General features: G+C 40.5%; 1 protein-coding gene and 1 long non-coding RNA gene across 7 annotated transcripts; both read left to right on the top strand.

Annotated features, from left to right (window-relative positions):
* Positions 1-10,789: 10,789 nt before the first annotated feature.
* LOC117825906 (muscleblind-like protein 1) lies at positions 10,790-106,106 on the top strand. 6 transcript variants are annotated; one of them, XM_034701886.1, is made up of 11 exons: positions 11,025-11,114; positions 40,494-41,477; positions 81,082-81,252; positions 87,406-87,624; positions 91,626-91,865; positions 94,548-94,601; positions 95,409-95,559; positions 99,098-99,133; positions 99,860-99,951; positions 100,293-100,366; positions 102,388-106,106. In XM_034701886.1, the coding sequence occupies exons 2-10, from the start codon at positions 41,304-41,306 to the stop codon at positions 100,347-100,349; spliced, it is 1,194 nt and encodes a 397-aa protein (XP_034557777.1). In that variant the 5' UTR covers positions 11,025-11,114; positions 40,494-41,303; the 3' UTR covers positions 100,350-100,366; positions 102,388-106,106. The 6 variants fall into 6 exon arrangements, with proteins under 6 accessions (XP_034557780.1, XP_034557782.1, XP_034557777.1 ...); XM_034701888.1 differs by having other exon boundaries at positions 11,027-11,114; positions 95,442-95,559; XM_034701887.1 differs by lacking the exon at positions 11,025-11,114 and adding an exon at positions 19,115-19,188.
* Positions 106,107-108,427: 2,321 nt separating this feature from the next.
* Positions 108,428-110,723, top strand: LOC117824878. Its single transcript, XR_004633739.1, has 2 exons — positions 108,428-108,613; positions 110,361-110,723. It is a non-coding gene; the product is annotated as an uncharacterized LOC117824878 (long non-coding RNA).
* The last annotated feature ends 21,310 nt before the right edge of the window (positions 110,724-132,033 follow it).

Genomic DNA, 132,033 nt, shown 5'->3' with positions numbered 1-132,033 from the left:
TCTTGCATAGCCAATGGGATGAGTCAGTACTGGTTGGCACTTTGTATGGAACTCACTGCCGTCAAATGTATCTGTGTGTGAAGTGGTGAATGGGATATGTAGTTTAAAAGCACTTTCGGTGGCTTGGGGACTAGACAAGCACTATTTAAGTAGAGTCCATTTATCATTTACCACTTGCCTAGTATAACTGCTGAAGACCCCCCAAAATCACTGTTGCTTCCAGAGGCATCATGGTGATGTTGTCAAATGAAGACCAGTTGGTTCTGAAATGCTTTCATTGGAGGAAGAAGGCATTTTCTAATCAAACTATAGCTGCAGTTTATAGTTACAGTAGAGCAGTTCACTGTAAATGAGCCATTCTGCAGCACTAATTAGCTCAGGTAGAAGCTGCACTCTCTGTCAATAAGCAATCAATGGAGTGATCACGTTGTTATCACCAGCAGTGCAGGGCAATTATCTGCTATGCTTTCTTGTATGACACAGCAGTTTTTTTTTATTATTCTCTGTAACACTTTTTACAATCTTTTATAATCTCCACAAATTAAACTCTTGAGTGTTACAATAGATTGCATGATGCTTTTGATCCCCCTTGATCACTATAAAGTCCTCTTTATTCTTTCTATTCTCAGATTACACCTAACCTAAAAGCACCCTAATGAAAACACTGATAATTCACTGTATGCCTCTCTACCTTTATTTTTTATCCTTGTTTACTTTACTTTAATCAATAATAAGCAGAGCAACATGCATGGATTTCCTGAGGCAGTATGGGTAGTGTAGTCCCCCAGAGTGCCTGTCTCGGTGTACTGTAGGTCTGAGCTCCCTGTTGGGGTTCTAAGGGGATTGGATATGCTCCGCTAATGCTATTAGTGCTGCAGCTGGGGATTACTGTCTCAAAAGGAAAAGGGGGAAAGGGCATGAAAAGTGAAAAAGCAGGAGGTGTGTGTGTTTGAGAGACAGAGATTTACATGTTTGTGTGTGTGTTTGAGGGGGAATAAGAGATTAAAAATTGGATTTTCATGCAGACTATTGCACACTAACAAAAAACACTAAGTCACTGCCTCTAATGCAAAGTGTAGTGTGAGCTGTTTTTTAATTTCATTTGGCTGTCACGGGACTCCAGGGATTTGAGTTAATTAGTCTATTAAGCTGGCCAGCACCTCTAAGAGACAGACTTATTTTGAGCTAAAGGAGAGATAGATTCCATGATTGTTAGTTTTTCAAGAAGGCCAAAGTTGAAATCTGATACAGAGGCAGAGAGATAATCTTGTTGGCCTGTCTTGTGTCAGAAAAGCCTTTTAAAGTCACAATTATTAGAACAGTTTCTGCATGCATAATTTTGACCTTATCTCCCCTGTGAAAACTCATGTAAATTATGAATGTATTTTCATTTCATAGAAACGTGGCTAATGCGACCCCTAGAATTAAATGCAGGGTTTTGCTACCCTTAAAGATTTGAATAACTTTTCAACAGTAGTGCTGGCTTAGTCTCTATTCACAGATTGCACAGAAATCTGTCTGCATGTGACTTGATCTTTGGAGTCAGAGGAGTGTTGTCTTCCGATTACTGTCTGAAGTATTATTGTCCACTTTGGTCTTAGCTAACTTTGGCTGTACACATGAAAACAGTCTGTATGGTAAGCAAAAGAGGCCAATAGAATCAGCTATGATATAACCCTAGAACTCATCTGACAACAGTTACGTTTTCATCAAACACAATACAAAGACGTCTGCAAAAAAGTACAGCAAGAGGCATTTGGGCTGAGACATTGTCACTCATCAGCAAATCCATTTCTGAGTCTCAAGTTTCTAGTCACACTGTAAACAATAGTAACTCATAGGATCATAAGTCTTTGCTGAAAGTTTGAATTTCCAACAACTGGTTCAAGCACAGGACTCATAAAACTGCCACTATACATTCTACTTGTCAGACATGAATTGATGGCTTCTAATATTAGTGCTTATTTTGTAATTGGTAAAGTACAACCCGGAATGAAGTGAGGAACATGTATTCATTGAACTTTGTGTGATTTTGTTCTATGGCTTCACTTACTTTTCTCAGAGCCCTGTCCTTTTTGGTTCTATCTCTGAGATGTTGGTGTTGAAAATGTTTTGAGGCCCATGTATGGTGCCATTCCTTTTTTGTTATGGCATTATTAAAGCAATCATACTAGGTCATATACCTTATTTCTTATTGGCAATTGGTGCGATTACACAATTTTTTTTCCTATTCCAATTAAAATCTTCATCTATTTAAATGGGGAATGATCGAATCCGTTTCAGTGCGTACTATCTAAAGGTGTCGATCGTACCCTTAGTAGCCTAAAACCTGCTTTATACGTCACATTGATGCCTTAGCCTAGGCCATAGCCCACGATGTAGGCCTGCATAGCCCTTTTCCGATGCAGAAACAGGTAACCCAACTATCATAGGGACCACATTCCCTGCAAGTGTTTTGGCAGAGAACTGCAGAGCTAAGCAGACACAATAACGCACAAGTATGTAGTGCTTACGGCAGCATCGGCCACTGCTGCGTAGGGTCAATGCAGAAGTATAAACCATGCTTAACACCATAGCAATGCTACTCATGGGGAAGCCTGCCAACGTAACATCAAAGCAGTGTGACACAAAACAGATCAACATTTCTTGGTTTCGCACTTTACGCCGATTAATGAGGTTGGATTTTTTGAAAGGTCCAAAAGGACCCTTGTTTCATTCTCCAACCAATTTTGCACTGCTTTGTTGCTTCGAAGTGTTCTTGCGCGATCTCAAGTTTCAAGAGACCAAAAACTAGAATGCCCAAATGTCTGTTAACAGAAAAAAAAAAAACGTGCAAGTGTACACATGGCTGTTTAACCAGAAAACAAAAGGAATACACCACCCCTTTCTTACGATAAAAGTGTTTATATGCGTAATTTCTATTCTGGTTGGGCCATCTTTCCAAGTCTAATCTGATTAGAAGTGGTCATGTAAACACAACAAATGACAACTATTTTTTTTGCATAGTCCAGCACAACTGGCTGTCTTAAGCGTCTTCGTCGTCTTCGTCATGACTTTATATGTCATAACACAGAGTGGAAAGCTTACTTTGTGTTCGGTGTAACTGTACCTTTAGTCCTCTTCCAGTCAGTGTAAGTGATATCACTGAGCTCAGAGGTGATTTTTGCATTGGGCAGCAGGCATACTGTATACAGTGTACATTTCTTCAGATCAATACAGAGAGAAAATGAGAATCATCCCCTAAAAGAAGCTGCACAATACAATAGTCAGAATATCCAAACCTGACAGAGTAAAGGAAGGTCGAAATCTTGTTTTCTCACGTCAAGGAGAAAGCATTCTTTCCCAGAAGGCTAAGCCAAAGGTGGCTTTATATATCACTACTATGAAAGAAAGCGTGGAAAACAAGCAGGGTATTACAGTGAGCATGGTGCACAGGCAGGACATGATCTGCTCTGCCCACCTGTATATCCCCACAGCTCGCCCTCTGGGTCGATCTGCTCTGTGGATTGTGCAGCTGAAGATGAGTGTGCGCCTCCAGGGAAAGATAGTCTGACTTTGAATAATGAAATACGAAATGCTCTAAATCATGAAATACCATGCACATCATTTCACAAAAAAAGCATTGCCCCATGAATATGTACTGTGAATGATAAGGACTCGCATTTACCACAGGCAGCATTATTCCATGAGGCGTTTGTTTGTCCAATCAAACAGAAAATCACGATTTTCATTTTGCCTGGGGGCTGCCGCAGGTGTTTTTTTTATAGGTTTTCTCACTGCAACGAAAGTAGCGTGTTGATATTCCCAGTCAACCTTCTAAAGAATCCCTTTAGACATTAGCTGTGTAAACTTTGAATTTGTCTCGATGTATGATCATAGACTTAAATTCAACCTTTAAGCTCAGTGATTCAGTTATGCTACATAATATTCTCTGTCAGTTGTGTTCATGCATCTCTAATTAGCAACTAATCTACATAGACATAATTTAGTTTAGTTCTGTTTATGCACAAGTATGCTTTCATGATTGCAAATTAGTTTTTAGAAGTATCTGGATTTGTAAGACCAAAGCATTTTAGATATTTCTAAACTGAACCAAAAGTAAAACCAGTGTTTTTGTTTTTTCACTGTTATTCTTTGCCCCTCTCTTTCTAAGCGTCTGTTCTTTCACTCCAACACTCTCCAAAAATCATTATCTCCCTGTATCTTACCCCTCTGTCTTACACATTTGCACATCGTTCTGCTTGTTGCAATGAATCAAGAGAATTTCCTTATGAATATTTACAGATGGTAAGTTTCCAAGGGCAATGCTGAGATTTTGTTCACTCCCGGCCTGTTTCATATGTATGCATGCATATGTCTCTGGGCTGTGGATCGCATATGTGTGTTATTTTTCTGTTTCCTGACTCTCCTCTAGGCAGGGTCAGGTACTTGGATCAAACCCCATGGTGCCCTGTGTTAACAGCGAGGTCAACATCTCACCCACGTACAGAGCCTAACCTGCTGTAGATTCCAATAGAAAGTGTTTTTTTGTATTTCCTTTTGGCAATAAAAATTAAATAGATTTATTATTCCACATGCACACATTCTAAACAACAAGATTCATTCTCTGCAATCATATCAGGGAACTGACAGTATCTGTAAACATGCTTGTTTGGCTGCAAGCGTACAGTATGTGTTGCATTCTGCACCCAAGAAACACTGCTTCAAATGGACAATGTTGCAGCTATGTTGCACCATTCTGTTTGAGTGGTATTGAAGGAATTTCCTTCCAGCCAACACTTTCCAAAAAGTATTGTCCCAACACTGGAGCAACATTCATCTGTGTAATGCAGGGGCAGCAGGGCTTCACTGGACGCCGAACTGACAGCCAAAGGACAATTAACAAAGAGGACGGAATGGCTTTAAAGTGAAAAAAACAGAGCTCATGATCTCTGGTGAATAGTTAGCTTTCTGTTTTTTTTTAAATGTATTATTCCTCAACAATTTAGCTTGGTAGTCCATGTGTCAAAGTTATTCTGTGGCCCATTGCAGTGGAATGAAGTCCCTGGTGAAAGCAGGTCAGTACAGTCACTGTCCACCTAAAGATGAGGTAAGAAAAACACCTTTCAGTCCACAACTTAAAAGACATCGCTAGTTTTGATTGTGCAATAAGGGGAGAACAGGAAGAAATACAGAGACCATCTGGGACTTGCTCTCCAGGAAATTCTTGAAACATTTTTTGGGGACACAGCCATTTTTATTTAAATAATCAGACTGGCTGATAATGTAGTAGCTGGCAGATACAGTTAATTACAACTTTGAGGTCAAGCAGCTCATAAACAATTATAATAATGAGTATGAAAGTAAGACTGACATCAACAGTTGTAGAGTTTGGCAGGTCCATGGCAGCAGGCTATCCGCAACAAGGATTTGGTGGAACATATGAGACAAGGGGGCTTGAGAACCACAAGGGCATTTATGGTTGGTAACTTTAAAGGTACACAGAGATTTAAAGTTAGTAACATTTTTTAATATTATATGAATACAAACAGATTGCTGGAGGAAGAGACAGGTGGACAGAGACAGGAGTTCTTGGCGTATCAGGTTCCCTAGGCTTATAGCAGCATAACTAGAGGCTGGTCCAAGCCTCAGCCAGCCCTCACGAGAAGCCTTATCAAAAAGGAAAGTCTGAAGTCTACTCTTACCCCAGCCCGCACGGCGCAGCTGATACGTTCCCATTCTCGTCAATGCTCCAGGTTCCACAGGGCGGCTGCGGCGCATCTAAGCTTCGTCTCTGGAGCGTGCCCCCACACCGCTCCCCCAGAGATACGATTTGTGTCTATTTTCGACAGGGCCTGTGCCCAGCACGCGTCAATCTGCATAGAAAAGAATGACCTGGACAGAAAGTCAGGGACGTGGATCGCATGCAACATCCGTCAATTTCAAAATAAAACACTATATACCAACTCCCGACCGTTTAAAGATCATTTAGATCAGAAATACTCATTGATTATGGATGTAAGCTACAAACAGCCACATATCCGTGATCCATGTTGACTACAACAGGACTTTAAGATGATAACTGTGTCAGAAGGTAACAGGACAACAAAATAGAGCAAAATGATTCATATTAAACTCATTGAAACCTGTAAAAATTTAACTTTATAGTTATGCAGCATACTCAGTGATGATTAAAACACACGTATTGGAATACTATCCAAATGAGCAAAAATTCAACCACAGAAATGCTCTGTAACCTGTTGTTTGTATGTAGTTCTCTCTATGCTGGACCCAGCTGATCTTAGCTTCTTAGCTGGTGCTACTCTCCAAACATGCGTCTTGCGGAGCAGGGTGCAAGCCCTCGGACGTAGCGAAGCCGTGTTGCTGGCGGTAAAGCGGCGCACATGAATCCTGTGGATTTTCGGGGTTAGAAGTACAGAGGTTGTCTGCCTCCAGGACCCTGACTGGTTCCAAAGACGAGGGGCACTCTGAATCATGATGATCAGGAAGCCTGGATACAGATAATGTAACAGCACTGAAAAGATCCTGGGTATTCTTCTGCTTACTCACCTTGGAAGCAGCACACCAGTGCTTCAAACAACAACACTAGTATTTATTGGCGTCTTGCTGTGGAAGTTTCAACCTCAAACTCCAACTTCTAATTTGAGGATGACTGCAACATCTTGGGAATGTGTTTTCTTTCAAGCCTCAACGGCAAACATATTACTGGATGCTGTTTGAGTAGGCTTCTCTTTAAAAGGCTGTTGCAGCTTTTTGTTTGCAAAATGGAATATGTAAAATTTGATGTCTTGTTTATGTTTTCTGCCTTGCCAATGAGCAAAGAGGTTTTACAGCTGTGTTTGGAGTGAAGCCTGATGCATAAATATTGCTCTACAGCAGCCTACATTGTTAGGGTGATACTGGAGGAGCTATTGATAGTCTGCATGTAAAGGAATATTTTAAAGAATTCAACACTTGCCCATTCTCTTTGGTGTGAGTCTCTCTGTGCAGGAGCAGACTGATCACAACAGTGTCAGAAAAGAAAGCCCTTCACTACCCTAATCTGTCTCTCAGATAGAAATGAGGGAATTTATATTAAAAAATAAATCTGTAAATATTATTTTGCTTTACTTTTGAGAAATGATACCCTTTAAATCAGCTTTTCTGTTATTTACAGATTACACAACCACTTTTAATAAGGGTTTGAATTGGTTTGCTGTAATAGATGCTCAGTGACATTTTTTTACTTGCTTCATGAATCTATGACAGATATCCACTGCAGCAGTATATATTTGTACATTACCATACTGAACTCCTTCAACAACCCCCACAAGTAATGCAACATTGACAGCCAAGCAAATCATCCTTCACAAGTGCTCTAATTGTATCTTGTTCAGCCAAGGACATCTTACATATTCAAACTCCTACTTAAAGTCTCTGCATTCTGATTAAAGAAGAATAAACAAAATCTAAAGCAGTTTACATATATACTTGTTTATTTGAATTGGTAGCCAGAAGTTCAAAGGGGTTTGAGCTGCTCTGACCTTAGCAACAGCAGCCAATTGCATCAGGCTTATGATTGTGCTGAGAATAAAGATGGAGGGACTGGTAGAAGAAAGTAATTCTGAACGTATCTGTAAAATGGCATATCATCAGCATATTGAGACAGAACTGAAATAAACATTTGCTGGTTGAAAATACAACCAAACCAGAACATCCCAACGCTGATGAAACTTCCCAGTGAACATGTTTCCATTGAGTAGACAACCTTGAGACCATGTTTCACCAGGGAATGTGCTTTTGTCTCAAGATTCCCACACATTCACACCAAAGGAACAGTAATTTTCAAGACACATCTCATATCCAGTACATAACAGCTAAAATGGTTGTTTCAGAGAGCAAAGCATCACATTGTTTACCTGCTATCTATTAAACATTAAACAACTTCAGCTATGTACAAAATTGCAAACTTATTCCTACTCTCCTTGGGGGTTCAGTGTAGTGGACTACATGGTGAGCTCAATAGTGAGCACAAAAAACAAACCACATTCAGACACTATTAGATGTCTTTGCTGCCAGACCCCATATAATGACGTTATTGCTGTTACACATTAATAACTCTAGCTGGACGTTGTTAATATGTAACATAATGTTTTTCAGTGATCAATCATATAATACTACTCCTTCTATTTCACAAAAAATTACATACAAATTAATATAAAATAACACAACCATATTTCAGACCACAACTCAGTTATCTGTGATGTGCATACAAACTATGATGTTTTGTCCGTCATCATCATAAAGATAGAATAACGTCTAAAAAGTATTTTAGAAAAATCTTGCCTTGGGTAAAAATATCACCTAATATTAACATTTCCTGTCATTGACTTCTTGTCTAACCACCACTTACTCTATCTTTGCACCTCAATGCATGATGGTATATAATGTCAAATCAGTGGCTGTCGGTTGTACTCTGCTTTTAAAAATGCATTGTGGCATACAATAAGTCCTCAGCTATAAAAGTTATTGCTCCTACTTTGGATAGCATTCAGAATGGTCCTCACATCTTTTGTCAAATTAAAATCCGGTGATTAAAAAACAAAGACAAAGAGCAAGATATCCCACATTGGAAACCTGAAGCCTGAATATTGAACATTTCTGCCTTGAAAAATCACCCACATGTTTTAATTTCTTAATGATGTTCCCTAATTATAATAATGTTAATAATTTATTCTTTATCATTTAGTTGATTAATTGTTGAGGCCTTACTATCAATGCACATAATTAAAACAAGGCACAGAGCATACAAAGAGTAAAGGTGTGCAGTAGAAAGTCCAAAAGCAGGTAAACAAAAGTGTGAGGGCAGGTAATTACACCAGCACTTCCACCACCATCATTATTCTCAAGACTAATCAATGGTCATTGCGCTTAAGGGGAGCTGCATAGTTGTTAATGAATAGTTCCAGTATACAGTGAGTAGTGTGTGTGTGTGTGTGTGCGCGCGAGGTTGTGGTCAATGTTAATGTCTGTAACAAATAGATGTGGCACACGTAGCCTGTGGACACCTGCTGCTGCCATTGTAGTCGCAAAAAGTGGACTAATCACCCGGCTTTCAAGTTTGAGCAGGTTATTCTGCGTTCCTTCATCTCAAGGACCCTCCATTACTGAGGGCATGAGTGTAAGGTGAATATGTCGGCTCATTTCGAAAAATATCCTTCTTCAAGAGGCAAAAAATACGACTGACTCTACGTGTGTGGTACCTCAGACCTGTAAAGAGTTAATTCTAGCAAAGGAAATGTACTATCACAATAGTATAGTTTTTCTGATGTTGTAGTAACTGTCAGAAATTCTGTATCAATTTTAAATATGAATTTGTAACCTCATTGGCCAAAGAAGCGTATATATCTCTCCACACACATTCATCATTATCTGTTGTCTCGTACCTCATCCATACCCTCCTCTGCTCCTGGGTGGCCTTTTGCCAACCTCGCTGATTAAATCATGCTTGCAAGAAATTCAACAATCAATGCTCAGTGAATCCCAGTTCCTGCCTGTTCCTATGGCTACTAGAAAGACACAAGAACAGAACTGTGGGAGATGTAGTTCTTATTTCTTGACTGGTCTAACTACTATGTCTCCAGTGGTGTTTTGATCTCACTCCGAACATGATATATGCATGTTATTTTTTACTGTCAACGAGTGCTGGGAGCAAAATGGAGAAGGTGATAGACTGATTGACAGAGGGGAAGAAAGAGCGATGACAGCTGCATGAGAGAGAAAAAAAAAGGGAAGAGTCGATGTTGAAAGCTAGAGCGTCAGGGGTTAGCAGTGTGATAGTTTACGCTGCAGGTCTCAGCTGTGAACCGTTGATTTACAGGGTCTGAAGGACAGCCGCGGCCTTCCACCCACTCTGTCTCCATGGGAGACGGTATAGGGGAGGTCTCATCTCCTTTTCTTCCTCACCCTGGTCCTCTCTTCTTTAAATTACCTCTCCTTCTATCTCCCCTTCCCTCCCTGGGTCTCTCCTTTCTTTTTCTGTCCACCAGCCCGCCTTTTCATCATAACCCATGCAGTTCTTATTATGATTCTGAATCATCCCATTCAAATAACAGTTCAGCCCTTCCTCCAGGAAGGTGAATCATGATGAAAATTGGAATAATTACATCAGTAGGCGTAGTCGGTCAGTCAGTCTGTCTGTGTGTCTGACTGCATGCATGCAAGTGTGTGCTTGAGCGATGTATTTCATTGGTCAGTCCAGCTGTACTTCCCTTGCTGGTAATGTGACTGAAATGTGTTATCAAAGGGCTGCAGGCCTCAGTGCACTGGCTGTAGCTATGGTGAAAAGGAAAGAAACCACAAACAGGAACTGTAGCCCGCTTCCAGGAACCTCCACATCAACCCCCCCACACACAAGCACACAAATACATGTACACACACACAAAAAAATCACCCGGGACAAAGTGTCTGTGTCTGTCTCTTTTCCCTCTTACGCCACACCACCCTTTCTTTATCTCAGAAGGCAGAAGCAACAGTTAGTCGTCACATGACCACAAGAGTGTCTCCCTGTTGCTCTGTTAGCATGTTAGCTCACACTCAAATTAAACATTAACAAGATAAAATAGAGGCTAGTAGAATGAATGCAGCTTCTTAAGCTTTTCTTTTCTGTTTTACTATTTAAACAGAATATGCTGAGAGAGAGCTGCAAGACCGAAAGAGGAGGGGTGGAGGGATGCTGTTTCCAGGGCAACCAGAGCAGCGGCTGTTGTCATCATGAGGCTTCTTCTGCATTGTGCATGCATGTGTGTGGACGGAGCGCGTGTGAGCTCACCCTCCTCTCTCCAGACAGGAGGCGAGGACATCCCCCCTCTAACACCGTGCCAACAGAGAGAGAGAGAGAGAGAGAGAGAGAGAGAGAGAGAGAGAGAGAGAGAGAGAGAGAGAGAGAACAGAGAGAGAGAGAGAGAGAGAGAGAGAAAGAGAGAGAGAGACTGAAACCCCATAATGCACTGCACGCTGCAGGGCTGAAGTCGTGCAGATTCATCAGTTCCTGTTCGGAGGGATTGTGTGTGAGCCGCACACACACTCACACGCCGAGACCGAGTGCAGGAGAAACACACAAGACAAGCAGGCAGGTAAGACAGCTTTCCTTTGACCGAGTGGACGGCTTCTGGGTTTACAACATGATCTGTTTATCTGTTTGTGCCTCCTAAGAGGATGAGTGGGGAGAGTTGCTCTGTAGAGAAGACAGGCTGTTATTAATATTTGACATGTTATGATTCCGACAACTTCCCTGCCTGTTGCTGTTAGGGTTTTTGTCTGACTTGGAAATATCTGATTTTTTTCTTTCTTTCTGGAAAGCGAGGAGAGGTCTTGGAGAGATGTAAAATAGCTGCATGTGGAGCGTGTATTAGTTTATGTCTGGGTTTGCTTTTACAGTTTGTATTTCTCCAGCTTGCAGATACTGTCTAACTGCCGCTTGTTTGAATCTGCTGAGAAGGTTTTGCATGTTCTTACATTACTGCAGTGCTGGTTTAAACAGAGAAACTTTTACAAAATGACTTTTTTTTCTCAGGTTAACACATTTTCCACTTTCTCATTCTGCAGATAGTGTACCCTCTTGTGTTATTGGGGTACCAGCAAGTACATTCATGTTAGAGAACAACTTAAAAATTCAACAAACAGTCTGCAAATGGAATCCAGTCATGGGCAATTTGGTCTTTAAAGGTTTAACTGCAAAACATCCAGTTAATGTTGCATTATTTAGCCTCATATGTATAAAACAAATCATGTTATTTAAAATGTAAGTCCAGTGTGCCCAGAATGAAACAAGTAGTCCCAGTGGTGCAATATAAATAACACTTCAACAGAGGCAATCACTGACATGGTGGATTAAGTTACCAAAGTTCATTGTAATTGCGACTGTAGATACATAATTTTTTCCATGGTTCCATGAAAACTTCAACATGAGCCTGTTTTTGAGGACTAAATGTTGCTCCATGTGACACCACTGCAAGCTGATTGGTAGCTAAAAGCGTGACGTCCCCCCTCACTAGTCACTTTGTGGTTTAACGGCCACTGAGGCCCGGGACTGTATCTGTTGCGCCAGAGACACAGACAGGCTGGAAAGTACGATTGCAGCAATGTAAGGCAAGAACTCTTTAACTTCATTACCAAAGAAGTCAAATGGGGAATTTCAGCCTATCACCCAAAGGACTACGCCATGATGTCATGTTTCAGCACAGGCATATGGAGTCACAACAGATGATGACAAGAAGAGCCAGCAAAAAAAATGTTATGAATTAATGATCTTCTTTATTATTTTTATGTCTGGATTGTTCGATATCCCAAAAGGACATCATTAAATTTAAGTCATGCGAGGAGATCCCTGAAGAAAATAGGAAAGAATGAGTGACATCATTTGAAAATTCAGCTTTTAATAATCCATCGTTTACCATATATTGTACTTTATTACACAGACATATGAAAGGAGATGGTTATACTTGTGTATCTTGCACAGTTTCATGACGTGGAGGGCCTTTTTCAAGCTTGACACAAGACCTTACAATGCAAATAGCTCCTTCACATTGTTGAGAAATGACACGAAAAATGCAAAAAAGGACCACAATGCAGATCAGACTCCCCCCCAAAATTTTGAATATTCAGTTTTGGCTCCTATTTTTATTTAACTTGGGTCCTTTTTCTCTTCCTCTGCAGAAATCCACCTGTCACAGCTCAAAATGGAGAGGCTCCTCTTTAATTACGCTTCCTTTCATTAAGAGCCCCCCTTCACTATCTGTGTTGCTGCCTGATAGAATTATCCACCAGACACCTATGTGACAGTAGCATCTATATCCCAGCCTACGCTCTGTAATAATTCAGCGTTGGTGTTCAAGAGACTCAAAGCTGCCTGATTAAAGTGCGTACATGTATATGTCTGTGTACTGTATAGCCCTCTGGGTCTTCTTGAAAGTGTGTGTTTTAGTGCTTCTGAGATTAAGCCAAGATACGCTGTAAGAAGGAGAAAGAAAAGCAGAAGGATGTTTGTCTGTCTTTAGTTATAAGATGAAGAATAACAGCGGTCATACCATAACATACCACAGCTATTTCAGTGGTGAGTCTCTGAGTTTAGGAGGTTTTAAACAATGCTCATTCATATATACCAACAGTGGTCTGCTACAGAGCTCTGTGTTTGCTGACAGATTCTCACATTTTCCGCTGAGGTCACATCTCTGGGCCCCCCAAATATGTTGGTCTCAGACTCAGAAGAAAGATGCAAAGAGCTCTGCAAGATCAGAGAGTTTTTGAAAGCTGAAATAGCTACTGTTGTTTGAGGTAATGTGTCCTATGATTTGATCTTAGATACCGAACAATAGATCACAGGTCTGTTGTAAATGTTGAAAACCTCTCAGACTCACACCAGGTCACCCTGCTGGATTTTCCATTCCTTGAGGTCCTCCAGAAGATATTCTTTTGCTCTCGGTCCAGCTCTGGCTTTGCTTAGCAAGCGTGGATCAAAGATGATATATGGATCCAAATCTCCTTGTCCAGCTTTAACTCCTCTCGCCTTTGTTCTCTTTCTCTCAATATTTTTTTCTCCTCGTTCTTGTCTTTAATGATCTGGAACACAAGGGACACATGTTCATGGATCTGTGGCCAGGTTTTGATGCTCAGAATGAGTGAGGATGTGAGGGACACTTGCATAGAAAGCAGTGCTTTAAAAGTCATTTCTGTTCTCTCCTCTGTACACAGACATCAGCAGAGCGCTGAGCAAGAACCTTAGTGTGCATTAAATTATCTGCAATTGCAGCAATTATCTGCAAGTCCAAAACCACTTTCCCTGCGCCTTGTCTCTTCATCACTGCGTCTCTCCCTGTAGACTAAAAGCCTGCTGGTGGAAAGTGTGTGCTCAAGTACTATTCTCAGGTATAATTTTAAAGTACTGCTTATTTTATACTTCTTTGCACTTCTAATTTACAGTGTGTCAGGAGGGACTAGAGTTTTGCAGATTAATATTTTAAAATCCGTCAGCTGGCGTTTAGATAAAGTGTGTTGTTAGATATGACATTAAACCTCAACAAAAGTTGGAAAAGTAGTTTAAACTAACTCCATTAAATTTCAAAATCTTACTCACATGTATGTGCCAAATAATACTCTAATCAAATATTATAAAATATCATGATAAAATCCAACGGGGTATATTCAGCCCGGAATTTTTGATACTGAAGCACACTGCTTCAGTAGGGGTTTCTTAATCTGAAGAATTACAGACGTTGTAGTTTGATAATGTCATAAAAACATGGGAGTTGTTGTCTTTGTTAAATATCTGCAGAGAGTAATGTTATGCAATATTAGCTCAGCTTGTCCATTTGCTGACTTTTTGTTATTTCGCAGATGTTTAAAAAAAAAAGGTTTAGTTATCTTTAACATTTGGTCAGATGATGATGTGTTTGTAATGTAAAAGTTGTTACACAAAGTGAAAAGACCATGTGAATAACACTTTGGCAGTCATTTGCTTAATACCCACATTTTCTTGCACAAAACTTTAAGATCAGTTTCTGTCTTGTTGTTTTGACAAAACAGCTTGAGGTAACAAAACAGCTTTTCTTTTGGCAAAGCTTGAAATGACCCCACTATCAAGCAACAACAGGCAGTGAGACAAATTAGCAACAAGCTGGCAACCAAAGCAGATCTTTAGCAACTGAAAGAGAAAGATATTTTACAAAGGAGTTGGTGGAGACCAAAATTGAACCCCCAGGTTGAATGGACATTTAAGTTCCTATGTATCTGCTGAATGTGTAAATTGATTTCTGTTTGATGGCAAATTCCCCATACAAATGTTTTTTTAAGAAATTACACTTCAGTGTTGTGTTTACGAAATAGGACGTAACACATGGACAAAGTATTGGTTACATCATTTACTGAGTTCTGAAAGCTGACAGTCAAAGCTGACAGATATTGGAAATGCCAACTCCAACTAACTATGGCTGATTAAGAGACTGTCAACAAGGTGGAGATGAGGACGAAGCCTAGCTTCCTGCCAAACAGTTACAAAGCATCTTCCTGTCAGTCAAATCAGCCACACTCCTAATTATGCTAAAATATCCATAACTCCAAACCTTAATATAATATAAAAATAAAAACTAATGAGTTCCAAAACCCCAATTCCAAAACAGTTGAGACGCTGTTTAAAATGTTAAAAGAAACAGAATTTGATGTTTTTTCAAATAATTTAAAGCCTATAATTAATCAAAAAGTAGTGCAAAACATATCAAATATTGAATACATGCTCATTTTAAATTTGATGCAAGTGACACACTTCATGTTTACCATTATGTTGCATCCTCTTCTTTTAACACCACTCAATAAACATCTGGGAACCAATGAGACTAGGAGTTTTGAGTGAAATGTTATCCCATTTTTACCTAATATAGGATTTCAGCTGCTCAATAGTTTGAGTCTCCTTTGTTGTATTTTTTGTTTCATGACGCACCAAATGTTTTCAATGGGTGACAGGTCAGGACTGCAGGCAGGCCAGTTTAGCACCCAGACTCTTCAACTACAGAGCCATGCTGTTGCAATGTGTTCAGAATGTGGTTTGGAATTGTCTGGCTGAATATGAAAGGTTTCCTGAAAAGGCGTTGTCTGGAAGTCAGCATATGTTGCTCTAAAACCTGTACATATTGTTCAGCATTGATGGTGCCTTCCCAGATATGTAAGTTACCAATACCATGGGCTCTTATGCATCCCCATACTATCAGGGATGCTGACTTTTGAACTGTGCTCTGGTAACAAACCAGATGGTCCACACTTAAGAGCAGAGGATGTGGCCTCCTTGGTTTCCAAAAAGAATGTCAAATTTGATTTGTCAGACCAGAGGACACCCAGAGTCAGTCCATCTTAAATGGGCCAGAGATGCTACCATTGTTTCTGAATCATGTTTGTACATGGTTTACTCTTTTCATGGTACAGTTGTAACCTACATTTGTGGATGCAGCAGCCAACTGTGATCACAGACAATGGTTTTTGGATTCGTAGTGATTTCCATCTCAATGCCATGTCCGTTTTTAATGCAGTGCCCCTTGAGGTCCTGAAGATCACAGCTCTTTTGCACAGAGGTTTTCCCAGATTCAGATTTTATGTTGAGGAACATTAGTCAGAAATTGTTGAACTATTTGCTCTCACAGTCTGTCATAAAGTGGTGAACCTCAACCCATCTTTACCTCTGAGAGACTCGGCCTCTCTGGAATTACTTTTTTTTTTATCCCTAGACATTTCACTAATCTTTTGCAAATTAACGTAAGTAATTGGAATATGTTCAGGGCTTGACAATAAGACCTGCTAACCTGCCAAACTGGGGTGGATTTCAGCAGTAGCGTGTAATACAGTCACTCCCACTAACCACTTTGGGAGATGGAATTTTATATTGTACCAACTATAACCACAAATACCATAGTGGCTGGTGAGCAAGAAAGTGAATGCCAATCCCTGGAGATGCTTCTCCTGTATTTGTGTTTTGCATTTCACAACTTTTTCAGTGTTTTGGTGTCCCTTTCCCCAACTTTTTAAAAATGTGCTACTGGCATCAAATTGAAAATTAGCTTTTACTTTTTGTATTACAATAACATTTTTCACTTTCAACATTTGATGTGTTGTCTTTGCATTATTTCAAATAAATCCGAGGGGTTACCAGAAAACCATCAAAATCTGTTTTTGTCAACATTTTACAGTGTCCGAACTGTACTTGAAATCAGGTTTGTAAAAAAAAAAAAAAAAATCTGCCTAAAGTTGTTCCAGATAAAGATATAAACTATTGAGAAAAGTTATGTTTTTTTGCACAAGGCTGTATAAATGTTTATTTTTGCTTTAAAAATAGGCACTTAAATATTGGCTCTAATGCGCTTAGCTAGGCTTCTGGAGCCTGGCTCTAGAGGCCATTTAGGGAAGTCCAGATTTTTGTGCACTTACTGCATTTGCTTCATTTTAGAACAGAGGAAGTTGTAGCTTGGTTTACAGCTTTTTTTTTGCTGCCCTCAAGTAGCCAAATAATCCACTTATGCATGTGTGAACACACATTGATGCAAATCTGTTTCATCTCTCACCATTGTACATTTCTAAATGATACTTATATATTTTTTATTTATACTGAAATAATTTTAACTTTTTGTTATTATTACTTATTTTTATTTAGGTAAATGATCTCATCTGCACTTTGCACAGTGACTCAGCTCTGAGTGAGTCAAATGAAAAAAAAAATTCTCATGGAGCAAAGTTATACTTCCATGACAGACTTTTTTGTAAAGCATTTTCAAGTCTGTGTGTATGCTCAACATCCACAATACAACATGTACCACTAGTCACTGTATCCCCTTTCCAATTCAGTGTAATCCTGTATAACACCTGCAGGGCCTTTTTTGGGCACAAGTCAGTGACTTGCCAAATACAAAATGGGAATCCATATCCTTCGTCTGTGTTGCGTTGCTTTGACTTTATGAATGAATGAATAAATATTTGTAGAAGCTGAAGCTAAACATTAACACTTAGGGCAGCACAGATCCATCATAGGTGCGTCTGAGGGCAGGCTGCAGGCTCCTGTTCAATCAACACATTTCCCTTACTCACTCACTCACTCACTCACTCACTCACTCACACACACACACACACACACACACCAACACAAACACACATCCACACACAAGCCAATACAGTGATAAATTCCAAACACCCTGATATATTGCAGCCACAAGTCAGTGATGTGGCTCTGAGTCACTTGGTAACACCCACCCGAAACATACACACACACTTCTGAAAACACACACAACACCATGCAGTCACACAAATGCTCGCACAGACACACACACCTGACGTAGTGTTTGATGGAGTTAGACACCATGGCAACAGAGCTGTGACTCTTGCTGTCCTGTGAGTGGACTAAAGCTGTGGAGGAGGAGGGAGGAGGAGAAAGCTAGCAGCTAGCAGCGCTACACAAGTGCAGCTATTATTATTCCCAATCTCTCCGTCCCTCCACTCTCTGCTTTTCCTTTCTCTCCTCCAACAACTGCTATCCACATGCTGCATTTCTATCTTCTTTTTTTTTTGCTCAAGTGCAATATAAAGGCTGTCAGATGGAGGAAAAAACTCAAAGAGAGGGAGTAGAGGAGGAAGAGGGGAGGTCAGCAGGCATGTATTTTTGAAGCCATCGATTGTGCAAAACCTGACACATCATCAGAGGGAATCGCGCTCGTTCTCACAGCAGCAACTCCAAGCTCTTGCGTCTTTGTTGACATATTATTTCCATCTCGCTCTCCTTGCACTGTCTCTTTCTGCATCACCCTCTTTCAATCCCAAAACAAAACGATCTAACTCCTCTTTCTCCTTCTCTTTAACCTTTTTTTCATTACTTTTTGTCTTGCAGTGTGTTTTCACCCTCTCTCCGTTCCTGTCAATCATGTTTTATAAAGGTAGCAGCACAGATAAGGAGGGCAGAGAGAGGAAGAGAAAGAAGAGAAAAGAAAGGGGGGGGGTGCAGGTGCAGGTGGACAGGTCTCACAAACAGCATCTGTAGGAGATTTACTGCCTGCAGATACAGATGGGGAGTGAAGAAAAGAGAGAGAGAGAGGAAGGTGTTGGAACAGTGCAGGTGAACTGCGTTTTACTCTCCTCTTGCATTTTCACGGTCTGATTGTCAGCATTTGTTAACATACACACTTGCATGCAGACGCACACACACTCTGACTCACGCAGTGTGAAATTGTGGGAACGTGGCTGTTGACAGTAGAAGTTTGTCTGAGTAAAGCCCCCCCCCCCCCTTTTCTGTTCCCTCCCTTCACTCCTTTGCATACGATCCAAGTGCGAGCTGTGAAAGGTGAACTCGCAGCCTGCTGTGGATAAATTATGTGTGACATGTTTAGCTGTGCTGCCTTATATGGAGACGGGTGTATCTGAATACAGTAGGGCTCTGCCAAGTGGGAAGGAGGCAAGAGAGAAGGAGTGAGGGAGTGGAGGACAGCGAGGGAAGGAGGAAAAGGAGGTGGAGGAGGAAGGAAAAGAGGCAGGGGAGGGAGAAGGCGAAGGAAAAAAGGAGGAAGGGTGGGAGGGAGGGGGCAGTGACGGAGGGAGTGAAAGAGAGGAGTGCCGTGAAGCAAGCATGAGGTTTTCACTTTCCATTCTCCGCTCAGCAGCAGTCAGATGAGTCCTTGCAGAGATACAGTAAGTCTTTGCTGTTTACTCTGTGTGTGTGTGTGTGTGTGTGTGTGTGTGTGTGTATGTGTGTGTGTGTGTGTTTTTGTGTTAATTTGTGTTTGTTTACACTAAGTTGTGTCTGTTCTATTTGTTCATTCCACCTCTGGATCTTTTTATTCACCATCTGGATGTTTAATGTGAGCTGTTGACATGTGTTTAAGTGAGTTATATGCCTATTTGTCAGTACGTGTGTGCACATATGCAGATGATCACGCTTACTCACTGCTAATGTGCAGTAGTACAAGGCGGGACAGTTTTAATGTGGAAAAGAGCTGAGCGGACAAAAGAATGGGTAGCGTTAGTGTTTAATGTTCCGCAGAGTAGTTAGCACACACACTCACTCATGCATACACACCCACAAACCCACACATTCACTCACACACACACACACACGCACATGCACACGCACACAAACACACACGCACACACACACAATGACACACATTTCCCTTCACTGGCAGACTACACTCTGTCTCTTTTGGACTACACTGAAATCTCTGTTGTGTGACTCCAACACTAAAGCTAATGTGCACTAATGTTAATATATGAATGAAAACACACTCTCACTCTCTCATGCACACACACAGAAGCAGCCCCATACTCTTCCTGTATAATGACGGGACTACTGGTGTTGACACTACAGCTGCCCTCAGGAAATGATTAAACTCCCGCGTTGCTCTGGCCGTCTGCACCAAGTGTGATGCACAGACACATTACCATGCAAGCATGTGTGTGCATGGAATCATCAAAAGTCATTACTGAGATTTAAATTTGGATTTAATGGCTGAATGTTTATTATTTTTCAGCAAAGTTAGTGCACCAATTTAAAAAGCTGGAGTCAGTAAGGGACATGTTTTAATCCATGTGTATTATTGTCTGTGGAGCGCATGCTAGAATTCACAGAGCACAGCAACTTCTGTTTTTTGAATTTAGCACATTTTATAGTTTGAACACAAAAATTAAGCTTATTTTAACTTGAATGGAGGTTATAACATACAATTCTTCATTCACACTTTTCCATGAATCTTTCCAACTTGCACCTCTTTTGCACACACTTTGGTCACCTGCTCTAGTGCTGCTCTGTGAACAACTGTGGACAGAGGACATGATGCCAATTTTCCACCCCTGCATGCTGGAAGTTATGGTGAGCGGTGTCATTTACCCTTAAGACGTGTTGGAGTATAAACCAAACTGTCCTGAGTGCCTGCTCCTTTTTCTCATTCATCATTTGCAATGTCTTTGACGAATTTCTGGCCAAAACTTAGCACAAACACACAAGTTCTAATGCTTAATGAGGGCTCTTTTGAAGTTGCAAACTTCACTGCACTACCAAAATTAAAGCAAAGCAGAGTGACTCCAAAAAAATAATTTGGTAATAGAAGACGTGTCTGTTGACAGGAATCTGTTGGGCACTTTCGTACTAATATTTATTGTTTTTCATTTTCATTTACTCATACAGATACATTTTTTGATAATGTGTTTTACCTCAGTTTGAACTTTTAGATGCTTTTCGTTGAATAATTAAACAGACTGATGCTGTAATAGACACTGCGTCTCTGTATATGTTCTCTTATTTTGAGCACATGCCCTCTTCTCACTCGTTAATCTTAACAGCTCTGTCTCTTTTTCACAGTTTCACTTCCTCACCCCCTTTTAAAGTCTCTCTGTCTGTATCTTTCTCTCTCTCTCTCTGTCTGTGTGTCTTACTCTTTGTCTTCTCTGCTTTTCCACGGGTCTCACTTTGTGTTTGTCTTTGGATTGCCTGACTCTCTGTGAGTTGAAAAAGCTTCTCTGCAGATCAGAGCAGGCAGATCTACAAGGTCATTAGAGTAAAGAACAGGCAGAGCGCAGAGGCACTCAGATACATACTGAATTTCACAGCACATACCACTCTGACTAAACAACTGCATGTGAAGAAAATGACTGAGAGGAAAAAAGTGTGTGTGAGAGAGAGAGAGGAGAGAGAGAGAGAGAGAGGGAGGATGCTTTCTGGATTTTGACTATACTAAGTGGTGAGATTTTTGTACAAATTTGTCCTCTTTTCTTTTCCTCCCCCACCTCCTGCTCTCGTCCCTCTGCTAATCTGTCCTCTAGAAGTGATGTCATCTCCCTGCTGTCTTCAGCAGACACAGGGCAGTCTGTCGAATGCAGATGAGCAGTGTGTTTGTGAGTGTGTGTGCGTGGAAGGAAAATTTGTGTGTATGTGCATAATCACATGGAGCACCCCGACACCCTAATTTACATTATTCAATTACAATGGAAAAAGACAACAGGGTGGGTTCTGTGATCAAGGTGACGGGGGGAAAACTTGAGTGGAGACACAGAAATCTGACTTCAAACTGGCAGACAGACAGACAGACAGTCACTTGAAGCAAATGGTCCGGGGAGTCCTTCGAGGCCATTTGGCAAGTGGCGAAATCACAGTGAGTCAGTCAATGGTGTATGATTGCTGTTTTCCCTGCAGTCTGCAAAGCTGTCACTGGACTAATGCACACTAGTGGGAGATGTAATCTATAGTAAATACAGTTGGCTCCACCGAGGAGCCCTCTGTGATTTCCACAGATTAAGGTGTCAGGCTGAATCACTGGTCATAGACAGCTGAAGAGTACAGATTATCCCCTGTTTGGCCAAACGCTGCTCTGATGACAAGTCTGAGATTCCTCACTTCATGTGTGTTGATAGAGATAGTTCATTTCAAGGAGAGCATCCACTTCTGTGGTATTTTATGTTTGTTTTTTCCTGTCCTTTAAAGAAATTGTGCCAATGGTTTACATTTTTATTTCCTACAGTATTGATAAGGTTGAGAATTTCGCTTTATGACATCCTTTGTGTTAGCTTAAGTTAAAGTGATAAACCACAGTTGTTTGTGTTGATTTTGGCACCTCCTGTGGACAAAGCGGGAATATTCATATTTTTGCTGATCTTGCCCCATACATGTGTTCTATTCAAACACATCCAGGGCTTAATAATGAAGTCCCCAAAACTGCAGATCCTTGAGGCTGTCACCCAAAGTCAGTCAGTCATCATAGAAACCTGTGTTAAAATGTCCATCTTTACAGCCAAAACAAACCGATCACAGTCTGGTAAAAACAGTTTTGGTCTCTACAGCTCATATTTCTATTCACAACGATTGTACAAGGGCATATTACTGTATGACCAATCTTTTTAAAGGCTTAAGTTAAGCATAATTCTGATAGGGGACCTTTTCATTGACAAGAAGGAGAGGCTAGCTGTCTGCTAGGTGTCATCTAAGCTGTTACTGAACTTCAAGCTCATTTTGAGGAGTTTTTAACTTGTGATGAATCTGACTAAAAATCAACATTGATACCTCTTTATTTACCACAAAAGCACACAAGACCACCAGAAAGAAGAAACACTTAACATGTAAAAAACAATATCAAGGAAGAAATGAGGCTTACTGTTGTGGCCACAGGGGATGCCAAATTTGATTCAAACAAAAAGTCACCCACTGGAGCTTTAAGTAAACAGTTTGTGTTTTTCACCAGCAGTGAGTCTTATAGGTGTGAGGACCTCTATTTTAAATGTCCAACATACCACTCTCACTGAATCTTTGGTGTGGAAAATGATGAAACTGGCTGTTTCTGCTGCAAGCTGTTAATAATCTTGCCTGGCACCTACACCAAAGCATGCTTGGCAGACATGTAAAATACCAACAAAGAATAGATAGGTCTTCTTTTTGTATGTACTTGTTTGCTTTTATAGACCATAAAGAGGTATCAGTATTGATATCAGTCTATTTTTTTTTTTCCCATTTAAGATCTCCTCACAGGAGCTTTAAGTGTCTGCAACTCAAAAAGGTGACTTCGTCAGAGTTTTCCTTAGAAGGCATCCCATGAAATAAAACTGAATGTAATTAATTCAACTTGTTAAATTACTCATCACACAAGGATAAAGAGTTCAGACTTCCCCCTGTTTGGCTGAATGCTGCTCTGATGACGAATCAAAGATTCCTCTCTCCATGTGTAATGATAGTTTATTTGAAGGAAGAGCATCCACTCTTTTGGTATTTCCTGATTCGATTACAAATACCAGACAGGGGAATGCTAGGAATCCACAGAAGGCAAAATCATTAGCGTTAATCATCCTCATCTATTGAGCTTCATAATCTTTACAATTGTCCTATTAAACTTTTTCAGCGTGTAATCAGTGATCATCTGGCTGTTACTGAACCGTTTCCTGTCAAGGATTTTCTACTGTCATAAAGTATTCTTATCTGGTTGTACTTATTGTCTGTCTGAATCCCCCCCCCCTCTCTCTCTCTCTCTCCTGTCTCATTATATCCTGAATATCTCCTGTCTTGCCACCTGTACCTCCCAACTGTCTACCTCTGTCTATCTGCATGTCTCACTTTGTGTTTTTATCACTCTCTCATTCACCTGTCTGCCTGCGTGCCTCATTTTCTGTCAAAGCAAAGGGAGACACTGTGAAAGGGGGGGGAGGAAGACAGTCTATATGAGTGTGTGTGTCAGCCTTTTTTTGTGTCTGAAAAAAGCCCCCATGCTTGAAATGCCACATGCGGAGGTAGCAAATTCACACAAGGGAGCTTTTTCAAAGTGGGCACACTACTTTTTCACCAGCATCTGTCTGCCTCCCTTCAAACTATTACATATATCTCTTGGATATATTCCTTCCTATCACTCACTGTCTGTTTTTTTCCTGCGTCTGTGAAACTTCTCTCATTCTCACCGTTTTTTAATCTTTCTCGATCTGCCCTCCCACCCACACTCTCACACACACACGTACACGTATATACTCACTTCCTCCTCCATTGCTATTCCTGAGAGGAGCAGACTGGTCTGGCGGTGGGCTGGTTTATGTCCATGAACCCGATGACACCCTCACTTCTACTGCATTACACCACGCTGGCACAGCCACAGCCAGGTAGCAACACTGCAGTGAAGATAAGAAGTCAAGCCAATTGTATAGGAATAGATAACCATGCATTTGAACGTAACCCTATTCATGTGGGTGTCTACTATAAGCCGTTGTCTCTGTGTGCATGTCAGGCTGTTTAAACACCAGCGCTGATACCACAGTGCAGACGACAGCTTGCACACGTGCCACTTGACTGCCCCTCGTCGTCTCCCCTCCCCTCTGTTTGTCTTACAGCTGAAGGAGGGAGTCATAGATTGTGTGTGTGTGTATGTGTGTGTGAGGGAGAGAGAGAGTGTGCAGAGGTGGAGAGGTAGTTGATGTTGTGCATATGCATACATATTACTCATGTGGCTGTGTGCTGAATATAAATGCACTCAATGACCTTCCATTCATCTCTGTAGTTGTGTATCCTGCGAAGATGGTGCAGATCTGCTGTCTCATGGTTTGTGGTCAATATTAATGTGTGTGTGTGTTTGTGTGTGTGTCAAGAGCTAGGGAATAAAGTCTAAGATTACCCTGATGGTTCAATCAGTGGAAACATCATCATAATGGAGTATGGTTTCAGAATGACCAGCACTCAGCTGAGGGCTGCTGGATCAAATCTCAAGCTCGTCTGCTTAGGACTGGGCGTGTGTGTCACGGGGTCATGAGTAAGCATTTTAAATACCGGTGCCCCCTCAGCAAGGTGTTTCAGCTCATTAATGTCAGCAAGATGTCCATCACTCTGCATTTCCCAAGCAGTGTGGGTGGAAGGAAAAATACTGTTAATGCAGCCATACAGTAGCTTTAAGGACAGCAAACACTGTACATTTGGTTAAAGTAAAAGTGGAAACTTTCTCAGCATTCATTAGTCACTGTCGTGTGAATTAATGTTTTCTTAATGAGCCATGTCTCCACCAGTAATGAGGATTGTATTTCATTCTTTAATATTACTTACTTTTAAAGGAAAAATACAGATATCAATGTGCTGTGTTGACAGCTAGCTAAATTCCCCAAAGTAACATTAGAACCATGCCTCAATGCAGCTCATATATTCAGGTGTTAAATCAACATTTGTTTTGGAGATATGTCTAAGCACAGGAATCTATAAAGCAGTCTTGTTTGTTTGAAATAAATAAACACAAAATAAGATCTTCTGCAGCACTACTTTGCAGCCTTTAGTTGTTGTTTTGCAGTTTAGTTGTCGAGCAACTCTTATGCAAACTTTTGACTTGTAAAAAACATTTGCATGTCCATCAAGTGAAATAGAATACTGACTGTATAAAAAGATGGACATTGACATGACAGCTCCACTAAAATGAGGCTGAAACATTTTGAGCTCCAGGCTGCAGTATAGGTAAAAAATCTCCTCCATGTGAACAGATGGGACATGGGTCAAACTATGAAATCAAAATACACATCAATGGAAATTTTGTCCAACCTGGATTTTGTCATAAGTAAGTTGTTATAATGCTGTTTCATGTCCAAGTCTTCTTTAGTCTGAGAAGTTTAGTTGTTTTTTTTTTATTTGATGCCATAATTTCTTGTGTTAAGCACTTTAAATCACCTTGTTACTGGAACATGCTCTAAAAAATAAACCTATCCAGCCATAAAAAGTGGAATACTGTAATTATTGACAGCTCTGTTGACAAGTGTGGTGCTCCAGATTAGTAGTGCAGATGAGCCATGTGCCATGAGTCTGTATTTAAAGATGATATTACTGATTAATACAGCATAAAAAAGAAAGTCCCACTGATGGGGATGAAATGCCTTTCAACAGGACATAGTCAAGACATCAGCCTGCTTATATCGTATAATTTACATTAAACTGAATATTTTCATCAAAGGCAAAGTAAGACAATGTAAACAGGATTTCTGCAGGAATGTTTATGTTGACATCATCTTCATTCAGTTCTCCTTCTTTCTGGGGTTTTCCAACTTAAAACATCAATGAGGCAAATGTCACAATATTTCACTTTTTTGCTATTATCACTACCCATTATGGTTTAAGTTTGTAAGGATCGGCAACTCAGACGCTTTCACCAGTTCTGCTGTCATTGCCTGGATTGCAAGGCGGGATCTTGCTACATATTTTCCCAATCAGAGATGGTTTGGGGGGCCCATGATATTGGCACAATTTTCACTGATTTGAGACAGGAAGTAACATTTTTGCCACAGTGTCAACAGGTAGAGGTGAAATGCACCTTTCTATGGATTGATTTAATGTGTGTGATCAGGATGTCCTGATCCTCTGGCATCGCTTTCAATCACCATTGTTATAAGGTTTTGACCAATCAGAATCAAGTATTTCATGGAGCCAAGTAATGATCAACACTAACACAAGAGTTAGGAGACTTTCCATAACCATAACCATTTGATTTAAAGGTGACATATCATGCAAAATTAACTTTTTAATGGTTCTCTACCTGAAATATGTGTCCCTGGCATGTCTACAAACCCCCCGAGAATGAAAAAAATCCATTCTGCCCCTGTTTTGATTTCTACACCTTTCTGTAAATGTGTGTAAAACGAGCCGTTTCAGACTTCCGTGTGTTTGTTACGTAACAACAATATCCGGTCTGTCACGGAGTCAGAGCTCGGAGCTTGTTCAGCCCATAGACTGTATAAAATAATACTGAATCCCTCCCCCGTTTTTCATTACCTGCACAAATGTGTGCTAACAAGGAGCTTAGGAGGGAGGCATGCTAGTTGTAGGCTGTCTTGATAAACACAAAGGTCGGTTTTACTCCCCACGTCTGCAGATTTGAAGATCTAGTGGATGATTTTTATTTATCATGGATAAGTGCTAACGCTAGTTAGCATAGCTACATAGCTACATGTCGTAGCTGTAGCTGTGTACCAAGACACATGTCAACATACTGACAAATAAATCAACAAGAAACACAGAATCTGTGACCAATCCTTCAGAAAAGGTCCCGCTGCCTTTCTGGCAGAGGTCGGTTTTACTCCCAACGTCTGCAGATTTGAAGATCTAGTGGATGATTTTTATTTGTCATGGATAAGTGCTAGCGCTAATTAGCATAGCCACATAGCTACATGTTCATAGCTGTAGCTGTAGCTGTGTACCAAGGCACACGTCGACATACTGATAAATAAAACAACAAGAAACACTAAATCTATGACCAATCGTTCAGAAAGGTCCTGCTACAGGCGCCTCTCCGTCAGGATCAGATTCAGAGGGTTGAAGTAACGCGATCTCTGAGCAGCCGTGTATATTCAGCCAACATGTAAACATTAGATCAACGTGCTGGAGAGCCGAGGCACATCCACTTCCTGAGGGGGCGTGGTCAGAGAGAAAACAGAGTGTTCTGATGAGGACTGAAGAAGAGGACTTTTCAGGCATGCCAAAATCTGATTTCAAATGGGTTTTTTGAGCATAAACTTTAAAGACATGTTTTGGGGACCTCTTAGACCAATATATATTGATGAAAAAAGCGTGATATGTCACCTTTAAAGGATCACAAACGCTGTTATGCTCCGAACTTTACCAGCCTGAATGATCTTTGCCATTTTGTCGGTGAGCTACATGTTTGTTTTGGTTAGTCAAAGGGCACAACGTTAATACCATTACAAGCTTACCCCTACTGGTCAGACTCTGGCTTAAGAATCATAACCAGTGCTATTTGTCAGCACTTGTTTCAGGTGTATTTTGGCTCCCTGAACAAAGGTTTAAACTCAACCCTTTGCTGTCAGCTGTCACCTCTTACTTCCCCCGTACATTCCCTCCCTTTCTTTAGCTTTCCCCTCTCCAATAAAGGCAAACTGCTCCAAAAATAGTCATTCAAAGACTTGAGTATTATAGATACCAGTACAGTACAAGCGTGGGCTTATGAGACCACTTGTAATGGTGATGACTACCAGAATAGCTTGACAATAAACTGCTGTCAGCAAATCTAGCACTATAGCTTAACATGCTGTTTTATGAAGCCGCTTCATCAGTTTAACAATAAAAACAACAATCCCCTAAAATTACATCTATTCTTGTACTCAGCCCTCAGGGCCTCGCTTACCTTCTGACCTGTCAAGTGATCAGCCAGCTGATGGTCAGCAGCTTCCTGTTGCTCACAATGTCTCAAAAACAAACTAAAAAAAAAAAAGCACCAAAGCAGCAATCAACACAGAAAGCACACTGTGTTTTCATACAAGCAGAAAACACTGTCATCTGCTGCAACTGTCTCCAGATTTGTGCCAGATCATTTCTGGCCTGGTGTGACATTTCTGTGCATGACTCTGGCATTCCAGTTTATTTTGGTCTTCTCTATATTAATACTGCATTGACTTTCACTCCCAGCCTACAAAGACTAAAGCTAATGACTGAAAGTGATGTTACATTGTCATTTGTGGATGTTTTTATATTTTTGACCATTCTGGCCTGATGCTGTTTAGGTGTCTTCAAACTTTTGTTCCAGCCTTTATGACTGATTCTGGAGGAGATTGAAGATTTAGTCCATGATGCTCTTTACAATCCAAGCTGTGGTAACAGAACTGTAAAACTCTGCTTAGCTGTGCAACAGGTCAAGCAGCAAATGCAACTTTTATATGTGCAGAGATAGCCCTGAACAGTAGATGATGTGTTCTCCTGATCGAGTTCATGTGATGTCAGTTCTGCTGGTCATTGCCGAGAGCTACTGTGAAGAGTTTTTCGCTGGTTATGAAATAGGCTGAAATAAATGCTGGTGCTTCTATATAATTTGCAAAAGCAAACAACCAGACCACCAGTGGGGAATTGTTTTAGTCTTGTCAAAAAAAGGCAGTCACTTGAAACTGCTGTCAAAGCTTCTGTTCACAAACTTGCTCTGGGCTGGTATGACACAACAGATTTGTTGGCTGGTATTTGGTCTTGGAAAATATTGGTCAGGGAGAATATCTGGCAGCCAGCAAAACATAAAGGTCAAACTCTGTTGGGAGATTTTTATGGCAAACTCTTAGCAGTGATCCTGTCTTTATTGATATCATACTACAACACAGACGGATAAAAGCACTGACGCCTTGTAGTTATTGTACCTGTACGATAAAAACGACCATACAGCTTGAGTTATATGTTCATTAAACTCCATACCTCTCAGTTTGATCCCATAGGAGCTTAAGCTGAATGCATATTTATGTCTTACACGCCACAAGAACACAGCTGGACAAGAAATTGATTCAGTGAAAAACACACAGGTGTTATTATAGCCCAATTTATCATGCACTGATGAAGGAAAGGGATTTTATGAGCATACATTTGAGCATTCAAACAGTCAACAGATTTATTTTTTTCTCAGATGTTTTTCCTACATTTGGCGGACGCAGCTGGAGAATGTGTTTAACATCTTCATATTTATCTTATTTCAAAGTTTGTAAAATATGACAACCTGATGAAGGTAGACGTGTTCATGTTTCTGATTGGTCACATGCTGCTAACTCGGTCCCAGTTTTATGTGAATGCGGTTGCAGAAGCTTGATTCAACAAACCTTGTGGTGCTATCTTGTTTAAAGGAGTAACAGAAGATGGATAACTAAAAGATAACATGGGTCACATAAGTCAAACCGGCATCTTCCCAATTAGCACTAACTGGGGTTTCAATTTTCAGATTTGGTTATAAAGAGGCTGACTGAGGTCTTAACATCCAAGACCTGATTTCAAAGATTTCAATCAGCTAAGATAGGTCAGTATATTACAGAAGCAGATGAGGGCCACTCAAAAACATTTTTGGGATATATTGGGCATGTATAAAAATAACAATAATTCAGTCAGACAACTCACGTTTACTTAAGATCAAGTTTATTGCAGCATACAGTATTGTGTTTGGCGTATGGGCTTCAAACGTCATTACTCCTTGTAGATTATTCAAATGCAGACATTTAGGAGTAATGAGATAGGACTAACCCCCCTCGGAGCCTGCAGGTGGATGCCGGGGAGGAGGTGGGTACGAAATTCGCACACAGCACTGAGCAGGACAGCAGGAGCACTGGCAAAGCAGAGGCAGAGACAGGGAGACTTGCAACTTAAATAGACAGCCGTGTTAGGATGCTGAGATCACCTGATAGAGATCGAATATGAATGAGCGCTGCTCCAATTGTCTGTCTAAACTAGCTTGCAGGCGGTGCTCCATTGATAATATTAATATTAATATTAATATTAATATTAATATTAATAATAAAAGATTCATACATGTTTTTAGAAGTCTGACTTTAATCAGAGTGCTGACCTTACAGTCATAATAAACAGAAAAAAGTCCAATTTTTTCTCTTTTTTTCTTGGCCTAATCTTAAAAAAAAGTTCAGTGGCCGTAATTGTCCTTCGTAAAACATTAATGTGTTAGAAAACACACTGTTGTTTTACCCTTTTGATAAACTAGTTATTTTTTATGTTAAGGGGGTCAGTAATGATTATTATTGTGACAGCATTTCTCTTAAATAGATTTCCAGCTCCAGTTGAAATCTTGTCTATCTAAAGACGTAATTGTAATACATTTTATTTTTCATACGAAAACGTGAAAACAGCACTTCATAGGCTCTGTGATATTAACAAGGTGCTTCAGAGGCATTGTAAAGAGAGCTATTTTCAACATTCCCCATATAGGAAGATCACTGTGACGTTCCAAAGACTTCTGCATGCTGGCATAGTTGACTAAAACATGACAAATGTTGGTAACAGGTAAGAGCTGGATGAGTGGCTGAGAATTGTGTTCCCTTCCTATGTCTTTTACGTTTTTCATTGGTGACTGTGATGCATCATAAACCAATAATTTTAGCCTCAATAGATAAGATATGTTATGTTTATTAATATTTGTATGAGTGTGTGATGCTCTTGTGACAGATGCAGTTTTCCTGGTGAAGTCTGGTCTGAACAGATGTTTAATTAACATCTTCAAATAGACGTAGAAAGTACATTTTTATGTTTCATCAATGGAAAATTGCTCACATAGTTCGTCCAGTCTTGTGATCTTTTTCATGCGTTGATGTTAGTTTGTTGATTGTGACAGAACTCCCAGACAAACTTATTTTGTATTTATTGGAACAAATCTCTTTTCTTGGTTTGATGGGAGTATCACCTTTCACACGTATTGAAGCAGTTTCAATGTTTGTCTTGAGACCAGTCTTTGGAAATGCTTCAGCAGAGTGTTTAACTGAAAGTAATTGGTACAGGCATTTTTATTTTGCGCTTGAACCAACTCCACTAAATGCTTCAGCCTCATTATTTAGGGCTCTACGAATCAGAGTTCATTTGAAAATGTGTTCCTTTTCACACGCTTTCCACCACGCTGCTCTGACACCAGGCCCGACCTGACACCATTAACCACTTTGTCCTTGCTTTGAACACTGTGCCTCCAGTTGCTGTAGCGGTGATGACCTTGAAGCACATTACCATGGCACTGCAGCATAAGGTGCTGTTTGGGAAAAAAAGGAACAAGAAGCTTGGATAGACAGAGGGGGCTGAGACAGTGGGCGAATAAAAACGAGGACAGCGACTATAAAAAGCCACGTTAAAAAAGTTGTTTATGTCACATGACACTCAAGGCGCATCTCAGCAGACGGCAAGCAGATTTCTATGAAGAGTAAAGATTTGGGGATAGAAAAAAAGCTAAGAACACAGAGGCACACGCATGGAGAGGCACAGAAATGGCGAACAGGTGGGGATCAGAGAAAGATAAATGAAGAGGGATGAGAAATGTCAAGATGGTATCATAGAGGAATCAGGAGAGCTGTGATACAGAACACAATTCTGCCTTTTTCCCCTCTGATTCCTCCTCCTTTGTTTCTGCAAGTGCTCAACTTGTTTTCCCCTCCTTTTGCTACGATACACCAACCTTTGTCTCTCACCTTCTTGTACTAATTACTCTGGTTTGCCTCCCATCACTCTTCCACTAGCCACCTCCTTCCCCTGTCAACACCTCTGGTCTCCTATGCTCTATTTGTCTCTCGCGGCCCCCCCATTGCCTTCCTCCTGATGCTCCTATCAGTATAAAGGGCAGCTCAGGTCGTATACAGATGATATCCTGGTCAGCCGGTGATGCAGTGTAATATGAGGCGTCCAGCATCTGCTTTTTGCTGCTGCACTCAGCAACCTTTCAACTCTAGCATTACTGAATTTCCCCTCCCCCCTTCCATATTTCCACCTCTTTTTCCTACAAGGTGCCAAAGTTACGCCAATAATCACCTGGATTTCCAAACACTAGGAATTAAAAGCATGGAAATCTGATGATTCTAGGCTCTTTACAAAATTTGAAACACATAAGGAATGTCTGAAGTGCAACATGCCGACTAAACAAACAGCTCCCCCTCGCTGAGCGCCCTCTAACAGATTAGAGTTTACACTGCAGCCCTCTTGGGGAGCTCGTTTTGAAGCAAATTGTTTTCTTCTACTCTCCAGTAAGTTTTGACCATTTTGTTTCTCAGTCTATTGTGTTCCAAAGGTCAGCAACAGGAAATCAAACATAGACAAACCTGCTTTTTTTTTGGCTTTCTTTCATTCACCTTCCCTCCATTTATTTTTCTTCTCCCGGAGTCATTCAAGGTGAATAAATGGCTCCAATCTCTGGCCTCTGTTCACTCAATTTTTCCTCATTCCTTTCTCTTTTTCTCTCCCTGTATTGCTCTCAGATGCAGGGCTGGATGTGGCTCTTGTTAACTGTGCGAGAGGCCTTGCCATAACAGAAAAATTCCATGTGGTTCTTTTATGTTCAAACCATTTTGGAATCGCATCATTACAGTAAATCAGCCAAGAGCCAGAACACAACTGTAACGGCTTCAATGTAATCCTTTGGGGCAATGACAAACAAGCAAGCTTTGACACAAGGTGCTTGTTTTTGTAACTTACATTGTCAGGTTGATACTCCAAGTTTCTGACAACAGTTCGCACATAAATTCCTGATATTTTCTACTTTAATTTCAGGACATTTCAGACCTGGTATTTTCCAAATTACCTTTCACACATGCACCCAACAGCAGAAGATTCTCATTGTCAGCGAAGCTTCCACAACTGGAGGAGGAGGAGTCTTTACCAGCTGTTTTTGACTTATTGTTACTACATCATGTACAGAAATAGGATTTTTCTGTAGTATAAACGCTTCCATAGTAAAAGGTAATACAGACAACTGAGGCGAGTAGTACACAGTATAAAGCAGCAAACTCTGCTCAACATGAATGATATCATCACCCTCACCCTGCCCACTTACCAACGGTGAATGTTCCAGACTATTACCTGCTGCATTCACACGACAGCTCGCCCTGACATTTTGCAGGCTTTAAAAGTGTAAGGGCTGAGAAGAGTAATGCTGCATTCATGTGGTGTCGGACACGTCAGAAAAACAAGTTTCCAAGCTAGAAATCTCACGTGAACGCCTACTCAAGTTTGAACAACTCAGAAACTCAGGCGTGAATTTGGTGCGCGACTTACGTCATATTCGTCATTAACATGGTGGGCAAACAATGTTTTGTTAATATTAAGGAGTGTTTTTTAATCCACTTATTGGGCATCAACTTTTTGTTTCAATACTATTTGTATGGTATCAGCAACAGTTGTTATCCACAGCATCCTAGACTGATTTATGTACATTAATATGGCAATTAGCTCTTAATAACAAACCAGATGCGTCAGCTTAAGCATTATATTTGTATTTATTAGCATCCCACCTGGATTAAACAGTCAGGTTACGTTAAACCCGACTTTCCGAATCTGAAAGCATGTGAACACACAAATGTCATTACTATACTATTACTATTACAATACATTAGTTTGCCAAAAGTCAAGATAACCAGATTCACAACATTCCCCCTACCCTTTTGGCTATAGGAAATTTGAAAGATTGCAATTTAATGTGTGACAAGGACACACCTACCAGTCATTTACACACCTATCATTAAAAGTAGAGCCTAGGTAAGAAACACAGATGTTCACCTCTAAGAATTACTTTTTTTAAATCCATAAAATCCCCTTTCAATTTTTGTGTCAACTTGTTGGAGCTTTCAGTTGGTTGTGGGGGAATAAGGGCCCTGCTTATCTTATCAGTGTACTAAATTCACTAAGGCACTATGAGGAGTTTTTCATCAGCTGAGAAACAGACTGAAACCAACACTGATGCCTCTTTATGACCTTCAAAAGCAAACAAAACCATAAACAACAACACTGATACCTTCTCTGTTGTCATTTTTAATGCCTTAAAGCACTCAGAGGGGGTAGGTGTCGGACCACATGATTGACATTTGGCTTCAAAAACACCCTTTTTTTGCCTGATTTCATGTCAAATAATCACATTGAGTGATAAATCTGGCTGTTAAAAGACAGCAGGGTGAGGTTTTTGTTGAAAACACTACGTTTGCATGTACAGAACAAGAGATAAGAGGTTCCTCACAGCAGCTTTAACCACTCGCTCACTATACATTATCCCTCACTTCTAATCAGGTCTTAACTGTCAGGGTGGCAGCAGCAGTGGTGTCACTGGAGGCTAAATTCGTGTGTTATTCCTTGAGAGTCCTCATAGCCATGAAATACCAGAGTCTGACCAGAGCAGGATCGAGCAGCACCATTTTAACAAAGGGATTAGCAAAGGATCAGACAGCTCCCTTTAAACGGGGAGATACATGAACCCAGGTGACACTCGCACCATTACACTCCGCTTTCAAGAGGAACACATGTCAACAGCTGAAGTTAGTGTGGAGTTGGATGAAATGTTAAGCTTGGATTTCACTCACGTGTGTTTGACTGTGTGTGTGTGTGTGTGTGTGTGTGTGTGTGTGTGTGTGTGTGTGTGTGTGTGTGTGTGTGTGTGTGTGTGTGTGTGTGTCTTTTGAGGAAGCCGGGGTATTATCAGTTTGGGGAGTGCGTAATATCCCCAGCCTTATACCTCCCTCTCCCCTCCAATTTATTACCTCGGCTAGTTGATCTGATGGTGTAATAATATCTCCTGCCTCTGGCTACGGGAAATGGCCACATGCATTATTCACACATGCTAAGATGCTTATTGATGACTCCTTTATTTATATATTTCCTCAAAGCCAGAGTCATTTCTCATAATTTTAACCCTTACTTCTTCATTCTCTATCTTGATGTGAGACTTGTCTAATGAGCCTCTCTCTCTCTCATTCTCTCTCACGGTTGTTTGATGGGAATTTAGTCCAAGCTTTTGGCATGAGATACATTGATGTTGAACCGGGTCTAATGGAACATATTAAATCAGCTTTATTTGATGTAAAAGCTTGTTTTGTCATAGATGTTTACATGGTGGGAATCATGCACGTCAAACAGAACATAATTCCTTTGAGAAAACAAGCGTGACATTGCCTCAGGACTCTCGCGAACGTTTGTCTAATTTAATACGTGTACATACTCACACTATTTGCCTCCTCTTTATTCATGCAGTCATTGCAAATGGGGCATATTCTCTTTAATGTTAGAGCATACCATAGTTCAGAGCTGCTGGTTATCAGTGGGTTTTTCCCTCTGAACTCACAGTTCCTCTCAACTTAGAACCCAGGCCTCTGAAATAGCAAGAGACAAGTATGATGAGCTCTGTTTCTTGCCAAAAACTTTATCGTCAAGTCAGAGCACTTTTAGCACTGAGGTCATTTTTTGCTTCTGTTTGCTTTCAATCTCCTCCCGAAAAACACATTAAAAACATCCGCTCAGCTTACTGAACTGGAAACCTTACTTTCTAAAAATGCATTTATGAGCCACATGTTTTAAAAGTACACAAATGATGTAGAAGGCAAATATATTGCAGAGCACTCAGCTGTAAAATCTAATGTCCATTTTTCCTTTTTAATGGACTCTTGAATAAAAATGTTAATAGATTTTTGCAAAATTAGACTTTTGGAAACCATTTGGAGGCTCTTGTGCTTTTACAAACATACATTGCTAAATTTATATTTTCTGTATCTCCATGTTGGCATTAAGTGCAAAGTTACATTTAAAAGTGCAGTGTGTTAGCAGAGCAGTGTTGCACTATGAAGTAACTGCGACTTAATGAATTAACCTGATGGTGGATTTAGGGAGTCATGAAGTTAAAGCTCCTGTGATGAGTTTTAAGCTGGTTAAGAAACAGACTGAAATTAACAGTGATGCCTCTTTATGGGGTACAAAAGCAAATAAGACTGATAACATAAATGTTGACAACTTAAGGTGCTGTGTCCATTAATGTTGTTTTTTCACTGGGAGCACCCACAACCTCAATTTCAGAGCGCTTCTCACCAGCGTTCATTGTTACTTGGTTATGAAAGTTGTCCAGCAGCACTTCCGCTTCCCTAAGTAGTGATGGTTGGGTCTGTTTTAAAATGCTCTGTATGCTTCATACTTGCTTTCATTCAATGGCATTTCATCAAAAACTGAAAAAACTATTGATAGAAATCATGTCTTAGCATATAAACTTGGAAATTGTACCTCAAAACAACGTTAATAACTTTTCTTCTACGTACGGACCTTCATCATTGCTGTTAACAAAGATGGTATCAGAAGTCCATCCCCTTCTTGTTTCTGATTGTTTTTTGATCAAGAAGTGACATTGATGAGCGTGGCGATGTTCCAAAAGATGAACTGTTTTCAAGTGAGTGGGCTGGGACAAAAATCAACAGATGCTAAGGGTTTCTTGCATTGAGGACACTTTCCACAGTGCTGGAAATGCTGAATCACTTTTTGTTTGAATAGAAAACAGGCACTGCCTGCTCTAAATACAGCATTAGTAAACATGGCACCTTATACTTTAATTGTTAATGCCAGTGACTGCAGGGGGGTAGGTGTCAGACGAGGCACTTCCGCAGCAAATGTTCATAATAAGTAATAAACTTAGCTGGTAAAGGAGAGCAGTCTGAAACCATGACCTACACATAATCAGGAAAAGATAAGAAGAGTTTTTAGAAGTATCTCTTTGTCCACAGGGGGCGCCAAAATGAAAACACACAAAATCAGTGTCCTCAGAGGAGCTTTAAGGGGATGTTTGATATGCAATAATCTGGGCTCTTTGCAATTTTAAAAATGGTGGTTATGACTGAAGTCGATGGTACTATAGGAAGTAGGAAAAGACTCCTTGGCCAGCCAACTCAAGAAGTTTGTGTATTTATTATTTTTTTGATCATATTTGAACTCTTTCTTCATGTCAGCTAGTATTTCCCAAGCTTCAGGATCTCTGGAGACTAAGATACATTAATGTGGTGATTCTAGTGAGGGACACAGAGGGGTATTCAGTCATGTGTTCTGCCATGCATGTGTTCACTTTGTTGCAATTCATTGCATCCTGATGAAGGCCAAAACCAACTGAAGCAGGCGTATTATTTGTTTTTGAAAAATAGTAGTTCTAAAAAGTTTAGTTTCCATGCAGCCACTGCCATACTTCAAAATTAGCATCAAAGACAGAAGGTCACATCAATACCCAATCTGCCTGTTAAGGTCCCTGTTGCCCTGGATACACATCTGGCAGATTTGATTGGTGGATGTCTAATTAGAATGGAAGCATATCTCTTTTGTGAGATGCAAATAACAGGGACAGCTCGACATGCCCTCTCTTTATCATGACCTATAAACAGATTGGCCACGAAAGACGTATTTAATACTTAATTTCTTCGTATTAGTAAAACTAGTATTGTTTCGTTCATTTTCCCTTTATGTGAAGTTCTACCTGATTGCGATGAGCCAAACATGGCGCCTGTACTATCCTAAGATCTGGGATTTAACTTTAGAGAGAAAATCAAAGCACGAGCCAAGAGCCACGCAAGAAAATGCGAGGCAGTGAACTTATTTTACCACTCCATATTTAATGCACTGGAAATGGTAACCCTCCGTGTATTCTCTGCCCTCACCACAGTCCTCCTGCCAGATACAGTGGGCTGCCCTGGCCTTCACTCTCATCCCCCCACACACACACACATATACACAGTCCCAAAATATCAGCCTCGGTCTGAAAAAGTAGTTCACCACGGATGTGACCGGCCCAAATAGTCAAAGAGAGCATGACACATAAGCAATCAATGTTTGACCAAGGGAACTTTTTACTCTTCTCTCTTCCTCCTTCCCCTCTTATTTTCCTCCTTTTATGGCTCATTTCTCATCTGACTACTATTTTTTTAGTATTAGAAACTGCGAATCATAAAAGAATCCTTTGATGCTCTTTCACATATAACTATAATCAGTCTGGGATGTGCAGTACTTTTTGGGTTAGTCTCTGATACAAAGCTGTAAATCACTTCTATAGCCTGCTCTCTTTCAGTCTGATGCATGCTGTTCCAGTTTATGCTTCACTTCAGTTTTTCAGTCGGTGTTATGACAGTCCTGTTTGTCTTAATTTGTTGAATTCACTACTTAGAGGTAGAACTGGAGGACTATTAAACATGTAAATACTTGTATACACTTTTGAAGTGGTGCTTTGGTCAGCTGCACCATACAAAAAAGGTTTAAAGTCACCGTATACATGTTCTTCATTCATCACTGATGCTGTTTTACTACGTGGCTTTATTAAACAGGCTGTGTCAGCCCAGCAGATAGTGAGCAGGGCCGAACAAAAATCATGAGAGCTAATGTAATAGGCTTATAAACACAGGCCTGGTCCTCACTATAATATACAGTAGATAGTTTAGATTTAAGTAGGAGCCAAACAGTAGATTCCTAAACCTGTAAATCAAGGCGTAGGAACACTGTCTGAGAAACAGGGCTACTTCATGAAAGGTAAAAGAGGGGCTACCCCCGATGCACACATATTTCTGTCTGGAGAGTGTCTGTATTTAGAAATCATGCCAGTGCGCCACTCCAGCATTTTCATAAAATCACTACATCTGAGTGTGGGGGACAGAGCAGTGATGTAACCACTTGTGGGATGGAGATTTGAGGGCAGCAGCTGTAGGATGTAAGGGTTGCAGCTGTGGGAGGTTTTTTGGAGGAGGGGGGTGGCTGTCCGTCTTACTCTGTCTCAGGTCGGCCTAATCTTATCCTTATCATTTTGTCCTGCCTGCCAGAAGTGATGCTGAAACTGTCCAGACAGCTGATTGATTGTTTCCAATCTCAGGAGGAGTAGATTAAGATACTCAGTTGTTTGTAATTCATACTCAGAAAATAAGTTACAATTTAATGTTATTTTTGCAAGTGGGATTCTACTTTTAGTTTTATTTAAGAAAAGATTAATGGTAATTGTTTGTTTTTTCATAATGAAAGATACCTACATGTTTTATTGGGGTTCAGAATTATGTATCTTAAGTCTGTAATAGTGTAACCCTTTCATGGCTAACTCTCTATCCACTACAGTGGACAGCTATTCAAAAGCTGTGTTTTAATAAATGCATGGGTTTTGGATGCATGGAATTGTTTCCCATCAGACTTTACATGACAGTAAGTCAACAATTACAATGTCATCCACTGGCCAGCCATTGTAAGAGTATCAGAAATGTTCTTGCAAAACCAAGATGGCTGACCGAGATCATAAATGCCACTTAGCACAGCAATATCCAACAGATCCTCCTGTTCCAGAAAGATCCTGCAGGTGGAAAGTTTTTTTGCAACGATAAGTAACAACTAAGGAGCAACATAACCATTAACATTTTCAAGTATTGATGTTTGGAGAACGATATCTGTAGATGTAGAAAAAAACATTTTCAAAAAGTACTGCTCCATTATTTAATTTTTTGAGCATAAAAGGGTTAATATTCTGACTTTTGATTTACTTAAAAGTTTTAGGATTTCTATTCCATATAATTTTGGTTTGAATTAATATAGTATGTACGAAAGAAATGTGAGACTCATAACTTCAGAGTTTTGTTTAATTTTCTTAAAGTTATATTTTTGGGTACTTTCGCCTTTATTAGATAGGACAGCTGAAGAGAAACAGGAAATATGGGGGAGTAGAGAGCAGGGGAAATGCAGTAAATGGTCGAGGCAGGAAGTCAAACCAACGACCGCTGTGACGAGGACTATAGCCTCCGTATATGGGGCCTGTGCTTAGACCGCTAGGCCAAGGGCACCCCTTAAAGTCAGAGTTAGCATAACATATAATGTTAGAAGAAGTGCTGTTTGTATATTTATTAACATCCCCTGTGTCACCAATCACTGTAGGTCTTTTCCTTTTGATACAAACATAACAAAAACACTGATTACTTGTACTTTCCTTCTTTTCTTTGTCTCTTGATCTCTCTTTCTTCTTTACTGTCTTCCTTTGAATTAAATTGTTTGCGCCTGAATGTGTGAGCTTTACTGTTAGTGATTTGCTGTTTGATTTGATTTTCCAGTTGAGATCTTGGCAGTCTCTGTGAGGGCAACTGAGAGAGAAGATATGCAAGAGAATGACTGGGAAACGTGTTTGAATGAATTTAGATATGTGCTTTGCATGTGTGTGTGTTTGTGTGTGTGTGTGTGCTTTTGTGTGTGTGTTTGTGTGTGTTTCTCTGCTCCACTGACACTCTTCCCTCCTTCTCCACAGAGAGATGTGCCTTCTTTCGTCGACCCCTTCGGCTGTTTGGCTCGACTGAAGCAGCCTCTGCCTCTGTGCCTGTCCATGTCTGCCGGAGTTTCCAGCCACACCAGGAGCCGCAGGACTGCCAACACCACCCGCTGAGCCAGTCTGCACTACACTGACACCTCCCTGCTCCACTCCATCTCCTGCTCCGTCTGCCATCCATGCCACTTAGCCCTCCTCTGTGGACGCCAACCACTCCTCCGTCCTCCCCATCCTCCGGCTGAAGACACACATCCTTTATCACTTCCTCCTTGCGTATCCCCTCCACCACAGCCTTCTCTTCCCTCTCTTTTTCTTCCCTTTTCTCCTTCCTTCTGCATCTTTTCATCATGGGCCAGCTTGATCGATAATGCGTTTTGCCATTCGTCTCGTCTGACAGTTTAGCCGAGGAGTGAGGCGATAGAGGGAACCAGTGTGTGAGTGTGTTTGACTGAAAAAAAGGAGAGAGAGGAAGAGAGATTACAAAGCCAGACCTCTGTGGCCGTCACCAGCCTCGGCCCAGGGTGACAGGAGGTGAAGGATTCCTATCGCAGCCGCAAACAGACTCTTGGGATGGGCCTCAGGTGGTAGGAGAGTCACAGGCCTCCTAGGCTTCACCTCACAATCACACCCTGGGGGACGAAAACCTCTTGAACCAGACTTTTTTCCCATGTCCTTTCTCTACTCTTCGTCCTCATTTTTCCCAGTGTCATTAGAAACACACAGACGCACACATAATTGTATTTGCTGGATATCTACTCCTCCTCCTTATCGACCCCTCCTGCCTGGTTCAAAATGGCGGTGAATGTGACACCGATCCGGGACACAAAGTGGCTGACGCTGGAGGTTTGTCGGGAATTCCAGAGAGGGACGTGTTCGCGGCCGGACAGCGAGTGCAAGTTCGCTCACCCTGCCAAGAGCTGTCAAGTGGAAAACGGCCGAGTCATTGCCTGTTTTGACTCACTCAAGGTGAGAATGACAAACACCTGTGATAATCATTCATCAGCGCTGTGTCTTCTTGTTTTTCCAGCTTGCAGCATTGTCCTTTGGATGATTTTAGTCATATTTTATGGGATATACTAAAGGATGCCAGAACTGTACTCAGAAAATGAAGGCTTGCTCGTGCATTGGGGCTTCTTTTGGGAGAACAGGGTTGAGATGCAAGTTGCAAAGGAAACAGCTGTTTCTTTAACCATGAGGTTAAGCAAGGGGACAACAAATATCATTAGAAATACCTTTTAGGGTGTTTGAGTCCTGGTAAGCTGAGATGAGGCCATGATCGCGTTAACATCTGTGAATCAGACTCAGAGTTTCCCTCACTTGCACACAACTTTATTTTAGGAACGGACTGCCGGTTGGCACGTTGCAAAAGTTTCTGAGTGATCGTCACATCAACAGGCTGAATAGAAAATATAGAGAAGTAGGGCAGCAAACTGTGTATTTCATATTTCATGTTTGTATGTTGCAGTGTGAGTGTGTATGTGTCTGTGTGTGTTATTTTGAGGTCATGCTGCACAGCGGGGAGCTCTCAGAAGGCTCTGTAATTTACTGTCTATTTTTGCCCTGGCGCTGGGACAACACACTCCCACTATGCAGCTCCTCTCTCTCTCTCTCTCTCTCTCTCTCTCTCTCTCTCTCTCTCTCTCTCTCTGTGTCTCTCTCTGTCTCTCTCTGTCTCCCTCTCCCTCTATCTCTCTCTCTCTCTCTCCCTCTCTCTCTCTCTCTGTGTCTCTCTCTGTCTCTCTCAAACAGTAGGGACTTGGTAATTCTACATTATAGGATTCTTAACAGACTGCTGCAAATTCGTCGTGGCAAGAAATGTTTACCTGATACTCAAAAGCAAAGCTGATTAGATTGTCTATACTGTCAACAGACTGTGACCAAGCGCTAAGTTAAGGGGGAAAGCTTCAATAATAATTCAAAGTGAGTTGGATTCTTGCGTTGCCGGTCTTTTCGTCATGCTATACGCTAACCGACCCTGTCTCCCTCGAATCCATTTTAATTGCAGAAATATGTAGGCAGCAATTCTTGGACTGGACACTGCCAAAGATCATAATCCTTGGCAGTCGTTTGTTCCTTCAAAACACGCTGAGCGAACACAGATGTGGTAGGAAGGTGGTTGTGGTTGGATGACGAGCACCAAAAGAGAGGAGACTGACAGAAGAGATTTGAGGTTGAGTCCTTAGTCCCACTTGTGGTTGGTTTTAGGCAACAAAAACACTTACTCAGGAAGGTTTGAGGTTTTAGTTACCCTTTGTACAAGTTTTTCTATCTCATTGTCTTGATTTAGTGTGTTAAACGGCAAAAAGTTGCTATAGCTGAGACTCATCTGAGTATTATGCATGTATTCCGTTAAGTTAGTGGACAAATTAAAATTAAGGTAAAAAATGAAAGATGTATTGATCACCAGATGTGTTGGTGGTGTCCTGAAGGTGTGTTGAGAGAACTCATCTTGTACTGGTGATGCAAGTAACATGAGGGAACCAAATAACCATGATTCATTTTCTGTGGAACATGAACAAATTTCCATTTAAGTCCACACAAGGGATGAGATATTTCCGTCTGGAGCATGACAGTTAGCTGACCAATCAACAGACTGACCAACCGTGTCATACCTACGCCTATGCTGCTAGAATGACCACAAAGAAAGTCATCCTGTCTCATACTTCAAGTTGGTATCAATTCTTTTAATGTCTGAACTTAAAAAATCTACTTTCATGAAATAACTTATTATGCTTTAGCTGGTACCAGTTGGTATTTACCGTAAAATCTGGAATACAGGTGCAACAGAAAATGAGACGCAGTCTATTTTTGTGAGAGCTCCAGAGGGAGAAAGAAAAAATCAAACCACTCAAATTGCTTTATAGTGTCTCGGCTTTTCAACTTGATGGGGTGAAGCAGCAAAAAGTCCACAACACAGTGTCGGTGCAGCTGTGCACCACTTTCTAGCACCATGTGTTTTCACTATGTCGACTTAGCAGTCCTGCTAGCTACCACTATGGTAGTTGAGCTTAGCCTGCAGTCATGTTGATTGTTGTGACACGATTAAACATCCTCAACCCCAACAGCAGAATTTCCAGTTGGTTAAACAAGTCCATAACGTTTTTTTTTTTTATCATAAGCACCATATGTGGGTCATTTGAGATGTATTGTGGCCACCCTCCACTAGCTGGAACTGGAGCCCTGGTTGATGACGTCTACTACCAGGTTGTAAACAGATTGCAGATTGCATCTCATCGCTAGTCACTATTTTCCACCCATTCATCCATTATCTTGACCACTTATCCGGTTAGGGGTCATGGGGGCTGGAGCCTATCACAGGGCTAACACAGAGAGACAGACAATTATTCACACACACACACTCACACCTACGGGCAATTTAGAGGGATCAATCAACCTGGTAAGCATGTTTTTGGACTGTGGGAGGAAGCCGGACTACCCGGAGAGAACCCACACATGCACGGGGAGAACATGCAAACTCCACACAGAAAGGCACCTGCCCAACCAGGGATTCGAACCAGGAACCTTCTAGCTGTGAGGCAACAGCGATACCCACTGCACCACTGAGCAAGCCCTAGTCAGTATTTTGATCTAGAAAATGGAGATGCATGAAGGCTATGTCTGGTTAGTTTGACAGGAGTGATGGGCAACAAACACAGACATGTTGACGTTAACCTGCAAGGAGGTCTGAAGGCTGGGGCTACTTGCTCTACTAATGTAGCCACACTCTGTTAATACATTCACAGTCTTGGATCCTATTTAACAACGTTAAATATATTGTGCTCAATTTTTCCTTTCGGTTGACAAGTAGGCTGGTCGGAATATACATTTCCAATTAGATGAGTGGCAAATCAGCTTCTTTAGAACATCACTAGTTGTGAGGGTTGCAGTTGCACTTGCAGTCATGATGGCGCATGTGTGTGATGAAGCTTCATCTGCATTATAATGTTATCTTCAAGGTTGAAGACTGTTTCATATGATAACCTCCCTCTGCATTTTGCACTGGTATATTGGTCACATTGGTATATAGGAAATAGCCTGCTGTTTAAACAGAAGAGAAGTATTGAAAGCATGTCCTATACACCAAATTTTACAGTAAAGGAAAAAAGGGAAGTTAATTTCCATGTAGACAAAATCATGGGTCAACCTATTTCAATTAAAACTGTCAGAGCAAGTAAAGACAAAGCTCTTAAAACTGGCCACAAGCAGGACAATACCCCTTCATTCATAAATATGTGATGCACAGCTCACACTCATGGACACCCATACACTGTGAGTAAATATACACTCATACTATTATTTACCCACAACAGTGAGAGAGTGTGTAAAGGGTCAGCTGTGGCACCATGTGTCATGGCTGAGAGCCAAGCTTTGACACTGGCCCTTTGTAATACACTATAGTAAGTCATATATGAAGACAACATGTACATACACAGAGCACAAATGACCCATACAACATACTCACACATGTGTCACATCAACTCAAACTGCGGCGTTTCCGCTTGCTGTAAATTTGGTTGTGACAGGTGACTGTTCACCAAAGATTCATTCAGGTTTCTGCTCATTAAAAGGACCTTTTTCTTGCTATTGTTGCCAACTGCTTGCTCATTAATAGAAATATTTATGGTCTCTTTAAATAATATGACACAGATTGTGGTCTAGACCTGTTCTACGCTTAAAGTTATGAGATAACCTTTGGCTGTGATTTGACGATGTATAAATAGAAGTTGATAAATGATTGATTCCTCAGTTCCAGAGGCAAAACAGAAAAGTGTTTGACAAAGGTATCAGTCGTGTAATCTGTGTATTTTGGCTCAGGTGAGCACAGTGATCTTGGATCATAGAGTTCTATCTACCGTGTTGTAATTTGTCTCATATCTGATTGGCACACAGGGTGTTATTCAGCGTAACAGGAGACCAGAACTGGAAGTCAGTCAACAAAGCCCAAGCCACAGCTTGCCTTGTTTATAACTTGTGAGGGGTTTCTGTGTTATTACACTGCCGGCCTGGTTGGTTGGAGCTTAGATAGCTTGGGTGGGTTTCGGTTGGTACAGGTAAGACAGGAATGGATAGAGGGGGCCGCAGGGGGGGTCATTGCACGGATCATGAAAACAGACAGGAAGACAGAGACGGAGAGGGCGCAGTGGGGAATGCGCAAGGAAGCATAGCATTGCGCTTGGTGCCAGGGCATTCCACAGTCTGCCTCCCTTCCCTGCCTCTGTGACAATATGAAAGATCAGCTTTATCTGCGGGTGAATTCATAACACATAGCAAGGCATGGAGTGAGGGGAAAGGGGATTGTGAAGGAATGGATGGTGGTACGCGTGGCTTGGCACTGGACAGAACCACCTACACTTGATTCTTTAGGAAATGCAGGCTCAAAAAGGAAGGGAAGGAAATTGAAAAGCGAGGGCAGCTCTTCTAAGCTTTTGACATCCATTTTTTATACTTTTATATTAAAATAGCCCATATATCTAAATTAAATAGACGCACTTGTGTTCTGTTTAAACTGAGTGTCTTGTCAGTTGCAAGGCTTTCTTTGCAAGATGTCTTTATTCCAATTATAAACTTTATTGAGTAATTCAGTTTAACTCAAGAGCAGGTGTGTATCAGCCAGGAATGAGGTGGAAAGTTCCATTGGATAGGCTGTGTAATGTGATAGAGGCCAACAGGAAATGAGTCAAAAGCAGAGAGTCTAGGATTGGTTGGTTTTACAGAGAGACTGATGCTCTCTGTGTGGAGTAACGGAGAAAACCAACATGATTAAGATGTGAGGAAACCATCCTGGTACTCAGCACAGTGCGATTAAACAGTAAGAGTTCAATTATCATAGCATTAGTCTAACAGCCACTTGATCACTCCTCTTTTGAACAACAGCATTTAAAGGTAATTTATGATTTTCTTCCCTCACAGTCATTCGCAGTCTGTGTTCAGACGAAAATAAAAGCTGAATTCATCTTATTCTCCGTCCAATCTAAGCTGGGGAGGTCAGAGCACTCTCAAATGCTTAAACAATCACATGATGTCTGTTTTTAAGGGAACAGACAAACAGCCTATTTTGGAAAAACGTGGGTATTGCTTGTCCTTTTGGCTCCTGCCGCAGGAATTCAGCAGCTTGTTGCTATTAGCGGCTGGACAAAGGGCCAGTTTCAGTGTAGTAGAATAAAAAAGCAAATAGTGTGCATTTAGGCTGATGGGAAACAATTGACTCTTATTGTTGGAATGTGATGAGAAACAGGTGAGACTGAGACAGAGAGACACAGGAGCTTCTCTTGGATATGATGTTCCAGCTATGCCGAAGTTGGAGGGTTGAATTGGGGTTAATTTCAGAGACTTTGCTCCTCATTTAAATCTTCTTTCCTTCTTATGACATGTGAATAATACTTTTCCAGCTGAATATCTCCACTTACTGGAAGCCATTGTGACTTAATGCTGCTCTCTTTGAAAACAGTAAGATTTTTTTAATGCTAACAAGGTTGCAGGGAACCCCTCTGAGCTACCAAAATAGGACATTGTTAGAGTGTACACAGTGTTGCTCATTTGTTCCTTCATTTTCACCATTAGGGACATGTTAGACTAGAAAATGTAACCGAATCGCCTCCTTTCCACTAAGATTTCTCTTTTGGTACTGATTATAGTTTAGCCCTAAATAGAAACTGACGATGTTTACATGCAGTCTAACAAGCCCACTCAGGACTCACCAATTTACTTATTTACTCATTTCAAAGGAAACAACATTTAATGAACTACTTCAAAGTGATCTTACATATAAATTGGTAGTGATTAGGATCTTTAGGGAAATGCTGAGTGACGACTCTGACATTAAAAGCTGTATTTATGGATGGATTATATCTATTATCCTCCAATCTTTGTGGCCTGTTTGGGTGGAGAACATGCTGCATGGAACTGTCTATGACCTTTCCTTTAAAGTCCTTACATTATTGGATATTTATGGTAATTTAAGAAGAAGAAAGGTACTTTATTGATCCCCAGGGGGGAAATTCAATTTTTTCACTCATGCTATTTTGGACATGCTACACATACAGTTTTTTTGGTATATACATACAAATGCACACACATGCAGTGAACATGCTTAGGGAGAGATGTCAGAGTGAGGATACTGCCTTCAACCAGCGCACCCCGAGCAGTTGGGGGTTTGGTGCCTTGCTCAAGGGCACCTCGGCAGTTCCCAGGCAGGTGAACCAGCACCTCTCCAGCCACCAGTCCACTTGCCAAACTTCGTCCATGCTGGGACTCGAATCGGCGACCCATCGGTTCCCAAGCCAAGTCCCTATGGACTGAGCTACTGCCAACCCTTATTGATGTTATCAGCACAAAATCAGGACTATGCTCTGCTCAAAAAGAATGATAAAACAAGTATAGAGTAAAATGAAATAAAAACAAATTATTAAAGCTCATGTAAGGAGTTTTTCAATTTCTATGAAGAAAGTGAAATTAACAGTGATGGTTCTTTATGACCTACAATAGCAGACAAGACCATTAGCAGAGAGATTGAGGGTTTCTATGTTATCATTTTTATGTTTTTTTATAGTTGCTGCGAGGGGGTAGGTGTCAGACCGTTCAATTTATAGCACAGTGAGAACACGCTTTATTTAACTCTATGCACAGCAAACATTCATGATGAGAGATATATAAAGGCTGATTTATACTTCTGCGTCTCCCCTACGCAGCAGGGGCTGACGCGGACATGAGCCCCACATACTTGTGCGTCGGTGTGTCTGTGTCACGCAGCAATTCTCCGCCGAAACGCCTGAGGGCAGTGCGGTCTCTCTGATAGCCGGCCGACTGCTTCCGGTCCCGCTACGATCTCTGTTTACTTTTCCACAGAGTTTCAGAGCGTGTTATGTTAATCTACAGCTGATACATGTTGCTGTTTATCATACAGACATGATTACATGAAGAATAGAGAGGAGGAGATGAAATACACGGCCGATGTGTGGCCGATGTCCGGGATCCCGGAAGTGTTGCAAATGCGGGAAAGACAAAGCCGCCGAGCGGACCAATCACAGAGCTTGCGGTCCGCGTCAGCTCTACGGGGAGTTACATTTTGGAGGAGGTGCACGTCAGCTACGTGCGTAGGCCTCGGCATAGGTACGGGAGCTACGCGGACCCCCGGCATAGGGTACGCCGTTGATTCAACGCAGAAGTATAAATCAGCCTTAAGACTGTTAAAGGAAATAATTTTTTTCAGAACATGAGGGGGTAAAAAATTCTACACAAAAAAGTTCCCCACAGGAACTTTCAAAATGAAGATACCTCCTATATATACAAGATAAAACTTTGAAAACAAAGCACGAAATGTATAATATTTATAATGTTGTTCATATATTATTTATTTTTGTTTGTCAGTGGTTAGCTTTGTTAGCTTTGGCATGTTGTAACAACTCAATACTGTAATCAATTATGGAAGGAATGTATGCAGTTTTATGAGCTAGATCTGAACAACATCATCTGATCTGATATGAAATGTTAATGTTGGAATTCATGGAACTCACAAGTTAAAGTGGTAATAATACATTACAGAAAAACTGCTGCTCAAATGAATGTTTTCATCAAATGAACTAGAAAGAAGCTGAAGAATAGCTTCTTGAGTCTGAAACCTCTTCATGCAATGTGACAACACATTAAATGTCAAAGGTGTGTGTCCTCACTTAGCGGCTGCACAGTTGGTGTGTTGTAATGATGATCTCTGGACATGTGACTTCCAGATGTCTAATAAACAAGGTCAAAATGCTGCTCAGGGTTGTGGGGCTGATAAGTGTCCTCAATAATTTTGTACTGATTTTTCTCAGACGATTTCAAGGCAATTAAATAGAAAGCAATAACACACGTCACATTCTCAACAGTCCATCAGTTTTGAAATGTTGCTTGTGTTTCAGAAATTGTCACATGTATTGTTGATTGTTTTCCACTTCTTTGTGTAGAGCCAGTGAATCAGCCAGCCACTGTCAAAAAATAAATGTGTTGGATTTCATTTGACTGGCTCGCTGACAAAGACAGTGTGAAGTTGTCAGAACACAAACAGTTCAACAAAGAGCAAGAGCAACAAATAGAGAAAAAAGACTCCAAGAAACATTCTTTTTAGACAAAATACTGAAATGTTTTGGTCTCAAGAATCAAACTTTTTGGCACCTGACTGTTATTTTTGGAGGACAAATGTTCCATTTCATGCTGGGTCCCCCACCGCCTATAGATAGGAATTGATCAGTGAGTTGACATTGCACAGACAGACTTAGACTAATGCTGTCTCTTGACAACACGGCCATATCCAAACTGAAAGAATGCTCTGTAAAGGGGATAATACTGCTTGTGCTTAATGAAAATGTCTTGTCTTTATACGCATATTAAAGCTGCCACACTCCTTTGGGTTTTATTTTGCATTATATAATCCTAGAGGTAAGGACTTGGCTTGTAATGCCACATGTCCTTGAGAATTATTGAACCTATTACTTCAATAACACAGGGCACCCTGAATTGTCATAGTGGTGATTCTGCTGCATGCTATGTCCCTGTAATCCCATTAACCTGCCTTTTATAGTGTTTAATAGTTGTTGCAAAGAAGAGCCGGTGGCACAATGTATTTGATATACCTTCTTAAAGTTGCATCTGTAAAAAAAGTTGATGCTTCTAGATGTAGATTGAAGTATTTGAAACGATGATTAATAGTGAGGCTTTGACCCTCTTGTGTAATTGCTCATCAACACAGACATTCATGCATTTATATGCAGATTAAACTTGGATTAATATAATTGTCATATCAGAAAATGATTAGAAAAGCACACTGTTGGAGCTTTTATTTGGCTCAGCAGTTGAGATGCGCTATGGTGTGGACCAACTGCACGGAACAAGAGGTGTGTGAAAATTTGCTCCTGTTTTTTAAGCATTGCATCCATCCGCTCCCCTTTGCAAAGCATTCTGGGATACCTGGCAGCGCCACTTTTGGCAACTTTTCTCACTTATTATGTCAAAATCATGGAAATAAAACAAACAGTGGTGCTCTGAGGTAAATAAACCTTGGAGTGCCAGTTTGATTGAACGATGACGATTGAAGCTGCTGAGGCGTGTGCCTTGTCTCTAGGAGAATTAGATGCTTGTCAGTTGGTTTGCACCATTATTCTTTGACATGGCAGTCGCTGGTTCGACTCCCAGTCACGACACTTTGCTGCTTGTCATCTCCCACTCTCTACTCCTCACATTTCCAGTCTCTCTTAAGCTGTCCTATTCAATATAGCCCCCCCAAAACAAATAAAAAGAAGAGAGCACATTGTGTTCAAAAAAGAGAAGGTCTGTATGCCAGTTTACTGCATCGGTTAGAGAGTGCACCCAGTAGAAGCCACAGTCCTTGATGCAGGTTTGTTCCAATCCTCCGATCCCTGCTGACTGTCATCACCCACTTATCATCCAAAAGAGAAAGATAAGGCCTTTTTTATATTTGTTCAGAGCTCCCAACATAATCTAAATAATGAATGATATGATTTACATTGTTTTTAAGTGGACATACACAACTCTTTAGATTTCATGAACTCCATAATGTAGCCTCAGAAACACAATATTGAAGTATTTAATGCATCGTCAGCGTAAGTCAGAAACCTTCTATCTCCGAAACTAGTACTTAATAGGAATTTTAAAAAAGATTCAGTTTTTTACACAAAAAACACTGCATGAGATTCAACAACAAGCTTTTTATAAATACTTATTCATCTGTTGTAATTTAGGAAGCCTACTGACGGATATAAAGGGTGATCAATAGCATTAACTCATGGGAAAAAAATTAATGATATAATACAAGGCTTCTATTGTCAGTGACAATATTTGGCCTGATATGAGACAATATTTGGCCTGATATGAGACAATATGCAATGTGTGATTAAACATTGTTCAGTTTTTATATAATGTTAAGAAATGAATATTAATACGTTCATGTTGCATAATAACAGTTTCTATATTAACCTGCTGCTCTGCATGCTTTGCACCATGCTTGTGTTTGCAATAAGTTCTCTTATATTGAAAATAAATTCCCAAAGTGATTTTTTTTACTGCTAGATTGTTACCAATTCATCTGAGGGTAGCTGATAGCCAGCCATAACGCCATGTGACTGCATTAAAATGATGTGAGCACATGAACATCGTTAATAGGAGTATTTCTTGTATTCACCAAACAGATGTTTTTATTATTCATTGGAATAAAGTCATTGCAGTAAATTGTGAGCATTCTAGTATGTGTTTTTTTTTTCCAGTAATAAGGGAACATAATGTAATGTGTGTGTGTGTTCGCCATCAGTCATTTCATGTGAGTAAGGAATTGTTCTCTCTGTCAGAGCGATCAAAGTTTATAGACCGTATACTAGGGAGTGCAATCCACATATAAGCACCAATTATTGGACATGTACATTTTTTTATACTCCACAGACAAAGCCACTCAGTAAGGACCTGAGCAACAATAGGGACGTATGGTGACCCACATATAGAGTCCTTGAAAAGACAAAAAATTGCAAAGGGTAAGAGAGAGAGAAAAGAGAGCAGGGAGAGGAGAGAACAGCAGAATACGTAAGGCAATATGTATTGAGATGAGAGCCCAGCAGAAAACACAGGTAGAGGTGTGTGTGTGTGTGTGTGTGTGTGTGTGTGTGTGTGTGTGTGTGTGTGTGTGTGTGTGTGTGTGCGCGCATGCGTGTGTGTGTGCACACAGAGGGATGCAGCGTATTGGATAAGAACTCTTTGAAAAGGAAACGTACTCCAACAGCGCTAATCTGCTCTCTATCTGTATTCTACTGTCATGCTCTCCGCTCTCATCCTCTCCTCTCATTACCTCTGTTAATCTGTCTCTACTCAACACCACCACCACCACCACCACCCTCACCCCCTCCTCTTTTCTGCTCTTTTTCTATTCCAGGCATCCCAGACACTTTCATTTCCACACACTGATTTTCATCTCTTTTTGTTCATCACTTTTCATCAGGAGATATTTGTCATTCTCAGGCTTTGTGCCGTACAGCCATCAGGGAGAAGGGGATTCATGCTTACATGTAGTTCACTGATGGCTTTGATGGTGTGCGTCTCAAGACTTTGGTCTGCAGGGGTCACAGAGGTCTGTGTGCACTATTTCTACCCTGGACTGGTTAAACCTGACAGCTCTGTTAACAAGAGATCATGTTTTGTAGCCTCACTAGAGATTTCGGTTGTTGTGTCTGAGCAGTGTTCACTTCATTGTTCTCCAAAACCTTGGTTCCCCCAGCGAGGCAAGTGTTTCTAATTTTAATTTTCCACTTTTAAGACCAAATACTATATGTTTGTTTTTGGGATAGGAACAGTGCTGACTCAGGGATAACAGAAGTTCCAAAGATTGAATAAGATAACTTTTAAAATTAAGTCAGCCAAGTGTGAATGTGACTCAAAACTGATAACACATTTTCTCTTCCAAAGCAGATTTTAATGCCCAGATTTAGGAAGGCACTGCTTCTTGATCTGAAATGAAAAATCCACAAGCAGTGTGTTATTTTGTTCAAAATTGAAAAGATGTTTCTCAAAATTCTTTAACACTTCTTTTCAATTTTACATATCATTGACGTAATCAAAGAGAATAGTGCAAACTCTGTGAAACCATAGAAGCCTAATTATAGTTTTTAATACCAACATTTCCCAGATTTTTCAGGTTTTGCATTCAGTGACTATAACCAAGAGTTTGCATTGTTGGAAAACCCCAACTCTGTGGTACATTACTGACTGCAGCATCGGCCCATGAACATAAGTTTGAGAAATTCCCCTCCCCTTTTTTGTCTGGAAGCCCTAATAGCATTAGCCGTGAAAGAGGTGAAAGGGATCTATAAATAACGCATTTTCCTTCAGAACACTCTTGTACAGAGACAGGAGTGGCCAAAACTGAGTATCCTTAAATTGAAAAAAAGGGAATAGTATTGGTAGAGGGAAGGACTTCAGTGTGGAACAGTAGTTAGCACTGTTGCCTCTCAGCAAGAAGCTCCCTGATTCAGCTCTTGGCTTGGACCTTTCATGGTTTTCCTCAGGCTTATTCAGACAGTCAAAAGCCAGGCTTGTTAAGTGATTTTGTGTCTCTAAATTGCCCTTAAGTGTGAGTGTGAGCATGTCTGGTTGTTTACCTCTCAAATGCTAGCAAAAGGGTGCACCCTGCCTCTTGCCCAACGGGAGCTTGGATAAGCTCCCTACCTCACTGCTACCACCACCCCTGTAGTCCAGAATGGGATAAGTGGTATAGATGATGCATGAACAGTGTGGAAAAAAAAGTGTTGATGTTTTGACGCTAGCTCCAAAATGTTGTTGTTTGTTATTGTATCACAAACATGACATGAAACTGGTTGATTTTGGGGGGTTAGTTAGTTATGGTTATGTTTAGGCGGTATCATAATGGCAGGGCTCAGTCAAGTCTCATTAGGCGTGAGACACACGCATTTCAACCTATTCACACCAAAGACTGTAAATAAAAATGGACAGCGTTGCTCCGCCTCTTCCCGTTGTACGGTTCTGAATCCAAAAAATCCCTCTCCTGGGCGCAGCCATTGTGCAGCCAGAGCCTGTGAAGCCACTGTAATAAGCTCCGCCCTACAGCGTAGCGTCACAAGACACCGTGTGTCCTTTGAAGTTTCCCTCTACGGCGGCTGTGAATCAAAGGAAACCCGGAAGTAAAACCCCGTTTTTCAACCTCTAATAACTAACGAAAAAGAAACTTTTCAGAAAAAAGAGGACTTGGACACAAAACATTCAAATACTAACTACATATCACCACAGCATACGGATGTGAGAAAGATTCGTACAACGTGTATTTATTTTTTAAAGTTTGACTGCTCCCCCATTCAAATGAATGGGGAGACGGATTTTTGACCTATACTGCAGCCAGCCACCAGGGGGCAGAGACACTGCTGAAAGCCTCACCACCAGGGCCGTGTCCGGCACGCTTGATTCACACACTCACACTCCACACTTTGTATTTCTCACGCAGGGTAATTACTAGGACAACACCAACCAAGTTGCGCCACTTTTCCTTAAAATGTGGAACACGTATGAATCAAGTGAGTTTCCCGTAGAGTTCAGAATGAGCTTGCCATGCACCAGCTTATCAAAAAAAGAGAGAAATATAGCTACCCAACAGCCAATCAAAAAATAGCATCACTGCATCCGGGTAAAACAACGCAACAACGTTACATTCCAAAGAAAAGGATAAACATGCACAATGCAGGCTGACCGCAGATTAGAAGACGCGCTGCCTAAATCTCACTCTGAACTGAGTTCAAAACTTGAGAGCTCTGTATTGGTATCAGAACAACTCTATCATCAAGTGTCCCAAACATTGTCCAACATTTTGAAGCCACCGTGAAGCTAATTTTGTATCATGCTAGCTTTGTGTCCTGCTGAAAAGTGGGGGTTAGCTTATCTTGCTAACTTTGACGCAAAGGGCCAGAAAGACTTGACTCTCCCTGTAATACAGAAAGTTAGGGAGTAGTGTCACTGCTTAAAATACACTGAAGATACATATGTTGGACAAAACTAGCGGAGGAGTCCAAAAACAGTGAGGTATACTTTGCTATAGCCTATCTGTGAAAAAAAAACATTGTTTTGACTTGAAAACAAATTGTCAATCAATAGGGAATGATAGCAGCATTCATACTTGTGTTTATGTTTTGTTCAGACTTGCTTTGTATTGAGCCTCTAAAGTGCAGGTTTGAGAGCATGATTTGAAGAACCCTAAGCTGTTTTTCTAAAGTGATGTTATTGGTTTAAGAGATGCTCCAAAACATTAGTGCCAGCAAGTGGGTGTACTCTCTCTGACTGTTATAATCTAGCACTCTGCAGTTCCATTTTTAGAATATATTTTTGGGCCGAACTGAACCAGATATACCATATCTGGTTTCTCACATGGTTTGGCCTACACAGGACATTATAAAAGGTGGCTCTTATTAGCACATAGCCATGAAGTAAGCAGGGTAACACACGGTTAGCTGCCATTAACCTCACGAGCGAGTCCTCCCCTCAGAACGTCTCCTCTAAATGTCTCTCTGTCCTCAGAGAGGCCACCATTTCTACATCCATCTGTGGATGTGCTGCCTCAGCACAGACACACAAACACACACATCCATCTTTAAACGTGCTGCATCAGCATGGAGACATGACACAACAAGATCAGAGCCAAAATACATACAAGGGCATTCAGGAATAGCTTCCCACAACATGCAATCATCTCAGCTTTTGGCAGCTTTCAGTCTTTAACATTTAATCCGCTTCTTTTCAAAAGGATTATCTTGCCTTAAACTACAATTATTTACATTGAAATACCTTTCCATGCATATTTACAAGCATTAGGTATGTGTGCTGCTGCCTCTCTTTTTATATAAGACTGGAGGGTTCCGTATGTTTAGGTAGTCTGAAGGTAATATCAGCATCTCTGCGTGCTGAGTCGTGATGTCCCTTTGCTATTGCTGCTCCTGCTGCTCCTGCTGTTGTGAACGGAATATGTAATCAGTTATGGCCTCATCCTCTCCCATTCGTCTGTCTCACCCTCCTTCAACACTCTCCAATCTACTCCCCATCTTTCAAAGGACACAGATCATCTCATCTCCTCCATCCCCCATCACATTTTTATTTTATCGCACCCTCATCTGGCTGCTTTTTCTACCTTTTTATAATTGTTCCAGTGTGATGCGGTAAAACAAACCTTTTAAATTTGACTGCAGACAAGTTGTTCGGGGGGATGGAGGGAATGGTAAAAGGAAAGTGGGAGCAGCGGGACATTAATTCACTCCGGGACAGCAAGTCGTCTGCCAACTTGTTCTCCTCCTTTGTCGTCTAGCCTTTCTTTCTCCCATCTCCTCTTCTTCGTTCTGTCACTGACCCTCTGCTCTTCATCTGATCTTCAGAGTTTAGACGCTTTGCTGTCGTAGTTCTGAAGTGTAATCCCTTACTTTCAACCTGAACACATAAACACACACTGACACAAACAGCAAACAAGCTCTGACTCTATACTGCAATCACAGGCACACACACACACACACACACATACACACACACACACACACACACACACACACACACACACACACACACACACACACGCAGTGACACACACACACAGTGACACACAAACAGTGTCCTCAGTAAAGCAGAGAGACTCCGGTGAAATCATGAGCATTCACCTCAGGCAGGTAATCACGTCAGAGTGGCTTTGGTGCCTGGTTAATGGTATTGCCGGCTGCATCAGGCAGGAAGTTGGAGGCACGGCTGGTCCCTAACTGCTGTGTTGTTGGTGATTTTAAACTGATTATGTATGTGAGTGCTGTTTTAGAAGCCACTGGAGGGGAGCTCTCAAATCATGACGCAATGGTAATAAAAATGAGACAGGATGAAGTTTGGAGTGTTAGGAAACAAAGGACAGATTGTTACTTTGCATTAATCATGTTGTATTGGGAGCCATGGTGGTGCAGTGTTTCACATAATTTAAGTACTATAGCAGGCTACCTTTAGCATTCCAAAGACATGCAAGTTAGCTACTCCTAAGTGCCTTTAGGTGTAGTTGTGGATAATTGTTATTGTCATATAGTTTGTCTATATGTGTGAACTCTGTGATAATGTTAATAGAAAATATAACTTGGTTGACAAATGCAATAACCTTTAAAGAGACTTTGTTACATTTCTGTGGCTGACATAATAGATGGCTATGTGTAGGAGGAACTTTGTGCTCCAATGTTTTTTCTTAAAGAGACAGGGATTCAAACTTGCAGACAAATGGACGACAGCAAAACAGTTTTGTGAGAAAATAAAGAATAAAAGCTTGTAGCTACGTGGACACAGATATAGCCTTTGGAAGTGCTGTCCAACTTTGAGGTGCTACCAGTGCAGCCAGTGCTTTGAAATAAAGGACAAACAGCCAAGACTGCCATTAACAACAGTTTGAGTAGAGAAGCAGGAAAGGAGTTGGTGTTGAGAAACAGCATCTAAGCTAGCTGCACTAGCATGAGGATATCTATTTATAGTAGGGATGGAAAATACCATTTTTTTAATTGAAGATTTTACCAATACTGTTTGATGCAATTTTATAGATATCCATACTAATACCTATAATTATTAAGCAGGAATAAAATATTTAAAGTTGGAACCATTTAAAAACAATAATAAACTGTCTAAATCAAATTTTAACTTTTGAAATGTAGCTGCAATTTTTTTCATTCTGATTATGCTTATGTCATATAAAGAAAGATTTAACCCTGGAAAGTAATATTTTTGCACTTAAAATGTTAACCTAATAAAATAGATTATTAGTGTTCAACGATGAGTGGACTGAGGGGGAAGTGTGCACAACAGGTGCTGCTTAGCACTCGTTTCTCATGTCTGATTGGTCTCTACAGTCGTGACACAGGAGAGTGTGAAAAAAACAAGAGCTTTGTCTGCATAATCATGACAGAAAATGAATGACAACAGCCTGAAAAGAAGCTCTGATAGACATTTCATTAAAATACTTACTATGTTTTGATTTATTTCGAAAGTAATGGACATTAAATGAGTACAATGTAATTATCGAAGTAACAATACCACCATATTGATACACCTACCCCTAATTTATAGCCTTTAATTAAAGCCAAATTATTGTATGTTTTCTCCAGAGAGTTCTGGGATTAAACTAAAGTGGAATGTGTTCTGCACCATTTACTCTCCATGCAGACTGTTTTGCTGCATAGTGGCAATGCCTCCATTAACTGTTTTTGCTACAAAATACAAAGCAAAAACAGAGCACATCAAATACCAAAATTTGGTTCACACATATTTACAGATTTAAAAGATCAATTCACATATTTTAGATGATCCGTTATCAGTCCCCGTGGAACAAGCCTTGCTAAGTACGTAGGCTTGACCTTTTTAGTGTTGAGTGAAATGTGAGAAATCTAGCTGGATGGGTTTCCATGTAATCCAAGTCCCTGCAATTGTAGTAACTTTTGTAATGCCTTAACTCTTCATTTGGCACCATCATCAGGTAAATAATGAAATTCATCCATCAGTTTTTGGCCAATGGTGAATCCATCAGATCTCAGATGTATTCTGTCATAGACAAATATTGTGAACATGGTAAATATACTTGCAAAACATTAGCCTTTTAGCATTGTCCTAGTTTGTTAAAATTTAGATCAAAACACTCCAATTAGCCAAGTAGAGCCCTGAGTTTTTGTGGTTATGTTAACCTGCACTTAGTCCAAATTAGCAGATGATTTGGGCCTTGGTTTAATATTAAAGAAATCCAGAGTGACCAGAAGCACAAAGTCAGGCACCTTTAAATTCCCCACCAAGCAGACTAGCTCCCGGTGACTCCCGGTACAAAAGTGAAGCACCTTCTTTCCTGGAAAGTATGAGAGACTTACCCACTGCAGGGCACAATAATTATCCCTTTAAATATGCAGTAATTTGGCAGACAGAGAAAGTATATAGACAGACTTTCCAGGGGGGTTTGCTGTGAGAGGGTTTCTGTACCTTCTGCTCTACCAAGCATGATCTAAAATATGCTCATTTAAAAAGAAAAATGCTTGCAGATATGTAATTTTCTAGTCGTCTCAAAGTCCAGTTTGTTTAATGCAACTTATGAAACTGCAACAATTTTAATATTCACACCACTCGCGTACATATTTTAGATTACGACATAATTTGATTATAGATTTGTAATTTGTTAAATGTTGCAAACATTCCTTTGTGCCAAACGACCCCTGCTCCCGAGGGAGTGCAGTAAACAAGACTCAACTGAGTATGAGATCTGTCTCTGCGTCTATCATTAGCATGTTTGTTGTTTTATTTTCCTCCCGCAGTTATAAACATGCATTCATGAATTTACTCAATGCCCCCATCAGTCACTCCTTTAATTAGAAAATAATCAGAGTTGGATGAGAGGTTCATTAAATCTCATCCTTGAGAGCCATCAGCCACAAACACAGGAGTGGGATATTCATCAGGCTTATGAAAAGAACTCAGTTACCTCCTCTCGCTTTTGTTTTCTCTGCTCGGGGACTGAATATTGGTTAGGAGGGCAGCATCAACAGACCCGGCCAGAGGAATCAACATGTGATGAAGGCAAAGGAAGCTAGGTTTTTAATGGTAGGCCGCAATAAAGAGTGAGAGTGGGAGGGAGGCACAGAAAACAAGGGAGTCAGGGAAGGAGAAGAAGAGAAAAGAGAGAGAGAGAGAGAGATCATTAGAGAAGTGCTAATTAACAGAAACCACACTGTTTAGCAGCACTTTGTCTCCATGCATTATCGATTCTTCATGACCATTACGGAGCGGATGTTTCTGGCTGCATTTTGCTTAGACTTTCTCTTCCTTCCTTTCTACTGAAGTTAATACATCAACTCACAATCACAAACAAACAGAAACCACTTGTATTTTTCACCCTGAACATGGGAGTCATCATCAATCCATTCATGTTCAACTAAAGCCAAATCACAGCAGGAGTTATCTCATGACATTTGACATATAGAGTGAGTGTAGACCGTACTCTTTGTAATATTATTTAGTCACAACATTAATCCACCACGAGCTAGCACCTAGCAATATTTGTCATCAGTGATAAGGAAAAACTTTCCTCTAACAGGCAGAAACCTTGGGCAGCATCAGACTTGTTGATGAAGAGCCATCTGCCATGAGCGGAAAAGTTAAGAGTTAAGAGAGATAAAAACAAATACAAACAGCAGACAACAGATAGTTAGATCGGGGGATGGAGATGGGGTTATTCAGGAATAAATACAAAAATCTCAGCAGAGAGACTCTCCTATTGGGGTCAATATGACCCATGAGAGAGGGGTAACATTCTCCAATTCTCTATGTTCTCCTCAACCTGGTTCAGTCTTTCTTTAAGGAGCTATGGGTTTTAGATATTCTGATGCCCACGTCATTTATACTTTAAAAAGCTAAGTTGTGTGGTGGCCAATTTACTGTTAGTGACATAAGGTTTCTTTTCTGCCAGTAGATGTAACCTAACCCCCCCCAGGAAGAAGCAATAAGCTGTAATAGGTGTGGGATAGAATGCTCTTGGTTGGATAAAAAGATGTTGACATCATCTGCATAAAGAGAAATGTTCTGATCCTCACCATACAGTGAATGAGCGTGTGATCTCTTTTGGCCAAAAATCGTCAGATCCGTTTTTGGTCCGTGTTCAGCCGTCTACGTTCCGTCGCAGCACTGGAAGTGATATGTTTCAATTCTTGTCAACAAGAGTGATGTCACAAGTTCACTTCCACTGGCTCCGCTCCGTTGCATTCCTGTTTTGTTTCATGTCCAGCAATCCAGCACCCTTCACAGCAGATACATTGCTTCTATTTTTTGCTGGACGCCAGAGCATGACGCATCCATCATCACAGAGCAGATGAAGCTAGACAGGAAGTCAGGAACAAAATTAAGAAACAAAATTAAAACATCTGGTTGATTTTCAGAATAAAACACTCGGCAGATCAAATTCCCCAAACTACAACAATAAATCCGTCATATTGAGTGGAGCTAGGCTGCAAGTCAACAGGTTAGACTTTCAGAAGACAAGAAAGACAGCATGGATGATAAGAGGTGTAACTCGTTGATTTAGTTATCCCCGCAGGAAATCCTCGGGGTCGTGACTCCAGCTGTCTGGCGGTCCTGCTCCATGCTGTCGGTTGGTGTTGACGGACAAGAGGGAATTGAACCAAATTAATAAGTATGGAAAATAAAACAATGATCATGTGAGTGTGAGCGACAGCATGCTAGAGAAGTTAGCAAAAAAACTTCTGGAATGGTATAATGTTAGTAGCATGCAATAACTCAACATGAATTGAATACAGATAGAGAGAGGCGAAGGCAGGAGCTCAGAAAACCAGTATACTTCTACTAATTCTGCGTCAAGTCAATGGCGTGGCCTACGCTGGAGGTCCGCGTAGCACCTGTACCTACGCACGTAGCTGACATGTACCTCTTCCAAAATGTAACTCCCCATAGAATCAACGTGGACAGCAAACCCTGTGATTGATCCGCTCTGCGGCATTGTGTTTCCCACATTTACAGCACTTCTGGGATCCCCGCTCATTGGCCACACATCGGCCTTGTATTTCATCTCCTCCTCTCTATTCTTCCCTGTAATCATGTCTGTATGATTAACAGTAACATGTATCAGCTGTAGATTAACATAAAACACTCTGAATCGCTGTGGAAAAGTAAACAGAGATCGTAGCGGGGCCGGAAGCAGGCGACTAGCTCTCAGAGAGACCACACTCCCATCAAGCGTTTTGGCGTAGAATTCCTGCGCGACAAGGACACATTGATGCACAAGTTTGTGGTGCTCAGCCCCTGCTGCATAGGGGCAACGCAGCAGTATAAATCAGCCTTAAGCCTATAGCACCAAAACTGGCAGCTGGTTCTGGTCAACCCAACCCCAGCCCCAACTAAGCTTTGCTAAAAAGGAAAGTCATAGGCCTACTCTGTAAAACATAAAAGGTGTATGCCTTCTGGACGTGCAAAATGACTCTGCAGAACAAGGGCATGATAATTGAAGGCTCTACCTCCCATACTACTCATGGAGACGTTACCACAAGCAGGCCTGCTTTCTAAGAAAGCAATGTTCAGAGAAGTAATAGGGCACTGAGCTCCTTAGGATATGATGGTGCCTGACCATGAAAAGTCATGCAAGTAGTTTGCACCAGAGTAAAAATAGCAGTGGTCAAAGGAGTCGACTTGAATGCAGAAACACCTGCATCTCTAATTGCATCATAATGACATTCAATATGAGGCATAGACTGTGATCCCTGCAGAGACAGATAGACAGACAGGAGGGTGGTGTCAACAACAACATTACAGCCTGAGAGGAAAAGAGACAGTGCAACAATGAAATGAAGTGGAAGAGAGTAAAAAGTGATAGACGGGTGCATTGACATCAAATGGTGTAACATGGACAGTGATGGACAAATGGAGAGGAGAGAACAGCAGATAGATGGGTGGTGTGTAGATGGAAGGAAAGTAATAAGAGGGGTGCAAGTGAACAGGCGAGTCATGTCAGTCGTCACGAGATTGAAGAATGTCTGTAATATCCCTTTATTGTTATGGTGCGTGTTGCAGGGCTTGCTGTCGGACGTTGTGATTCTTCAAAAGGCTTTAAGTGGATTACAGCGGTATCAGGCTCAGCCATCACAGAGAGATACAGCAGCTGTGTCGTGTTGGGTCTCCCGACAGCGCGCTGTCTGTCACCTCGCTGTCTCTCACTGCAGCTTTCATGCTGATGTTTGAAGTCTAGACGGGACTACACATCACAGAATATGTGATCGTAATGACATGGAGATTACAGTCAGATCCTTATTGTGCGTGCAGAGCTAATCATTTAAGCTTCAGCGTAACTTCAATTTGTTCTCATTTATCTGACCTTTATGCCTTTTTAATTAGATTATAGCTTCTTTGATACACATCTCTACTTTACTTTTGTGACTATGTACAATTTGTGGCATCTCCAACAATGGATGAGCCCATTATGAGAGGCTTAGGGAGGTTATGATCCCCCTGCTTAGTGTTACACACCTCTCTCCTGAAGTGGTACGAGCCGACTTTGATCAATGTGGATCGATGTGGATGAGTGTGCAGCCGGAAGGCGCTACGTGGAGAGGGAAGGGGTGATGGCCCTTTGCTCTGTCGCTAAGTGTGTGTGTGTGTGTGTGTGTGTGTGTGTGTGTGTGTGTGTGTGTGGGTGGGTGGGTGGGAAGGAAGGGAGGGAGGGAATTAAGTCACACAATGTCATGCTTTTCTGCTTGATGTATCACACTAACAAAACATATCCTTAACCTACAATTAACTCTGTCCAAGTCTCTGTTTTCTATTCTTTCGGTCTCTTTTTCTCTCACTTTCACTCTTATGTGCGTGTCTCTCGTTGGGAACAGGGCATGGTGCGAGATGAACATTCCCAGTTGCAGTGTTGAAGCAAAGGGTCCCAAGTGGCGAAAAAAAGAAGATATTTGACTGTGCTGAGGTTATTGTTTGTGCCTTGTTCTAGGAGGAAAACATGTAACCTCAGCACGAAAAGAAAAAGATTAAAAGATGTTTTATCAAATATAACATAATACAAGTCTTTGAAATGCAAACACAAAAAACACAAACCTTCTTTCTTGATTTTTTTTTTATTGTTTTTCTCTTTTCTTTGTTTCCCTGATTTTGTCAGAACTCACCGTGAATGCCCAAGGCTTCAGTTTGAGGATTTTCCAGCTCTTCAGTTGTTGAGGATAAAAAGGATCACTGTATTTCCCTTTATAGTCAGCTCTGACAGTCAGTCTTTTAAAAAGAAGAGAGCTGTAGCTCGAGAAAAATCTGGCCATTTGCCTTGTTTTGTGTATGTGTGTGTGCCTTGAGCATGTCTGTGCAATGCTGTGAGTGTGTATATGTGTGTGTGTGTACTTGCAGAGGGGGGTATCATCACTTTATGGAGTAATGAATGCTAATCCTCTCTTATCTACTTTAACCTCGAGGCAATGACACTCGCTGCTGATGCCAGTACAGTGACATCCTTCGTTGGAGGAGAATAGGAGTGTGTGTGTATGTGTGTGTCTGCGCAGACTGTAGCACATATGAATGAAACATATAAAGATGTCTCTACTCGTGTCTGACAGCTTACCCACAGTTTTCACTCCCTGTTGAAGGCTTCAGGGTGTGGTCTGGTGATTATCCGCCACGTCCCTCATGACTCATCAGAAGTAGAATAGAACATTCCGGCCCTCTGACTCGGCTGCATCCGATCCTGACTCGTTTCATCAGGAGTGCAGAGACAAAAATGTTTTCATTTGATACCAAATCCCTCTGCAGATCATTGCACAAGTGAGCACATTAACGATTTCTGTGCAGTTGTGTCTGTGTTTGCTGATTGTGTCCACTCATGCAGCGCTCGCAAGCTGAGGGCACCACCCTGCCTGTTGCCAACACTGTCTTCTTTTCTTGTCTTTTGTTTTCGCTTAAGTGTAGCTGCTGAAGATCACAGAACAAACCAAAGGCAGCTGCCAGTCTGTGCCCGCTTTTGTTCATTCACTGAAACATCTTCATCTTCTCCTTTTCTCTTTTTTTTTTTTTTTGTCTCCTGTTTCCGGCTTCAAATAGAAGTAGAAAACAGCTCTTATAAATACCCTCACCCAGTACTTGATGAACACTTAATGGCATCAGTTGTGGGGCATTGTAGGGAGACGTTGAAAACAGAGGAAGATGGAGATATGAAAACAAGTAAAGGTCTCCTCCCAGAAGCCAGAGAAGCCCATATATCAGCAGAACGAGCGTAACAAAGATGTGCAGAAAATAATTAGGGCTAAAAGCTGTTGAATTCTGTGTGCCTGTTCGCCAGTCTTCCATTAAGGCTGTTTTAATGGGTCTGCTCTCCTCTGGCACAGTGAATGGGAGATAGAACTGAAATAGACAAAACTTTAGAGTTTGTAAAAGGAGAATGTTTCAGCTGAGAGAGAGCAAGAGATGAAGGCATAGGAGAAAGATGAACTGATGGAGGATGGAAGAAGAGGGTTAATTGAAAGAGAAATGGAGAAGAAGGGCCACATCTCAGGGGCTGTGGGGTGGCCTCTGCCTCTGCCTCTGCCATAACTCCAAATGTGTGTGTCTGGGTGTGTGTGCATGATCACTTGTGAATGTGTGTGTTTGTCTGTCCGAGGGGAGATAGTGTTGTAGACCTAATGAGAACAAAGCTAATTAGAGACTTCGCCTTGCACAGTTCTACAATGACGTCCCCCACAGGAGTCAGGACAACACTTGCCACCCTTTTCACACCTCAGGAGAAAGAGCAAGAGCGACACTGTACCGACGCTTTCACTGGAACTATTTTAATCCTCCCTTTCAAGCTGATTTTACAAGACCAGGCTACATGACTGCAGCCGGGTCATAGAAAAGAGCACAGCGAGCAAAGATGAAATGGACGCTCGGCTGCTGATTTGGTGACTTTGACATTATATTTAATCCCTTTACGCGCCACCAACCTTATTTCCCAAATGGTAATGCTGACTTTTGTGACCACAGGGGAGTTCACAGTCAAAGCAGGCAGTAACAGAAACATAGAACTGATTAATCCAACCCCAAGAGGGGTAGTGATCACATGATGTACAGGCTCATGTTCACATCATATACAGGCTCCTTTCCTATATATTCACAAAACAGCAACCTCAGGTGTGGAAAAAGAAGCCAAGTTGGATGTGTGCAAAAGACTGAAGTTCCTTTAGTGTCCACTTGAGGCTGGCTCCAAAAGCCAAGGTATCCCCTGTGAAGCCCCCTCCAAATGGTCCAATTTAAAGCAGAATTTAAGATGTTTACAGCCATATCATACCTCATTTCTTTATTTCAGACTGCAACTGCACAGTGTGTACATTTTTCATATTTTTTCTAATTTTGGAGAGTTGTGCATAGGTTGGCATAATTAGGGGCGTGGCTTGGGAGTGATATGACTGACACCCGAGGTGGTTGTAGGTCTTTCCAGGTGGCAGGACCATGACCTCAACTCCATTTTTTTCCCCCAGTTTGTATATTAGCTGGAATTTCAAGCCAGCATTTCCAATATTGTGACCACCATGTTTGGGCTTCATAATGCCTCTTCAGAAACCAATGGATGATGTTACTGAGACTATAACTGTGTTTTATACAGTCCATTATGTTCACAAGTACTGTTCAACTGTGGAATAATAAAATCCTAGACACTGTCTTTTATAGTTTTTGATAATCTGACACTAGCCAGATTTAACCCAAGGGTATAACACATAATTCATAGTGTTGTGACATTTATGGTTATGACAGGGGAAGTTTGAAAGAAACGTCATCTTAGGAAGAAATTCCATCAATAATATTCTCTTTCCTCAAAAGAAGACTTTACAATGTTATCACTCAGTTCAGTTTAATGGGAAACCCAAAATTTTGATCATTCATGCATTGTTCCAATATGGACTGCAAGACTTTAGGTAAATTGGTTCTGACATTCCTTTCACACATGAAGCCTGACCCAGAACTTATAACCAGAGAAACTGTAGGTGAGAATGCAAATGTCCACAGAAGTAGGACATCTGTATAATATCATGTATAACTTGTCAGAGAACAGAGCAGAGTGCTGTGATTTCTAAAGATTTTCTGTGTAGAATTCACAGCAATATTTTGATTACGTGAAACATGGTGTAGTTGCTCTATACACACTCTTCCCTGTTTGCCCGTTGCCTCATATTCTTACTAATTTACAAGTATTGTAGATACTTTTGAATACTTTTTCTGAGATTTTTCACTTTTAGCTAACTTGCCTGTCAACAGACAGACAAATAATCCAGATCACTGGATCACTGGTCAGCAGGCATGGTTAGATCCCTCTTTAGCTGAAAGTCTGGTTAGGAGTAGAGCTGGTACAATAAGGGCCTGTGTCCACTTACAGCTGTTTGTGAGCAGGTAGTGCCTATTTCTTATACAAAAGCAGTTTTTATTTATCTTATTTACTTATCTAAATGGACAGTGCATATTAATGAACATTTCAGCGTAGCATACATGTAAATATGCCACAATGAGCTATAAGGCTAATTTCCATCTGTTGTACTTATGCAGTTCAGCCCTAAGTGTCCTTGTCGTTCAACTCACTACTATTGGAACACTGCAGCACTCATTATTATCAGTTCTCCCTAATTTGGATTTCAACTTTTTTAAAGACAATGGCGGAGGGGAAACTAATCAGATTTGCTTTTTGAGTGAACATTTTCATGGGGATAGCTGCTATTACTGCCTGGACAGGATTCCTTTCCATGGTTTTTACATTTTTCCTGTAAAACATCCTTAAGAAAAAGCAATTATGAAACCTACAGGGCAATTTAAAGCAGACCTAACAGTCACCATAGAGGAAAGGGCAAGTACTGTGAGATAACCTTTGTAACCTTGCATCATAAAGTGCTGGTATGAAGTCTTCTGAAATTGAGGTTGTGGGTGCTGCCAGTGCAAAAAAAGCTGTCACTTGTCACAGGCCCTAAATGAATGAATCAAGTAAAATAATTCATATTTTCTAGCCACATTGTCCTGGGCTAGAATAAGAAGAATAAGCTATGGGATTTATTCAAGTGTGACAAGTATGCAGCCTCGTAACCATAATTAAACCATTTGGAAATTTCATGTCACAAATAGCACCTGTATTTCCACTGGGAAACAATTGAATGAATGAATCAGATTCTCACATTATACTTTAACATGGACCACTTGAGCCAGATGTCTCAACTGGACTGTAACAAACTAGTACCCTCTGCATGACAGTGGCAGAGTGCTGTCAGTAGCCATGACCGCTAATGATTTTCTCCCATCATTAGCTTTCTGTGATAACGATTTTGTATCTGCACCCGGCGAAAAACATGCTAACGCACCCTCAGACTGAGTAGTTCTTTTGGGGGCTGTAATTGGTGTTTTAGCTAATTGAGCACTACAGCTAAAAGCTTTGGGCATACTCTGCATCATTTGTGACGTCTCTGAAATAGCAGTGTTTTTATGTGAACGCTTAAGTTGTGCTTCTCCAGTTATAGTTCCAACTGAGGCCACCTCCGTCTCTCATTGCGTCCACATATACCCTTATCGTCGTCTCAAAGGCTTATCCCTGTGCCCAGTTAAATGAGGTTTCAAGGCCATTAACTGATCCAGGCTATTATACTAACGCACCAGGGGCGCTCCAGATTTGATAAATGATTGGAAAGAGATAATGAGACTTATATAGACATAGCATTAGCAGTGGCACACAGGGAAACACAGAGGGAGAAGACAAAGAACACAGGATGTTTTTGTCTTTTAATTCAGAGAAAAAACATGTTTGTCCTCAGGTTTACTTCCTAATACGTTGCAGAGTGAGCCAGGGGTTTGCAGCTGGAATGTATTGCTTAGTAAATTTGCTCTCTTAATGTGTGTGTGTTGGGCAGTCTGGCAGCTTTCTCAGTCCTAAGACAGGCCGTTCTTTGTGCTGTGTCTGATGTCATAATTTGCCTGATGTTAGCTTGCCAAGAGGAACCTTTGGTCAATAAAGCACATGCCCCTTTTGCGTATACCTCTATGTATTTGTGTGTGCTTGTGTATTCTCATCACAACCCTCATCCACACGATGCTTTCTTGATTGATGCTCGTCTTTTGGGAGCAGGAGGGAGAGGCGGTGCCAGTGGGACGTAATTAATAATGCACATTGGTTTGGGACGGTGGCTGTGCAGTCTTCAGCTCTTACAGTTGTCACACTGGTCACGGTGTTCACGGTTTCAGCAGCAGTCAGACACAGCATGGGCAGAAAGACTGAATGCGGAAAAGATCAGAGGCTGTTGGATTATGTGTGGTTAAATTGGACTAAGGCATTCTGGATTGGCAGATTAAAAGATCATTTAGAATCAATGGCTGATTACAGGAGTGAACATGCAGAAATGCAGCGCCACTCAACCCTCTGAGGATGGAGATATCTGTCAGCAGACTCTCTTGAAATCTCCAAAAAGAGACTGCTTTGATTAATATTAATAAGAAAAAAAGCACCTCACACCTGTCTCTCTCTCTCTTTCTCCCTCTCTGTCTTTCTCTTTCTGTTTTTGTGCCTTCCTCTGACTCGCTGCGTTCTTCTTCTTCTGTTCTTGTTTTTGTCTCTGTTGCTCGTCCGTGAGATGAATTCTGCCACTGGTTTTATTCTCTGGGATTCCACAGACACATCCTTCAGAGAGCCGCCAAACTACCACAGGCAACCAATAGTACTGAGAGTTTGAGCTTTTGATCGTAGTCCTGGAGCAAACTGCACACACACAAACACACACACGCACACACAGTAGTAAGTCAGTGACTTCATAAAGATGCGGCCTGTGTTATTTGACCCTCAATTTGGCAGAGATGGTTGAAGACTTGCACTTTGGCGTTTCACGTTTAGCACACAGTGATATTATTGTAACTGCTCATTTCAACAGCTTGAAATTAGGCATACAAGGAGAAAATAGGGACAAAATAAATGACATGGCTCCAGCAGTGACACACAGCTGCTACCTTGTACATCATCAAGAAAACTAAAAGTAAAACCTTAAAATGGTACGGTTTGGAAATTATATATGCTTTCTGTCAGAGTTTGAGCCCAAGTATTAGAAAGATGCAATGGAAAAAAAGAAATTACAGAACAAAAGGAAGACCTTTATTTTAGATTTGTGTGAAGAAGTCGCTTTAATGATGTTTTCAGGAAATAGATAAAAGTTCTGTTCTTCTGGGTAGCTGTTCGGCCAGATAAGTATGAAGTGTTTGATAACACTGAAGAATGCAATGATCTCTTTACCCAAACCATGCTCTGTTTCTAGTTATCATTATCTCGTTTTTTATTTCCAAGTGGCAACCTCTAGGGATGAGAAATGCAGAAGTGAAAAAGAATACTGCTCTTCTTCGAGGGTGCACTTGATGCTGGCTGCAGAAGCCAAAGACCCCATCAGGTTAAAATACTTAGCTTTACACAGGAAATAAACATGTTTACAACCTGGTTGAAAACACAGTTTTGGTATCCTTGGTACTACCCCTCCCCTCTCATGACTAACTTTTAGAAAAGGACTTTTTAAGGACCAATTCATATTTTATACATAAGCAATGTTAAAAATAATAAGGAAACGGGAATATTGATTAATCCAAAGGAGGTTGATGTTTTTAACACCTGAAATGATGCTTCCAATGTGTTTCAAGATTAAATGGTCACATTTACACGAAATAGAATATGATTACGTGTGTAAAAGGAGAAGTCTTGGTATTTAAGCACTATAATGATGAAAATAGCCTAGAGGATGGGTCTGGTGATGGGGCATACCTTCTATCTATTTTTCAGTAACGTTTGTTTCATGCGTTTGTCTTGGCTGTTTGTTCTCTGCGTCATTGCTTTGTTCTTAAAAAGCATCAGAACTCTGCCTCAGCCGTTGGTTAACTCGTCTTACTTTTGTGCTACTTTGCTCCAGTAATCATGTCTCTCCATCATTCATTCTCCTGGCAGCATAGAGGCGAGCAACGTCTGGTACACTCACTTTACAAAGTTATACATTCATTTGCATAATTTGATGCACAGCTATTGTAAAAAGGTAAATGAACGTGTTCTTATACAGGGGTTTTCTAGTCTTTCTGACCACTCAAAGCGCTTTTACATTTCTTGTAACATTCACTCACTTACACCACATTCACTCACTGATGGTAGCGGCTGCTATAGTAAGAAACCATCAGTATTGGCTAATCGCATTCATACACAGTCACACACCACTGAACAATAGCCGGAGCAATTTGGGGTTCAGTGTCTTGCCCAAGGATTATCCTGCATGTGACTGCAGGAGCTGTAATCAAACCGCCAACCCTCAAATTGATAGACGACCGACTCTACCCACTGAGCCACAGCCGCAGCTGAGTTACTTGACACATGGGTTTGTTTTCTCTGTGCCAGGAGGCTTTAAGCCCACCTCAGCTCTACCTGTGTCTCGGTTGACTAAAAGATAGGTTGAGTCAGCATTTCTCATACAGTATATCAACCACCATTGTTGGGCTTCAAAATGCATTCTCAGCAACCTTTGGGTGACATGACAGAGACTACGTCCATGTTTTATACAGTCTATTCGTATTTTTAATCCTTGTGATCACTTGAAACATGCTAACACTATTTATAGCTTTCACAAACATCTAAAAGGGACTCAAATCTTTAAAATCAATAAGCATTTAGGTGACTTTGAATGAATTTGTTTATAGTTGGGTTTCTAGTGACGTCATTATTTGAAGTCAGTTTTAAAGTTTGCGGTTTTGGCTTAGTTTTGTATTTCTACCGAAGAAAAGATCTGATTAACACAAAATGTAACTTGATTAAATTTCCCTGCTAGTTGATCAATTTGTGTGTGTTCTGGTGTGTGAGAACAAGGGCGCTCACAGTGCGTTCAAAACAGGTGCCATGAAATTCCTTACAGCAAGGTTAATGAGTGTGTTCAGAACAGACCCCAAAAATAAAAACATAACAATGAGTCAAGCTTGAAAAATGTTCAGTTCAACTGAGGAAAACTACAACTCATGCCCCCTTTTACATAAAAACCAACCTTTTATATAAAAAAAAGTATTTGTAAGGAAAACTGTGAAATACGGTGAGCGGCGTGTTCTGACCTGCTGTTGTTTTTGTAGACGGCCTTGTTGATGTAACCTTGTCATGGAGCATTATGTGTTGCTGATTAAAACTGTGTTGTTGGCGAGGTCAGGAACATCCACACGTGTGACACCTGAAACTGCTGTGAAAATGCTGCAGTGGTTATTGAAGTCATCCAAGGTTACAGCATGCATGTGTGTTTCTGTATGTGCGTACTGGCATGTATATGCAGGCAGCTGGGATTTTCTTCTGCAGCATTGATAAATAATCATTAGTATCATGTTGCCTTACGAACTGGTTTATTTTTTCACCTTAAAAAGATGTAAAAGCAGGTTTATCAATGTCTGCAATGTATGTATGTGCATGCAAGTGTGTGTCTGGGAGCAGAAATATGGCTCAAAGATATCTGGTGTAATGAGGCCAAGGTGATTTATAAGTGCAGAATGCTCCATTTCCCCAGCGCACACATGCACACGCATACACTTAAAGAGTGCGACTGTGACAGCTGGTTCACTTTCTTTCATTTGCTCCCCAATTATAGGCAAGAGAAACTGTGCTTTGCCACTGAAAAACCTGGTTAAAGCAAATTGGTTGAAGTTTCAGAATCTATATTTGGTGATGACATAACTGTAAAGGCTGTTAGAACAAACCCGCCAAGACATGTTTGAAGATGTTGTGTTTTGTTTTAACTTCTTGATGGAGAAAGACCATAATGTTATTGGTGCAAAGCCATGCTGGGGAATGGACTAGTCTAGACGATAATGAAAGGTAGGGCAATCAGCAAAGTGCGTGAGAGCCAGATGTTTATAGTCCGTTAGCATATATAGCGTCTCAGCGGAGGACCTGCAGACAGGTGAAGGCGGAACAGAGTCAACTCAATGTCTTGTAGTCGTGCAGTGTAGCCAGAGGGAACACTGCTTTGGATCAGACAGGCTCACCATTAACCTGTACTGACACTGTTTAGACAGCAGAGACAACAGCAGAGAAAAGAGGCAGGGGAGAAGCCAGGACTTTAGCGTTGCAAGGAGTGACGGGTGTGGAGGGACTGATTTGTAAATGAAAACAGATCATGTGGCTGTTGGTGAAAGCGGAGAGCTGGGTCTGCGTCAAGGTGCTGACCTTTTTGGATTCAGCTGATAAAATGCACAGAGGTAAATCCTCATTGCTACAGGCAAAATGATAAGGATTTAACCTTCACTCTAATGATTATACTTTAATGTGTTCCAGCCTGTTCTACACCTAAGTCATCAAATATGGCAGCTTGGTCGATGGCCCAACTTGCAAGCTTCATTTCTTAATGTTTTCCAAGGGTGATTAACTGGTCAAATTAGCATGAGACGGTCATCTAGGATTTGGGATTGAACTTGTAAGCAAAATGAATGATCAATGTTGACTTCTAGGAAGAAGTGGACATTTTAAAAAAGTTTAATAATGTAGGTAATCTATGTAAAGTTTGTAGGTTAGGTTGGTCAGATACGTTGCATTTCTTATTACAAGCATAACCACTGTTTCACAAGGTTAGCTCAGTGTTAACGTCTTTTGTATGTCCAGTATTTAGAAAAACTCAAATATTTCTCAGAAAACAATATTTTGAAAAACATTTGCAGTTGTTGTCTGTTGATAGTCACTTTATTACAGCATGTCTTCTTTATTTTGAAAGTATATTTATGTTGTGTATTGTCATATATGTTAGGTTGAGGTAGTCTGACAGCAGAGTGGCACCTGTAGATCATAATTTAAATTCAGGGTGATTGACAAAAGTTCTGTATGTGAAGACAGTTTGAAAAGTCTTGAAAAAACATAGACTAGTATTTTAAAGTCTAATTTTTTACTTGAGAGTTCTCAAATTTTGGACTTTGCAAAGAAAATAAAACCTTGTCGGCCGGCAGAAGTCTCTATTTCATTATTCACCAGTAACGGGAAAAACTTCCACAACAGAACATGTCCGTTTAATGTCTAAATACTTTATCAAATCTACACTGTTTCAATATTATCAGAAGAATTCTTGAAATATTTTATAGTTCTATGAAAAATATATGGTCATTTAAAATTTGATACCAGCTTCCTGTTTCTAAACAGCTGGCACAGAGACAAAAAAAAAACACTGAAAAGTGTAATGCTGAAAAATCACCCAGAGGAAGATCTCCCTACTCATTACATCAATTTGCCACAGGTTGGTAACATAACTGGGTATAAAAAAAGGGCACTCCAGAGGCAAGATGGGAAGAGGTTCATGACTGTGAGAGACTGCAAGAGGAAATAGTTCAACAATTCCAGAAAGAATTGCAAAGAATTGATCATTTCATCAAGTACGGTACATAATCTAATTTAAAGATTTGGAGAATCGAAATAAATCTCTATACAGTTCAATATTCAATATTTCATTTCAAAAGTCCAATAACTAGTCTTCGCAGTTTCCAAATGTTTTACAGTGTTGCCAAAAAAAGAGGTGAAGTAGCACAATGTTAAACTTGTCCCTGTCCCATTGGGGAAATTGAGGAAGGAAGACCCAAGTGCAGATTTAAAGTAAAAGGTTTTGAGTCTAAAATAACTAGAAGGTACAAACAAATTGTATTGAAATGTCTAAGAAACTAAATTCAAAATGTCCATCATAAAACACAGGGAACACAGTAGAGACGTACAATGATCCAACCCAGGACAGGGGAAACAGAGGAACTCTGTAATCAACACAGGTGTGGAACACAGGACACAGGTGACTCTAATGAGTGCAATCAAAAAAGGAGGGAAACACACAAGGGCAGGATGTAGAACTAAACTGGAAACACAGGACTAGACTGAGAAGCACAAGAAAATACAACATGAATACAACACAAGACATGGATCACTAAACACAAGGAAGTAATAGGACACCTTATACCACAGAATAAACACAGGGATGAATCAAAGCATGAAACAAGGGAATCTACAAAATGAAACGGGAAACAAAGACAGTTAAAACAAAAGGAAAATCCAAACCCAAACAAGATCTACTCATAAAAATTACTGGCTTAAAATTTAAAATAAGCGTCCCCTTTTCACAAAAAAATCTACATTTTTTCAGTTTTATATGTGGTCTTTGCACTATTTTCAATTAAACATTGTCTTTAAATGATTTGCAAAGCATCAAATTTTGATTTTAATCAACATTTGACACATCAAACTGGATTGTGCATATGCATTCGCAAACCATGAATGAAAGAGAGAGGGAGAGGAAAATGAGAACATGCAACACCCTTTAGTTTCTTAGTTTTGCGGTGCAGAAATAAAATTTAAAAAATTCTCAGTTTGAGTCTACAAAGAACTTTATGAGTCTCGATTAGGATTTTCAAAAGTGTGCACCAACTTTGGAAGAGTCTGGATTGTTAATCTGATTTCACAGCAGAGTACATGTCACAAGAAATACTCAACAGTTCATCTTTCAAAAACATTAACCATGATAAATATCAGACAGTTATCTAGATCAGATTACACTGTATTAAAAGTGAATCCAGAGCAACATTCTTCATTATATTATTGAACAACTGAAGCATACTGAGCAACCTCATAATCATTAAAGCCACTGACTTTGCCCCTAATAAGACGAGGGGCTGAAATCCATCAGAAAGAAAACATTCCCAAACAAAGCTTTTTCATCCATCATAATGTCGTGTTTGTTTTCCTTCTAGTCTTCTTTACTTTCCCTCCAGCTTTGCTGAAAGTAGATTTCAAGGTAATAATATTCTGTCCGCTGACTCAGCTGCCAAACATTTATTCATTTACCGCAGAGTATTCTTCAGTTTGATGCTAATCATAGTTTCACAAGAGAAGGTCGAGGGATTTATCAAAGGGTTGGAGGAGTATTGTTCCAAAGCACACTGTATTTCAGAAATGTCATTTCACGGTATAAATATTACAGCTGATCCTTTCCCCGAATAGCTTGACATATTAAAAAAAGTCGGAAAGCGCTAAAAAAATTTTTAAACCTGAAATAACCGATTACTGGCCACAGGGGGGCGCTGGAAGAAGCTGTAAACCCTGTTACACGGAAGAAGCTAACTTTATCTGCCTCCTATTTATTGCCATGTTGGAATATCACAGTGGATTATTGGAGTTCACCAATACATAGATTAACTAGTTAAAGAATCAAAACAGAGCTAAAAGATGGTAAACAGGATTCAAATGGCTAAAGAGAGCTGGAGAGTTGGTAATGTTCTCTTCAATGTCTGACACTCAACAAATCCCACTCACTATGTTCATATGACCAACACTTGATTCAAAAACTAATGGAAAAAACACCTTAATGTAGATCATTGCAAACCAATACAGAGACTGCCCCCAAAGGATGATTGGGGTATTTGTTGTAACCAAAAGCTCTGCACTGTCACAGTTAATCACACGCACACACACAACCCAGACACACACAGAGACACGGCTGGAGTTGACATACCAGAGTCTAGTCACCCGGCGGGAATGTGCCTTGAAAATCAAAAGACATTAGCCAATTAGCACTGATCAATAGTCGCAGCCACACAGGGAAGAGCCAGACTGGGAGCATTGTTAATGTGTGCCTCGAGGCCGGTCAGCCGGCTGAGACTACTACCGCTCTCAGCTCTCAACCAATGAAAATGCTGGAAGAACCCTTGACATTCTGCTGCTCTCCAATGCAGAGTACCTTTCCTTGCAGTATCCAGGCAGATCTGGCTACACAAGGATGTTGAGATCGAGAGATACAGCGAGATGTAAGGAGAGGAAGGAAGGGAGGTGGGAGGAAAAAAGGAAGAGTGGGAGAGTGTATGTGTTAGGTTGTGAAAGCAGGTGTCGTAGTGGGCCGTAGTGGGCCGCAGTGGGCAGCAGGTAATCGCACTGAGATAAGCACCAGCATGACAGCCAACCTCTAATTCCCCATGGGAGGTGGTAGTGTGGAGTTGCCGCAGGGTTGGTCTCCCCATCCTGTGGAAATAGATTTATATAAAGGAGGGATGAGAAGAGATGGAGAGAGGATGGATTTTGATGAAAGGAAGATAGAGGCGAGATAAGAAGAAAGTGAGAGAAGTATTTGTGTTCCGCATACATGTTCACATACGCAGATCACGGCTTGGGATGTATGGGGGATTGAGGCGGAAGGAAAAGAATATAGAAAAAGGGGTCGTAAAGAAAGAGGAAGAGATATCTAAAATATTACATCCATCCAGGGGGAGTGTTCAGCGGGGCAGGCATTATGAGAGTGTAAATTGCATTCCCTCCTTCTCCCCTTGGGCTGCTGGCTGCTGGATGAATATAATCACCCACAGCATGGAGCGGCACCCAGAAACACAGTGCACACACCGGCTGTGGACACTAGAAGAATATAGATACAGAGTCATGATGTGTTTGTTGTCACAAAAGTTTCCAATCACATTCGATTTTGCATCAGTTCCCCCGCCTGTTTAGTTTTGTCTGAAATGATGTAAAGCATTGACACATAGGTAATTTGTCTCAATTGGGAGGAGATCAATAGTGATTCACTGGGTACCGTCAGACATCAAGCATCAGCTTCGAAGATGGAGGAGAGCAGAGGGCTTTGCTAATTTTGATTTCCAGAACAATTCCTCTTCATGGAGCAAAAGATGAGGTAGCAAGTAAAACAATAAAGTGGTTTTCTCTTCCCTGTTATTCTGTTTCATGGTGTTATGATTAGGATGTGCTTGATGGTTTATTGTTGTTCTTTTTCATGTTTTTTAATATGTTCTTTGGTACTATTGTGAGGTTTCATTTGGTGTCTTATCGAACCGTATTTGATTTGATTTTTATTTGTGTTGAACAAATCTAAAAATGTAATCATAAAAACTTAAGTTTAGCTCCATGGACAAAGCATCATGCAGTTGAAATGAAGAAAACACCATTGTTGTGTTTGAGAAGGCGCAGAACAAGCAAAAACCTTATCTGGTTCTGCCTGTTCCTTACAATATCAAATCATTTCATTAAAATCAAATGTATCTAAACTCCTAACTATAACATAAATATCAAAAACAACAAAAAGTACTCCTCCATTTTATATTTCTCCATTAATGATTGCTTATGAGTACATTTCAATGTATTAATTGCACATTTTTATTACCAAATCAAGGCCATTCCACAGGGTTACCCTTCAAACTTGCTTTAGTTGGTTGTTTTTAATTAAGATTCCCTCTTAGTTATAGTGCGCCTCTCTGCCAGTGAACATCTTTTGAATGTTGTCAGGTAATACATTATTTACTACCTCATCTATAACATAACTTGGCTTTAAATACAAAAAATTAGAATGCTCTTTGTATTCAGCATTATGAATTATCCTCAGTCTTTTTAAAAATGTGCATATATAATGTAAGTTGCTTTTATAAGTGTTCCTCTAAACACAACAGGACAGATATTATACTGTGAGAGCACAGTGTAGAATGTGTAATTATTTTTTGATTGAAGATATATCTCAGTATTCCAATGCTTCTCCCTACCCTTGAGCATAGATGCTTGTAGTCCATTAAAGGTGACATATCATGCAAAATTGACTTTTTAATGGTTCTCTACCTGAAATATGTGTCCCTGTCATGTCTACAAACCCCCCGAAAATGAAAAAAATCCATTCTGCCCCTGTTCTGATTTCTCCACCTTTTTATAAATGAAACGAGCCATTTCAGTTTTCAGTGTTTTTGTTACGTCATAACGACATCCTGTCTGTAACGGAAGCCAGAGCTCAGAGCTTGTTCAGCCCATAGACTGTATAAAATACAACTCAACTTCTCCTCAGTTTTTCATTTCCTGCACACATGTGTGCTAACAAGGAGCTTAGGAGGGAGGCATGCTAGTTGTAGGCTGTCTTAATAAACACAAAGATTGGTTTTACTCCCCACGTCTGCAGATTTGAAGATCTAGTTGATGATTTTTATTTTTCATGGAAAAGTGCTAGCGCTGGTTAACATAGCCACATAGCTACATGTTCGTAGCTGTGTACCAAGACACACATCGACATACTGACAAATAAAACAACAAGAAACACTAAATCTGTGACCAATCGTTCAGGAAGGTCCTGCTGCAGGCGCCTCTCCATCAGGATCCGACTCTGGATCAGATTCAGAGGGTTGAGGTAACGCAGGTCTGTGAGCAGCCGCGTATATACAGCCAACATGTAAACATTAGATCAACGTGCTGGAGAGCCGAGGCCACATCCACTTCCTGAGGGGGCGTGGTCAGAGAGCTCATACTCATTTAAAGGCACAGACACAGAAAACAGCCTGTTCTGAGCAGGGCTGAAAAAGAGGGGTTTTCAGGCATGACAAAATCTGATTTCAAAGGGTTTTTTTTGAGCATAAACTTCAAAGACATGTTTTGGGGACCTCTTAGACCAATATATTTTGATGAAAAAGAGCATAATATGTAGGGATGGGTACCTTTCACATTTGAACCAATACGGTACTGATACCCGGTACCTGGGAATCAGTACCGGTACTCAATGGTAACAATTCTCGGTACTTTTGTGTGTGTTTATGTGGTAATAAATGTTAATTTAAAAAGAAATCAAATCTTAAATTTGTTTAATTTAACATGCAATGAACAGAAACAGGATTATATAGGTGATTAGATATATTAGCTGACACATGTGGTGTCTAATTGCTCTTTCTGGAATTTATCAATGAACACATGTGAATGCCTGCGGACGGGGAAAAGTCAGTTCTCCATCTCTTTATAATAACAGGACACACAACTTACTTGTTGGGCATTCACGCACACAGGAACGGTTATAAACAGGGCAGGTAGTTGGAGCGAGAGGGTCCGCCAGCCCGTCAGCTGCAGGCTCCGTTTGGCACACTCCCGCGCAGATGCAGAGAGCAGAGAGCAGAGACGTCCACCCCATCAGTCTCAAACTTTTATTCAGGGCGAGAGTATGGAAAATCGCCTCCTCTTCCACTCCCTCACAGTCACAGGGATGCGCTCTGGTACCGAAACATGGTACCATTTGATTTTACGTGAATCAGTACTCTGTAGTACCGACGGAATTCGGTCGGTACCTATAAAAGTACAGAATTCAGTACCCATCCCTAGTAATATATCACCTTTAACACACCCAGAACTCACTTTTCATATACTCAATGAAATCTCTGTTTATGTTAAGATTTCCAAGTAACATGACTTTGTTTTTTGCTACAGTTCAACGTAAGCGTATTTATGTTGAAACAACATTTCAGTTTGAACGCCTGTAGACGCCACTGCAGGTCATCCCCAGAAAATAAAAGATATGTGTATTGTTTGCAAAGACAATGAATTTCAGAAAATCAGACACTCTGCATATATACTTTATGTTTAAAATCAACAACTTGGGTCCCAAGATTGACCCCTGTGGAACACTAGAGGTAATGTTTGAGCAACTTGACATGTGGTATCGTATTGTACTTTACCATACTGACTTGTGTCTTATCGTTCCCTGTGTTTTTGTACTGTAATGTACCAAATAGCATCGTAGCGATTTGGATCTTATGGTATCCTACCATATGGTATTGTATGGTATTTCAACATAGCGTATCGTGTCCTATCGTATCCTATCATTCTATGTCGTATGGTATCGCATTGTATATTTTAACATATTTTTTCCATACAACTGATTTCCCCTCTTTTAGCTCAAGTCTCTTTTCCATATTCTTCAGTAAAGTGCATTCAGTTCTTTCCTCTATGAAATGTGTTATACATCAAAAACTGAATCCATTTAGACACAATTTGTCTGAAGAAAAAGTTGAAGCTAAAATTGTTTGTCAGTTGAAATGTTATTTGATCAACAGGAAAATCAGTCTAAGGCTGTTTTAATCAGTTTTCCATCTTTAAAGCGTGTTTTTAGCAAGAATGTCAAACATTATTAAGCTTCAGATTTGGGGAGATTTTCTGCTTTTCATTTTTTCTTGTGATATGGAAGTGATAATCTCAGGGTTTCAACTGTTTGTCAGAGGAGACAAGCATTTTGAGGATTTTTCTAAAATTTATAGACCAAAATTTTAATGGGTTAATCAAGTAAAGTAATTACCAGATTGGATAATTGCCAGATTGGATAATGAAAAGTGTCTGTGTCATTACTGAGACGGTGCATCATTCTGTCTGTCTCCTTCTCTTTGGCTCTGTGTGATACACGCTGCTAACAGAGGCAGATAGACATGCTAATCCTCTTTATCTCAGCTCTCAAAGCTGATTTGTCTCTTGATGGGACCTTCAGAAAAAAAGAGGAAGGTAGCACTGAGAGAGAAAACATCTGATCTGATCAGTCTTCCTCACGATATACCCAGTAGTAGGCCCAGATGTCAGGGATGTTAGGTCAGCGCCCGCTTAATGAGAGGGCAGCAACCCGAGTCAAGGCTCATTACTTCTTTACATTAGGCAACAGTTGACAGAAACGCTCATCTAATTTGCCTCTTTCCATCTCTCCATCCTCCTTATCCCTACTTGCCTCCTCCTACTTCCTCCTCTTCCTCCTACTCCTATTCCTCCTCCCAGGGCCGCTGCTCCAGGGAGAACTGTAAGTACCTGCATCCTCCTCCCCACCTAAAGACTCAGCTGGAGATCAATGGCAGGAACAATCTCATCCAGCAGAAAAACATGGCCATGCTGGCCCAGCAGATGCAGCTAGCAAACGCCATGATGCCCGGTACACAGCTGCAGCCAGTGGTAAGAGGGCACTTATGACTACATGCACACAAGTTCACACAAACAACACTTGTTTCCTACACACATGGAGTACAAAATGTGCACGTTCCGTGGGCAGAGTCCCATTGGTAAAACACTTAAAGACTTTAATGTGCAGACAACTTTTTCAAATCTAAATGACCACAATCTCTTGGTTTAGTTATCGCAGCAAGTTTAACTTAGTGCATATTTAAAGAGCTGTTTTTTAAGACGGTTTCCTGAAGCTGCTTTGTTCCAGAGAGGTCTGTTCTGGATCAGAGAATGGCATGACAATTATTAAGACCTGATACAACTCTTGACTCTCGACTTTTCATTACTTTCTGATCCAAATGGCTTGAGTTGAGAGAAATCAGGGTGATTATGATGCTCAGAAAAAAAACATACAAGGAATGCCATTGGAAATCACATGACTTGAATTTTTGACCATGCCTACTTTCCCAAAACTGCAAAAAAGCCCAGTGTTCCAAATGAAAATACTAAATAGATCATAAGTAACATAAAATATATGTAAGTCATCCATGATTCTATGTGCAAGAGGTTTTTTTGTTATTGTTTGTTTATTGGCAGAATGGAAAACATCGCAATTTCAATCAAAGAATTCTCATTAAAAGCAAAATGATCACTGAAGTCTTGAACTCTGGAACCTTGCTGAAAATATGTTATGCTAGGCATTCATTCATTGAATTTTATGTGTTTAAGGTCACTTCACTTTAAGTATGAACAGGATGGAACTGAGGAACTGTTGCATTTGGCTGAAGAGAAGCAGGAGAAGATAAAAGATCTGGTTTTGAGATTTTGAGGTTGTTAAAGTCCATCTATGGCTGCCCCTTACTTATCATGAAGAAGTCACAAAGTTGATAAACAGATTTATACGTTTGTTGACAAAATTGCAAAAGAGCTCTAAAATATTTCTATCAGGATTTCTCTGACATAAAAAGGACATCAATCAATCAATCAATCAATCAATCAATCAATCAATCAATCAATCAATCAATCAATCAATCTTTATTTCTTTAGCGCTTCACCTTGAGAACTGTAGAGCACTTTGCAGCATTTAGCAAGTCACAGCAGCAATCATTTAACAGGCAGAAACCTCGAGCAGAACCAGACTCATGTGAGACAGCCATCTGCCTCAACTGAGTTGGGGTTGCAAAGAAAGATAGAGGAGAGGGGGGAAAAAAAAGAGAGAGAGAGAGATGATAGTGGCAAGACGAATAGTAGTTGTTGTAGCCGCTTGAGTCTGGCATGTCAACAGCAGCAGGCCGTCTATGGCAGCAATTCAGAGGAACCTATGAGACAAGGGAGCTCAGGGACTCCAGAAAGGTCTGTGGTTAGTAACTTTAATGGGACAAGGAGACTTAAAGTAAGGATCCCAGTGTGTCAGTTCCCCTAGCAGTCTAAGCCTATAGCAGTATAACCAAGAGCTAGTTTAAGCCTGACTATGAGTTGAACTATAAGCTTTATCAAAAAGAAAAATATTGAGCCTACTCTTAAAAGTAGAGAGGGTATCTGCCTCCCGGACTGGTGGATGATTCCAAAGGAGAGGTGCCTAATAACTGAAGGCTCGACCACCCATACTACATTTTAGAGACAATTGTTTGAACAACATATACAATGCAAACGTATTTATGATATACAGTAAGCAGAGAAAAAAAGTATATCATGAAGATAAGAGGTACACCTTTGTACACAGGGGGTGCCAAAATCAACACAAACTGAAAGTTCCTTACAGGAGCTTTAAGCTGTGTTTCAGACATTTTAGAATAGTGAGACCTGGGTGTTAGACATCATCATTGTGGGTGTTTTTATACAGCAATCAATGCAGTGTTATATTATTATCATGCACACACAAATCCATGCATGAACACACACACACACATGAGGTAAACGACACCAGGAATCTCTCTGTGACTGTGCTGCATGCTCTGCAGATCTTCAAAGTGATACTGGGAGCTCCATTCAGTCACTTTAAATGAATCCCTTCCCGTTTTGTGAGACCTCCCAGAGTCAATGAGACCCGTCAGTCAGGCTCCAAGTCATCCTCTGTCTTCTCCTCAGTCTCTTCATGTTTTAAGAGCACTGGAGTGAATTTCTCTCTGACTATTCAAAAAAGCTTCAGCTCCTGCATGCTTGGACACACACACACACACACACACACACACACACACACACACACACACACACACACACACACACACACACACACACACACACACACACACGTGCACACTTAGCCGTTGGGTTATCATCCTTATCTATGGGACGAGGGGCTGAGTCGAGGGGCCCATTGAGAGGAACAGAGACAACCATGAAAGGGTCTGAAAGAAGCAATAGATCTCCCTGGGACTGCAAAGCTTTCCTTTTTCTGTTTATGTCATGTGGAGGAAGAGAGAGAGAGGGGATAGGAGGAGGAGGAGAAAGATAGGCTGACAGAGAAGGACACAGCAGAGGAAGAAAGGGAACGCTGAGTGAGGCAGGAGGAGATAAATGGGCAGAGTAAAGACAGGTAGGTAAAGTGAAGGAGATAGGACGACAGTATAGTGAGGAAAGATGGCTTTAGACCTGTTTCAGTTTGAGAGAAGTGTGTGCAAAGAGAACAAAGAGTAAAACCAGGTAGCAGCCTCTCTAAAAAATCAGACTTTCTTCCTCCATCCCTCCCTTGTGTGTAGCTGAGTTTCCTGCCCTCATACTCAGAAGCTTTAACACTTTTTTTATCTGCAGCGCTCCCTCTTTTTTGGTCTCTACCTGCTCTCCTCCCATCCATGTGTGTAGGAGAGTGCTCTCATTTCACGCATGGACCCGTGCGGAGGGTGGAGTAATTAGGGTCCATTACAGCACGCTGTGAGTGATGGTGCTCATGATGCTTTTTATTACAGAGTCAACGTCAGCGGATAGGCAACAGTACAATTATCACTCTGTATCACTCACTCAGTCATACAAAAAATCCACCAGAGGAAACTTTGTATGCTTGTTTGATGTAGTCAGAGTACAAAAATAAGTGAAATAAAACCATGAGAGCCACAAGGGAAGGGCTTTCCAAGAGCTGTCTTGCTTCTGTAATTAGATGTATTTCCATGTTTGGGTTGGAGGAAGGCTTGTGTTTAAAAGTGCCGGCAAAATAACAAAGACTGTTCTCGGTGGGGCTGATGTAGCACTCCAACTATCTGAGGAATAGAAGGGAGTAGAATGATTTTATTGCCACCGCACGATGTACAAAAAATAAGAATCTAGATCGATTCAAAGAGGTTGAATGTAACAATCAAAGGGTTAAATGAATTAGAAATCAAACACTTGATGAACTCATTACCAGGCCCTGGTTTGGTTAGAGCTGTAGTCTAAAGTGGCCACATTACATTCATTTACACTTTTATATTTTCACTCTGAAACCTCTGACATTGTCATTTTGCATGAATTCAAAAGATCTCTTTTAATTATTCCACCCAGGTGTCTTAAGCCGCTTACACATTGTGAGTCCACAAAAACGCTAGTAGATCACCAGCAACGCAACCAGAAATAACACGTGCAATTGTTTTGTTTGCACACACAATTCAGCGCTCGTTACTTCGGATCTTAGCAGATAAGGCCCATCGTGTCTTCGCCAGCGTGATATCAGCATTCTGGGGGGGTGACTTCAAACTGCTTTACAGCATTGTTTGAGCACAAAAGGCAGGATGCGTGAGCACAGCGGGAGCTACACACATAGTCAGACCTGCACACACATAGTGCTCCCTCTACCTCTTATGGCAAATAAGTAATGAAAGGAGTTTGCCTAACCACTACCCCACTAGGCATTACACTTTGCAGGCAAGGTGCAACAAGGGTGTAAATATCCCACCTAGAACTGGCAAGCTACTTTTTTTGAAGATTACATTTTATTTATACAACCTAATGAATAATGAAACTTGACTGAAATCTTTGGCTTAAGGACTCTATGGGGATAATGTTGTGTGCGTAGGATGTGTGAATTTGGCAGTAGAAGAAATCCCCTATAGAGTCCAAACACTGGTGGTGGTGGATGATGAATCCTAGGAAAGCACAGTCAATGCGGCGTCTATGTATATATGTCTATGGGCATGTCCTTGTTCAGCTGTGTGTCGGACATTTGATCATTATGAGTTTCATGACTTTGTGATGTCATAAATTGTCTGAGGGAGAAAAAAAAGTGTAAAACCTGACGTTTAAAGCAGTCTGCAGACAGAGCTCTGGGGATCGAGGGGTTATACTGGCATACGTTCACAGATTTGAATCTTTGCCCATGTGTAGTATGAATATCCAACATTGCAAAAATATAACATTGAAAAGAATATGCCATATGTATGTCTTAAAAAAATGACAGCATCCTGGCAATACCCCTTCTTTTAATTGGCTCATGTTAGCTTAGTTTGCTAACTTAATGTACAAACAAGTGCAATAACCCTTGTTTTGCAACACATTGCTATAGAAGAGTGTAAGCAAACGTTTGGGCTGGAAAAAGCGATGTGACAAGATACTAAAAGCATTGAGGCCTATCAGCTAAGTACACATCAGATCAAGAAGCGTTCTATTAATAGAGAGGCAGTCGGTTTATTCTACAACTTTAAAGACTTTGCCTTTGGTCGACTCTATGGTCAGACATGCCAGAGATACATCTTTTTAAGACTTAGTGCATCTTCTTTCCAAAGAACAGACGATCATTTGACTTCTTTTTTTCAGAAATGACTCCTCACAGCACGACATTGTAACACAGCTCTGTTAGATCACACATCTTTTGATCTTGCTTTTTAAGTCTCAGAGAGCAAGTGAAGTTATTCAGTCTTATTGAGAGGACACTTATGTGCTGTAGCTTTCCTGCTTTTATATAAAACTGTGAAGAAAAAGGATTTCAACACCTAACATGTGTGACTTCTGTTTGAATCTTCTACATACATTTGCAGCCAAATTGTGTAAGATCTGCTCATGTAACTTGGCTTCAGAGCATGTAAAGAGAAATGCTGTCATCTTAGGATTGTAAAAGAGGAAGAGCTTCACAGGCACATCATCACTGCTGCAAAACAAAGTGCCGACAGGAAGCATGCAGTGAGAAATTATTCTGGTCCTACTGTGTAAACATGCACAATTTCACGTAATTGTTTTCAGTCCATTGCGGCTGTGATTTATAGCTGGAATCTGCATGACCTATCGTTATTGGAAACCATTCAATGCTAAGTGGAGAGACATTCCAGAAAAAGCCATTAAAAGGATCACAAACTTTTTCAGGATGACATCACTGCTTTGTTACAACCTCGTGACTGAGAGGCTTTTAATGTGACATCATCCCAACCTTGAGATGAGGATATCCCATTCTGATTTTTCATCTTAAAGAGGGTTGAATTAACTTTTCCAGACCTTGTGACAGGATGTAAATCTTCTTCCAAAGGGCAGAGAGTCAACGCCATTCTTCCAGATATTTCTGAGTCATCCCAGAGCATTGAGGAGCTTTTTTTCGTTTTTTTGAGGAATGTAGTCGTTCAGCCCTGCTGCTCTATTACTCACTGTGTCATGTTGGCAGGGACTCAAGAGACAATCCTCAGACTGGGCCTGAGGTCAGGAACGTGCAGGGAAAACTTACAGCGCAATACGTCAGCTAGCATACTCCTTAGCCTCCCTCATGGGAAGTTTTCTCTTTCAAATCCTGGTAAACCACATATAGGCAGCAGGTTCTTTTTCTTGAACAGTAAAGCCTCCTGCCCTCCCTTTTCTTTGCACACACAGCATGACATCCCTCATCCTTATTACTCCTATATGTGTGTGATCTCTGGTGTGTGAAGCGTGTGATTCAATTGGAGCCGTGGGGAGTGGGTGACACAGCATACAGAGTGGAGACCTCTTTTATGTGTTATGTCAAATGAAAGACAAGCAGCCATCAAAGACATATTGTGTTTCCTCTGATGTAAGCCCATTAACTGAGTATTTTCTGCCATCTTTTTTCCTTCATTATCCCAGTCTCTTATAATCACACACATCTCTCATTTTGCTATTTTCAATGGGATATGTGAAAAGGAATGTAGGAGGGTGGAATTATACTTATGAGTATGTAATTAAATATTTAAAGTTTTTTATGAATTGACTTCTTTGAGACATCTTTCTAACCATTTTTCTCATTTTATGTGCCCACAGCCCATGTTTTCAGTCACACCCAGCCTTGCAACCAATGTTAACGCTGCTGCTGTGGCAGCTGCTGCGTTTAACCCTTACCTTGGCCCTGTGTCGCCCGGCCTGATGCCTGCTGACATCCTGCCCAGCGCCCCTGTACTGGTCACCAGCAACCCCAATGTCCCCGTACCGGCTGCTGCTGCTGCCGCTGCACAGAAACTCATGAGGACAGACAGACTGGAGGTGAGAAACTGACAAATCTACACTGCTGACTGTATGTAAAGATGGGCGACATGTCATGGGCTCATCTTGTTGTTAAAAAGTGAAGCAAAAAAAAACCTTCAAATGGGCACTGTTGTATTGTTGGTGTATTTCCAGTGTGATGGAACTTTGTAAGCTTCTGTCTTCATAATTCATCATCACCTCTCTCTTACTCACCTCTATCCCTCTTTCAAGAACCAACTCGGTCGAGGCATGATGGCTGTCTAACATGAGTCTTGTTCTGCCTGAGGTTTCTGCCTGTTAAAAGGAAGTTTTTCCTCGCCACTGTAACTAGCTAAATACTGCGATGTGCAATGCTCATGATGGAATAAGGTGGGGTCAGACTGAGTCTTACCCTGTCTTGAAGTTGGGTCTCTGTTCATAATTTGACATAGAGTGGTCTAGACCTTCTATGTTTGTAAAAGCGTCTTGAGATAACGTTTGTTGTGATTTGGCGCTATACAAATAAAGATTGATTGATTGATTGATTTATGTGGAGTCAGAGTCAGTGCAATAGGGATCAGCTGGTGGGACTGTAGTGTACCTCTTCTGCTGACCACACACACATTGAAACTGGGGATAAAACAGCAAAAATCCCTTTAGCTCAACACAATCCACAGCTTAGGAGCATCCTGTTTCCATTATGAAAAGATCAATGACTACTATGTTAGTGTGCATTACTTTCCTCCTCTCCATTTCTAACTAACTGGGTGCAAACAGGGCTGTCAAAGCCACATTCATTGATAGAGCTTTTAATCAAGGCTTTACATCTCTTTAATTGAAAAAAAAAAAAATCTAAACAAATTGAACACATTGACATAAGACAGCGTGATAAGAACCAACGAAAATGACAGAAACTATCTTTGAAAAAAGTGACTTCTAGGGGTGTGTTTTGATTTCGAAGTTTGACCCATGTCCCGTCTGATTACATGGTGGAGGCGGGCTTTAAGACTTATGCTGCTGCCACTCAGTAGGGGGAGCTCCAAATGTTCTGGCTTTGCTTTAGAGGAGCTGTCACTTTGTCCATCTTTTTATACAGTGTATGTTTTACACACATAGTAGCAGGTAATAAAAAAAAAAGGTAAATATGACAATAGGATTTCCATAAATATTCTAACACTTTCAGATCAGTTACAGATTAAAAGACCGATCAACAAAACGCTAACAAATGCTTCACATGCTGAGGATCTTTTTCCCAGCTATGCAAACGAAAAGGGCTTTGAAGAGTGGGCTGTGCTTGTGTGAATATTAAAAGCATTGGGCTGAGAAAGTCCTGCCTCGACTGATCCTGTTTGTCGACTTTAATTATGTATCTAGTACACAGTTTCTGTAACAGTAACTACATCCCATTACCATATTACAGCCATTACCCAGACTTAAGCAAAGAGACACAGATGTTAATGAGAGTATCTCTCTGCAAACATCCCCGTTGTCGATTCTGCGTCCCATCAGCAGGCAGGAGGCAGCATTGTTTGCCACAAACTTAACTTATACTGTATATTCAGATAAAAATCATTAACTCTTCCGTGAAAGCAATCAGTCATTTGAAACCTGACGACTGCCGCTCCTCTAGCTGTGTTCAGATAATCATTAATTGGACAGTAAGTCAATCTCATCCATTATGCAGCCCCACCCGGGAAACACTTGCAGCAGAGTAATGGGGAAATCGTTGGAGGCATGCGGACACGTTTGGAAGGTTACATCTGAAACTTAAAGTAGGGTAACTGGCTAATTAATGGGCGACAAGGCAGAGACGGTCTGTGGGCCCTGATGACACACATAGAGCGAGGGAAGCAGGTCAATGACAGGAAAAAGCAATGGAGGGCGAGGTAGGAGATCAATTGGTGGACCTGTTGTGGTCATCGGGGTGAGAAAATAGGGAAAGATAACAGAAAGAAATGAGAGAGGTTTGATTAAATTTCATGGAGGAGTCGTGACTGCTGAGAGGAAGGAGAAGAGGAACAAGCAGGTCTTTACTCAGAGTGAAGTGATTTGCTGGCAATGGAATGAAAGCGTTCTGCACCAAAGTCCGGTAAACACACAAGCAGATATGAAATATTTATTAGCCAAATGCAATAATTGGGAGACGAAGGGAAATCTGCTTGTTTTTACTGTTTTTCTCCCTGAAGATGCTCCGGCTCAGTGGTCACTTCTGCACTCAGCCCTGTGTACTGGTTTGCTTTTTTAACCAGGGGACTTCTTATACTAGCCTCATTCGCCAGGAACTAGGTTCTCTAAAAATATCTTCAAGAAAAGAGCCGGCCATATTTCAGTTTCTCTTGTGTGTCATTCAGAATAAACATAGCTGGAATTCAGCAGGCCGACACACATACCAGTCGTTAGATATGTTACAGGCTATTTCCTGGAGGCTGAGAGAAATTCCTATTTTAGAAGACAACTCTCCCAAGAAGTATTTCTCCGTCTCTATCTCTCATCAAGCTTCACTGCAGACTTTCAGCATGCATAAAATCGTATGTTACTTACCTGCAACCATGGTGATATAAATGGCCTAGAGGGATGGTTACCATGGGGATGGAAATATGATTAACAGGCCCTTTTATTTGTTTGTCCAACTAAGCACTTTCACTGAGTTAGCTCTCTCTAATGCATGATTAAACACTGTTCAGAAAAAAACACACACCTGGCGCAGAGAACGTCACCTTGCTTCCACTAAATCTTCCCTTCCTGTGCCAATTTCGTTTCCATGCCACGCACACATACATACACACATACATACACACACACTCGATCCCCCAAAGACTCTCACTGTGTCTCCTTGATCCCCATCTCTCTGTCCTTTACTCTTTATTCATCAACCAGCCTTACATTTCCCTCTCTCCCTTGTTTCCACCCCTCCCTCCCTCCCTTACCCACCTCTCCAACATCTGCCTGACAACAAGGCAGTCTCCCTCTCTCTTTCTCTTTCTCTCTCTCTCTCTCTCTTTTTTTTTTAAAACAAGACCAGTGGCAGTAGTGGTGGGAAATGTATATCTACATGTAGGTGATGATTCATATGTGAACATTTGAGTGTGTGAGAGAGGTACAAAAGAGAAATAAAGAAGACAGACAGACAGGAGGGAGAATCCTTCCTCCTCGGCCAGCGCTCACAGATGGGTGATTGTGGATGATGAGCCGTCATGACAGCAAACAGAGCAGGGTTAGTTTGTAGATAGCGGTGATGGTGGCCTTTTGTCTGCCAGCGGTTCCACCAGCAAATCAAATCCTTTATGCATGCAGACACTGAGACCGGTAAACAGACATTTGGCAAATGGCTTGTTCTATCACAATAACTGATAGATCGATACAACGTAGCATGAAATTACATTTCATTTGGAGGCAGATAGGTTCCTGAATGAGGCTCAGCAGTGTCTGTCGGCGCTCAAAGGGACATCTTAAGTTATTGCACAGCTCTTTAAGTGTCAAAATTTAATTCCGGCAAAAAATGCTGCCTCATAATTTATAAGTGCACCCACCTTGTGTTTGTGTGTGTGTGTGTGTGTGTGTTGATGTGTGGGTTTCTGATTACGTCAGCGACAGCCTCCCCTCGAGGGTAACCAGTCTCTATATTTCCCATGAGCCTCATTGAGCCCTCACATTCAGGCTGAGGCAATCAGTTTCCCAGCTGCTCATGCAGATGCTGCCCCCTTCTGTTTCCTCTGAGGAACAACAACAACACAGCTCATTTGAATAATGGATAAATGTGGTGTGATTGATGAGTCTGTAAACGCTGGTTACGGGCTGTTCTGCTTATCAATCAGCTGTAATGGCTGGATCTGTCACCAAGATTGGTTAGCTCTGTCTGCTAAAGTGATTGTCAAGTTCTCAAATGACTGAGCAGATTGATTACTTCATCAAATATGAAGGAAAGTGAACTGTGACTTCATAATGACTGTTTCAGGTCTTGCGTTTGTGTGTGTCTGAGGTCGTGTTGTTATGTAAACAAAAGGAAAAAGAAGTCAAAGGTGTATATTTTTGTGCTCCAGGTATGTCGGGAGTACCAGCGGGGGAACTGCACGCGCGGGGAGAACGACTGCCGCTTTGCCCACCCCTCAGACAGCACGATGATTGACACCAACGACAACACAGTCACCGTGTGTATGGACTACATAAAGGGCCGCTGCTCGAGGGAGAAGTGCAAGTACTTTCACCCTCCAGCTCACCTGCAGGCCAAGATCAAAGCCACCCAACACCAAGTCAACCAGGCTGCTGCTGCTGCAGCCATGGTAGGTATCTGAACATAGATTACAACACCGAGACGGACGATGGATGATTAGTGGTATCAAAGCATCAGCCAGAGAGTTATTAAAAAAAACCTGGAGTCATAGAATTATCCCAAAATCCCATATTTGTATTTGTTAACAGGACTTCTTTGTACCAGTTTCTTCATATATAGTTGTTTTAGTCAACATCTTCCACCTTGTACTTGTACTCAATCTCCCAGCACACCTTGCAGCCTCTCCTGTTCCTGCTCTCCTCAGCTCTGATTGAAAACACACTTTAAAAAACACAAATTGTATGATGTTTTCCTTTATGTGCAGCAGGCTATGGAGATCCTGCTGGTTGGTCCCTTCCTTGCACCTCCTTATTTTGCTGCTTTCTTACTTTTATACTTCACTGTTGTTGACAGTCAATAGTTTTTGTTGTTTTTGTGCTGAAAAAACAACTATAGAAACTACCGTCAATTTCGCCCCCGATTCTGCAATGCAGTGAAAGTTTTCTGTAAGGGGACAAAATGAGGTTTAGCTCTGCCTGCCAACTACTGCAGATGTCATTATGCAGCAGTTATTCAAAAGCAAGGAAGCTAAATCTGGCATATGATCAGACCTGCATCATCGTTTTAACAACTATCTGGAGAAATTGGCCTTTTCGCACCTCTATTCCTTTTGAAATGTTGCAAGGTAAAGACAATTTTCGCTCTTATTTAGCTTGTACAGTATTTGAAAAGACAATCATTGGAGAAATTATCATTCAAGATGGGCCAACACTTCTTGGGTCACATTATAACTGCATAAACAACATAAATAAAAAGGGATTTTCTTGTCAATGAAGAGCTTGCACTAAGAAGCTTTAGTTTTAATCAAAGCTAACACGGTGAGGCTTGTGCTTAGATTTTCTATTGATTGGTTATATGCTTCATTTTCATCTATCTCATGTAAGTACAGCACTTTTAAAGGTTAAAAAGAAAATCTTTACCTAAAGAAAGGCAGATTATGTCTACTGGAAACATGGAAACTGAACACAATATATATTATTCTGGTTCTAAGTCATTGGAAAAAAACACAAGTGTGTTAGGACAGATATTTTAATACAGTGTTTGGCTCTTTTTTGATAACAGAAATAAGAGTTAGTCAGGAGAGGAATTGAAAACTGTCCTGAGACCAGAGGCCTGCACTATGAAGCTAGTTAAACATACTCTGACTATCTTGCAGTTATCTGGCCTAACAAAGGAGATTGAACTAAGATGGTAATCAACATGATATGATACTTCAACCCAGAGTTAGCCGTGAACGGTTGGAGTTAGAAAGACACGACCATCTGCAACGTGAACAAATCTGCCGTTAGCATATCATCCTATTTCACAACCTCACTGTATGATATATGTAAACACATACTCCAGGCTAAAATCAATACAGCTGCATTTGCAAAATGAAGAACTAGTAGACCACATGCTGAGAGTCAATGCACAAAGTAAGGCTGAAAATATCTATTTCCCATCATTAGTGCACGATAGATCTCAAACTAATATGTTCAGCTGATTTACTCTTGTGGCATTTATGACCGTTTTAGATGTGAAAACACGGCAGCCAAAGCCCTGATTATGTCAAAGAGAGATGGAAGTATTAAGAATAAATACGAAACACACGATTCAAAGTGATTAATTTGCTGGATTTTACATCCATACAACAACTATAATTCAATCAATCAATCTTTATTGTATAGCGCCAAATCAACAAACGTTATCTCAAGACGCTTTTACAAACATAGCAGGTCTAGACCGTACTCTATGTTAAATTATTAACAAAGACCCAACATCAAGAAAGGATAAGATCCAGTCCTCTCTTAAAGACAGGACTTGGTCTTATCTCATCTTAATCTACCATGAGCATTGCATCTTGCAGTATTTAGCTAGTTACAGCTTCCCTTTAACCGGCAGAAACCTCGAGCAGAACCAGACTCAATTATCTGGTGTGAGCCAATTCTCCTTCCATCAACTCATAGAGCTCCACGATCAAGAGTTAGTTGGTCAGTGAGGGGTGTTTTTCCGAGGATGATCTTTTATCCTGGACACCTAACCTGGAGCAGGTTGGGTGTTCCATGGTGATCTACCCAGTTAGAAGAAACAACACCTTCCTAGGGCTAAAGAAAAACCCTGTCAGTTAACCCTGAAGTTCCCTCTATAGCCTATAATCCTGCTTCATAGTTTAGGCCTCAGGGGTTAGGATCTACTTGACATAATACTGTAGCCATGGTATCAGAGCGATTGCTGCAAGAGTGCACCAACATAAACCCAGATTATGTAGAGTGGTATTCCTAGAATATAGCTGTATGGCACAATAATTCAGAATTGCTTTAAATTCGATATATACAAATTTGTACTCATCACTCCCTCTATATGGACCACACCACAGAGATTTTATAATAGGGACACTATAAGGAATAATTCTCCTGAGTAACCCTACAGCCATTAATGTGCATGCTCTAGTCTTGTTATTGTTGTATATTGCATTCCAATGATTTGTTTTTTTATGTTTGTTTTTTGTTTTGTTTGTTTGTTTGTTTTTTTCTCACCAACCCACACTGCACTGCTGCCCCCATGACGCACCTCCGCTTGTGCTGGTTTATGTTAATGCGCTTGAACCCCCATTGGCCCATTGCCATCATGTGCTCGCTGCCTGCTAATTAAGACTCAGTCGGCTGTCAAATCACTGAAGCGACCCCTCGACGCAACTTTTGACCTGGTACTATGACCTTTCACCTTTTCGGCTTGGCATGTAGCTGTGATGTAGTAAATATACTTTTGTAGTTCTGTCATGGAATAGGTATTTAACAATCTGAGACGAGTAGACGCTGAAGGGTGATGAACTGAACTTTAAAATTAGTGATCAAACATAATTTTGAATCTGGGTTTAAAACTTCAACAACCAAAAAACAAGAAAGATCTTTGATGAAAAAACATCAGGACTTCATTTTCAGGGGTCAGTTCATCACCTTAAGTGATCCTCATATAATTGGTGGCATGTTTATGTAATAATTAGTGTTTAATATGGTATGGTAGTGTTTGCATGATGATGTCACTTCCCATATTGCATGTGTAACGTTAAAAAATGGTCTTAACAGTCTTAACATTGCTTAGAGTGTATTTCTCATGGAGCTGGCAGTGCAGCTTGCCCTAACTACATCATTTCTTTTTATGGTCCAACAATCAATACGAGAGATTGTATTATAGTTATTTCTACCCGTAGATATAATGCCTTAAATGCAAAATCAATATATTTCATGTTCTCTATAATTCAAAATCATGTCATAAGATTCCTTCAAGTGTTGTTATGTCATGTCACAGTTTGTCACTTAGCACCACTGTGTATTGCTCAGACAGATGTTACATCGTCCACTGCCTGCTTGTTTGTGATAACTGTTCAAAAAGAGCAACTTTGTCTTCTAATGAAATTCTTTCTCCTCTCTGTCCCGAATATCACTGCCACCATCCTCTTGATTTCCCTCACTCCCCTTGGCCTTTTTTTTTTTCGGTGTCATCCCCTCATCAGGGGCTCCCTCCCGTCTTGCCTCCTTTACCAAAGAGACCTGCACTTGAAAAAGCCAACGGTGCCACCACTATGTTCAATGCTGGTGTATTCCAGTACCAACAGGCCCTGGCCAACATGCAGTTTCAGCAGCAGGCGGCCTTCATACCATCAGGTAAGACTTCTTTATCATAGTTGTACTATTGCTTGCTACTGGCTGTCAGGTCTCACAAAACTCCCTGACTATGTTTTGGCATCAGCATTGAGTGGATGAATGATTATGTGATTTAATTGTAGGTGACAATGTTAAAAAAAAAATAGCTTGAATGAAATTGCACATGTATGTTAAGCATGGTTGAAGGTCTAGTGTCAGGTGCCAGGTTTTTTTTTTATGTTTGTTTGTTTGTTTTCTTATACATTGTAACTTACAACAACATAAAGACTGGAGAACAATTGAGATTTGGAGAATAGAGTTGTAACATGTCAAGAAAAAAAGTCATATTTACGAGAAAAAGTTTTAAATTCACAAGACAAGTGTCTTAAAGGGATATTTCTTCTTTTTTTTGAAGAGGGGTTGTTTGAGTAACATGTCACAAGTAATTGTATTAGCCACAATGGATGCTGGTCAGCATGGCCCCCTCAATGAGAAACTGCCAGGAGAAACAGCACACAAGCTAGGCTACAGCATTTTCTGCATATGGGGCCAAGTCAGCCACATAATTTAGCTAATTTTGAGAGACTACAACCCAAGCATTCATCTCGGTTTAGGTGTACACTCTAATGAGGAATTCTTCAGCACTTCACTTTGCCATGAGAAAGCCCATTTGTTTGCACTATTTTCTGATGCAACACAGATGTGCCCTCCTGCCTGAACTGAAATATCCCTTTGAATTAACCTAATAAAGTTGTAATTTTGTTAGAATGAAGTTGCAAATACAGGATATGGATAATCTACATGTAAAATAATACAAAGAGGGCATCAGAGGGGCAGCCAGCTGTCTGCACTAAAATGAGGAACCTGCATCCTTCTGTGAAGTTATACTTAAAAGCTGAGGAACAGAAACAGCGATTGCAGAAGCATGCACAGGCTGCCTGTCAGCCCGCCATGTTTCAGAATGAACTCTGTTTTTTGCACGATGGTTTCAGAACCCTGACAGTGTTCTTCATTATAGTGCAGCTGGCTGGACGCTCTTTTGACCTTAATATTAAATATACCACATAGGTTAATCAAAGCCTAAAATTATGATTTTTTTCCTCATAAATTTATTGTTGAGGCTGTATTCTTTTAATCGTGCAATTCAATTCTGGTAAATTTGTAACTATTCAAAATGAACAACTTTTTTCTCATAAATGTATGACCTCATTCTTGAGTTCTCAATTTTGGTCTTCTGTAGGGTAATAACTGGGTAACACTTTATATTAACTACACACTGTTAAGCATTAGTTAAGCATTAATTAATACTTAACTCATCATCTGTAAAGCATTGTTCATACATTAATACTCATTTATATATCATGTACAAACACAGTTATAAATGTTTTAATATTCATGAATATGACTCTCTATAATGTGTTAACTAACTCTTTGTTTATACTTTATAAATGATGGATTCACCAATTACAAATGAGCTATTATGGTCATAATAAACCAGTTATAAACACATTTACAGGTTATGATTCTAACATTTAGTAAGGGTTAGTGAACGCCTTATTACATAGCAAATTATTATTAATTAAGGTAGTCACAAAGGACTTATAAGCTGCTTGTTCATGGTTTTGTGAGCTGATCTAAAGTGAGGACTTTTTATGCTTTACAAAGCATTCATTAATGAGATTTAAGACCAGCAGCACCTTAAAACACAGAAGTCACAGATATTGATTCAACAGAATAAGGAAACAGACACAACACATGGACTTAAACTTGTGTTTATTAAAAGGAAACAACCTCTGTATAAAACCGCGTTTATCAAAATAACTCTTCATATGAACTTAAAATACTCTGCAACTGAAAAAGAAAATCTCTCAAACTTAAAGTGCTCACAGTGGAAAAACTCAAATAAAATATGACATATCAAATATATAAAAAGACACAGTAACATTTAAACGCTGGCTGTATAAAACCATTTGTAAACACAAGTTAAAATGCAGCTGCAAAACTGAACAATAACTTGGATTCTGTGTTTTAAGGTGCTGCTGGTCTTAAATCTCATTAATGAATGCTTTGTAAAGCATAAAAAGTCCTCACTTTTGATCAGCTCACAAAACCATGAACAAGCAGCTTATAAGTCCTTTGTGACTACCTTAATTAATCATAATTTGCTATGTAATAAGGTGTTCACTAACCCTTACTAAATGTTAGAATCATAACCTGTAAATGTGTTTAACTGGTTTATTATGACCATAATAGCTCATTTGTAATTGGTGAATCCATCATTTATAAAGTCTAAACAAAGAGTTAGTTAACACATTATAGTCATATTCATGAATAATAAAACATTTATAACTGTGTTTTTACATGATATATAAATGAGTATTAATGTATGAACAATGCTTTACAGATGATGAGTTAAGAATTAATTAATGCTTAAAAGTGTGTAGTTAATATAAAGTGTTACCAATAACTGTTGCTTTCCAAACATTATTAATGCAACTAATGCAATTTGCAACGTAAGAAGAAGTGTTTGTTTCTGCTCCACTTAATGTTCCCGCTTGATATTAGTATTAGTTATGGCCTAACTCTGCTGAAAAAAGGTTCATCCATACAGAGCTGAAAACTATCACATTTGCATATTTACCTTTCTTGCATCTTCATGACATTAACATGTATTTTTGCTTCTTTTTAGTTCAATTAAAAAATGTCAAATCATTATTTCCCTTCGGCCTCCTTAGCAAACTGTCAGGATGCATCCAGAACAAACAGGCTCAATCCATTTCTTTGCTGAGGCAGCCTGAAAGACAAACGCAGGGCATTCAATCCTTGCAAAGTTTTTTAAAGTCTATGAAGCTGATCCAAAATATCTATCAGAGTTTTTTAGCTAACATATTGGCTTTGGCACCTTGATAGTGAAATGACACAGTTCAGAACGATTCAATCAATTAATTTGAACTGCAACATAAAGGGACTACAGAGGAGAAAAGATATACCGTTGAAATAATGTATGTGTGCATGTAGAGTTTGCACACACACTCGGAGACACACATACGTTTTATTTCAGCCGCACTCCTCTGGTCGCTGCCTAGTCATCTTACACTGTGGCCTATATTCTCCTCTGACAGCCTAAGAATAGCCTGCCATTGATTCCCTTCTGTGAGAAATTCGGGTACTCAGATCCTCGTACGTCCAACACTTCCACACTGTCAGGTCACTGCAACGCAATTTCAGGACCCTGAAAGCAGGTTATTTGAAACTACCAAGGTACAAACTGCTGTTCCACTGCTGACAGGAAAATGGGACCAGTGGTAATGTTTAATCTGCTCTTCCATTTTTATAGACAGTGAGAGCACAAGACTATGAAGTTCACCTCTGCTGAGCTTTACAGTGTATGTCTCATGACGCTTCTTGCAGCAAAGGAAAAAATGACGCTTTGCATTGATGTAAAACATATCAAAGTTTGTTAATCACCAGGTCTGACTTTATAACACTTGTAATGAGTTTTCTTGATTTCTTCTCCCCCCTATTCCCTCCACTCCCTGTTGCAATGCATGATGGGCAGGCTCGATTTTGTGCATGACACCTGCAACAAGTATTGGTAGGTGCCAGCTTTTCTTACTGATTATCATTGAGCATATTGTAGTCACTCACTTGTCATTGAACTCACCACATAATGTGAGCACTTTGTTCTCTGTTTGTGAATTTAGACTTAAGCCTAAAAAAAACTTTTTTTTAAAGAAAATAAGCTGTGAAATCTGATTTTGAATGTAATTGTGGATTAGAAGTTGAATGATTTGTCAAACTCTGTGAAACATCTTTGTGGTTCAGAACGCACCCTTTATGCTTTGTCTGCCACCTAATGCTTGTTGCAGTTATAAATCCCTCTGACTTTGACTTTATTTTACCTCCATCCCAAGCTTTATCTTCAACAGTACCTCATTATACTGTCTGGTTATACATGCCATATAAACATGAGGAGTTATTATTGGAAGTTAATGTGAGTTAAGTTCAATTTTGAATTATTTGTTGTGGGAATTGTTGCCTATTTTGATTTATGGTTTTCCTTTTTTAAAGGGGAAAAAAAAGCTGCATCACAGCTCTGATATTTCCACATCATGTATTTTGCCATTCTGTGCAAACATTGGCAGTCATTAATATAAAGAATGGTCAACACCCATAAAAAAAAAAACATTTCATCATAAGCTACAAGTCAATTTTCTCATGTTTATCAGCATTCCATACACAGACCTAGAAATGAAGTGTGACTATTAAAAGCTTTCAATCTGCTCTGGTTTCAACTGCCTGTGTGGTCTTTTCCTCCAAGTACCCATGATGCACGGTGCTAATCCAGCCACTGTGTCTGCAGCCACCACATCTGCCACAAGTGTTCCCTTTGCAACCGCAACAGCCAATCAGGTTTGCATCTCTCTCTCTCTCTCTCTCTCTCTCTCTCTCTCTCTCTCTCTCTCTCTCTCTCTCTCTCTCTTTCTCTATCAGCTTCGACTTTTCAGTAACTGTTGGTTCATTTATTTATTCAATCGTGTAATCCCCATGTGCCTCTTAATGAAAAATGCTGCACAAGGCTCATGTCCAATTTTCTCAAAGCAACTGATACAGATTATTTGGAGAGAAAATGCTTTTCTTTATTAGGTTGAAGCTCTATTTTACTCCCATTATAACTGATATCTTTGTCTCCCTCCCTCTTTGTCCTTCTCCATATGCCCCTCCTCCTTTTCTCTCCTTTTCCTCTCAATCAGATTCCAATAATATCTGCAGAACATCTGACTAGTCACAAGTATGTGACCCAGATGTAGGAGTCTCCATCAGAACAGTATGTACTGCACTTCTTTATAACATCTGTCACACAATATTTCATCCTATCAGCCTTGTAACTCTGCTGTCAAGAGTCTTCAACAACACTTATCCCCACTTTATCAGAGTAATAGGGAACATAGGAGAAGTTTTACAAAGTGGGAAATACACTTCTTTGCTAAGAGTAGAATAAGTAGATTTCCCTTTCACCCTGAAAGTGAAGCCTTCAGACAGGTAGCTTAGCATAAAGAAAAAGGGCTAAGCAGCTAGCCTGGCTCTCTTTAGAGGTCCTTGAAAGCTCAGTAACTGATGCGGTATATAACACATCAAAGTAAGAGATTTATTCATATGAATGTTGGCCTGTAAATAACGTGAGCACAACACCAGGGCAGATCCATTTATTTCATGTTTGCCGAATATGACTAAGCCACTGTGGATGCTTTCGCAGTCAAACTCCATTAATCAACTTGAGTGGTGCAAAAATGATATAGAGAAAGTAAATCCAGCCGCCAAGCACCATGCTTTCAAAAGTTTTTGTGATGATACACTGAAAAGCATCTCATAAATCCTGCTTGGTACTCAGCCATCAGTTTTATAACAATGTTATGGAATCATTTCATATATAGTAGCTTTATGTTGATGACAGAGTACTGCATATATGGATATTACTGTATCAAATCATTGGATCAGAGGTTTATAACATTATAAACACCAGATCAGAAATATGTGATTCTCTTGTTTTGACCCAGCTAAAAGCCAAACAAACTTAATTTGAATTATTCACCTCTCAAAAACTGATTACCACTAATGCCATTGGTACTGTAGGGTTTGTCTGATAAGGCTTAAAGTGAGGCTGTGGATGCCATAATGGGGCATATCAATCATTCAATCCATCCCTTCTTATTTATTTAGTGCCAAATCAAACCAAAGCAAAAGTTATGAGGACCCTTTACAAAAAGACTGTACCTTTTGTTATATTATTGATTATTCCACTTATTTATTATGTTATTGGAGACATGCAATTGATTAATCAATGGCCAAGCACTTAGCAACAAACTTTCTTTAAACAAGCAGAAGTAGACTCATCAGCAGAGAGCCATCTTGCATGACTGGATGGGCCTGAAAAGTGATACTTGTGTCCTGTCATCTCTTTCCTCTCCCTCACTTACACATAACACATTTCAAAAGACTTATTAGAAAAGTTTAAAATTCAAATGTTCCCTTATCCCTTGTTTGATTCGCCTTCCTCTGACCACACTGAGCGTTACTATAAGGAACTTTCTGTTGGTGGTGATTTTAACTCCCCCTGTGGACAGTGTGGTATCTCATATATCTTTGCTGAGTTGGTACTGTACATATTATTATTATTATTATTATGATTATTATTAATAATATATTTTACGCGCACCATATACAGAGGCTATAGCCCTCGTCGCAGAGGTTGCAGGTTTGATTCCAGCCTCAACTATTTACTTTATATCTTCCCCTACTCTCTACTATCCACATTTCCTGTCTCTCTACAGGTGTCCTATCCATTAAAGGTGAAAATGCCCCAAAACTAAAAATAAAAAAAAAGGCAACAGAGTTAATAGCAGAGTTTGAAAACAAGATCATAGAAGCAATTCAAAAAATGTGTGTCAGTATTTTTTCTGACATAAAAGGTCCCCCTTCTGCCTTTTAATGGTCAAACATTTCACTCACTGGGAATATTTATAGTGGATTATGGTGAAAAAAGCTTTTTCAGGCATTGAAAATTAAATAGAAATAGACAATGTAAACGTTGATGGACTTGTTTGTTATTGTAGCTCATAATAAAGCATCCATGATAACTTCAGTCATTTTCATAACCAGCTAAAATCTCCTCACTAGAGCTTTAACCATACTATAATAAAAAAAATTACATATTGCTGATAGCAAAAATAATGACAATGATTTTTAACATAAAGCAATAAAACCATTGAAGGTTAGTAAAGGATTTCTCTTTCTCTGTTATAGCCATCTGCTACCGTCACATCTGATCTACTGTATTTTTCTTACCAGACGCAACTGGAGCGTGCTGACGTCGAGTCCAAGATTAGCAGTCACCCTTCACGCCTTGAACATCGAGGGCATAAACGAAGAACCAGATCTGAAGCGGTTTGGAATAAATCTGCATGTTAACATAGGAGGCACAGTTTGTTAAGATTGTTTTCATCATGCACACTATTACACAACAACTGAAAGGAACATCATTTGCATCAAAGACTGCCTTTCGCTCTGCAGAGGCAACTTACCTTTATTCACCGGACACACTTTGAATGTCAACATGAGGCAAATGTGCTGAGCGGTCATCATTTAAAGCGACTGGATTGGTGCGTCCATCTACCGGGAATCATGACTTGAGTTTGTGTTTTGTTCATAGGTTGTTGGTCTTTCACCTGAATGTGTTCAGTTGTTTACACAGAGGTGCACCTTGAATTTTGGTTGAGGAAGACGAAACGGAAAATCTGACTGAATCACATATGCATGCACAATTTTGTTTCTTATTTGATTTTATTTAACCAGTAATAAGGGAAATTACATACAGTGCACTCAGAGGCAAAATAGCAACTGAATGTCTGTGAGGTGTCTTTCAAACCTTTGTAGCCTATCTTTCTATCTCTTAAGCACATGTCTTTAATCTGTAGGCGTCCATGTAAAGTGCCATACATCCTAAACTCATGAATGGTATTTAAGCAGTGTTACAAAGTGTAAAAATCAACAATACCCTTTAAAACGTCTTATTTTCTGTACTGGACAGCATGAAATGTCCAATTTGGTGCCCTGTCATTCCCATAGCAAAATAATAGATAATCATCCCACGATTGTCTGATTCCCTTCAATCTTTTTCTGAATGAATACCTTTGTTTTTTTTGTCAGCTATTTCTCCATGAACCTTTAGAGTATCGACTCTAAAAGTCAGATTGTTGTATGTGGGGTCTTGGCCTGAGCGATAGACCAAAGACTCCCCCAATGAAGAAGTTGTTCCATTGAATAGCTTTGAGACAACAGGGCTGTATGTTGGTGTCCAAACTGCTGTGAGACAGAAGTCGAAATCAATGGCGCAACTGGTGTGATTAGTTTTTCATTTGTGTGGTTATGCATATTTTAAGACTGATGGTCAAAGTAGATTGAGTGTTTGAGTGTATATAGTCTGACATATTTAAGAATATTTGTTATTACCAGAGAACTGTTTCAAGATAGTCAGCCAAAGTCTTTTTGTGTCACTGTTACTCGATATTGTGGGTAGACTACAGGGAGAAAATGTTTAAAATGTGCAGGCTGCATTCGCCAGCCCAAAGAAAGTTCATGTTTAAAGAGTAGATCTCTAGAAGTCTTTGTTTTTTGTCGTGTTCTGGGTGTTCTTCAGGCATATTAAAGTTGGTGGATAGTACAGGGAAAGTGGCGAGAATAAAAACGATTGTATTACTCATCCAAAGCCTTAGAATGTACCATCGGGTCAGCACAATGCAACATGCCATTTTGAACCATCCAGTTGCCTAATCCACGCCATATTAACACACACACACACACACACACACACACAAACACAAACACACTTATACACACATCCAACACACACTCAACACACACAGAGCACTACGTATTCGCCACTTTTTTGTCAGTGTTTTCTTAACTTTTAGATTAGGAGGGTTTTTCTGTTTTTGTTTAGAGACATTTTGATATTTAGTTCTGATTTTTAGTTTGCATATTATATTTATCTTTCTTACAATGAATATAGGATAAAAGTGTGTGTTTTTGTGTGTTCCTCATGCACAGTTTCCTGAAATTCCATGTAATGTTAATTTGAGTATGATTATGATTGTAAACTCAATATTTTCTACGTTATGCATATTGTTGAACTGTATGCATTTTGTTCATTTCTCTAGTCTCTTTTGTGTTCTTTGAACAAAGATGTTTTATATGAGTATCTAACAGTGATGAAATAATAGAACAGAGAGGCTAAGTTGTCACTGTGGCAACCGTCGCCGAAAACCGAGTAATATTTTAATGATTGTAAGGTTTGTAACTAGTCAAATAAGAAAAAAGACTATTATAAAAAATCTAGTTCTTAAATGTTTAGAGTAAAGATGTTATTTTCTACTGTATCCATTTCAAATAGTAACTATTGTTTTAATATTTTTACTCTCCCTGGAAATTGGGCCATGTTGGAAAACAAGCTGCATATTTGATCACTTTTTTCGGGGGCGTTGCTGGCAGGGTCAGGTGAACGTGGCGAGTATGGAGCCGTGTGTGCACACCTGTTTCTTACTCAGCCAACTGCAAACACAAAAGGGTGGGGTGGGGGAATCTGGAGGCGATAAAAGGTGATAAAGGTTGACTTTTTTGCACTTCTGTACATAGTCAAAAAAGAGAGAATCATGTATATTGAGATCTTATTTTGAATAAAAAAATAACGTCTATAATGACAAGGAATTTTGCTAGGATAACAAAAAAAAATCTTACGAAAGGCTGAACAAAATTGCTTGCATCAAAAAGGGCACTGAGTTCTCACTCTCCGACCCCTTTCCGAAAAGGCCAAGTGTTGCTCTTCTTTTTCGTCAGCAGCTTGTAGTTTGCCAGGTAACCTTCCGGAGGAGGCGTTCACTGACCTCCAGCGTGAGGGCCTGACTGGGTTTGTCTGGTCCCCTTACCTGCCTGTACCAACAGGTCTGTGTGTCATGGCCACGCCCTTCCAGGCCCAACCAATCACAACACGTCCTGTCTCTTTACTTTACTCCGAGAGGAATGCATGTTAAAGGAAATACATATACCGTTTAAAAAAAGTCACCACAGTAATACTGAATAAGAAAACATGTTACACAGAAAGATGTATTTACAGTATACAATATTCTATCAATGTAATGGAATAAAATATATATAAAAATAAAAAATAGAATAGTGGTTTATTTAAAAAAAAAAGATACCTGAAGATATACTCACTAAAGTTTTACCACTTGGGGAGTTAAAATACATGCAACACAAACACCATAGCTATAAGTATGTTCTTTATGTTTATGTAAGCTGTGCTTTGTAGTAGATGAAACTGACCACACAGGAATGTAGTTCAACATCAGGCCGAAATTAAGAATCGTTTCAGATTAAAATACTGTTGTGTGGTTTGGTCATTAAGTCGTTAGTTTGAAATATCGTCCTGATCATCTTCGTCATCTCTCATCTCCTACAAACACGCATGCTTACAGTTATGATATAATGTAAACTGAACCTTTTTTTTTTTCATTTGTTGTTTGTTTTCTCTGCTTGTAGTGCTGATATGATGTATTCTGTCTTCTGCTGCAGTTTGTTTCTGCTTGTTTTACTGCTGCGGGCCCCGTGAAAGGATGGGTCATGTTTGCACGCCGGCCACCTGCTCTGAAAGGTACCTGCAGAGAGAAAAAAAAAACACTGATTGTCACTGTCTAAAGCCATAAAATATAATCTCATCAGAAAGAAGCGTGGTAGAAGGAACCGGAAATGAACAGAGGTGGTTATCTGTACCTTCTAAAACTGTGAGGAATGTGTTTGCTCTGTTTGCTGGGGTTTTATTAACGACAACATCATGTATAAGTAGAAGTCATGAATGTGGCTAATAGAACCTGAGGTATGTCAGCCTACTTTGGTGGATGTGTGTGGTAAAGAGAAAAGTACTTGACATGTTTTTTTCATGGGGCCTGCTTTGCTATATTTAATTCTTGCTGTTATGAATAAAAAATGTAATAAAAATTTACAAATGAACTGAAGTAAAGAAAAATGTGCCCAGAGACGCGTTATTCATACCCATGGGGGTTAGGACTACATACATTTCCAGATTACATTGACAGCGCCACAAATTGTAAGCACATATTGCCTCTATTGATGAGAGTTTGATGACATAGTGATACTTGATTACCTGCCTTTCTTTCTAATTAGCCCAAGTGCTCAAATCTTGCTTCCGATTGGTCGGAATCACATAACAACTGTTATTGATTCTCAATAGCAGAGTGACATTAGGTTCAACCTGATAACACTCCATATCAAATCAATCAGCAGAGAGGAGTCTGGCACATTTCGTCACTGCCTGTTGTCACTGTGGCAAAAAGGTCAGTTTTTATTAGCATTCTAAATCTGTAAGCAGAACAACATGGAGGATATTTCAACATTGGATCTAGTTCTACAACCCAGCAGGGTATCTCTAAGTTGCCCATCACTACAAAGTAATAAAGCTTGCTCTATCTATCTATCTATCTATCTATCTATCTATCTATCTATCTATCTATCTATCTATCTATCTATCTATCTATCTATCTATCTATCTATCTATCTATCTATCTATCTATCTATCTAAAGTAACTCAAACCATAAGCAGTTGAGATAATAGCAGCAGTGTTTTAGAGATGATGGTACTTAGGCCTGTTTAAAGGTGTGCCAGCTGAAAAACTCCTCGAAGAAGAAGAAGAGCCGAATGGGGAAAGAAGACAACATAAATAATCTTGCAAAAGTCCTGCTTGCATGTCTTCACTGGGAATGTTAAGTGTAACAAGCTGTTTGACCCTGACTTGACCTTGAATTGTAATGTTCAGTTTAGTGTTTATTAGTCCCACAAGGAGGCTGATCAGAATCCATTGCCAGGAAAGCGTTACCAACCATAGAATCTGAGAGACATGCTGTAGAAATATTTTTTTTTAAACCAATCGAATAATGCTAAATGTCATATTTTTTTCAGCTTATTTTAGTTTAAGTTGGTAGCTGGGTAATTGGCAGAATAATGTAACAGCAGCAGGTGGTTATGTGAATGAGAGTCCCTTCAGGGTGAGACCAGACCCCCGTGTTGGGGTCCTGCTCCCACCTGTCAGGACTCTAATTGCATAACCTTCAGCTAACAACGCCTTATCCTTTATATGTCTTCTCTGCAAAACTACAGCCAGAAGACAGCTAGCTTCACATAGCACAAAGACTGGTAACAGGAAGAATCAGCCAGCTTGTTTTGTCCTAACTATGACAAAATCCACCTGACAACACACTTTTATTAGGATGCTATGCTTTGTGTGCTTGATTCATTAAAAAAAATCAAAAGGGTTAAAAGACAAGATGTGGTGTCACAGGGGTAATGCGCAGAGCTTTCTGGGGGCCGAGTGTTTAAATGGCAACCATTGGTATGCAATTATTGTTTGTTCAGCAACAATAGATAAGCCTTGGATGAATTAGTTAATAAAATAACTATCCCCCTTGGAGACTGAGATTTCAGATATTTATTACGAAACCAAACTCAAAAGTTTGACCCCTAAATATAACCCAAATGCAACAGTTTCATAATGTTTCTATCAGCGCTGTGCATCTGTATTTTCATCATGTTTGTTACTGGGTTATGTTAAAGGACAGCAGTCCTGTGGGTGAAGTCAACTATGCATATGATTTTGGTAGTCCCAAATCCCATCTACAGACAACTATTTTCTTGTTGAATACAGTGACCAACCAGTCATGTCATCACCAAGGCAACTACTACAACAAGGCAGAGGGACAAGCTCTAACACAAATGACCCTGGTATCCATCCTCTTAACAATGGTACCTGTTAGTTAGTGTTTGGCAGCAAGTAAACATTTTCACCTTGAAGTTGATGTGTTGGAGGGGGGAATAATGGGTGAGCATAAGGGTGAGAAAGAAATTGGCAAGGGCCAAACTAAGATGGCTTGACGACCTGGTCAGAGCATTTCCAAAATACTGCAGCTCTTGCGGGGTGTTCCCTCTCTCAGTGCCTGCCAAAAGAGATCCAAGGAAGGAAAAACAGTTAACCTTCAACACTTTCATTGACAGCCAAGGCTCATTGAGCAAAGGCTGGGCCGTGTGGTCTAATCCAACACAAGGACACCTGGTGAAAAAGTGAATACTGGTTCTGATTGAAAGATGTGCATGCTTTGTTGTGTATGAGGATTTGTAGCTGCAGACCGGTCAGGGTGTCTATGCTGACCCTGTCCACCACTACAATAAACGTGTGAGCATCAGAACTGGACCACATAGCAACAGGGGAAGGTGGTTTGGAGGAACACAACAATAAGTGTTTGCTTCCAAATTCCCTCAATCTAATCAAGCATCCGTGGTTTGTGCTGGACAACTACATCTGATCCATGGAGGTTCCACTTCATAGCTTCCAGGACTTAAAGGATCTGCTGCTAACGTCTTGGTGCCAGATTTCACAGCACATTCAGATGTCCAGTGGAGCCCATGTCTTGTTGGGCCAGAGCTGTTTTGGCCCTGACCTGATGAAAAAGGGTAGGTGATCATTATGTTAAGGCTGATTAGTTTATGTTATCATAATTTCAGGAAAAAAACACAATACTATACTAAATAATCTGGCATAACTGCCCAGGCCTATAACTTTAGGCCATTTTAAAGTTGTATTTTTTGGGCATTTTTGCCTTTAATCGATAGGACAGCTGAAGAGAGACAGGAAATGTGGGGAGCAGAGAGCGGGGGAAGACATGCAGTAAATGGTCGAGGCTGGAATTGAGCCTGCGACCTCTGTGACGAGGACTGTAGCCTCTATATGTGGGGCGCTTAGATCGCTAGGCCACCATGCGCCCCCAATTTAAGGCCATTTTCTATTTTCAGCACAGATATAAATTAGCCTAAAAAAAAAGTCATCACCCTAATCAATAAGTTAATGATTAGGAACTTCATCTACTTTTGATTGTTTTCAAACTATGCTTCATCATGTTCCCTCTAATAATCTATCTGCAGGCTAGTCACAACTTTTTTCCATCTTGTTGAAAAGGTCGAAGTTATTCACCATAAAATTACCCTCTTTGTCAGACACTATCTGTAGCCACTATTCTTTTATCCTATTATTGTTTATTTGCCGCTGTCTTTTAATACTTCGACGTGTTGTGAGCATAATTAGCTTACAAACTCCAACATCGGTTCCAACATGTCCCGATACATTTTCATAATTTTCATTTTACTTAGTGACTCCAAATCAATCTGTTCTTCATTAAAATCCTATTTGGGCTATCTCTGTGCATGATGCATCAATTTGTCCTACCCACTGAAGCTTCTAATTAGGAGCAAAGATTTTAATTGAGATAGAGAAATGTGATTCACTTCTTGGAGAAAAGCGTGTACAGATGGAGTGATAAAATGTGAATGTGACTTCATAGATGCAGTTTTTAAGAAGCAAATTGAATCAGCGGGGTGGAAAGGTACCTTGAAACTCCTTGAGAAGGAGACACGCTTCGTGTTAACATTTTAGCATCTCAATGATACATAAGTCCATGTTTACACTGACGCAGGTGTTTCCACTTAATGTCGCTGATTGGACCTCCGAGTACAGTCTGTGTTTGTCCAAGTCCTAAAAGCATGTCTAATTAGTCCAATTAATTGAAAACACCTGTGCAGGTTTGAAAGGGCTAACGTCTACAAACAGGGACCAGTTATGAAGTGGGTGTCATTTGTGCTGCTTTTTCCAGAATGTGATGCACAGGACAGCCACCAGATGGCACCCTCTCTATATCAGTCTTAGCTCCCAGTTCAGCAGTATAGGAATGTGAAAACACCTGTTGGTCTATACCATTGAAGTTGTAGTTTTAATTAAATATTTGGATATGAATTCAGCAATTATAAAAGTATTAAAGTATGCTGAAATGATTTCTTCAGCCACAATATAATCCAATTAAGTGAACGCAAAAGTCGTGAGGGAAAATTAGGCTGACAGATTGTTAGAAATTAACCTCTGAGACTGGATGTGGTGAGCCATCAGCGGGGTTGCCAACCTTCTGCCTAAGTCTTTGTGGAAATGTCGAGTAAGCCAGAATTAACAGGAAGCTGCTGGCCATTATTCCTAATGTATTGTTCCCTTACTCAACGATTTCTGCATCACATTATCTGCCAATAAGAAAACACTAAATCACATTGAATTTAAAAAGAAACTGGCAGGCTGTAGTTTTGTTCCAGTGTTTTCTTTGTGATGTCTCTTTAAGTATTTATCTCTCTACTCTGTTTTCCTTCTCTCTTTCCCTCCCAGCTTGTGTCTTTCTACACTCCTCTCTCCCTCTCCATCTTTCTCTCTGTCCACAGGCGTAAGCCACAGACTGGGTCGTGTTGGGACTTAATGAAGCAACGCTGATCCAATAATGGCAGCTTCTGTCGCCCGCCTCACAAACTATGATGTACGACTTCATGTCGACAACGCGCCATGAATCTCACTTACCACTGCCCCCCTCGACATGTCTAGTTTTTCAATTAGGCTCTGTTTAGAGACAACAAAGAAAACAGCTGAATGATGTGTGACCATTCGAACAGAAAGAAGATTGCACTCAGAGTCAAGCAAAGGAAAAAGAAGAGTCACACTGTGGGCTCTTAATCTGCTAATAAACAATAAACATGATTTAATGAATAACCTCCCTCGGGAGAAATTAACTGGAGAGTAACACACAAATTTAAACACTTTCATTAGTGCATTATAGACACAGACAGAACAGTGATGCTGGGTGTCTTTTCAATTCATGAGTGGGATTACTGACCCCATATTGGTCTAATGATCTAAACTCATTAGGTGTGATAATTGGAAAGAAAGGTTGGGAGATAAAGAGCGATATAAAGTCTGGAGAAAAAAACAGGAAAAGCATAAAGTGAAGGCACAATTGAGTCTTTAAATGAACTGATGTGGCAGGCAAGATGCATGTGTGTCAAGAAATAATGATGTTTTTCCTTTGAAAGAGGAGATAAACAACAGATCAGAGACAGCAGACATCATGAGGTGTTTTATGTGCAGAAGCCTGAGAGGTAATTCCAGGGTTGATACACAATGATCAAATAAATATAGACAGTAAAATTATTCTCTCTCCTCTTAATTCAAAGCTATAATTTTATTATTTTATGCAGCCCTCCCTACCTGTGTCTGTCTCTCCCTCTCTTTTATCTATCTGTCTGCTGACTCACTGTTTGACTTTCTCTGAGAGCTGCTCAGAGCAAAGCTCAAACATCCAATTTTCTCCAGGGTGCATGTGGGAGTGCATGTGTGTGTGCATACTTCCAGGTGTATGCCATTACAGTAAGTGTGTTTGTGTGTGTGTATATGTTTAAGCTAAGTGTATTTTGAGTGTTTTCCTCTGCTGATGGAAAAGGAGAGTGGGAGTAGCAGCAGGTTAGTCTAATCAGATCTCCTCCTGGAAGAGGAAAGCTATCGATCCGGCCGGCTGCAGTCCATCACAGAATTTAACACCAACCATCTGCTGAGCTGCCAATAACAGGCCTTAGAGTGTGTTGTGTTTTGATGGAGTGGTGTAACTGAATCCAGCTCAAAGAATCTGGATCTTTGTTTTGTCTATTTGTACTTTGCAACAATTTCTGAAATTGTACTACATTTGCTTAGTATTTGAAAGTAAAAGCTAAAACTAATATCTTGTAAAATTGGTTGTTCCAGAGTTAACGCTGATGTTCACAAATCTCATTACAACTTTAAAATCATGCCACTTTTGGATGAAGCTTCGAGCCCTCAATAGTTGTGTTCTTGGAGGACTACCTGAACATACAATTGACTGTGGTTGTTCATGTAGATATAAACAGCTTTTGAAAAGCTGAAAATTAAGAACTGTTCAATGGATGGAGCAATTACTCAGGCTGTATTCACACATGCACAAAACTCCCTGAAATTTCCAGGTGGGCTGCATATGTTACCAGATAAACTTTTCACCCCAACTTTACCTGGATTTTTCCTGCCAGCCACTGTTAAAACATCCATGTGAAGACAGGAACACAGCAGGAAATATATGTGAAAATTCACCACCAGCCATTCCCACCAGGTGGGAATGAAGACGTTCAGGGTGCCATATGAAGGGGAATGTAAGGACAGTTCTAAGGATCAATGACTGACATGTGTCACCAAAAATAGTGGTAGTTGAGTATTGGGGCCCAATTTAACATTTTTCCATGGGACCCAAAACCCCTCGCAACTCCCCTGATGACGTATATCATGCAACCTGTTCGAAAGCTGAAGAGCAACACGAAACAGGATGATTAAAACACATCCATGGCTGGAGAAGTGAGGATGCCTGCACATTCATCTAATTACACGTGCGGGGCGGCTGTGGCTCAGTGGGTAGAGTTGGTAGTCTATCAATTGGAAGATTGGCGGTTGGATCCCAGCTCCAGCAGTCACTTGCTGAAGTGTCCTTGAGCAAGACACCGAACCCCAGACAACCTCAGAAAGACTTGAAAAGCGCTACGTAAGTACAAGTCCGTTTACCAAGTCCATTTACATGTAGCATTGATATATATGCAAAAGCTATCATCATAGCATAGGTCCCTGTTGCTTCTTCTGCCATAATGGAAACATTACACTGTGTCCTCCACTGCATGCTTCGATGTCATCTCCCGCCTTCCGCCCACCAAGTGAAAATCTGAGAGAGGCTTTGGGGTCTTACTGTGGCCACCATGTCAGAATCAAGTTTGTACCTAAAGATAAAAGACTTTGGTGACTTTGAAGCTAATTGCAACAATATTGCAAGCTTTGTATTGTTCTATTTAAAAAAAAATCAGGAAGGACAAACACACACAGAAGTATTCCAATCCACGATGTTTCTGTCACGATCCCAGGGAGAAGTCAGGGATGGTTTTGGTACAAGGTCATTTTTCTCTAATTTGAGCTCAGCATAAGTGCTGCTATGTTCTTGTTGAAAAGACCAAATGATGATAATCCTACCTCTATGAGTCAAGTCTAGGTGTGTGGTGTGAAACTGTAACCAATATCATTGTACATAATGTGAATTTGGAAAATTTTAGCTCTTGGACGAAGAGAGAAAGTCAGAGGGTGGCTGCATAACAACTGTCAGGGCACGTTGCTAACAAAATATGGGTCATACTGAGAGGGTACTGAGGGCACAGCTGTACCCAGAGATGAACAGTGGCTATTCACATGGTGACAGGATGTCCCTCGGCGCTACATGTAGCACACAAAGACGAGGATAAAGGAAACAGTGAGGAGGTCAGGAAGGGCACGATATAGGTTCCATTGGCATACTGTATGATATACTTTTATTGTGAGTTAATTAGCCAGTCGTTTGCCTTTACACGACTGAGGAGATATTTGAGAATGAAGCAGCAGCGAGGGGATCTTGAGTCGAACAGAGAGAGACAAAGCCCAAAGAAAGATCCCACTGTGACACCAGAGCCCACAGGAAGAAAGAGGGAGAAAATCTGTTGCAACAGCTGTGGTGTAAGCTAAACTTCATTTTTGTGACAGGACTCTGTGGACAGCTTGGAGGATGAAGTGAGGAGTCACATGAGTGAGGAGCCAAAATGGATTCAAATCAACTTTGTCACAGCATCAGCCTCGAGCCTGTGAAGGTGGGAAGAGCAGAGGGGATCTGGGATCACTCTTTGAGTCTAAAGAAAGAGCATAGAAGCTTTATTAAAAACCCACACTTTGGTATCATAAATCAGAGCACAGCTCCTGTATGTGTGTGTATGTGTTGTACCCTCAATCCATGCTGCTCATTAATGAGTTTCCTCAACAGCTCCTTCTATCTTTTTCTCCCTGACTCGTCTTATCTCGTCCATCTCTGCCACCCGTGTTTAGCTCATAAAGTAGTCTGTTCACTGGGGCTATCACCGAGCTATCAGCAGAGCGCCAGTTGGCACCTAAATCACCACTGCTGTAATTAATTCCCTGTGATTTAGGAAGAGTGAAGGGGGCCTATTGCTTAGAGAGGCAGTTTGTCATATAGGACCTCATATACATGCACAAAAGGGCTTTCCTCTTCTGTAAGTATCCTGTTTCTGATGTTGTTACTCCACAATTCAACATTACTATTGAATTATTTTTTTACAGCAGTGATTGTGACTGCTTTAAACTGATTAGTTGAACCTGCTAGATTTGTCACAGAGAAGCAGATAAAAAGGGGTTGCTTAGCTCAGCATTAAGACTGGAAATGGGCCTATAGGCACATGTGTAACAATTTTGTGCATATTTGACTCAGTGCTTCACTAGTATTGTATTAGTTTGAATGAGTTGTTGCTTGTGTTACTTTTGCCACTATGCAGTTATTTGGACATTTACACTTATTAGCTTTCTTTGTGAGAGTTGTAGGGTTAGCTTAACTTTGCATAACGACTTAAGAAAGCTAGCCATATAGAAGCAACTGGTAGTTTTTTTGTTAGCTCAAGAGGGGCTGGTTGGTGTATTCTTCAGGCTACATTAGATGCTAGGCTACATGCTACCTGTGGCTACCTTTACCCATTTCCAGTTTTTATGCTAATCCAACCTAAGCTAAAGAATGCTAACGGTATTCACAAGAATGTCGATACAGCAGAGTATTGCAATATTTGTTTTTCCAATAATAAATATTGATTTCCTGCCCCTTGAATTGATACATTTACAGGATTTAAAATTTAATATTTCCCTCAAATTCCTATAATCACAACAACTCACTTTCACAGCAAGCAGTTTTCTCAACTCCACTTTTTAATTTTCAGTTAATTATTTAGAGCATTGTTGGAGTCGAGTTACAAAACCTTGAGTCTGAGTCTAGTTCAAGTCTTTGTTCAAATCAAGTCAGAAGAATATGAGTCAAGACCAAGTCATGTCCCAATTAGGGGACACAGAGTCCAAGTCGAGTCCTCATTATTGATAATTATTATTTGGAGGACTGCCGTTTTAGTCCAAATTCTTTACTGTATTGACTGTGTTGGACCTTTGGGATGTGCAGAAAAGACATTTCATTTATTCACATGAGATTCTGACTGATCCTGTCAGCATGCCTGGATATATAAATAATCAATGAGGTAACAGCACTGCGCATTGTGTGTCAATGTCCACTGTGCCTCTCTGAATGGGAAAACGTTCGCATCGATTCTGCTGGGGTGGGATCACTGCAGGCAAAATATTTTAGAACAGATGTCTGTTAAAGTCTGAGCTTGTCCCTGTCTTCTCCTTGATGGTTCTTTTATTCCATGTGTTGCTCTGCTCTTGTTAAATTGCACTTTCAAATCTTTGAAAGCAAAAAACATAATTTGTGGCACCTCTTTATTAAGCACCCTGGCAGTAATTATTGCTAAACAAGACAGCTGTAGAAAATGCTTTAGTCTAAGTACAAGTCCTCAGTGCTTGAGTCCATGTTAAGTCCTAACCTCTGAAAATCTGGACTTGTATCTGACTTGAGTCAAAGTCCTGGATCTGAGTAGTACAATACTGATGTTGAGTATTGCAAAACATCATAATACCAGTTTTTTTGCGACCTGCGTGTTGTAATACGTATCCTATCGTAAGGTCCTTGCCAGTACCCAGCTCTAGTATTCTCCATCTGTGTATTGCTTACTTATTACTTTTAACAGCTGTCACGTCTAACGTATAATGTTATGGAATGTAAATGTACTGTACTGCACAGGTGGACTATAGATGTTATAAGAGTTCTGCACAGTGCCTAAAAAAAGGTAATACCAGTGCTGCCAGATGCAACAGGGGCTGTTTGAAAGCTTCTTTATACTAATCCAAAGATGAGACCATCACATCCTACTCTTGGCAAGAAATCAAATACGCATTTTTCCCAGAGGGATCAAAGAAGAGTTTTACAAATAATTTTCTCTCCAGCATTTTCTTATACAACACATGCTTCCCTGAGTGTTGATATTATGTCATCTTACATTGAGCTATTTGTAGACAGCGAACAGGAAATGTTTAGGCCAGTTATGTAAAAGATAGTGATCACACTACTGGAGATTTACTTTGCCTCTTACTGCTTTATTTGCGAGCAGATTTGTGTCTTTTTTTCCATGCCTTGGCCCCACACAGGAGGCTCAAAGCATAGTTTTTCCCCTGAAATCCTGTTTCATGTATATATTTATGTGTTATGTCTAAACACCTGCTAGGAGTCAAAGTGAGGTAAAGGGGAACTGTGACTTGCTGTTTTATTTAGAGCCAGTCAGTCTAATTTCTTTGCTATTTCCTGCTCCAGTGCCCAACCGCCACCGTTGCCTTGTTGTGACCTTCACTTTGAGAGTATTCATGAAGGCAGCCCAACCTGACACTGGCTGTTTCTCATGAACTCGTGTGTGAATAATTCTCAATTGCACGGTGGCTCAGACAGACACTCTATCACACTAGAACAAACAGCAGCAGTTTAGAAGTCTTTTTTTTTCTCTCCCTGAGCCACTGTTGGATTGAGGTATCACCAGTTCCTGCTTTCAAATCAATCATGTTTAGACTATTCTGTGTCAGCTCCACAAATATTAATTAGCCAATAACAACAGACAGGTGGTTGAAACTGGAGTAGCAGAGTGTATGAAGTTGCACTGACTTCATCTTAGTCATAATCCTTCCTGTTACCTTATTAGGCTTGGAAAATATTGGTGCTCGCCAGACCATACAGCTATCTAATATGAAGTTGAAAAGCAGCATATTTGGTCTTTTGGATAATGTGTCTGAGAAAGTAGGAGGGGGGAACACTGAGGGATCTGGGAGGAGAAGAAAACAAAAGAAATCATGATTTTAAAAATCAAGTATAGAAGTTATGCAGCAAAAACTGTTGAGGACAAAAAGAATAGTCACTGAAGCAGCTTTCAAGCTAATGTTGACAAACTGCTGTCTTGCTAGCTCATGTATTCTTTCACATTTCTTTCAACAGTCTGCCATAATTAGACCACAGTTGCAGATAAATATGCATCTACTTAGACACCAGCTGTTTTAATTTTAAAGATGTTTTTTATTAAGTTCAATGAAAAATCATTTGTTAGCAAAACAATTGTATGGTACCTCACTGCAACAACATAGCAGTGTTAGCCTATCTTCCTATTAAATGTTTCATGGTTAATTCATTTTCATATCCTTCTTGTGAAGGTTACATTTAATCTGTAACGGATTGGGGCTTATGGGTAATGAGATTCATTATACACCAGTAAAACTACCACAAATATTTATGAGTCTACAGACATGCTAGCATGTCTGGAAAGCTGCGGTCTTCCTAAAACAAACCTGATGCTCCTAGTGCAACTAGTGTTTGACATTTGGAGTATAAGTTTTGGTAGGAAACACCACATTTAGGCAGAAAATCTCACTGTCTATCTATATTGTTGACCTTAGCTTCATTTGTCTAATTAACACATTTGCTAAATAACAATAGCATTTCAACAAGGTAGTGCTATATCAACAATGATCAGTACTTCTAAAGGAAAACTACATTTCCACTCTGACTTCTATCTGAGAATGTGTTAAATTGTTTCAGTAGGGATAATTCACTCTTTGGAGCGCATTATTAATGTAGCACTGATCTGTGCTCTGCCACAACAAAATTGTTGAGTTTCAAATAACTCACGAGTATATTCCAACAGCACTCTGAATTATAAGCCAGGTTGAGCTTGAGTGCCTATATTTTAAAGTTACAAATTGTAGACACATCCGAGCGGTACGTAGTTGAAGTTAAATGTTTATGTTAGCATACATGCCAACAGTGACAATGCTGGAGTTTAGCACGTAAATTATTAAATAGGGATGCTCCACAGTACTCCAAACAAATTTCCTTGATGTTAAATAGAAATTAGAAAAATAAAACTGTCTAAAGATAAGAGACCACTCAGAAAACAGCTAAACACAAGATTACAGTCTGTCAGGTTGGTTTACTGAATGTGGCTAACAGGGTCAGAACTAGCTTCCCTTGGTCTTTCTTGCAGGCTAACGTTTACATGCTTTTCCTGGTTCCATGTTGCTCTGGTCAGAGGGTTATATGCCTGCTCAACCTGACACAGCAACTTTATACATATTTTCTAGATCAAAATACTGCCATCCACATCACCCTGCAAGATGCCATCTTTCATCTGTTTGTTCACGCTGGGGAAGTAGAGCACTGTAGCGTTACAGCATTACAACAGCAGCCATTAGCAGAGCTATGGCCCCAGCTCATAGTGTGGCTGAGCTGCAACTAAGGCACTACATGTGACTGTTATATTATGCCAACAATAATACAAACATATTTTAGTTTTGTATTTTAATTTTTGTTCTGGTGCTGACTAGCAAGAGTGATGTTGTTAAATTTATTAGTCGACTATATGCGCACATCCTTAGTGTTGACCACATTCATTATTCACTACTTTATTAGTTTAGCCCAAGGTGAGTTGAAGTACAATGTAGACTTGGTAATAGTTCTAAGGAAAAGTTAGGAGAAAATCAAAGTTAATATAATACAACCTAAGGAGCATATGAATGTCAAAATAAAAATTTGATAACAAACAGTTGTTGAGGTATTTTGGTCAAAACAAGAGTGTTTGACAAGATACCATCCTTTTTGAGACATCCTCACCATTTTTGTCAAGACATTTAGAGTGAACAACATGAGATCTGCTTCAGTCAGGTTATTTTCACGGCTGATTTAACTCATTTGCTTTGTCAGTGTGAATCTAAATGTGCTTCTCTCACTTCAGTAACAGAACTCTGCAGTTCCTGTTCTTTGGTTGCTAGCCTTGAGCTTGAGACACAGTTGAAAGTTCATCCTCAAAATCAAATTAGTTTTCTTCAATGTAGCTCAGTTTGAACCTGGCTCTTGGCCCTCTTCATCCCCAATTAAATGCCTCAGAACTCCCATGGTGCACTGCTGCCTTCCTGTCCGCTTTTTTGCCTCAAATAATAAGAAAGGATGGATTGTCTCATTCTTGGCGCTCCCTTCTCTCCCAGATGTAACTCACTGTTGCTTCCTGTCTCTATTCATATCTGTCAGTTTTCCCTCTGTTTTCAGCATTATACTCACACTCTTGTCCCTCATCCCCCTCTCTCTCTCAGCTCCTCTTTCATTCATTCACTCTTTGGTCCCTCTTTTTGTCGCTAAAGCTTCCTGTTGCTACATATCTCCTCCCTCTACATGCTGTCCCTTCATGCACCTTTTAAGTATTCCTCCCTCCTGTGCTCAATCCATCTCTCTCCAGCTCCCTTCTTAGTGCAAAGTATTGATAAAAAAAACAACTCAATTTCCAATGATTTCCTTTTAGTTCTCAAGCTTTGACTCCAGACTTGTTTGAATTGGCACGTTGTCTTGGGTCTTCCAGTCAGCATGTTGTTTCTTTATTTAACAGTTTTTTTGTGTGAACCACCACAGCCATGAGTTGTCTGTTTCAGCTTGTGGCTGTACAATAAAATTACTTCAGTGAAAATGAAAGCACACAAGTTTTCTTTGGAATGTGGTTAATCTATCTGTGTGTGTGTGTGTTTGACTCTGTGTGTGTGTTTGACTCTGTGTGTGTGTGTTTGACTCTGTGTGTGTGTGTTTGACTCTGTGTGTGTGTGTGTGTGTGTTTCATGAGAAAATCCTATGATGTACCAGAAAATACAGCTGGCATACATGTATACAGAGAGACACTTACAGGGAACAAGAGGAAAAAGAGCATGCAAACTTGTTGCATCATGCCATTTCAACGTCACCCTCTCACCCTCTCAGTTTTTTTCCTTGCTTCCCTCTCTTTTCAAACTGATTGCCAAATGTGCTGCAACACTCCTCCACATGTTTATACATGCTAGTTTATACATCATACAGTAAATCCTTGGAAGTATTTACAGCTCACGTTCTGTGTTTTATCTGGAATATATCCCTTTTGTTTCACCTCGACAAACCGCTCATATAATGCACGACCTTGTTCACTTTCCACGATCAGTGTTCAGTAATTTTATGCCGACTTGGTCACCTAATGGGAAAACTTTGACAAAGTAATTTTCCCTGCTTTCCTTCCATTTATCAACACTGTCTTTCCTCATCTATTCCATTAAGGATGAAGTGAATCAGAGCTGTTCTCATTCTGGTTCACCGACAGGACGCTAATGCTAATTCTTGAAGGTATTAGACATTCAGATGGCGCATTTACTTGTTTATCCTTTTCCCATTTCACCGAGGCATTTGTTTGAAAATACAAATACAAATAGAATTAAAGCCCTTTCAGCTAAGAACAGCCACAGGCCAATACTGCAATATGTTGGGCAAGAATAGAAGTCATCCAGAAAATATTTGATTAAACTCTTATTTACTTCAGAGGAAATACTGGCAGAGTGATGTATTGATGTGCAGCTCTTCTGGAAAGCATGGTAATGTGCATCCTGTATGTCCTTGTGAGTCAGCATTAGCCTTGCTATATGGCCACATAAAGAGCTGGATACGCTAATGCGCACCATTAGCCTCCATTCTTTCAGCCGCATTTTGCTCAAAGCATCTTAACATTTCCACATCCTTGTTTCCAGCTGCTTCACTGCAGATAATTGAGAACCTTCCCCCATTAGACAACCTCTCAGCTCCACAATCCTTCCACATTCCTTACATCAACCACTTAAAACCCTCCACTTTGGACTTATGTTTTGCGTCATTTAACCCCACTTTTCTCATAAATCAGAGTAAGTGCATACTTTCACTCTGTTTTTACAGCAATGCTGTGCCAAATTAAGTTTAGGAATGTGCTGGTTTGTCATCTATGTTGAAAGTGTTGTCACTTTGTGTAAACAGATGAAACAAAATCAAATTGAAAATTGGATTAAGTGAAATCTGGGGATTAAAAAGCCTGAAGCTGTAAGATGTGCCTTGTAATGCTTGATGATTTATACATTAGAACAACATGTATCTACAACTGTAATAAGCATCAAGTAATTCCTCATCTGGGCGTAAACAGCACAGTTCCCTGCAATACAAGCATTGTAAGCTTAGAACCACCTTATCTGTTTATTCATCAGATATATGCCAGCTGCTGTTTCTTTCATCCCCAAGGTTTGTTTTCTTTTATTTATGTTTCCCAGATTCTGCACAGAACTTGTTAAGAGAGTGTACATATGCTGCTCCATCTGCCTGGAGCCCTCAGCAATTAGACCCTAATTGTAAATTTGGTGAGCTATTATGAATTCAGATCACTGCTGCTGAAGTCGTGGTGTCTTGTCTGGCGGCCAATTTCATATTCTTGGTCAAATTGATTCAGTTTTTCTTTTTGATTTGGAGTTCTATGCATGGTTTTTGATTGGCTGAAGATTGTTGGGGGATGGGGGGGCAAGGAGGGAATGATCATGATGTATAGTGTGCTTTGGTGCTTTTTGCTTTTCCACAAAGTTTTTTGTACACAAGCTTGTGTAGACTCTGGAAATGGTGTGTTGGTGGCATAAACATGAACTTTGTAACCTGGTTCAATGAGGTCCAAAATAATATCATCTGACCTTAAATGGACATTTAGAGGAAGAAGGATAATGCAGAAAACATGGGAGGATGAAGAATACATTTGGAAGCGAGGAATCAGATGTACTTTGTGGGAGGGGCAGCAACAGATCAGCATTTACACAGACAACACGTGGGTTATACAACATGTGATAGCATATACCCTTACTGGGATGATAACAGAGATTGATTAGATTAAAATATGATCACCAGATGACAACGTGGACAACTTCCGCATCAACTTTTCCCTCTCCAGAGTTTCTTTTGAAATTCACATCACGGTTAGCTTGCAAAAATGCTCAAATATCAGACTTTGACTCGGTCTGTTATGAAAGGCAGAGTGGTGGCCGAGGAACTACATTACTGTGGTATTTACACAGGATGGACACACTGACCTTCTCTCTGCTTGATAGAAAGGCTCTGTGACATTCAGCCGCATTGATCAGATTATAGAAAAGTCAGTTGTTCAATGTGGACCGTCAAAAATAAATGATAGCCTGCCAATTGTAAAGATACAGACAGATAGTGTTTATGAGAAAAAGTAGATAGGGTGATAGGAGGGATGGGAGAAGGAAGATTTAATAAGAAGTAAAAGATGAGTATAAGCTGCATGTGGCATTGGTCAGAAGGTTTAGCCTGTTGATCACAGTGGGAGTCAGAGGAGCCCTGGGGAGCACCTGACCTTTGTGCGCGCGCACGTGTGTGTGTGTGTGTGGGAACACACCCAAGCTGTTTACTCCGAACTAAGAGTGCACCTGACTTAACTGACCTTTCTTTCAAGGTGTGATGTGCGAATGCTAGTTCTCTGGCAATATCAGGAGAGTAGGAGAGTATACTCACTTAGATCGGTGGTAGATGTCAATAAAATCTTACCCACATACTGCCCAAGTTGTGTTCAATCACAGTTCTGTCCCCAATAGTCTGTAAGTCTCTAATATAAACAAATTTTTGCAATTTTGTTCTGTATAAACTACTTGTGAAAACTACATTGGTATTAAATTACCTTTAAGTTGACATGGCGTTAGCTTACAGTTTCCTATTTACACATAAACTGGGCAACAGCATTCTATCATGGTCCTTATTCTGAACACCTGGTTATTAACGAGCTACACCTATGTAGGAAATATCTTGTTAATTGCATGGACTGTGTAAAAGACATGGACTTGGCCAGAACAGTGCCCAGAGTTTTTTTAACTGGGGTGGCTCAACCAGAGCACAGACTTATCAAGGGGTCGTATCCCGGGGATTAATCTATGTGCATTCACACACAGATAAATAGCATTTATTTACCCAAAAATGTAAGTAGACATTTTGTTCACATACACAGCAGAGTGTTTACATATATTTTCTGTACTTCCATTGTTAAGAACTCAAAAATGTGTACGTCAAAAGGAACAACTTTCAGTACTAACAAAAGGAAATTTGACAAATTGAAATTCCCCCCCAAAAATATAGCTTAAATAGTTGCTTTTTACACAAATCCTGCCAATTGTAGTTAAGGATTTTGGGGTGGCCAATCTGATCCCAACGAGAGCCCGTGTAAACCCTGGCCTCTTCTTTGGATAAACCCCTGGTCTTAGCCTCTGGGTCTAAAAAAAAGTAGCTGAAGTGTCATGTACCTGAATTTCAGTACATCTAATGGCCAGCAGGGGGCAGCTCCACTGGTTATAAAACTAAGTTTGATAGCATTAAAACGCAATAGATGTTTTACTCTCAATCATTTCCCTAATGAGTGTAGGATTGCAGTTCCTAGTTTTATGTTCTCTCTTGAAATCATGGTTTATTTGAAGTTAATAGGATTTATGTACCTACCTGGTTATTGACAAGCACCCATTTCAGATTCAAATAACACACATACTCTCTCCAGCTCTACCCTTTCCCCCTTGTCACATCTGTTTCCAAAAGAAGAAAACGGTGACAGCCAAAATGCCAAACTAAAGTCCAGTCCACAAAGTGATAAGTTACCTCATACTGACTACATCTTTTTCATAGTACAATTTATTGCAAATAGCTGGCTGCTTGAAAGAAGGCTGCAAAGACTCAACCAAAACAACAGACTTGCAGACCCTGCAACCAAAACAATGATATGAAAGACGCAAAAGTGCTCTGCTGAAAGGAACCTCAGGACCAAGAGAGTATTGTCCATCGTTCATCTATTTCAAAGTACCTCCTTTTTTAAACACAGTGTCATTTGACTATTAGTTATTAAAGTAGTAGTAACTCTAAGTACACTGTCCCTTTCTATGATAACCAAGTAGTTATATGAAAACTGTCATGAGTCAGTGTATAGTTCAGTTTCTCCATGTGTTTTATGCCTTGGTTTCTCCTGTGTTTATTCTGTATAAGTTATTCTTTGTGTCCCTTGTGTGTTTAGTGATCCATGTCTATTTTTGTACTTTCTTGTGTTTCTTAGTCTTGTATTCTCTGTTTTGTAGTTCTGATCCCTGTGTTTTCCAGGTCAGTTAGTTTCTGCCCTTGTGTTTCCCTCCTATTGTGATTACCCTCATTAGTTTCACCTGTGTCCTGTGTTCCACAGCTGTGTTGATTACTCTATTTATTTAGTTCCTCTGTTTCCCCTGTCCCTTGTTGGATCACTGGCCCAATCTCAATGTCCTCCCTAAGCCCTGAGCCCTTCTTGACTTAATTGACGTCAGCTGGAAAGTGGTTGAGGGCAGGAGGCTGTAAGGGTTCAAACTGTAGTACTGGAATGGGACAGCACTTCGCGACTTCTCACGTGACCCGAATGATGTCACCAGCTCATCCTTGCGATATTAGGAATTTTTATTGCACAATTTTGACTTTCCTCTAATTCAAGGCACTTAAGGGATAACTGACTGTCATGTGATCCAGGCTCTTACCGTACAGACTGCTTAACCACACAATTTAAAATATATAAATAGGCTATATAAATAAAACATATAAGTTATAGGCTACTGTATGTGAAGATGAATAGATTATGGCTGTTTTCTATATTTATACTTACAGGCAAACTTTTTCACCTGTAAATTTCATTGCAATTTTCATGCTTCTTTTTTACTGTCATACTTTTTTTTATTTCCATGTTACGGTGTTTGTTTGCCTTTCCATGCTCGCGGGCTTCCCCTGGGAATCCCGTGTTTCACGTCACAATGCTATGAACTATGGGTAATTCCCTTACGCCAAGTCTGCACAAATGCCCACTTACGGAAAGGGGGCATACAGAGCTCAAAAAGTCAGTGAGAGATCCCTCACACACTTGATGATTTGACAGTGGGACAGCCCTAAGCCCTCACGGACTGAGCGGGAATGCACCTCAAAGTCAGTGAGTGCTTGAGGGTGGACATTGAGATTGGGCCACTGTTTGTCTTCCCGGTGTCCGTCTCTCCTGTTTCCCCAGAGTTTCCTTTTGGATTTAGTTTGTTGGACATTTTAGTAAGTTTGTTGGTACCTTTTAGTTTATTAAAACATTTTTATTTTAGAGCTGCACTTGAGTCCTCCTAAAGTTTTTCCCTGTCGTGACAAAAAACTAACTATAAAAACTTTTAAAATAAACACAATATTTAACCACACAAGAGCCACAGAGTTTATTCTAATACAAGCATAAAGTTTCACACTAACCTGTTTTTAAAAGACAAGTTGTTGAATGAGTTTATATCCATGCGGATTAAACAGTCCAACACTGTTAGGCCTGTTTAATATGTTTATTCATTCTGCAAGTGTACACAGTTTATTTTCAACCATGTTTTAAATGTCAGTTTCCCTGTAAGGCTAACATCAGCTCACAAGAGCTTTAAATCATAAATAGTCTGCTTTGTTTCTAAATATTAAGAGTGAAAACATGTCAGTACGGGGCAACAAGTCCTGTTGGACACTGCTCACGACTAGAATCACAAGACTCAGAGTTTTGACAGCAGACTTAGTGTGATCACACCATGCTCTGGACCATGTTTGTTACCAAGTGAGCCATGCAGTGTCATTACAGGGAGAGTCCCAAGGGGAGAGAGTCAGCCAGGCTATCAGATATGCTATTACTGGAAATGTGGCTGAATGTTTAGTTCTCACAGGCCTTGGTACACATAACTAGTCATAATGGGTGTTTAGGCTGAAAACACAGAACAAGCACGGGAAAACACAGCATGGCTGCCGTGTTTCCATGTGGGTTGTTAAGCTCCCTTCAAATCTCACCTTTCAGTTAGGAATTCAGTCAGGGAGGAGAGTGAGGATTGGATGTTCCTCTGAAATGGGATGAATGGTGGAGAAACATGAAAAAGGAATTTTCAAAAGGAAGGAGGAATGCTGGAGGGATGCAGAGTGACAGAAAAAGAGAGGCAGAAGGAGAATTCATTATTTTGTAGCCGAGTCTGTTGACAGCTGATAAGGGCGTTCAATAGCAGCAGCAATGATGCACATCATAATCATGGGCGTTAGTGCGCGTGCGGTGGTTTCCTTTGGAAAAATGAATGAAAAAAAGGGTTGAATTTAATTAAAAAATATAAATATAAAAAGACAAAGAAGAGTAAAAAAAAATAAATGTGGAGAAGAAAACGTACTGATGGATAGAGTCAAAGAGAAGGAGATAAAACAAAGTGCACGCTCAGCAAGGAAAATCGTTTTCTTGCAAACCTACTAATTTGTACAATTAGATTTCCCTAATGAGGCAGATGCATGCTGGTCTTAGTATGCTAATGCAGCTTACGGCCTGATGTTATCACCAAGTATTGCAGCAAAGATCTAGCCTCACCATGACACAAGCAGGAAACACTATTAGATGCTCTGACTCTGACGTTGATTGGGTTGTCAGAGGAGCCAGTGAAGCAGGACGCGAAGAAATGCAGGTCAGGGCCGCAGACAAATAGAATTTGCTTTCTGTCCTTTACACTTGTCATCGTGATTACATCTGGGACATGAAAAGAAGCAGAATTACATCCAATCAGTCCTAAGACCGGAGGAAATGGGAATAAATCCTGCAGTTCAGCTGAGAAACAACAGGACCCAATGGGCTTGTTAAAGTGTACTGGAGTATTTCAGCCGTATCTCTGCAGTAATGACCTGTTTTAAAGTGTCTGCAATAATGTCACGCTTCCAAGTGCATTATTTTTGCTTTTTACGCACTTGAGACCAAATGAAGCGGAGGTTAGGAGGTTTCGGACTGGAAGTCAGCAGTCCATGAGCCACACCGAGGGAGGGGATTAGAGCCGCAGAGGGTAAATTTAACTTTGTCCTTATCTAGCTCTACACCTGGAAGCACGAGCAGCACAACAGAGCTACAAATGACACGCAACGCTTCCATGTGGGAACACCTGAATCAGCAGAATCTCAACTCTGTGTGTGCTGAGTACGTGGAAGTCAGGCCAGGTTTATGCTATTCAACAGATGGCAGTGATACAGGGTGTTTTAAATTGAATATAGACGTCACTAAAATCACTGTCCATCCATCCATCCATCTTCTTCCGCTTATCCGGGTCCGGGTCGCGGGGGCAGCAGTCTCAGCAGGGAAGCCCAGACACTCCTCTCCCCAGCCACTTCCACCAGCTCTTCTGGGAGGATACCGAGGCGCTCCCAGGCCAGCTGAGAGACATAGTCTCGCCAGCGTGTCCTGGGCCTTCCCCGTGGCCTCCTCCCAGTCGGACATGCCCGAAACACCTCCCCAGGGAGACGCCCGGGAGGCATCCTGACCAGATGCCCGAACCACCTCATCTGGCCCCTCTCAATCCGGAGGAGCAGCGGCTCTACTTTGAGCCTCTCCCGGATGTCTGAGCTCCTGACCCTATCTCTAAGGCTGAGCCCAGCCACCCTGCGGAGAAAGCTCATTTCGGCCGCTTGTATTCGCGATCTCGTTCTTTCGGTCACTACCCACAGCTCGTGACCATAGGTGAGGGTCGGAACGTAGATTGACCGGTAAATTGAGAGCTTTGCCTTCTGGCTCAGCTCTCTCTTCACCACGACAGACCGGTACAGCGCCCGCATCACTGCAGACGCCGCCCCGATCCGTCTGTCAATCTCCCGCTCCCTTTTCCCCTCACTCGTGAACAAGACCCCGAGATACTTGAACTCCTCCGCCTGGGGCAAAGACTCCCCTCCGACCCGGAGAGGGCAGGCCACCCTTTTCCGACTGAGCACCATGGCCTCAGACTTGGAGGTGCTGATCCCCATCCCCGCTGCTTCACACTCAGCTGCAAACCGTCCCAGCGCGAGCTGGAGGTCACCGCTCGATGGAGCCAGTAGGACGACATCATCTGCAAAGAGCAGAGACGGAATCCCAAGGCCACCGAACCGGAAACCCCCCGCCACTTGGCTGCGCCTAGAAATTCTGTCCATAAAAGTTATGAACAGAACCGGTGACAAAGGGCAGCCCTGGCGGAGTCCAACCCCCACCGGGAACGAATTCGACTTACTGCCGGCAATGCGAACCAGACTCTGGCTCCGACAATACAGAGACTGAATGGCCCGTAGCAAGAGGCCATCCACCCCATATTCCCGGAGCACCCTCCAAAGGATACCTCGGGGGACATGGTCATAAGCCTTCACTGTCTTTGTTTTTTATTCACAGATTCGTGAGAAGGGATGCAAACAGAAGCTAACATTGTTGCCACAGTGTCAACAAGTGGAGGTTAAATGTGCTGGGCTTCCTTTCTAGCAATTGGTAACTTAAAGATGCACTCACCGGCTCTGCTGCTGTTGCCTGAATTGCAGGACAGTAGCCATCATTAAAATATCTTCCATGTCTTGTAGCCTACGAACTTACAATGCTACCTATGACAACCTTGCCACCAGGCCACTCCGTGTCTGTGTCTGGTTGCTGCTGTCTGTGTCTGTGCTGTAGGGGGCGTGTCCTTGCTTGGGGTCATCAGCTTGATGAGCTGCACCTGGGCATGCTGCACTCTGGCTATAAAAGATCTCCTGTCTCCCTCATTCTCTCTCTGACTCCAGCTCTAGTTCTGGCTCTCCCTTACATGGCATGTGCAGTCTGATATATTCCACACATATGCTCTGACATGCACTCACACATATACTACCAGTCAAAAGTTTGGACACACCTTCTCATTCAATGTTTTTTTTAATTTATTTTAATTATTTCAACATTGTACATTTATACTGAAGACATCAAAACTATGAAATGATATGGTTTGGCCATAATATGGATTACACCAGAAGTCAAATATGGCTATCCATTGAGTGCTGACCCTACCTCTGAACAATGCAAGTGATGGTCTCAAACACATTAAGAAGGCAAGTAACTCCACAAATTAACTCTTAACAAGGCTCACCTGTTCATTCAAAACCATTCCTAGAGACCTCATGAAGCTGAGAGACTACCAAGAGTGGGCAAAGCAAGGCCAAAGTGGGCTACTTTAAGGAATCTAAAATATAAAACATATTTTTGTTTGTTTAACACTGTTTTGTTAATTAAATAATTCCATATGTGTTCTTTCATAGTTTGATGTCTTCAGTATTTTTCTACAATGCTGAAAATAATTGAAATAAATAAAAACTATTGATTGAGAATGTGTGTCCAAGCTTTTGACTGGTAGTGTACAGTAAACACGACTGACAACATCTTAAGTTATGCTTACTTATCTTTTTTTGTAAATAAATTACCCTTTTCTTTTGCGAAATCATGTGTGTCTCCCTATTTTGCCACTATCTATGAGCTGGGCTGTAACACACATTAAATTAACATTTTGCCACAGTTTCAACAGGCAGTGGTAAAATGTGCTGGTCTACTTTCTACAGATTGATTTTGTTGTCCCTAACATCGCTTTTGCTGTTGAGTAAGAGTCAGCATTGTCATGAGGTTTCAACCAATCAGAATAGTATTCAACACAGTTGGGTACTAACGAGGCAAACATTTAATCGCCCTTGAACCTGAGGTTTGTTGCAGATTTAGCATATCGACCACAGTCTTTGGTTAAAGCTGAGTCCTGCCTTCTGCTAGCAGACATGAATGCTGGATCAGGGATGTCAATCAATCAATCAATCAATCTTTATTTGTATAGCGCCAAATCACAACAAATGTTATCTCAAGACACTTACAAACATAGGAGGTCTAGACCACACTATGTCAATTTATGAACAGAGACCCAACTTCAAGACAGGGTAAGACTCAGTCTGACCCCACCTTAATCCATCATGAGCATTGCACATCGCAGTATTTAGCTAGTTACAGTGGTGAGGAAAAACTTCCTTTTAACAGGCAGAAACCTCAGGCAGAACCTGACTCATGTTAGACAGCCATCATGCCTCGACCGAGTTGGGTCTGGAAAGACAGATAGAGGGGAGTAAGAGAGAGAAGTGATAGTGATGAGACGAGTCGTAGAAGCTGTTGCCGCTGGAGTCCAGCACGTCCGTATCAGCTGGAGTCCAGATCGTCCACAGCAGGAGGACGTCTACGACAGCTCAGAGGAATCTACGAGACAATGGAGCTCAGGGACTCCAGAAAGGTCTATGGTTAGTAACTTTAATGGGACAGGCAGAGTTAAAGTAAGTGATGAGGGGGTTGGAGGGAAGGGGGTGAGCTAGGATCCCAGTGTGTCAGTGTGCCAGTTCCCCCGGCAGTCTAGGCCTATAGCAGCATGACAAAAGCTGGTCCAAGCCTGATCCAGCTCTAACTATAAGCTTTATCAAAAAGGAAAGTTTTAAGTCTACTCTTAAAAGTAGAGAGGGTGTCTGCCTCCCGGACCCTGACTGGTAGATGATTCCAAAGGAGAGGGGCCTGATAACTGAAGGTTCTACCTCCCATACTACTTTTAGAGATTTTAGGTACAACTAGCAAGCCTGCATGTTGGGAGCGTAGAGTTCTAGAGGGGTAATAGGGCACTATGAGCTCTTTAAGATACGAGGGTGCCTGATTTTTAAGGGCTTTGTAGGTTAAAAGAAGGATTTTAAATTCTATTCTACATTTTATTGGGAGCCAGTGTAGAGAAGCTATCACTGGAGAAATGGGAGAGGATGTCCCATTATTTGTCCACTGGGTCATGAGGGGTCAAAGGTTATGTTGGAGGTTTTGCTGATTAGGCTTAAACACATTATTGTATTTAATTGTAAAACATACTGCACTATTAATCAGATTGTTAAAAAAGAACTAGAACTGACCAGCCGCTTGCAGGCTTTTTGTACATTTTGACCTTCACCCTTACCCTTAAATATAGATACATTTTGTCACCTGTTGTGTTACCAAACAAGTCCTATAGGCCTGATGGCAGGACTATGATGATGGTTGCTTAGAACATGATCTAACAGCACAGGTCAGAGAAGAAAAAGAGTCACAAGCTCAACAAACTCACTATGTCAATAGGAAAAAAGTTCTCAACTCTACATTTGCAAAGCACAAGTAGCTGCTGATAATCCTTAAAGCAGACTTTCAGAACTGCTTGGGGGTCCAGCCTGGGTTTTTACAATGCTTTTCAGGCCCTGCCTCCAGTGTAGGAATTTATATTTGCATTCAGGCTCTTCCCCTGTCTCTAACCTGCCAAACAAGTATTTTGTGTTTTGGCCACAGTATAGTCTACATTTTTACATAATATTGACAATGCTTGTGGGTTCCACTGAGTGACGCCTTAGTTTTGATGCTCTCAAAAATCCCTTTCTTGAATTTCACCTTGAAAAATACCTCAACAGGACCACTCCGTAACAGGTTAAGCTGTTTACTTAAATCAAAAATAAAACAAGCACAGAAAGGTGTCCATTTTCCATGTTTATATACACAAATCCTTAATGAAACTAAGAGTGAGAGTGAGAGAGAGAGAGAGAGAGAGAGAGAGAGAGAGAGAGAGAGAGAGAGAGAGAGAGAGAGAGAGAGAGAGAGAGAGAGAGAGAGAGAGAGGTCAATAAAACGTGTGGCTCCACTCTCTCCTCTTCTTACTGCCACCTCATTAGAGATCAACGAAGGGGCAGAGTTACAGCATGCATGATTGAGCCACCCTTCCAACACATGACACTATATGTCAAAAATCCAAATACCTTTTAATCGTATGAGAAAATTCTTACAGGATAATGGACTTTAACCTTTTACCATCTTTTTTATAAATGTATATATGTATCTGTATCCTTATAAATTAACTATATTTGTAAATTGTTATCTTGCACATGAATTTAAATTATTACAACATCATGAATTGCATTTAGGCTCCTACAGTGCTTACAACCCTCCATGCCTTCATTCTCCTATAGGAGACTATATGTAGTATTAACAGTATATACAGAAATGAGCACAAAATAACTCCAGTGTGTTTTTTACTCATGTCTTTGTATTTATTAGTCTGTATTTATAAGCAGCACAAACACATCATTATTTCATATTTAGAATTCCCATTATACTGTGATGAAAACATTAACATTACAATGCAGCTTCTGTGGTCGATCGAGGTACACTGACCTTACAAATGTTGGTGCCAAATGCATTCAAATTAATCTTACAGTGCACGTAGAGCTGTGCTTAATACGTCTCTGTCCCCACTGGGGCAGAAAATGGAGGTCAGAGCCAAATAGGAAAGGGTCCTTGGCAGGGAATGTAGTGGCAGGTGCAGCAAGCGCTTCTTAACTCTGCTCAGCCTGCAT

This window comes from Notolabrus celidotus, chromosome 14, assembly GCF_009762535.1.
Source record: "Notolabrus celidotus isolate fNotCel1 chromosome 14, fNotCel1.pri, whole genome shotgun sequence".
Classification (NCBI taxonomy): domain Eukaryota; kingdom Metazoa; phylum Chordata; class Actinopteri; order Labriformes; family Labridae; genus Notolabrus; species Notolabrus celidotus.
The sequence above is the reverse complement of the archived record's forward strand: the minus strand, read 5'-3'. Positions and strand labels throughout refer to the sequence as shown.

What these genes read in the sequence shown, in the direction of transcription:
- LOC117825906 (XM_034701886.1), top strand. Translation starts at nt 41,304, where the DNA reads ATGGCGGTGAATGTGACACCGATCCGGGACACAAAGTGGCTGACGCTG. An exon ending in TGAGGACAGACAGACTGGAG is followed by an intron (nt 87,625 to 91,625) that starts GTGAGAAACTGA and finishes TTTGTGCTCCAG; the next exon opens with GTATGTCGGGAGTACCAGCG. An exon ending in TCGACGCAACTTTTGACCTG is followed by an intron (nt 94,602 to 95,408) that starts GTACTATGACCT and finishes TCCCCTCATCAG; the next exon opens with GGGCTCCCTCCCGTCTTGCC.